We start from the raw sequence: 144179 nt of genomic DNA, 5'->3' as shown, positions 1-144179 counted from the left end.
GTCTTTAGGTTCTGAGGGTACATTAACGTATTTTTCTTCTCTATTAGGGAGACGGTCGTCGGCTCACCTTCAAACTTTCTGGAATCCGCGGAACCCTGCCGTTGTTTTGTTTATTTTTTATTTCAAAGATAAGTCAAATAAAAGTTGACGATTGATTGTATTGCAGGAGAAGTCGTAATCACATGGAATGGGAAGAATTTGTGGTGCGTTAAAATCAGAGTCGCCGTTTACGATCGACTCGTGAAATTTCCGTGATACTTTTTTATGGATTAGCTATTCATAAGTTTATGTGATCGTGATATTCTATGGAATCGTTATGATAGCCTGCATTACGACTATGTTCCAATGAAGTTGTCCTATATTATTTTTATTATAGATCGTGAAATAGAGTTAATTCTCCTATGTTTTATTTTTAAATTATACCAGTGGCTCTGTAAGCTGTAAACCTCGCGATAAGCTTGGGAACGGTAAGGGTGAAAAACATGTGGTCATTATCACAGTGAACTCACAATGGTCTTAAACGCCATAGATGGCACTTAAGTCCTTTATGCCAATATCCGCGATTTGAAAAATATCCAAAATCTGGATCGATAAAAAAATCTATTTAATCATGGAATCTGGTCTCAAAATTTCATGAGATTCGGTCGAGAATAATCGGTGTAGAGGAGAACCTCCGGACATATTATGAAAGTATTTGGCCCAAGTTAAAACGAAGACCTTCGCTGACGCTTCGGTCAATAAAGTTGCGGGCACTCTGTCTAAAATGCTTTCGGTTGAGCAATAAACGTTAGAAAAAGGTACTTATTTGTAAAAGGTGGTGAGTAAATATTTTCTGCTTCTTGGTATAATTATGTTATCTATTCCCAATCCAGTCGTCGCAATTAATCAAGAAAGGGATCGCTCCATGAATAGGTACTTGTACGTATGTGATGACTGTGATGAGTGTATGGTTCTATGTTGTAATGCTAAATGACAAACAGCGGTAGGTACAAGTAAACGCACGTTGATTCATGCTGCAATAAATATGTGAGCACTATTTCAGGACGTCCTTCGCTGGTCGCCCGTTTAACACGGCTGGAAATTGCCCGTGATGATATTAACCTGAATAACCTGGATCAACAACATTTACATAATGTCGCCGTGGACTGGCTACAACTAGACGAAAACATAGTGATATAGATGATTCAGACTTCAAACACATGATTATTTATAAATCTAGTGGATTTCTGCTAGAAAAATACATTGTAAATACTTGTAGTGGTTGTAATAAAATTATGTAAAAATATATTTCTTACGTTTTTGCAATTTAAGTTCAACGGATTGTAGAAAGATAACCAAAATAAATAATATGTGTGATAGATAACTATAGTAAACTGTTAGTAATTTGTTACTGTTTCTAGTAATGTAAAACAAAATAAATAAATAAACTAATGTAAATTATATTAATATCTGGTATTTCTCTCGAATTATGTACTTAAAAACCATTTGGGTTGAGCCAGAGTAACTGAACTTCTCACAAACGCGACAAAAGACTACCTTAGGGACGAAGATACAGTCAAATTAGTCACAAAAGCTCCATTAACGTTGAGGCAATCTCAAAATTAAATTATCTCCTGCCATAACACAGTGGGGTATTACAAGCAAATTGCCAGAAAGAATCCATTCTCGTGGATCGGTTGCATGAAAATTGCAACAGCCGGCCAAAGCGGCAGCGAAGCGCACAATTATAACGAGTACGAATAAATCAGAATGAGTTGTGGCATGTTATTAGGGCTATTCCAGCACAAAATAGGAAGACGACGGGCAGCTCGATAGGAAGCGAGAATGCCTTAATGGCATGTTATTCGTATTTGATGATTACTGACATTTGGACTAGACTTCTTACAAGATTTACCTAACCGATTGATGTGATAGCAGTAGCGTGGGTGGTTTACTTTTATGTGTTCTTAAGAGGGAAGAATGGCTTTGCGATCTTAGCGAAATCACGGTACTTTTTCTATGAAATTCCATTTCGGGAGAAATCGTCATCCGCTAATCGCTTCAGCGTAATATATTCTAGGTTTATGTTTCGCTTACAAAAAAAAAAAACATAAAAAATGTATTGCAAATTTTGAAAAAAAGGAAAGCCTTGTTTTTTATTGTGTCAATATCATACTAAAAAAATCTATGGAGAATGGAAAATATTTCGAAGTGGAATAACGTTTTCTCTTTATGTATGGGCGATCACGTGGTATACTCGTACTTCCATCTTAAGGGAAATGGTGAGTAGGGAAAGTGACAAATATTTGCATTCGCGTAAGAAGTTGGTAAGATATTAATATTTGATTTTTGCGTCCCTAGTTTTACCAGTGTTGCCTGCGAATGAGTGAGTGAACATAACTAAACATAACTAAGTAGGTATTTGTTCCCAGGGCCGACGAGTTCACATAACAAACAAAATAAGTGGCCATGTTTATCCGCACAGTGAAAAGATTGATAAAATCTTTTAAGTAAACAGCAAATTCATCCGACTACTAGTTTCCTTATAGCGTTATCGATACTATTTGTTTCTCTAGAATATACGATTTTAAGTATAATCAAATTACCCAAGATCCTCGCAAGAGATCTCATGCTCGTGAATACAAATAGATGCTTAAGGGACGTACCTTTTCGCAAATTATCTCCTGGCTACAGCACGGCAACGTAACCTGAAACGAGAATTTTGTAGGTAAGTCGTTATCGTAAAATACTTTACTTATTATGTGCTTATTTTCGATAGAGAAATGCGCATGAAAATGTATCTATGTCTGAAAACATGTCAGGCTTGTGCTCTCCTTTTTTTGAAGAACCCTACATTTTATTGTCCCCGAGAAAACCTTGAACATGTCGTTTTGTTGATTACTGCTTCGCATAGGTAATTATTTATCATTATGATATTTCGCATATTAACTACATTAAAGTCCATAATTTTAGCAAAGTTACAAGATACCTAACTTAATGTTAAAGCCAGCTTCGTTGTGCTGATTTGACAAGTACTTATTTTCACGACAGCTGACCAAAATGTAAGGAGATTTGACCTATCTATAGATACCACACACGTATGCGTTTGATGAAAAAAAACATTTTTGAGTTTCAGTTCTAAGTATGGGGAACCCCCAAAATTTATTGTTATTTTTCTATTTTGTGTGAAAATCTTAATGCGGTTCATAGAATATCTACTTTACCAAGTTTGAACAGTATAGTTCTTATAGTTTCGGAAAAAACTGGCTGTGACAGCAAACGGACAGACAGACGGACATGACGACTATAAGGGTTCCGTTTTTTGCCATTTGGCTACGAAACCCTAAAAATCGATAGCTATACGATATGTCAAAATTCACGTTTATTTCGATTCCGCTGAGATCCCAATAAAATCTATCTACGATATTTCTAACGTCAAAGTGTCATTCGTTGCCCGAATCTAGCTGCTTCTGTCAATTATACAACATACTTACAAACGATATCTAAATGAGAACTTATATAAACCAGAACTTTTCGTTATCATATCTCATTCTTCGAACGGCCCGACAGACCTCACAGAAAATAAGGATACAAGTAACAAGAGGATAACATAACGTCAAACACTAGGAAAAAAATTTGTAATTTGTACATGTTACTAATATGCAACTTTAAATAATTCCTAATAAAAGTAATTGTCCAGTTTATTGAAAACAATTTTCTAAGTACAACTAAATGACCTGCATACACATGATTCGTTTTTTCTGTGAAGTTAGATACCACATCGGTGGCAAACAAGCATACGGCTCGCCTGATGGTAAGCAGTCACCGTAGCCTATGGACGCCTGAAACTCCAGAGGTGTTACATGCGCGTTGCCGACCCTTTAAAAAAAGTGGCAATGAACGGAAAATACGAAATCGTTGACATTTAAATACAAAATTATTGTAATTACCCAATCAAACAAAATAAGTACTTAGAAAGGAAGAAGTTTCACATTCAGATTCCTTTACAAATGTGGCGTACAAATTGCGATTGCGGCAGCGTTGCTGTTGCAGCCACAACTGGGACTATATCACTGCCAATTGCCTTGATTAAATAAATGACGGTGTGAATGTTCTAATCGCAAAAGCAAAATTTCGCCACGATATTAACGAAATTTATTTTGGTTTTAAGATAAATTAATTAAATGAGTATGTTTACTTACATATTTCGTTCGCTTAAGGTATAGAATACGTCAGTTATAATGTCACTGTTTCTCCAGTGAAACGTAGCTAAAATTACCACGAAATACTGACAAATTAATTTCATTGGATATAAATCAATTTAACAATTTGCATTGAGTAACAAAATCCATTACGTTAATTCAGCTACGTATAGGAATGCAGTAACTAGGGCGCGGAGGCATGACAACTGGCTAATGGACGAATAACAGTTATTTTTTAAATATCCTATCTTTTCTGCGCATTGTTTTTACTTACTAAGTAACGGTGTCTGTGTTTCTGAAGAAATAATCGATCCAATTATTGTACAAAACGGATTAACGGATTTAGTTGCGGTTTTCTGTAAAGCATTTGAGTGATCAGCGATAATTCATGTTTTCCATCAACGAAGAGCACTGCTTTTGAAAAAACAGTAAAGTTTTTTCAGAAGCAATTTAATTTAATGGATGGGGTACATGTCGACTGTAGATAATAGTGGACGTAACTAACAAAGGAGTTATTCGTAAATTATACATAGGTAAGTAAGTATACCTATATTTATGATATCGAACATATTTAAGGGCACTTTAAAAGGTACTCAAAACCGGAAATTTTATAAAAAATTATAAAAACTCTCATTTTTAGGTATTTATTATTTTTATTATGAGCCCATATTGTCCCACTGCTGGGCAAAGGCCTCTCTCTTATTCTTCCACGTGTCCCTATCCTCGGAAGTCTCCCACCTGTCTGTCAAAGGCGTCAAGTTCGTCCTGCCATTATTACTTGTTATTAAAAATATTTGAAGATACAAACCAGGTTAAATTGATAAAAAGTGTGCATAATAAACAAGTATAAGCTCTCAAAACTATTAACTTATTACAATGATTACATTTACATTATTTGCAAGTTATTACATGGTAATAATAAATTATGATAATCATCAGACTACGTGATCCAGTCGAAATCCTTTTTATTTGTATTTACGAGCGGATAGGGCCTTGACCCCGCTCCAATCGAAACGAGGCCTGGTGACGTCATCTGAGAAAAATAACTTCCCTCGAGTAAATAGGGCACTACTATCGTGATTTACCAACGGGGATAGATAGTCTAGAGCAAACAGGGCGGTTTCATTACTCCTAATTTGTTTGGTGTGTTACATGATAGTCTCTTAAGTCTTAATCTCGTAGAACTAAATCTTCAGACGTTCTTTCCGGAGAAATGTATTTTGCTCAGGTTAAATCCATTTATATATAGGTACCTGTATCTTAAATCAAACTGTAAAAGTTACTAATTATCATTTAAAAAACTACAACATTTGTATATTTTTATTCCTTTAAAATGTTTCCTTATTGTATGTATTCCCAACCCGTACTTTTCGTAAAATATATAGAAAAGTCAATTTTCCGTGATACGATGGCTTGATTGATGTGTTTCATAAGGATAAAAGATTAAATAGGGAAAGAAGATTAATTTCGATAAAAAATCTTAATGAACCAGAAATAATGTTACAAGGAAGTTTATCGAGACAATCAATTATGATTCCGCAGACTACGAGGGGGAGTAGTAACTTTCCTTGTCATAAAATACCTACCTATTAAGTAGGTACCGAAGACCTTGCAAATCCTGCTTAAAGCGTACAGTGTAAAGTATAATGTTTTAGTTTTGTTGTGTGAAATTATATTCGTGTATTTTTGAGTAGGTTAATTAAACAACATAGTGTTTAATTTACTTGTCATTTTACACGGAAATCGTTCTTTATTTAATAAGAGCAAGGGCATATGGGTGAACATTGGTTGGATTGGATTGCGATGCGGACGTAGTGCCGGTCGCCGGCCGGTCGCGGCGCGGTACGGTGCCGGTAAACAACGCTCGTTCGGGCGGCAGCTGCGCGCCTGCACCCGACGCGCAATATCCCTCTTACAAAATAAAGGAATTCCCCGCGACGACAATTGTTCGCTTTCCTTACCCCTACCCGAGAAATACAAACGCAAGCCTCCGAATGACTTTACAAAAATTTGCATGGTACCACTTTTTTTCTCTATATTTTCACGTTCAGAAAAGCAATTTTTGTACGTCGCTCGCGATACGGAACGCGGGAAATTGCACTCGTTCCTCGGTGAACGGAGAAAACAGTGCGAATGGAGTGGCGCATTGTGACGCTTGGAGGCGGCTCATTGCTTTTCGGTGACTCCATTGCCTCTGTTGTGTTTAAGACAGTTCAATATTGGTAAACGACCGAACTACTTTATAGTGCATACGCAAAGCATAGATAACTATTTACTTATAAGTATGCATCTATGCAAATAAATTATAGCTAGATTACATTTGGCATGATGTGTACCGAAGTGGGTGAACACATCTGAAATTCTCAATCAAAGAATTTGAAAGTTAGATTAAAAAAGAAAGTCAATAAATGTTTATATACAAACCTCGGACAATAAGTATAAGCCAATTAAGCAGAGTATACAGTGCTATTAAGTTGATTTACAAAAAGAGTTGCGCTGCAGTCGGAGTTATTCACCAATGTTGGATTGAATTAGTGCGAGCGCAGCCCGCCCGCCGCCCGCGCGGCAAATTATCTTCGTTACCGGGGACAACATGGTAATTGTTAATTACTTTAAGATACAAACTCTCCTCTTTTCACTGCAATCTGATACTTGTTATAAGAGGGCCGCTACTTTAATCATTACTTCACAGACTGAACCAATGATCGCTTCACAAGGCGTTGGTTTTTAGCTGTTTTGCCATGTCGATAAGTGTATTAGGTAATAGTAAATTATTGCAGAGGTCGGGAAATGAAAATTCGGGGATAAGTTTCAACTTTTTCGGACGATGCGAAGCATAGAATACGCATCCACGATTGCTATTCCTGCCGAGGCATATACGATAGTGCTGTTGACCAAACATGCAAGGAAATAGGCACCCGTAGGTAAAATAATCATTATTTAAGTATCAAGCATCACTCAAACTCAAATCGACCGTCACATCAAATCGTCAAAAATAATTTCCCTCCTTACTTATTTTTTAAAAGTCAAAGGCACAACTAATGCTGCCATTCAATATCATCAGTATTTGTTCATGTTACCTATACACTGTTAATGTTACCCATACATTGAATAGGTAACATTAACAGTCTTGTAAGAACGAGACATTGAAGGTCGTTTATCTTCCTATCTCACTCTATTAGAGCTTGAAATGATAGCTGACCGAGTCGTGTAGACAAGGCTATAATAATTGGCTGTTTACATTGATTTTTCTAAGTGAATTTAGTTTGTGCGGAAAGAGAAGAGTTGTGTAATGAATGGGGCCACATACATTCCACAACTCTACTCTTTCCGAACAGACTATACATGTTTTTTAAAGGTAAAAAACAATACAGTAATGAACTTACCGTCTGTTAAAACAGTACAATAATGATTTTGATTTTTACTTCTATTATATATTTAGTGCTACAATAAGGTGAACATTTTCAAGGATATTGGTCAAAAATTACACTTTAATAGCTCTCAGAAAAGAACTTAACACTTTCAGTGTCAAGCGCCCCATTTTTAATACATAATGAACATTCATACGTGCTCTCGGCAGTTAATGTCCTACTCAACTCAATAGTCCCGTCCTACGGTGATTTTTCATTATTGGCTACGGGCTTGCTACGCCGTAGTGTAGTTATAAGGCGTTATGTATTTATTTATAGGGCCAAAATGTTGCATATGATGCATTCAAAATCGAATTTAAAACATTGAAAGAGTATTCTATTTTTTTCGTGGTTTCATCCTATTGTTTACCTACATAAATGCTATGAGAAATACATTATTCTCATTATTAACCTCCGTTATGGGTGGTTTTAAAAAAAGCTGTGCTTTTTCTGTCCCCCTAAGCGTAGAATCTGAGATAGCCATTTTTAGGGTTCTGTAGCCAAAATGGCAAAAACGAAACCCTTATAATTTCGTCATGTCCGTCTGTCCGTCCGTCCATCTGCCCGTATGTCACAGTCATTTTAACCGATAACTATAAGCTGTGTAAACGAAATTTGGGACAGGTGAATTGGTGTGACGCTATTTTAGAAGTTAAAATAAAAATAAATATAAGGGGAAACTTCATACTTGTAACTAACGGCCCGATTCGAAGAATGATTAAGACACGTTTAAGATTTTGGAAAGATCTTTAAAAGATCGATAACTAAACGACATGTCAAAATTGACGTTTATTTCGATTCCGCTGTGATCCCAATAAGATCTATCTACGATATTCCTAACGCCAAAGTCACATCGGTTGCCCGAATCGAGCTGTTTCTGTTAATTGGGTACTTGACAGTTTTTTGTAAATAATGTCAAATGATCTTGATTTTCCTGAGGATCAAATGTCGATATGGGAGTCATGGCATTTAAGCAACACAAAGGTCAGAAATTAGAGTTAAAATCTGACGTTCGCACTCGACGATTGAAACGCCTCTAACAAAATTGTAATGTGCTGTGACGTCACATCATATAAGTTTGTCCTAAATGTATGGAAGATCAAGGAAATTGCCATTTTGACCCTGAAGTATTGCGTTTATGTGTATAGACGTTATACAATTTATTTTTCAATAAAATGTAAGGAATCGAATGGTACCATTTTTTTTCTATTTATGAAAGACAAAAAAAAGTTTTTTTTTAGACTTTGGAGCCTTGTATTTTTTTATAATCTCAACATAATTTTTTAAATTCCACTTTTTTTATAATGGATGGCTCATTTTCTATCCATTTAATAAAATTTTGTTATAATATTCAACATGTGTCAAGTACCCAATTATACGAAATACAAACGATATCTAAATGAGAACTTATCTAAGCCAGAACTTATCGTTATCGTATCCCATTCTTCGAATCGGGCCGTTAAACTAAAAAAATATCCTCAGCAGCTCGAACATGGGTGCTTTGACCTTAAAATGTAAGAAAAGCATTTCAAAGTGCGAAGCGTAATTGATACCAGTTGGAATTGGTATAAATATATATTGGATATAGGTATATTGGGTATGGGTGTATGTGTGAGTGGGTGAATGGGTTTTGAGAGTTTTGGGTGAATGGGTGTTTGAATGAATGGGTGTACGGGGGAATGGGAGGGTTGGTGTTTAGCGAATGGGCGCATGGTTGAATGGGTGTTTGGGTAAACGGGTGTATGTTTTTCTTACCTATATGTTCTTATTGCTGAGGTAAAAAGCTGTATGTGCCACACGAGACCAAAGCTTTATAGGACTTCGTACCATAAAGCCCTCACTAGCTCAAGATTCTGCATAAGAATCATCGGGGCTCAACATTAGCACTTACTAACTTTGCTCTCTTCTTGCACAAATAACTATTCTAGTAAAAACCTTAACGTGACTCTTCAGTAGACAGGTTCTTAAAACGACGTTAAGGTTTCTAAAAAAGTTTTTTGATTAAGTGAATTCTTTTGAAAATAATCGCTTCGAAAGTCCAGAAAAGTACCCTCTTCTCTAACTTTTTACATTTTAAATATACGTTTTTTTAAATAAGATAATTTTGCTCAATAAAAAATAGTCTCCACGAAGAATGTTTTGATCATGATCGGTTGAGCTACTTCCAAAAAACGTATCTTTTTATTAAAAGTACCGTAGTGCCGAAGGTACGCCCTTTTCCTTGAATGAAGGTACGGAACCATCTATTGTGCGTGGTCCGACATGCACTGGGCGAGTTTTTACCGTCTTGACCTTGCCAACCACTCACGTTAATTTGTGCACGTGAAATGTACTAGGGAATCGTGTCAGAGTCGTGTATAGTGATCATTCTGATGTCAGCAATGAAATTATAATTTAGGTACGAGGAGAATTGGCCGCCACACTCTCACGAACTTCACTGACGAACAACGATCGTAAAATATTTTATTGATTTTTGTACTAATTATAGATTTATTTTATTGTAGCTTTACAATCAAACATTTATGACTCTTAAAATGGTTATGACAACGTTTTCAGCAATCCGCCATAATTAATTTAATAGCTGAACACGCAATGCCGTCAAATTGTACGTCGATTAATTTTGCATGCAAAAGTGAACAATTTACGCGTATTATCGGACAGATAAATAGTCTTGTGTTTTTCATACGTTCACTTTAAAACGAAATTCATAAATGCAATAAACGCCTATTTAAATCAACCCTCATCTTGAGTGCCCAACTAACTACAATAATATGAGTATATATCCTATTTGTCGCTTTTAGTGATTCATGATGATCAATTTGGCCGCCAGTCCGCCACGCATTATAAAAAAAAATTGTGGACTGAAGGTTATGCGTTACGTTACTTTTATTTGCAACGTAGGCCTAGCTCACTACTGTAACTCTACGGCTCTGAAAGGATTATTAGTAGGAGTAGGTACTTGAAAATTAAAATTATTGATTACTAAATAAATGTTCGATGACATGAAATAATGAGCCACTAAATTATCATACATTCTATATCAATACAAAGTCTGTTTAAATTTAAAACTGTTTCAATACTTACGTTTATTAATATAAAATTAGCTGAAAGACGAAGTGTTCACAAGCGTGTTGAAACCAATTTACTACTCTTGTTAACGCAACATGTGAGCCGAAGTAGTTAATTGGAATTGGTGTTTGCAGAAGGAAAATCAAACCAGAATTAAACAGCTATCACACAAATTATTCAATAGTCAAATCACAGCTGTAGTATCTCCAATTCTGTTTTACAAATATTTTCAATGGTGAAGATTGATCCATTACACCAGGTGTAAGTTACTAATAAACGATTTCTTCATAACAATCTGGATTTAGATTGCTCGCGATCAGAGATGAGCGGAGCTCGGCGAGCGGCCAGTTAGGCCGACCTAATTTCTACACGTTCACCATTAGCCGTGTAACCGTGAAGTACCCGTGTCAATTGCCTACATGTTCAACTGAGAGGCTCGTGCCAAAATTGGGAAAAATACAGGTGACCATGAGCCAAATAATACATAACTGAATGTAGGCTACGGTTTTATTAGCAAATCAATACGTATCTTAATTACGAATCAGTTGTTTCTGCTGGGATGTGACAAAAAATATTTTAATTATTAGGCATGTACCCAGCGTTGAACGTAGTTAAACATTACCTAATTTTTTTCTCTCGTGACGTAGGTGAGTTTAAGGCGTCTATGGCTACTATGGCTAAAGATTAACCAATCAAAAATATGTACACATATCACCTGTCATATTAATCTCAGCAAGTATCACAATAAATTATGTAAGCAACTAAAAACTGATAAATATGTGTACAAATATTTTTCAAAATTATTTAACTAAGTGAAAGTACACGTACAAGTACCTACGCAAAAGTTTTTCAAATATTTATAAGCATGTAGTGGCACAAAAATATCTGTACTAACGTTTTACATTTTTTATTCAAATCTTTTGCATAAGGCATTTGTGTACTTTCAATATGACAGGTGATATGTGTACATATTTTTGATTGGTTAATGTGTTCAGATGCATATGTACTTTTCTATGCTAATTTATTTTTGAAGCCTTGGATTTGCTCATATATTTATGAACTCGACTGTAACTATTCTGCTTCATACGTGTAATGATTTTGTATATAGAAAATATGAATTGATGAATACTTTTGATTTCCCTTGACGAATCCTGCTCTTACATAGTAATCTGCCATAGATCTATTTTGCCCTTTCATCTTATATTTTAGTACCGTGTAACATGGAGCGTTTTTATATTTATTGTGTATACATCCGTAGCTGTAGTCATTTAGAATAATTCTCTAACGACATTGCTAAATGGTTCGCTATATTTTATTTACTTTTCCGAGATATTATAATAAATAGGTCATCGAGCATATCTTTCAAATGTAGCAGTCCTAAAAGTTACAGCAGGACCGTGTCAGTTTTCATTCAAATATTACTACAAGTAGATAAAGAAAGCTCTACGCCAATGAATAAGGAATAAGGATAGTATATTTTTTTGTGGAAACTGGTTTTACAATATTAGCGCGTACGTGTCGTGTTATTGTGTTCAAATGTTTTTTCATCACACTTGCTCGTAAACGGTGTTTTTGTATGCCAGATACGTCCATACAAAAAGAGAAATTATTTTTCCACTTCTAAATATTTTTCATTCTCTATGTTTTTTTAGTATGTTATTGACACAACGAGAAACAAGGTTTATAGGTTTTCCTTTTTTTCAAAATTACAAAATAAAAATGTTTTTTCTTCTAAAAACTTAGAATATATTATGCTGAAGCGATTGACATCAAAATCCAAGTGATTTCTTAAGACTTAGTTTAGTGGAACCATTTTGGAATTTGACAGAAAAAGTACCGTTATTTCGTTAGGATCGCAAAGTTATTCTTCCCTCTTAACAAAATAGGTTATAATTTTTTTGTGTATGTTTATAAACATTGAATTTCATTAACGGCTATCAGCCGTTTAAAATATTTTTACACATTTTTTAATCGTGGCTGAATAGGTCTGTGCCTTCTATGCCTAACCTGTCGAAAATGTTTGAAATGTCACCGTATTTAAGATTTATTCTGATAAAAATTAGTTTTTTCCTCACATATGTAATGAAGAACATTGTATATGCCACGGGCCGTCCAAGAATTACGAACTCGTGTTAATGAAGCCCTCGGCTTCGATTTCGGACTTAAAATTGACACTTGTTCGTAAATTCTTGTTTACCGCCCTTAATACACAATTTACTATTATCGTTGAGCATAAAATTTGTCCGTTTGTTGTGTTTAATTTTTAGCACATCAAATACATCAATACACCTTTTTTGCTATCACGGTTTACATTTAATTAAAAAAGGGGCTTAACAGACAGACAGATTGACAACCTAGTAATCCTATCAGAATTCTTTTTGTTCCTTGCAGTAATCATTTTAGACAGCATTCACCTGCCATGATGTTGACCTGCTGTGGTTTTATCATGATGCAGGGGAGGTGACGAGATAGGCCCGAAGTCGCAATTAGTCGCGATTTACGACCGAGTCGCGCGGCTATTGCGCAACTATACTTCTCATATATGTTGATTACTATTTAAGATCTGTCATGATTAATATATTGTACATTTTTAAACTAATGTAACCGACTCATACTTTGAAAATTAGCTTGCGACTTTAATTAAACCTTTGATTTTTTTTGAATACATATGTACTTGTACTAGGTATCTGTATATACTTTAATACCTGTACATTTGTACTGATATGTGACCAAATATAAATAACATGCATAGTTTAAAATTTATTGGATCCAAATAGTAATATGCATGCTTTGTTCACCGACAATTAAATCTGTTGAAATGCGATTTAGTTAATATTTTATTAACCGCTAGCGCGGTTCAAAAATACTTCGTTCGATTTGTGGTCAGTTACTATTGCTTAATACTTAGTTATCTTTATAAAATTATAAAATGTACGTATAAGAACACATTTTCAGAAGAAATAATACCCGAGTATTAGTATAGTAGGTATATTACCGTATTACTAGATATGTATATTAGTATATTAGGACTGCCTCTAAAACTAGTATCGAAATATGCCTACTCGTTCATTAAAGTATAAGAAACGAATCATAATATTTTTTTTACAGATAGGGAATTATTTTTACAAATTGCAAACAAGCAATAACCTAAACTAGCTGTTGTTGACTTGTTATTTGGTTGGACCTATAATCCTTTAAGTTCGCGATAACGGCCGTCTGGCGTCAAGCTTCTCCACTATTAATTCTGGCTTGTGTTAATTGGCACCCATACCTCTAGTTCCCTTGAGTTTTTTCCGATAAACAAAATGGATGCTCTATTCCTCGAGTGTGAGGGAGAAGGCTAGATAAAGCGAGCATGGATCGGCAATAACTCGGTCCATTGTTTGTTGGCGGCTGACTTAATAAGTTTCCCGAATTTATTATGATTTGTAGGCTCCCTTGTCGTCTTATTACGCGGCGCTTAGCCATACTCTACGGATGGTATTCTCATTGCGAAAAATATGGAGCTATTTTTTCTTATTTTATGACCATACTTGAGCAGGTACTTCACTTGAATAACAAGTATATTAGTTGATATCAAGACACACGGTAGCGTGTCCAGACAAGTTCATTATAGTAACTTCAAAATGAAACAAAAGTTGTAAATACCCTAATTGTTATTTGTAATGTGCGCTACCATTTCAGTGTTAAATCTGCCGATAAATATTTAATTTTTTTTTTATATAAGCACACGTTTGTTATTAAAACAGAATCTATGCACCTTTTTTTATTTCATCCAGTATATTTTTTTATAATTATTTTGGTACAGCCGCCATCAGATATATCGGAGCGGCTCAAAAATATCTAAACACACACTCTAACGCGTTGACAATAGAGGCGTGCTCAGATATTTGTGAGCACCTTGGCCCCTATAATATATCTGATGGCGACTGTACATACATAAAAGTAAACAGATCAATCAATTTGAAGTGTGTTAGCCTTAACATAATTAGATGGAAAAGAAAAGGTTTGACGTTATAAAATTCAGCTTGCAAAATAATAACACATTCATGGAAAATATATACCCACTCTTTTCTTTTGTACGAAAATAGGTATTACGATACCTAATCTCAAAACTCAAAGAAAAGCTAAAAATATCCATTAAATCTAAAAGTATCAATTTTACAAATTTGCTTGGAATTCTAAGAAAAAGTTTGAAATAAAGACTACAATAATGTAAAAAATAAAATATGCTTAGACAAAAAACGTAAAATTTTAATCGTGTAATAACTAATAAAATAAGATACGCAAAATATGAACCTAATGTAACCGAGCTGTGGTGTGTTAATTTATGGAGCGTCATGTGTTGTTTGCTTCCTACTGACTGGAGCTCTTGGCCGACATATTAATGATTATTCATTCCGAGACTGAATCGTTCAGACACTGGTTCAGAACGGCCAGACAGAATAAAGATTAGTAGTTAATAGGTATATTGTTCTATTAGTATGATATTTTTATTTTAAGAATTCATTCTTTTCACTTTATTAATTAACGTTTTATCAATATAAGAATTGGTCGTTACACGCGTAAAATGCTTAACTGTTTACTATTTATGCTAATTAAAAGCTAATCTCAACTAAACCTGTTTAAATGTTGTATTTATTTCTAGAATTAGGAATGATAAAAAAAAAAAAAACAATTTAAATTAAACGGACCAACACACAAAAACTCTTATTTTAATTTAGTGTCCCGGTGGGTTGTACCTATTAACGTGAGGGTTTACACTAATTAAAACCTAATACTGAATATTTTTTTATTAAATTAGAAGTGGTGAAAAAAAATCATTAAAATAAAAAACCAACATACTAAAAATCCTTATTTTAATTTAGTGTCCCGCTGGGTTGTATTCACGTGAGGTCGAGACGTACGCGAGTCGTAATTTATCTGTGTACGAAAAATTGCGAGGGCGACACATTTCACGGCCCACTACCACGCACGTCTCTAATTAATGCCAGCCACACTTGCTACATGAACACTAATAAATATTTTGTGGCAACAAATACGTTATGATTTTATTGTACGTCAGTAAAATACGATTCGGACATGTTATTATCCTATGCGCAAGAAAATCGGAACCAATCTAACGAAATAGCAGCAATTACAATCCGAGACTAGACGATATGGGATCTAACGGCTGTCCTTCGATATATAAATAGGAACCTCGGTAACGGCTCGCCGAATAATAGTCCAAATATCGTTCAATAATGTTACAAGTCCGGCGGAAAGTGAGGGGCGAACAATAATGGGCAAAGACAGCGGCGGCACGTACACCGGACCGAGACTTGGAATTAATCAGTTACTCACACTTGCGTCGAACTAAGGAAGAGTCGATTAGGACGGCACCTTGAGGATTATTGAGACATCGGCGAGGATGCCAGCTGCGGCCAGGAACTTGCCGATATTGCCGCCGCGGCCAGGGCTGGCCCGAACTTGTTTACGAGTGCCCAAGAATTTCCAGTTTCGACGTAAACTCTGCCGTTCGATCATCCTTATTGGAAAAAGGGTTCTCGTTTTCTCTGAGTGTTACTCTCCTTGTAAGTGCGAGTATCCAAGTTATTTGAGCAGTTACATTTTGGAATGATGCCATACGTTTCTTTTATTGGACAGAATAATTTATGGCATGGTAAGTCAAACGGATATATATATTAAATAGCGTTTGTTATCAGAGTAATAAGCGTGAGTTGAGATATTACTTGTACTATCATGAATGCTGTTACTGCCCTCTATTTTGCAATGTATTCAATTTTTACACAAACGCAAAATTTTTTAAGAAAAGTTAAGCTATTTTAGTGAACTTTGGCTAAGACTTTATATTCATACAGCACGTTTAATTATTATGTTAACGAAACAATCTTTTAAATATATAGTAGAATAGTACCATGGTCTGTCAAAGGAAATTAAGTCTTCGTTTAAACTTACCACAGACCGGCGAATATCAAACAAGATTTTAATTAATAAAATGTAAATATCCGTAGCAACTCTCATTTGTATCGACAGTTATTTATTTAAAAATAAAGAACTCAAAAGTTAAACCAGTCAATCTAACCATGTTTTATTTTAATTTTTTAAGGTACCACAAAAGGAAAAAACGGAACCGTTATAGGATCAGTTTGTTGTCCGTCCGTAGGTCCATGTGTCTTTGTGTCAAGACCAAGACCTTTTATCTCAAAAAAGCGTGGTGGTATCGAGTTGAAATTAAAACCATACCTACCTAGATCTACAATCCCTTGAAGCTGTGAAAAAATCAAAGTTCTAAGTTATCGTAAAAAAGACATGTATAGGTTTCAAGTAGATAAACACTTCTTTTCATTAGATGCTGACTATACTTACTATACACTGTCTGTACACTATCGACATCTCAACCATTGTCGCTTGCTATAATTTAACACAGTGTGTTCTTGCGGGCACTAACTAGTGCCGCAGCTGGGCGGTGTTTGGACGTGGTAGCCGCATCCGCTATCCGGTTTGACCCGGCACCGGATAATTTACACACGCGGTTCATTATCTACAAGAACAGCGCTACGACAAACTGTCACAATACTCTTACGCAATGACGTTCATTTTAATGTTCTTATTGAATCAAGAAATTGTTCTTATGTAATCATGTAATATACATGTACACTTACGAGTAGGTAATTAAAGAGTCAGCCCGGGGGCTTCAAAACGAGGAGCATTTAAAAATACATATAACTATAACTATGAAAACAAAATTATTAACTATGATTAACTTTTAGCGCCCATTGTTAATTACATTTTGTCGAAACTGTTCTCCGTTATCCTTGTTAAATTATTCTTTCCTTGAGATTGCTATTCGAGGGACCACAAAATTAATATGCGCAATGTGTATCGGACTGAACAGAGCCAGAGGAAAAGTTAGGCTATTTTACTGAACTTTGGCTAAGACTTTATATTCATACAGCACGTTTAATTATTATGTTAACGAAACCATCTTTTGAATAAATAGTAGACATGGTCTGTCAAAGGAAATTAAGTCTTCGTTAAAACTTACCACAGATCGGCGAATATCAAATCAGATTTTAATTAATAAAATGTAAATATCCTCAGCATTTCTCATTTGTATCGACAGTTATTTACTTGATATTGTCTTTTTTTTTTCTGTACAGATAAAGAAACATTACAGATATCAAGCTGTCAAGAAATGAAATCATATCAACTATCCAGACACTAGATACTCTTAAAAAACAGTATGAATTATTTACATAATGTGCCTATTTCAAACAACATAGAGCAGTCTGCAGCGAACTTGAGAATGTTTTGTTTTGAACCAACGAAACTCGTACCTGAAGATGTTTTCGGCGTTAAATTATGCAGAAATCAATTCCTTTTGGAACGCGCCCGCTGCCTTCTGATACATAATATATCTGTAATTGCTACTGTTGGACTCGCAAACATCTGAATAAGTGCAGATGTGGGAGTGATCATTGGAATAATACTATTATTTTAGAAAAAAAGGAATAGGTATGCTGGTGTGGATATGTACTTATTAATTGCAAAAAGCCTTAATTTCCGGGCCGAAAAATAAAGGGCCGAGATTTTTTCTTGGGTAACTAGTATTGACAAATAATAGTACATTGTGCAACGAGTAAGTGAAATTTTGAAAAAAAAAAGCTGTAATATGTTTTTTTTCACTATCCATAACTCCTGCGAGAACAATATAGGCCTTTGTCCTTCAGTACACGTGCATGAAATAAGATCTTTTTCGACCAAGTGTGATGAAAAACCTATTTTCGATAGGCGTTTTAAATCGTAGTGAAATAAATGTCATAAGATACAGCGTCTTCTCACATTAATTGATCTATTCTTCTCTGTTTTCTATCTTATCTAAATATAAAGACAAAGATTATAATTAAGTACGTACAATATCCTAGTGTCATAGAAAACTGCTAATATATCAAAGAAGAGTAGCTGTTTTTGCTAGGAAATTTTATAGGTCCAATTACGAATCACGTTACTTTAGTAGCACTTAAAAGTTTAGTAAGTAGGTACCCACTTTAAAAGAAGGACAGGGAATATATATCTTAACACAAACGGTTGTATGACTTGTTCACGTAGCTGGATAATGTGGGCATTATGGCTGAACTTGCCGTCAATATATCACGCTAAGCCAGTAATGATCTAGAGCACTTAGTACCGCCCGTTATTGATAGTATGACATGACGTCGGCCTATACGCCGATACCATACGAGACGCCACGGGGTGTCTAAGTATATGTAAAGGAAATGTAGCAAAGTTTTAGTCATGACATGAAAATGGATTATAATTATGTCAAAAATTCGAATTACTACTTGTAATAATATAATAAAGTCATTTGTTAATTGAAACTATAGTTTAGTTTAACCGTTTTATGTATACATATATCAATAATACTGTTTAGAAAAGTTATTGTTCTTCCTTGAACTTAAAAAAAAGTTTATATTAAGCGACAAACATTTTTGTACTAAAGTAGTTACTGTACTTATTTGTCGCCAAACGAAACACATAATAATGTTTAGGAATTTAAAACATTTTGGTTTATTTTTTTCGAGAAAGAATATTATATTTCGTGTTTAGTCTGCAAAACCTCTATTATAAAGACATTAAAGTGCGTGTTCAGATATTTCTGACCATTTTGGCAGCTCTGATATATCTGATGATGACTGTACAATGAATGTAAAAAATGTACAAAAGAAATGTAATACACCTATACAGATTAATAAAGCGGGCAAGGTCACGGGCAAAAACCAGGAACAAAAAAATTCCAACATAGCCGATGACAGAAACTTCGTTAGAATATTCAATGATTTATTTGTTCAATTTTAAACAATTTATGTCGTTCAACGCAATATGTTCCACTTGAATAAAACGCGAAGTGACGTCATCGTTGATGCCAATATCGAAATCCAATCAACGGTTTGTGATTGACATTCAAAGCTGTCGGCCCAATCTTCCGGACATATGCAACGGCGAAATTCCCGTCCTTATCATGAAAATATTAGGGAAATTAATAAAAAAAAAACATTTATTTAAGTTATTTAACCAGAGTTAATTTATTTATCGTTTTTTTTCTTACCCTTAGGGCCTTAGATATTTAAATCAGTGTAAAGGTTAATCGTAACCAAATATATCGAAGGCCGTATAATAATTTCAAAATAGTACATAGGTACCTACGATATATATTAGTTGAAGAAGATAACAATTAAGTTGAACTATAGCCACAGACCTACACCATCAATCACAGGTTATAACAAACTAAAAAAATCAAAACATCAAAAGGTGGACCAGAGCCTAACTTTCAAGCAATTGTTGATTGTAAAACTACAAAAATATTAAGAGGCTATGGTGCCAATGACCTTCGATCTGAATCCCTTAGTTTTGTAGTTTATCATATTAACAGCAACGGTTTAAAGCAATAAAAGCAAGCAGTAAAATATTAATAATAGGTGATCCTAAGGCGGGCTCTGTTAGCTTTGGTCAGGGCGGTTACGTTTAGCTCAAACGTCATGGCCGGTGAGATGACCATTTTGTACATTAGCCGAGCTATTTTCCAGTCATTTATCTTTTCCTGAATAAATCTTGTTAGGATTTTTGAACTTCTTACGGCCTGGTATGTCGCAATGCTGATCGTGTCTCAGAAATATCGTTCACTCATTATACACTATTAGCGATATTTAAACAACAAACCAAACAAATTTTTGCGACAAAATAAACAGAACGTCAAATGGCGGTAAATAAAAACTTTTTTCACGCATGCGTCACGCGCAACTGTTGTTTTTTTTTACTCAGAGACAAATAAGAGTCGGCCGCAGCTGCCATATCGTTGATACCAAATAACATGCGAGATTTGTCAAAATTGTTTGCAATTGATATTTCATTTCGAATAAAACGGCGTCTCGACTTATATTAGAATTCAGATCAAATCAAATTCCTTTGTTTTTCAGAAATGTTCGAAATTTGAATGTCATTCTTAAATTCGATGTTAATATTCCGCAATAATAACATTTTCAGAGATAAGACTACGTAATCATTAAATGGAATATGACAAAAGATGTTATACAATATATCCAAGACGAGCAAAGCGAAGCGCAAGGGCACCAACTCTCGTAACTAGGGTTAAGATAATACCAGATAAACAAAATTCTCGGTATATAATGTCAATAGTGGACTTATTAATAATAAAAAAATTCAATTGCATAACTCTGATACTTTAAATTTTATTGATATCTAAAAAACCCGATTTAGTCTTTGACTCACTCACTCACTGATGATCATCAAACCCTTAGGGTACTTCCTGAAGGCCTAGGAAGCTGGAATTTGGTATGTAGGATAGTATTAGTACACAAACAACCAAAAAATTCAAAAACTTGAATTTTTTTACCCCTAAGGGGATGAAAAGGAGGATGGAATTTTTGTGGGGAATCAATAACCGCTGAAAAGTTGAAAGGTTGAAATTTGGTATGTATATAGTTTTTGTTATAGGGAAGGATATAGAATAGTTTTTAACCCCAAAATGAAAGGGGGAGAAGAATAGAGTTAGCGGGAGAAAAGGGGTTGAAGTTAGTATGGGGAATCATTAATAAAAGCAGATTGTATAAAAGATGCCCCCAGATACGTATTTCAGGATTATATCACTTAATCACCGCCAACCCTTTAAATTAGGGAATGGAAGATTGTCATAAGCAACTTACAAAATGAAGTGAAATCCTATGAAAAACAAGTTCATGTAAAAAGTGGCCAAGACGAAACCGTAAGGCACTGTCAAAAAGTTATTAGATCTCTTGTAGAGCCAAGCTTCTAACTCTGCAAGCTCTAACTTCACAAATTCACAAAAAGATTACATTATAACATATAATAATATATCAAATGTCATTGTAACAAATGTAAGATAGTTTTTTTCTTAAGATTATATTAAGCATTACACACTCGATATATATGTGTGTAGATAAATTAATAAAAATGGTATCATGCGTTAGATAACATTCCTTCACGGAGAAAATAACCACAGTCTGCGACACCCAAGCCGAGTCTAATATTGAGACAATTTTCGATTATTTGGGACGTGACCCTGCTGGGGTTAGTACTTTCGAATGGTGCAGCATGTTTTACTCTATTACTAAATATAGTTTAATATAGTTTTACAAGCACCGTACTACTTAAAGTCGACTAAAGTTAACAAAGCGAAGAACAGTCACGTTTCACGTTTAGTATTCACAATGTAGTTTTCAAAATTTTGGAATCCAAACTTGTATAAGTCATCATATAAGCTTTTCGTATGTTCAGCGATGAACACTAGATAACTTAATACCTAAATGATTGTGACATAATACTTGTTGGCCAGGCAACGAATGTTCAAAAAAGTTATAGAGGGAAATGCTTGGAACACAATTTTTGACTTCGTAACTTTATTTGGACTAGTTAGGAGGTGAACATATCAAAAGTCCCCGGCCGTAGTCCTTGCGCCGGGAGTGAGGGGGGTTTAAAGGTTCCATTTTTCGGTTTTTCGATTATAGCTCGGAAACTATGCCGATTTCGTTGAAATTTGGTTTAGAGATAGTTGGAGTCCCGGAACAGAACATAGAGTAGTTCTTAAAACCAGAATCATCTTTCGAGGGTGTGAAAAGTGGGGTGGAAGATTGTATGGGGAATCAATAACCGTTGAACCGGTTTAGATGAAATTCAGGATGGTCTACATCTTTGATTTAGTTGAAAATGATATAACCTAAACTTAAACAGTATTAACCTGAGGAATTCAGCTTCAGCGAAGAAACTGAATTCACACCTTTAAGGGATGATTTTTGAGATAAAGTCTATCTGTCTCGAGACTCAAAATATTTTTATACCAAACTTCAACTAAATCGGTTTAGCGGTTTAAACGTGAATAGGAAATTTAAAAAAGGTATTTGTTTAAAGTTTATGTTTTTACTTCGGAAATAGTGTCAATTGAAGTACCTTTTTAGGGTTCCGTACCCAAAGGGTCAAACGGGACCCTATTACTGAGACTCCGAATATTTCTTTCCAATCTCGAGGTTCTCATCCAATCATCGATGTTCAGCAACGTCGGGCGGGGTCAGTACTTGGATGGGTGACCGTTTTTATAGATAACGGAACCCTTCCTGTGCGAGTCCGACTCGCACTTGGCCTGTTTTTTTTCAGATCGGTAATCGAGGACTTTTAGTATGTTCATCTGGATACCACGAGGTATAATTGTATCAATTTACAAAACTATACACGAATTATTTATTGTTCGTGTAGATTTGTAAATTAAAAAAAAATCTATATTTTCACAGATAAGAAATTTGTTGTAACTAAACAGTTTATCTTGATGTTTGCCATTATTTACGGATGTTGAAGGCTCATAGAGGGTTTATGATATCATGACATGTGTGTAAATAAATGCCTATTGTTAAGTAAGTAAGTAAATATTCTTTATTGTGCACCATACAGTTAAAAATAGACAGGATTGTTATATTAATTCTGAGTGTCTATTTTTCTCAAGTCGTAGAAAACAATCATAGTCGGTTGTAAATCACGCAGTTATTTTATTAAGAGGCAACAGGAGTGGTCATTTCTCCATACAAACGTACTCGACTGTTTCCTCCGTGGTTTTTGAAGCAAGAGCATTGATTTTTTCAACACAGATTATTATTATTAATATATGTGCCGGACTGTTTTGCTTTTTTTGACATTTTTGTTTCTTATGGCGTTATTGCACTTAAATATTCGCAAAAACGGCTTTATTTTCTAGGCCGCAATGATGAGAAGCATTCAATACTGAAATCAATTAGGCTAAAAAGCAAAACAGTCCGACACAGATAATTAAATTACCATTTAGATCTCAAAATTTCGTTACGTTTGGTTAAGTTTTGGAAGTGGAAACGGTAGAGTACGAAACATCGTTTTTTGAGATTTTTACGCAGGATTTTACGCCTAATCTGGCGTTGTCCTTATCGCACTAGTTTTAGGAGCCGCTTCCGTTAGCGAGACGGATATATAATAATAAAAATGTTTATTGAGTTAGCACAATATAATACCTAAAATATTTAAATCTCAGCTCCCGTATCCTCTTAATCTTATTTCACTTATTGAATTGACTGACAGGCTAGCTGGCGCACTAATTATATCAATCTCTCCTTCTAACATTATTATAACATTTTCTTAATAGTAACCAAAAAAAAGGAAAAAAAAACAATGGATTTTACGTGTAACTTGGTGGGTAAGGATTATTCCTAACTCCAGTTATCAAGTCACCCATCTCCGCCTTCATGGGTTGAGGGGTTGAGGCTATTAGGTAATAATTTCGCCTTCGTAATGTCAAAACTAACTTCATTCATCTTACTCCAGTATTTCGTTATAGATAGCTATCTGAGTATCTAATCAAAATCGGTATTCGGATTTGGAAATTGAAATCATTCGTTTCCCAGTACACTCAACATACCTATATATTTATTTTATGTTTAGGTACTATGCTAACGGCACCAATCAGCATGAGACATTTTTGTAATTTCCTACCTGTAACAATAAAATTTCAAAATTTTACCTTTCGAATACGCTCAGGTTTTGAATAAGTAACGATTGTAATACACTTAATAATAGAGAAATAGCTGGAAAGATTTTCCCATGCAATATTGGAGAGCATATTGGCCGACATTGTCACCGCTCTCGCCTGTTTCGTTGGTTGCAGGTAATCGCTTCGCGCTCACGTATCTGATGGAGTTTCCAAGCTTCTAAACTAGTTGGGCTACTGTCGGAAACTTTCGACGCCGCTCGGTGCAAGGTGCATGTTCCGACTTGTTCCCGATAAGGAGCAGGATTCGGCCCTAAATCCAACACGCGCGCCGTCTATGTCCAGGAACAACACTCACACTTACGAGCCAATTAAAACTTTTCCTCTAGAATATTTCTTGAACTTTGTGACGCTCTTTACGTTATTGCTATTCGAATAAAAAATGTGAGAAAGCAGCTTTCGATTGTCAAGGTCGTTGTGTACTTATGGGGTTTATTTGCTAATGTGAAAGAGACACTATTTATTGAAGGCTGGATCACGTTGTTTGCGATGCCGGTCACGAGACGGCGTGAACTTGTCGCACGGCGGGCGCGGGGGGAGGCAAGACATCGCGTGATAGGGAGCGCCAGCATCCCGAGCGTTGTCGTGGCCATGAGACTTATGAGGATTACGAAAAAATGTGTATTCGATGACATTTTTCGGGCCCGACCGGAGAAAAAGATGAAAATAAGGAATTCTAAACGTGACTCGAATATCTGATAAACCGTCACCTATTACCGGTCTATGTGCGTTCTTTTCGCGGTCGGGCGAGCGAAAGGCGCTGAAACCGAGCGTGACGTTCCATTCCTGATATAAAAATGTAAGTATGAAAAAGCTTTGTTAAACGCGTCTTGGCTTCGGCGAAGTGGCAAAGTTTGAAGTGGAAAACTTTTCATGGAAAAATCTTTGCGGAGAACGATTAAATTTTATGGATATTTGTACTCTTTAAAGTGTTTTCATGCAGTAAGTGTCTTTATCTCCAATATAAATAAGCGTTTCATGTAACCTCGCCTGGTATTTACTTTTAGTCTAATATTGCAAGTGATGCATTACCTAGTTAAATTTATAAAGAGCCGGAGTTGGTTATATTATATTCAATTATATAACACTCGCGTCTCTATTATCAAATAGAGTGCAGAGTGCAGACCACGCAGTCTTTGTGGAAGATTATTTTAATGAAATAATTAAATTAGTGGGAGTACGGTGGACAGAGACGCCACCAGAATATTGAACGGGAAATGTCCCCATTTTGTGATTTCATTTGGAACTCCTACAATGAACAAGTTTAACTCGCAGTTTTCACCACAGACTAAATTAAGCTTCTGCCAAAAACTTAACTTTCGATATAAGGTTTTATTGCAGTTTTTAATTTTTTTAAACTGTTGACAATGAATCAATAGGTATGACAATTTTAAAAGCTCAAACTTGTTCGATCTCTTTATTCTTATACATCTCTAATGTTTGTAGCAATCTTAAGATCTATAATTAGACAAGCTTCAGGTATGAGTATCGAAGTAGGTTAGGCAAATAACAGCTTGATCGAATATGTATGGACCCATTTCAAATCTTAATGGCTGATGAGACCGAACCAAAGAAACAAATTTCAAGTTTATTATTACACACAGATAATTAAATTACCATTTAGATCTCAAAATTTCGTTACGTTTGGTTAAGTTTTGGAAGTGGAAACGGTAGAGTACGAAACATCGTTTTTTGAGATTTTTACGCAGGATTTTACGCCTAATCTGGCGTTGTCCTTATCGCACTAGTTTTAGGAGCCGCTTCCGTTAGCGAGACGGATATATAATAATAAAAATGTTTATTGAGTTAGCACAATATAATACCTAAAATATTTAAATCTCAGCTCCCGTATCCTCTTAATCTTATTTCACTTATTGAATTGACTGACAGGCTAGCTGGCGCACTATTTCCTCCGCAGCTTCGATATAAGGTTTTATTGCAGTTTTTAATTTTTTTAAACTGTTGACAATGAATCAATAGGTATGACAATTTTAAAAGCTCAAACTTGTTCGATCTCTTTATTCTTATACATCTCTAATGTTTGTAGCAATCTTAAGATCTATAATTAGACAAGCTTCAGGTATGAGTATCGAAGTAGGTTAGGCAAATAACAGCTTGATCGAATATGTATGGACCCATTTCAAATCTTAATGGCTGATGAGACCGAACCAAAGAAACAAATTTCAAGTTTATTATTATTTAAATAAGTACGTGACTTAACAGAACAAAGAACATTCAAAAAGTATTATATCATTAGCGTGTCCCCATGTCCCAAATTCGAAAATGCAAGTTGCTAGAGTAGACCCTTTTTCCTAATTAGATTCTTAAGGCTATCAACTGCCAATACAGTGCGCACAGCAGAGTTAAATAATGAAGGAAAGGAGCATTTCTACATAGTGATAAGGAAAAAAAAAACCGTGTTTGTCGGCTGCAAGGCTCCCAGGGAACATTTAGTGCGGACTCGGACCCTCGTTACAATCAGCGCTGAATTATTTACCACCGCCCAGCTAGCCGCCCCGAATTGATTTCTGCATAATTTACAAAGAAGAAACTGCAAGGGCCTCGAACATAAAAACCGGCAATAAAACCGACGCTGATTACCTAAAAGAATTGCTACGAAAATTACATCTCAAAGTTAAGCGTTGTATAAGATTAGGGTACGCAGGGCCTGTGGCTGCGTAGCTCTTTTAGCGGCGTTAGCGAAAACGCTGGACGTCTGTAGATAACTATTAGATAGTTGAATCAAGAATGAGGGAGGCAAAAATAAAATCAGTACAGTATTAGGATTCGGTGCACGTAGCGTATCGGAGGTTTCGGTCGGGGCTGCGGTGCCGCAGTGCGCCGCTCCGGCGGCAGCTATTCGTACCTGTTCTAAGACAATTACCGCTACGTAAGCGGAAAATTGTTCGAGAGCTCTCTCAAACGTGTTTTCTAATCTTCGGAGAACAGGATTGAGGGGAAATTGATGCCGTTTTTTACATTTTAACCCTTAAATAAGATTTTTTTCTCAAGCAATCAACTTAGTACCTATAATAGCGCTTCTATTGGCTAGACGGCTAGATGTGACGTTTATATGCCTTTTATTTTATATCTAAGGTTATCGAGGAAGTGATAAATAAAGGGTCAATAGTAATATTGCATACAAATTTTCATAAACCAATGTTTCTTGAATGTACATTTATTGGATATTATTTAATTCATTGGATTTTTTCATTCGTTTTGATGAGACGATAGACCATTTTAGTCTGATTTGGGTATTCCACGTGCGTGTTTTTAAAGTATATTTGCACCGCTGTTCCTCATACAAAACATACCGAACAATCCACATTCAAATGCAGGAGATCCCTCGTGAGCATCGCTAACAATTAGTATCCAACAAAATATTTTCACAAAGTTCCGCCGGAAACTGCATCCTGCGCATTTTGAAACAAAGCGAGTTGTCTCGGCGAACTATTTAACGGGTAATAAACTGAGTGGGAATCGAAATTATTCATTTTCTCATCGATATTCCACTTTGAATAATTTCAAATATATTTGGGAATAATTTCAAATATATTTGGGAATAAAATACTAGCTAAATATTACTTTTTAGAGCTTTTGCTTCCGTAGGTAGACTTTTTACTTCAATTTGTAATACTTTTTAATAAAACTCGTAATTCTCGTAAAATTATATTGCCCGTCCAAAATAACATGAAGCCGTCGAAAGTAAAGCCAGGTATGTCATATCCATCACAATACATTTTTGTGTTTATATTTCATACTACCCCGCAAATCATTTATACACAAGTAGGTAATATAAATCTTCCGGTTCGAGCGCCATCTTGATAGTTAGCCTCGTGATGAATTCTTTTGTGTTTTGCTCATATATATTTTTAGTGTAATATCGATAGCTTATCGATGGCTTATTATATAGTGGTAGTGTGTAGTGAATGGAGAATTAATCTTGAAACGCGTTTAACCACCATTTTGGAGTCAACGGCCGGTAGTCCACGTTGTAAAGTCCAGGTATCCATTTAGAGGAGCTAATAAAATCACCGTACACTGTCTTGTGCTAACCGTACAATTTTTGTCGTATTAAAAGCTCCCTAATAGCTTGATACTGTCGAAATAGTCCCACTGGACTGAAGCCATAGTTTTAAAAGAATGCATTAATGAATTTAATGTACGTTTCACCATTAATAAAGATTAGTAACGTACCTATTGAAGATTATGTCATTAGCTCATAAAGGTCCGTAATTAAGGTATCTTAAGAAAATGAGATAAGAAAAGTTAAAAAAAGTTGAATCGTAAATCATCAGAAGGATGACTTGTGAAAGCCTGAAGTCAAAACTAACATCACATATATGAAACATGACTGACCACTAAAAGGCTTGTACGATAACGCCCATTAGGGCCTAAAACAGTTCCAATAAATTTCCGTATTACAGACTTGGTGTTTGTGTAGCAAGGCTGAGGAATTCATCGCATTTAACGCCCGGCCATGGGCCATTAACAATAAATCCTCTTGTTTGCCACTCCTCCCCTCGCTCCTCCTCCGACTGACGTTAATCAGCTTGCTCTTAGATCTAGTCTAGATTATATAACTCTAGCTAGATAAAATACGTTTCCCCTTTCGTTTTACTCAGTCGAGGTCAGTGCAATTGCAGTTTGTACGTTAATTTATTAGATTGAGTGCGCAGTTGATTCGGTAATCCGTCTTTTAGTAGCCGTAGAACAAGAACTTTAACTTTGAATTAAGTATCATACATGCTAAGACTTTTAGTTTAGTTTCCGAGATTTTTAAACAGCAACATTGCTGTAAAGATTGGAAATATAAAGAGCATCTGTGTCGGAATACGCACATACCCGTACCGTATTATATTATGTATTTTATTTTATTCGGGATGCTTACTGCCTAAAATACATCGTTTAATAGATTATCTACTAAATGCAAATTACAAGCTTCTACATATATAATGCTAAATAAAATAAAAAAACACTAATATGAAGGTAGACACCAAACGACACTAAAGTTAGAAGTATAACACCATAGGGAGAATATTCGCGGTACTTAAATCCATTTACTTAGAGAATAGTTTGTTTTTCGAATAGTTACGCGGGAATTGCTGTTTATATTAAAAATACTTTATAGTTTTTGGTAAGTTGCACTTTAAGTTTTCATGGTTTTTCATATTTGGACCCATGGATATGATAAGAAAGGGGCTAAAAGCATCTACAAAACCGCGACCACATCGAGTTTGGGCATTAGGAAGGTTTCAAGGATAATGTCATAAACATAAATGTGTCATGACAGGAAAAAACGTGTACAAAGAAAATAATTTTCGACAGCGACTTGTTTAGATGGTGCTAATTTGATCAAGGCTATACGAGTACATCGATGTGGTCTGTACTTAAAAATAATAATAATATAAAACTTTAAGCATACCAACAAATATTTCTTTTAAACCGTAAGTTAATCTATACGTCTAAGTCGTTTTAACTTCTATGTTAAGAATATAAAAAAAAAATCTAAACATGCGACCAGATTATTTTTAACATTTATATTTCTCACGTTTTAGCAGCTACAGTAAACATACAGCAAATGAGCAAAACCTTTCTGATAAAGCGCAAATACCAATTTAAAACTTGATACTACACTAAAATTTCCTTCTAAAAGGTCATGGGAACATTTCATGTATAGATTTTTAGACCTCTTTTTCCGTACAAGTAAAATTAAGTATATTTGCTGCTGACTGATCCTTTTCTGAAAAGGCAAAGCTTTAAAGTAATAAACGTTAATGCGCCAAGCGCTTTACGCGACTTAACCTCCACAAAAGTAACAAACCTCTCCTATTTTACTTGCATAAACCCCCGACCCCGAAATACACAGACGGCCACAGGCTAAATTCGAGTTGTTTCACGAAAAAACCAGCTGAACTACGAAAGCAAAACGTAAACTAAGTTTCGTAACCGGGAATCTCCGGGGAGTCCTGTTTTTAAGCTGCACAATACATAAATTTTACTGCTCGTTAAAGTTTAGCTCATTATTTCATTATCTCTCACTGAAACAGAGTTCCTTGTGATTGCTTGAATAAAAACATCTTTACTTTTTTTTTAATTACAAATTTAACACCAATGGAAATTGATTTTTATCTTACCCCCTGAAATAATACAAGAACAGTTTGTTTAAAAATAATTACGATGTAAATGAGACTTAAATAATAAATTGAATTATTTAAACAAGCCTCTTACAACACCTACACTTTTTGATTATTTTCTCTGTTTTCCAAAGGTCGTGTGGAAGAGATGGGTCTTTAGCGATAAGACCGTCTGTTGTTTACCTTTATCTTTAATCAATAATAAGTCGAGATGAGATTTATATAAACCCTGATTTGGAGGCAAAAGCGACTCGACTTGGGTGTTAAGGGCTCTGTAATTTAGACACTATTTTTCTAAAAGTAAATTGTATGCAGTCATAAAATTAGCCCATGCAATCAATTCAGCTAAATAGAAATATAGGCAGCGACATCTATGGTGCTGGCTGCTCTACGAATCAAACCGGAACAGCCTGTTTTCGAGCTAAGTATTTTATTTCGGGCTTTAACATTTTTCAGAGCAGTGGCTTCAAAGCCTCTGTTACTTTAACGTCACGTCTTTTATTAGCCGACGAGCAGTATGTGTTACGAATTGGAGTTTTTGCTCTTTCTCTCTTTAGCTCGGTTTAACAGATAATCTGTCACGTGAATATTTGAGAATGGTGAAAAAAGCTTTTGATAAAATACAACACCAAGGGGCCGAAATATAGCTGCTAGTGAGTAGGTAAGTAATAAATGATTAAAATCTTAAACTCCACGATTATTTTAAACAACATATTATATATCTTTTCAATGACACAACTAAATAGTATGACCTACATATTGACCTCTCAGGTTAGCTAGATAAAGAGAATAACAAAGTAATCCTGTACAATTATGGTTAGAACTTTATCTCATTACTTTTTGAGTATTTCCGAGAATCGTTGCACAACAAGAATTAGAAAAGAAATTACGCGACACGACAAAGGCACGCTCGACCAAGAAATCTCCGGGGTAACGACGTCGTCTCGTTACATGGTTATAATAACGCGTATTTCCATAAAAGCACAACGGTTTACATATACACATTGCGCGATGGCACAAACCCGTATCATTGTATGGAGCCTCTTGACATTCCGGTCACGTTTAATATTTCTTATTTCCTTTGTCTCATTTCTTCTCAAGCCAGGATGACATCAAGCCTGCCATCATTGTGTTTTTTTGCTTCAATTCCGCGACTCAGGGATTTTTGTACTTACGTTATAAGTTCGCCGGATTTCTTTGATCTTGTATAAAAGGGAGTAGTGTTCATTTATCATATTTGGCTCGGACGAGGCTTATATGGATATTTTTGTCGTGTTTCTGTAAACGGTTTATGCTCTTTTAAAAGCATTCGTAATATAATTGGGTTTGAAATCCAAGCGATGATTCACAAGAGATTACTCATATGCATACACCGGGGTTTTCGGTGTAGAAATATTTTAAACTAGCCAAATAATATGTAAAAACTGTAAAAACAGATATCATTTCAACATTTCTTAGCACATTTGGAGCTTTCTTCATAGCTTTTGATTCATAGTTTGGTAATTATTTTCCGATAAACGATGTTATATATATATATATATATATATATATACACTAAATCATTCCCGCACCCAAAACCCCGGGTTACGTTCATAAGACGTTTTTATTTATTTATTATTCGCACATGTAAGGTCTATAGAAAACGGATCTACCTAATACTCTAACCTATAGAGATAGGTAATTAGAAAGTAAGATAGGTAAGGATCTCTAACTTATCCTTTATGGTCACTTTGAGCTACTGTGTGTAGCAGTAAAGTTCTATAGGTAAGTTTTTTATATATACAGAGGCATTTAAATCATCTGACCTGGGGGCCTAGCTAAGATGTCCATCGTTTGCGTCACGACAACGAAACGCTTTTTGTCTCTCTATAACTGTTACATGTTAGTGCGATAGAAAGACAGATATCGTTGTAGAAGCGCAAACGATTGGCATTTTGACTAGGCACCCAGGACTACATGGCATCTTAGATAAATTACTGATGTAGCTGTTGCGAGCTAGGTTTTCACTCTCTAGCTTCGGCTGGACCTGGCTCGCGGCCCATAGTTCGGAGCCCCTGGACTAGAGGGTCGTGAGTGAGTTTAGATCCCACACTTACTATACCACACACTCATGGTCTGAGACAAGATGCGACCTTAAGATTGACAACAAGTTCATGTATGAACCTACCTACACATAAAAAATAAATGTAAATAGGTCGGTCGACGATACCTTGGATTTGAATTGCCGTTTTACTAAAAAAGGAATAAGATTCCAAGTCACAAAATTTTAGTAAGATTATATTTACTTATTCAAGATTAGATTTTTTGGTGCCTGAGGTCATTTATTATTTATTTATATTATATGCGGACAAACTTTAGAATAACAACAAATTTTGTAAAATATGCCGACTAAATTAAGAGTATAGGTTTGTAGCTGAAAAATTGCATACCCACTTTATGAATGAATTATGTCCATAAAGTGGGTATGCTCTTTTGCAGCTCACTGTGCCGTCTATAAAGTGTCAGATTGACCTAGCCCTAGCGATAGGCACACACGGAGGCAATACTAGTAAACGTTTTGTACATTTCGCCGGTATAGCTTCCATTTGATATTGGATAGCAATTTATTTATCATACATATTGCGGATACGAACGAGTACCGACCCGCTGCAAAAGATTCTTCCTTACCAAAGAAAATCAAGAATACGTGCGGTGAATACCTGGCTCACCTGTCCGCGTCTGCCTCGTCGCTTAAAATGTTTAAAAGTTACTTTAAAAGTCACATTAGACGCGGGTCCACGGAGTTTTGTACTACTTGATTATGCTTTATTATTTTTTAGAAATATCAGTCGGTTTGTAAACTGGCGTTTAGATCAATTCATAATTGCATATGCCTCGTGGTACTCGTAATCACAGTACACGCACCGCGATATTGCACCAACTTTTCGTCGAGCATCTCTCCCCTTCAGCGGAGGCAGCATAGTTCCATTTTAATCACCTATCACTATACCCGTCACTTTCGCGCTTAACTTGACAAGCGTTTCGTGGCAAACGATAAAGAGCCGACCATCTTAGCCCTACAGAACCCGATCTCTCTAGACAAAAACAGCTTCAGTTGTCATCGTTCTTCTGACAATTTATTTAAATTCACAATTTTTTTTTATTTCTGCTGCCCAAAGTTTGTTGACAATTCAAGAAATCGATAGTTGCTGTCAACATAAAACTTCGAAGCAATATAGGTGAGGAAAAGCGTCGAACGTAATAATTTAAAGAGTTTCAGTCGGGTGTGTCGGTAAAAGTTGGTAAAAAGCGTTCCCAGAGAACTCCGCACATATCTAGACGGGAGTTTGTGGGTTTAAGTTGAAATTTATGCTGTGTGAGTATTCAGTGTGTTAAGCAAGAAGGAGAACACATGAGTTAGCGCCGCATACATCACGCAGGACGTGGCATATCGCTGCGACACTGCATATGCAAGCCGCAGCCGTGCCGCGCCACGCCCGCTCGCACCTCCTCACAAACACCCTGTACATATTATAATAACTTACGACATGGCAAATAGATGACTTAAGACTGCATGGTAAAAAGAACAACACTTTGTAAAATTTTTACAGTAATTTAAAAGAACAGCTTTAGTGCAAAATGCGCTTTTTAGATTAAGGGGGATCCGTTTTTAGGCATTTATAGGCATTTATTTAACTGGAAATACTTATTCGTTGCAAAACATTGATATTTATTACGAGCTTAATTCAACATACATATTTGCATACCTATATTGAATTAAGCTAATATGCATACTTAAGTAAAACCAGTGACAATGCTAATGAATAATTATAATGTCACCATGCTGGTCTGTTTAAAATCACCTCGATGAGAACTATGAGTAGACATCTGTTTAAAGAAAAATACAGTCGGCGGGAAAAGCTTGTCTCGAAAAACAAAATTTTGACAACACTCGCGCCACATGTTTGGGAGAGCCTGGCGGCTGTAACACGGTCGTTTTTTTTATCACCTGTCACCATGCCTGTCACATTCTAACAAGTATGTAAGTGTGAAAGTGACAGGCATAGTGACAAGCGATAAAAATGCAACCATGCTGCCACCGCAGGTCTCCCTGTCATCCGTCTTGTCTTGTGTATCTGTGTCATGTGTCCTTAACATATGGCGCGAGTGACTGAAAACACGCGAATTAAGCCGTAAAATTAGTTTAATGGTAGTATGTCTCATGACAGTTTGATTTCGAAAAACGTATTATTAATTTTTTGGCATTACAAAAATAACGTTTTTCTACTCGTCGGCTGTAATGGTTTAATTACGTGCCGCCGCGCTCCCATAGAAAAGACTAAACGGGCGCGGGGCGGGACTAAATAGTCGCGCGTTTATGTCTTTTGTACTACATTTTTGTCTACTGAGATACTTACCATTTTTTATTAATTAATTAGGTTTAATAGTAAAAAAAAGTATTATTTTAGATGACACGTAGAAAAAGTATTGTATACAATAGTGATACATTCAAGCTTTTCAATCTCGTACCTCACTTAGGCAACTTTGCAAGCTTCGTTGCTTAAACACGTTACTCGACTGAAAAGTACACTCTACGACGATTGTATAAAATACTATTACTTTATTTTATTATATGATGCTAAAGAAAATAGGAAGCACGTTGTCCGATTTTGTAATCGTTTAGACTATACTATAAATATTAAAATCTGACCAAGTGCATGTCGGGTCACGTACGCATCATGTAGGGTTCCGTACCTTCCCGGCACTTACGTCGTTTTAATAAGATCATTTTTTATTTTAATTGAATTTTAATAAAATCACTTTTATTTTAATTTAATTGTTTGAAAAGTTAGAAGGGGCCAAACACACAATATAATTGAATTTCGGAACGACTATTTCTAAAAGTATTTACTGATCACAAAAGTTTTAGCAAGTTCAATGTTATTTTTGAAGACCTATAAATCAGTGTGCCACATGTTGATTTTTGATTTTACTTGAATTTTCTATTTTTGCTTTTAGTTACATGTATTCATACATTGGATGATGTATCCATCCATACATGTTATTAAAAATGTTAACTTCTAAACTAAGTAGCGGCTCACAAAACACACCTACGTTCCAAATTTCGTTAAAATATATCTTATAGTAAAATGGCTGTGACATACAGTGACGAACATGACGAAACTATAAGGGTTCTAGGGCCCTACCGCGAAAACCGAAATTCGCAAATTTCGGGGTTCTTTCTCCTTTACTAAGACGTAATTAGAGTGACAGAGAAAAATACCCGCAATTGACGAACTTCGATTTTCGCGGTTAGCTTTGTTGTTGCCATTTTGGCTGCGGAACCCTAAAAACGGAGTATAATGCAAGAATAACGAAGTACTTGTTTTGTATACGCACATAATATCAAGGTTGGACTGGATGAGGGATGATGGAAAGTCTATCAATCAAATACTCTATATGAAATACGGTAGTACTACTGAAAGTTATGATAAATACGACATTCCTATAGCCTAGTGTGAGACATTTGATTATATATACGAATCATTTACCAAATTATTGTTCATATGGTGTGTGGTATCATTTCGTTTTCCGCGGTGTAAAATGACTCGCTAATAAAGTAACAAATATATAGGTATAGACGGGACGGCGACATCGCCTAAATAGACGGAATACGATCGTAGAAGGCGGTTTTGGCGCGCACTTTGTAATAAAAACTTTTGTAATTACACTCATTTGGGGCAAGGACCACGGCGTTAACGCGATGTCGTGCCAAAAACGGCTATTATTTTTATAACAGCAGCTCGCTAACTTCTTTGAACTCAGCGCACTGTCGCCAGCGCTACATACATTTTGTACTCGTACAACGAAACAGCTGCCTTTAATTCGTAAAACATGATTTTGCAGTAATAATATGCCTTACTGTAACTTACTGTACTTTAAGGTTTTAACATCGTATAGTTATGTTTATTACATAGACTTCGAGCCAGGAACAGATTTCCATTACTCGTTTAGTGGTTAACGGCTATGTATGTTGAACCCTGGTGGACGTCAGCTGCCGCTCTGCTAGTGGGTTGAGAAATGGCAGCCACCGAAACACGTAAAAGTAATTAATAAATTTAGTCATCGCCTCCAGTTTCGTACTTTGTGAAATGATAGTTTTGATGATATTGTGAATTAAAAACAAATCATCAGCCAGTTGTATCGCGGTGGAAAGAACGTGCATGTAAATGTAAAAAATAAACGCTTTTTATGAGAGTGATAACAAAATCATGAAATTTTACATGTAGCATTCCATCAGGTGTTTATATAAATGTATTACGCATTACGCATACTTTGCGGACATAAGTGGTAAAGGCGCGTATTTTTTAAACGTTGTTGGCTGGTTAAAGGCTGGCTATTTTTTATATTCATGATAGCATCTAAACTATCATCTGATAAAGTGTCAGCCGGGAGGCGATGACTGACCATATATGCTCCGGGCCCGCGGTCTAGTACGTTTACTAGAATGGCACTACGACAATATTGCTTCAATCTCTTGTTTGCCACCGTCGCAAAAGGAAGATCCACGCCCTGTGCTCCCATTTATAATTTAATCTGCGTCAAATAATAATTAACAGTAAAATCATAAAGATGTCAGAGATAACATCAAGGAAGTTCGGTACAATTTGTGAATAATTCGTTGAGCAAAATTATAAATCCGCGCCCGGACACAGGGAGCCGTGTCAGCCCGTCACAGCGAGGACTTGCGGCCCGCTTGTAAAAACTTTTCTAATTATGTACATTTTGTAGCGAAGACGCGGCGGCGCGGGCGCTACTTCACCCGCATTATATTTTCTAGTTAATTTCGTGGATCCGATGTCAACACAACGGGTGACTGCTTGGAACTTGTTCACTGGAACAAAATAACAAATTTGACTCTTGTCTTATTGTATGAGGATAAAATGTAGAAGCGCAAAGCTTTTCAATAATTTAGAATCATTATCAACAGAAGACGTATTGTGGCATTGGAAACTTCCGGTATCCGATACAGTTGCAAAAGTCAATCCCCTCGACCCCCAATTTTGAATGGTCGAATTGCCACGCAGTGAATAGTCTTGAGTGCCAGTGTTAGCCGAACGTTAATTATAATTGGCTATTAATCATTACAAATTGAACCGAAAACCGTAACGGATGGTTACAGTTTACGGCTCAATTTGTAATGGTTAAAGTCAATTCTAATTAACGTTCGGCCAACACTGCCGAGTGCCTAGCGCCAGTATGCCACTAATAATCCTTTTACACTACATTGACAGTCGGTGGCGACTTAAGACCTAAAGTAAACACGCCCTGCTACACTAATCCTGACATTGATTTGATGTCAATTTCATCTCATTTTGACTTTATTTACCCTGCATCTTGTTTGTTTTGATTGAAACAAGTAATATACGCTAGCGCACCGAGGTATAAGTAATATATCAATAATATTTTTTTCAAAGTTCGAATGCCGCTCCCACAAACTTTAATGGAAAGCGAGTTGCCTCATAGCGTGCGTAAACTAGAGCTTTAATCACATGTATACTTGCCTGCTTCGAAGTTTCAAACTTTTACCCGGTTTCTTTCAGCGGGTCGACATCTAATAAATTAGTAGAATACCAGGGAAACGAGTGCGCATTCGTAAGTAAACATGATTGATTTATTTATTTTGAGAAAACAGTTGATATTACGTACTATGTAGCATACATTCTAGCATTTTTTTATCTAACTACGGAAAGGGGTTATAATCTTAGCACTCTGTGTTTTATATATTTATCACATGTATTGTGAATTTAAACTACTGAACCGATCTTGATGAATGTTGTATCAATCAGTTACTTTTGACAGTTTGGCTATAGGTATTTTAAGCTGATTTTCAAAAGGTTGTAGTTCAGTTTCAGTTTTTTAAGTTCTTATTTGTTAAGAAAACATTTCCATAAAGACTTTTTTATGATATAGGATGCAAATGAGCAGACGGATCACCTAATGGTAAGCGATTACCACCGCCCATGGACACCCGTAACATCAGAGGGGTTTTAAGTGCGTTGCCGGCATTTAAAATGGGAGTACGCTCTTTTCTTGAAAGTTTGAAGGTCACTTTCATACCTGGTTTAAGTGTGAAAATCGATGGTGTGGTTACGGCTATGCATAACAATTTACAGCTTATATGCACTAATAAAGTAACGATTATCACACGGAAAAGAAGCGATCAATAGAAAACATATGCATTTATGCGAATAAGGATTCAGTCCAGAATATTTACAGACAGGGACCTTATATAACCGCTTCTCGATAAATAAAAATATGGAATGAGACATGGTTTATGTGCTTAAAACGTATATCAGTATATCATTATTTTACACTACTTACCCTTGTACAGGCACTTCACTTCAATTTACGAATTAAGGGTATATTTTCCCCAATTACTATATAAAACAATTTTATGGAGCATATACGTCCAGTATGTTTCCCCGGAACCTCTAGAGGTCCCGTAACACCGTCCGCCGTAAACAAGAGAGTGGTCTGTTACTTTTTACGCGGCACTTGTTTCCTTCTCCTCGCCATTCTTGAGAATATTTTCTGGGGCAGTCTAAATCGTAAGAGGGAGCGACGCTAGCAGAGCGTTTAGCGAATACTATAATGATGAGTCCCGAATGGTGAAAAATATGCAGTGGACCTCGGGGTCCAGGGATTAAGTTCAATAAAGGGAAGAAAATTTAATATTGTTAAAAACTAGTACTTAAAAGAACCTACATTTGAATAAGCTACGTCAATGCTATTGGTATAAGCTAAACCTGCTTAAACCCCTAGAACAAAGTTTTGTAAAAAGTACTGTATTACGGAGCAAAAGCGTCTGTAGGTAATCAAGTCCTTCAAGCCTTTTGGGTTTTGTAGCTGTAAGAAATTTTTCTCACGACCAGGTAATTCAATAAAGTGAATACGCCTAGAGTGAGTCTGCAACAATTTGATAGCACACGCGGTGTAAGTGCTATTATAAAAGTCATAATTAACTCTATCGTAAGGTTCATGATTTATGGCGTTTTTAATTTGAATTACTGCTCAAATTAGCAAATTTTCAGCTTTTCGGATATTCTTAAATGTGACTGAGTTTTAGTGTTCCCGCTTGAACTCAAAACTTGAGTCGTTGGCCGTGCGAATACTTTACAGCGGCCGAACGAGACGACCCATCTAGTCCAACGACGCTGCGTCTGCATGATACAGCTCCACGTGTCTCGAGGATTATGAAACTCTCGTAAACTTAGACTAGGACTTTGTACAAATATCTACGGGGTTTGGTGAGCACGTACATACCTAAGTAGAGAGGAAAAAAATGTATTCTATTCATATGCTTAGTTTGGGATGTAAGTAAATAAATATGTTATCTATCTCATTTTCTATTGTGTATTATTTTATTACAGTTGTATATGACACTTTGTAGCGCTTGTTACAAAAATACGCTTTTACAGTTTACAGACGACGACCAGTTTGGCCTAGTGGGTAGTGACCCTGCCTACGAAGTCGATGGTCCCAGGTTCAAATCCTGGTAAGGGCATTTATTCATGTGATGAGCATGGATATTTGTTCCTGAGTCATGGGTGTTTTCTATGTATTTAAGTATTTATAAATATTTATATATTATATATATCGTTGTCTAAGTACCCTCAACACAAGCCTTATTGAGCTTACTGTGGGACTTAGTCAATTTGTGTAATAATGTCCTATAATATTTATTTTAATATTTATTTTATTTTTTTATTTTACAGTTAACTGAAATAGATCCGAAGATAGCCTTTTTCGTGCCTTTAAATTATTTTTCTATTTCGTATATTTAAAAAAGAATATTTATCCAAGATAGCTACGCCTTAATTCCATTACAATTTCATAGCAGCATAAGATGCGCTCAAGAAACTAAGCGACGGGCGCGGATAAATCTCGGCTTAAACAATTCATTCATGGCTCCTGAAAAATGGAACACCATTAAAACTTGTTTATGCGCTTTGCATAAATACAAATGAATGGCACAGCATCCCAGTTAAGACCGTAGTCGGAAACTTTTGTAATTATTGTTATTACGACTCGACCGAGCATCTACTCTCGACACAATGTCATATTTTCTACTTAATCGCACAGAGTTTGCAAACATTATCTATTTATAGGCAACTTTTGTACTACGCTCGACATAAATTATTCGAATTAAGTTGCGTCGTTAAACGTAATTAACGAGCTAACAGCGTACATCAGTTAGCGTCGGTAATTTAATCTGCACATTTTAAAACTCGTCCATAAATGTGCACTCAATGTATTAAATTCTGACAATGAGTCACGACCGTCCCGCGCAAACAGTAGAGGAGAGTACTTATTGTAAAAAAGCGACATTTAAATCTCCCCCTGTAATATGAGTAACAGCTTATTTGGGTATAAATCGTGGGCGCGCGCTCGTTCGTCAAACGACTCAATGAGCGAGGCAATCGGTTAGAGTGTGCTCCGCTCTTAACAGGCCCGTAACCGTGTTTACAGGCCCCGCTCAGCCGAAGATTGCCGTCATTATACATCCCTTTCAATCACTAAACGATCATTTAGCTAATTCTATTACTAACTAAAATATTATTACTAATTGGGTTCAATCACCTTAAAGAGTACCTATGATAAACTACTACTTGCTATATATATATATATACAAATATTACTGAAATACATCTGTAAACTACTTATTATTATTTTTTTTCTTTACAAGTATTTTGAGTTGAAAACAAAAAGTTTTTTTAAAACATCTTGTATAATACTCATACTAATATTCTTTATTTGAGACCAGGTCCATAATTATACAATATTAATTACTTATATTATAATGTAAGTGGGACTGGGCAGGACATGTACGACGTAAACTAGTCACGGAGTGGGTGCCACAAAACGCTGGCATGGTCGGCCTAAGAGGAGATGGCGGGACGACCTGGACGCAGCAACTGCACGGATGATGCAGTTCATCGGGAAGATTGGAAGTTTAGGGGGAAGGCCTTTGCCCAGCAGTGGGACACTTTATAGGGTTGTTAAAAAAACGATAATGTACAATATTTGTTTATTCATATAGACTCTCATTTTAGCGTTTAACTCAGTTCGGTCAACATGGTTATAGGTACTGTTTTAGATCGTGGTCTAAATAGTTCATCTTTATTTCTACTTGATATAGATATACCTAAAATATAAATATTATATTATATAGGTAGTGCTTAATGGAAATATTTACTTCGATGTTAGCCGGCGGTGGTGAAGCTACAGTATAACGTACTTAGTTGATAGATTATACTCAGTACTTAGTACTTACGTAGTATAGGTATAGTATAGTGTACGCTACAACAACGAATTTGTGAATAGAGGCGCGACACCGTTGTCAAATTAATACTTTGTTTCACCTGACGTCGACACAGGCATTCCTGTGTGTACGCTGGTAATTATTCACCTAGCTAACAAATAGATTAGTCCCATCCACAGCCGCTGAGATATTTTGTTTCACAGATTGATCCTATGCAATCACTCAATTCGACTGATATCATGGTAGCACTTAATTGTAGCACTGAAAACATAATATTGCCTAGTTAGTTCAGTTGAATTTTTGAAGTCTGATCTAGACGGCTTAGTTTTCAGAGAAGACTTGGAAGGTGAGATGGCATAAACAAGTGTTTACGCCTAATATTAGATTTCAGAGGCTGGGAAGTCTGGCATGTCTTTAGGGTGGCACGGGAGAAAAATAACAATATTTATTTCTCGATTTTGAAAGAAACCTGAGTAACTTTGGTACCTATAAACATTTAGTACTATCCCCTTTTACAAATTGATCTGCGTTGCACTGTAAAACTGTGAAATCGCCTTTTCATACAAACGTAGTCCTCATTTTCCTGTCTAGATACTCACATTATTGAATATATTGTGACACAATTTGTTGTATATCAACCACAGCTATGCCCTTGTCCTTACGTTCGATTTTGTTTGTATTTTAGATTATAATAAGAGTTAGAAATTTTAAAATTTGTATGAAACCTATTTTTTGTACCTAATTATTACAATAATCAATTAATCTAAAAAGTGAAACGTAGTGAGCTATGCCTCTGGTTAATATACATCAAATTATGAAAAACTATTTTCCAACATGTCAATATCCAGAGAGGGAAATGGGAACTACTTTTGTATGGAGAAGCGGCCGTTCCCTTTCCTCTTAAGAGAAGAGTTTAAATTTCAAAAAGCTGATAAAAGCTAAAACATCATCTAAATAATGAGTAATTTCAACCTCAAGCCTCAACCCTTTAGTTGAAAAGTGCCCGCTCCCACCGCGAAGGGGTTCAAGCGCCTTTCAGTGGATTTTTCCACAATTTCAACGAGTTTTCCACAATCCACTAATTAATCACTGCGATGATTAATCAGGGCCGCGGGCGCATTTAAAGCCGACTAATGATCCGTTTGACGGTCCCGTAGTGTACATAAGAACAGCAAGTTTGTTCATCAAAACTGTGTTAAAACAAAAACAAAGCTTTAATGCAAGTGCATTGCTGTGGAAGTTAGAAAAGACACTACTTCATGTTGGCATTCGATGGTATGAATAGCCTACTATTCCATACTTTCTACCTATTTATATGGAGTTTTGTTGAAATGTGTTCCCCCAGAATCAACGTGTTTTCTATAATCTACAAAATAATCACTGACGAGTCTAAAGAACCTAAAGCAGACGAAAGGAAAGTAATTATCCGTCTGGCTACATGTTAAAAAGAGTAATCTTGAGGAATTTTGCCTACGGCTGTTTAGTTCCTTTGCCAAAATGATTCTTGGTTATCGCATTAGTACATTACGATACAAGTGCGAAAAATAGGAAATTCGAAACGAGTGGCGATAAATTAAAACACGACCGAAGGGAGTGTTTTAAATATACACGAGTTGCGAATTACCTATTCGCACATGTATCGTACAACGTTTTACAGTACATATGGCCCTTTAAATGTTCGACACAGTAACGTAATATGCTAATTTTCGCACTAGTGCTATAAAGCAGCACCATATGTACTGTAAATTCATTATACAGTTTCAGCAATCCACATCATCGGGTTTAATAACGTTAAATGAGTATAAACTTGTGTGCAAATAATTTTCATCAGCTTTTGCATTTATATTTATTCCATAAAGCCATTCATGATAGTCTCAAATAAGCTCGGTGTGCTCAACAGATTTCACACCGGCCCACCGCCTATTGCTTTATAAGGCGCAGGTGCGCCCACACATGGAATACTGTTCTCATCTATGGGCAGGGGCACCCCGGTATGAGGTTCTCTTTCTGGACCGCATCCAAGGAAGAGCGACTCGAATTGTCGACTACCAGCGTATTTCGGATAGGCTTGACTCCTTGGCGCTGCGTAAAGATGTGGCCTCGCTCCTCATTTTCTATCGCATGTATAACGGGAAGTGCTGCGGGGAATTATTCAGATTAATCCCTGCCGCTTCTTTTCGGCATAGCCCTACGCGACAAAATTTCCATCCTCACCACTTAGATGGTTGACAGTCCTCATCTGTGCGTTTTCTCCAAAAACTTCCTGTCTCGCACAGCTAAACTGTGGTATAACCTGTGGCCTGCGGCATTTCCGGACCGATAGAACCTTCAAACCTTCAAAAAAAGAGCCTTATCTTAAAGGCCGGCAACGCACTTTAAACACCTCTGGTGTTGCGGGTGTCCATGGGCGGCGGTAATCGCTTACCATTAGGCGATCCGTCTGCTCCTAAATAATAAAAAAATCATGATTTCGGATTTGCTTATAACATATTATTATTTACCTGTACTTTTGTATTTACTGAATTCGGATGCAGCGGTGGTATTTCTTTCTAGCATGTAGCGAGGACGGGGTCATGCAGTAGTTACCATTCGTAATTTACGATGTCAATGAAGGTTTAGTAGCGGTGTTAATCGATGCACGTCGTTTTGTTCATAAATCGTCAGCGGATTTTACATTCATCCAACTAAAATGTAAATTGCTGAAGCAGTAAATTGTTTAGCTCAGGCTTGCGAGTTTCGCTTTAAAATGTAAACTATATGAATGCTATTAATTTTGCTTGCACCGATAAATCAGAATTATCTACCTGGACGTTTATTAATTTATTGAGATTGTTGGTAATTAACGCTTCCTGAGGTGCGATATAAATATATGCAGTGGCAAAATTAAATCATCTCGGGTTTCTTTTTTGTCCATTTACGAGTTTCATGTGAAAAAGTCTTTAATCATGAAATGCAATATTTCGTAAATGTGAAGAGGATTCAGATAATGAAAGTGGCAAAATGAGAACCTAATAATAATATAATGAGACATATATTATTATCAAAATAATAAGTTGTATTGGTTTAGGTATATCATATGAGTATTGTCTAGTTTTGGGAAAATAGGTTACGAGGTTCCTGAGTCTTGGGTGTTTTCTATGTATATAAGTATGTATTTATCTATATACCCATAGTACAAGTTTTGCTTAGTTTGAGGCTAGGTCGATCTGAGTAAGATTGTCCCCAAATATTTATTTATTTATTTAATCAATTATTATACAAGTTACCTTATTTTTTTCTCTTAAGTTAAACTGTCACGGAGAAATTACCTGTAACAAAGAACTTCATTAGGCATACTGTGTCATTATGAGTATCACTTTATTAATAGTCAACACGAATAACACCATTCAAACTGTGATGAAAGAAAAACATGGGGGAGCTCTTTATCGGAACCAATCTCGCCACTTGCCGGTCGACTACGCTGAATGCGCTTAATTGTCGACTCATTCGGGATTCTGTGCCTCTTTGTGGATGTTTGACTGGCAGAGAGTGCTTTTAGACATTAAGTTTGTAATTTATTTATTGGGTTATTAAGATTTAATTATTCTAGGAGACGTTCAACCAAAACGTTATTGAATGATTAATTTTATAGTATGTAACAATCATTAGTTATAGTTATACAATGTATAATTCCTCTTGACATGTACATTGGTGTTATCAATAAATATTTGTATTTGTATATCTCCGAATTTCACAAATGCACTTGAAGATCACAACAAGTAATTTTTTTATTATTAACCCATAGAAACGGGACTTAATTGCGTATTAAGTTTTAAATTTACCTCCCACGTTTCGAGGATGGCGTTGTCCCCGTCGGAGGTAAATAAAAACTTATTTAATACGCGATTAGTTCCCGTTTCTATGACTTAATAATGCGTAAAAATCGTAAAAGTTTAATTAAGTAATGCTTATTTTTCATTTTCGTCCTAAACTCAATTTAGTTAAATTATAATGATAACTATGAATTTATTTTTCATCAAATCAATCTCTTTACTAGCATTCATTATTTGGTTCTGTTTTTCAAACCAATAAAACGTTTAGCTTGCGGACTTAAACAGAAATTAATTCAAAACTAACTACATAATATTTGCGTAAATTTGGCCTATAAAACAATACTCCAGAGAAACAACATAACGCATCTCTTGTTGACTGTACTTGTAGGTCCTCGCTTTGTGCGCGGTCTTACGTCGGCTGACATGTCCCATTGTCCTCGCAGCCCGCTTTCATGTCGGCAACAAGTTTCGACTTACGGGACCCTTTTTCATAACTTTTACAGGCGAAAAGAACAAATGAAGCATTCGTAATATCGGTCTAGAGTAATTAGAGCTTTTGTTTTGCAATAACTCTTGTGCATTGACGTATGAGATGGAATCAGTCAAACAAAAGGGTGAACTCTTTGAAGTGGGGAGGGGTGTGACATGGAGTAAGCTTTGTCGTTCACCAAATAGGTGGAACAGCTATTTTTGTTTATTATGTCTTGTTTCAATGTAACTTTACCGTAGAAAAGTAAATCTTCTTATAAATTAACAAGAGTAAGTTACGAGAATGTTAAGTATTTAAAGATCACTGAACTATCTCACGAGTTATGAAAATGTATTATACAACTATTTTAAATAAATTTCATCTCTATATTTAGTCATAAATATCTAAGCCCAGTAAAGAAAAAATATTAATGAGGTAATTAACTGACGATGTTGCGCCGACGTTTTAATTTTGATGAGAAGAGCTGTGAGTAACTCGTTTATTAATAAGTTTCATTATTCCTGATGAAATCACATTGTGTTGTAATAACAAAAGACAATTAGTAATAATATTTATGTTGATATATTCTACTTACTACATACCTAAATATATATGAGACCAATACTGTTTGGCAACCTCCTTAATTATCTTTGCGATTGAAAGTATATTTTAATTCAGTCAAAAAATATATTTTTTAAGATGAGGAAAACTGACTTGGCAAAATAAATTTTCCTGGCTCAGCGTAATCGTTACAAGTGGCCGCCTAAAGGCATAATTTACCACTAGCTCTTGGTTTATTTGCATTCCTTTTTCGTTTCCGTCGTACATATTTTCGTTTTCATATTGAAAAATCGCAAGTAAGTGAACACTCAGGAAAAAAGACAAAATGAAAGAACTCTGTGTTTTAATGGGTTAATTAGCCGACGATCCTCCGGTCTGAGCTTTAATTAAAATGAAAAATTTTCGTGCCTACACCGAGGGAAATAATTGCCGCTTGCCTTCCGCGTGGAACTATTCAGGTGAGAGGAGAGTAAATAGAGTAACAGTGCCGGCAGAATTAAGCGTCATTTAATTTATCTCTGACGTGCCGGGAATTTGAATAGAATATTTCATATATGTATATATTATTACTTATATCATTCATACGGGAAATAAAACCCGCTGGTTAAAATAAATTTGGATTGCTTCTAGTTAACCTCAAAAAACAATGCATTACATAAAGTGGTTTCAACCGCGTCAAAGTCGAGATAATACATTGGTTGTGCACTATCTCAGTCGACAATCAGCGCAGAGACTGCACGCCCTCCTAATGGACGCATTAAAAATGTAATCGTACCCTATTTGTGTTATTAAATCTCTCAATCAAAGCTCTAATGATAGATTAAACTGAACTGCACAACAGTACGATCAATGTAATATTAGAATCAATTAGTTAAAAAAAAAATCGTTATTTCAGACATAAAAGTCCATTGGGGTTAGTAAAATTATTACTATGTGTACTTAAAATTAGAGTTAATTTTTATTAAAACTAAATAATGCAATAAAGCTCTTTAACAGGGCAAAATTATAAGGCAACTAAAACTTTTTTGCTTATATTTCGTGTAGTCACAATTTTATTCAAGTCACAATACATATCATATATTGTGTATTTTTGATACGTCTACATATCGAGGGCTTCATGCTAAAGGGGCGTATAAGCAAGAACCCTACTTTTCAGGAGACACAAAAAACTGAATAACTTTTGTTACAATGTACCGATTGTTCTACAATTTTGCATAGAGTATTTAAATTACTGTCTGTTTCATGTGTCATGCCTAGTTTCGTTCTACGTATTCTAAAAAGCAGTAATTATGTAGTTACGCCTCTTTACCACGACAATAATTTCCGACATATAGGTTGAATTTTTTTGAAAAATACTTTAGATTTATGGTCGTATAATTCATTTTTTTTTTCTATTCGATAATTTAATCATGAAAGGTGGAAATACTGTTAATAATGCGAAATACTTTAATTTTACAGTAATTTAGTCATCATTGTGTAGTTTCTTCTATTTTTTCTGATTTTTATACGCCCGTCTGGGCTGACGAATCTATCGTGTAAGTATCCTTTATTTGTGGCCGTATAATAGGGCGCCAAATTATATTTTGACTAAATATTCATAAATTCATCTAGATTTTACCATTAAAATGATTCCTGATGGTTTTGATAGTGTCACAACTGTCCACGAGATTAAGCAATGTCGACTCGAGCTGGTTACCGATTGGGTAAGTAACTATTTTGAATTGCCACTTTGAGCATATCAGTGTTTCAATAGCCTCCGTGGTCTAATGGTTAGAGCGGTTGTCTCTCGATTCGGAGGTTCCGGGTTCGAATCCCGGTGGGGACACTCTCAAGCAAAAGTCGCTTTGTGACTTTGTGAGACTATTCCCGGTTTGGCTAGGACATTGCAGGCTGAATCACCTGATTGCCCGAAAAGTAAGATGATTCTGTGCTTCGGAAGGCACGGTGTAAAGTCGTTGGTCCCGGCTGCTATCTATCCGGTGGTGCTCGTCATGAGAGCCATGTCAGAGGCCTTTGGCGACTCAATAACTCTAACACCAGGGTTTTTAAGGTACATCAATCTTACAACCCACACGATAAGAAGAAGTGTTTCAAAAGACAATCACGCCGCTTATTCTGATTTTTGCCTATAATAGCAGTCGTTTAGCACTTCGCTGGGAGCTAGAGTTAAGACGTGTGGGCTTACTTAAGAAAACTGACTTAACTGAATTCCAATAAGATCATTTTTACTATTTGTGATAGTAGGTAAATGGTAGTCGCTCAAAAGTCGAGTAGTACAAAACGATTTAATAGAAAAGAATAAAATTGAAATTGGTAGTAAAGGATGCATGGAAATTGCTAAGACAACACAATGACAGCTTTACTAAAAAAGCAGTCAAGAAACAATCAAACGATTAAATTTGGAGTGCGTTAACTAAAACAAAAGGTTAAAGTTAAAACGTATCAAAACTTGTATTCAGACAATAAACATTACTCCTTCTTTAATGGTACCACTGGTAACAAAATTATAACTATCTTAAACAATAAAATATTAATCAAAACTTCTAAACAAATAAATACGACATCATTTATCGTCATTTCATAAAAAGAAACAATATTAAATCTTCTGTACTAATAAACTTAAAAGTAGTTTAGCTAACAACTTAACTCATTTACGACTCCATCAAATTATAACAGAGGAATGTTACACTTAAGAATTACTACCACCCCGACGGAGGACGAGTGGCTACAGACATATGAGGTAATCAGCCCGCAGCGCACGCAGTGGACCTTAAACAGCTTTGACTCCTTCAAATCTCCAGGAATGGATGGGATCTTCCCTGCGCTTCTTAAATGGGGCGGGAAGCATCTCACTCTGAAGCTGACCATCGTTCTGCGCGCCTGTCTGGCTCACCGGTACGTGCCGAAGCAATGGAGGGAGGTCAAGGTTATCTTCATACCGAAACCAGGTAAAAAACGACTACTCGGACCCCAAATCCTTCAGGCCCATCAGCCTGACCTCTTTCATGTTGAAAACATTAGAGAGGTTGTGTGACAGGTACCTTAGAGAGAGGGTGCAAATTCATGTGCCCTTGCATCCAAACCAATATGCCTACAGCCCTGACAAATCTACAGAATCGGCACTTCACGCAGTAGTAAGTAAAATTGAGGTGGCGGTCAAAAACAGATCCATGTGCTTAGGAACCTTCATAGATATAGAAAGGGCTTTCGACAGGACCAGGTTCAGTAGCATTACAGCAGCACTGGTAAGACATGGCGCGAATGCAGTTATGACAGAATGGATAAACAACATGTTGAGCCAACGAACCCTCAAACTCGGGACGGGCGAAACACAGCAGGCATTAATGGCAAAAAGATGCCCCCAAAGAGGAGTCCTATCGCCACTACTATGGAACCTTGTGGTGAATGACCTGATCACCACACTAAACAATAATCACTATTACACAATCGGCTATGCTGACGACATAGTGATACTGACGAGCGGCAATCATGCAGGTACGGTATGCGATGTTACCCGCTCTGCACTAGCCATCGTGGAACGCTGGTGTTTTAACAACGAACTCTCAGACAATCCCAACAAAACTGAGCTGGTTATGTTCACCAACAAACACTGAACTCCAACTATCTGCGGAAGTAAAGTATTTAGGGGTAATACTTGACAGCAAATTAAATTAGAGCAATCACCTAAACGGCAAAATTGACAAAGCCACAGTCGTAATCTGGCAATGTCGTAGGATAGTGGGTAGAACCTGGGGGCTAACCCCAAAGATAACTCTATGGCTTTACCAGGCAGCCATGCGACCAATAATAAGCTACAGTGCGATAGTTTGGTGGCCACGCACCACACTATCCATAGTTGAAGCTGAACTACAACGAATCCAGAGGTTGGCCTGTATGGCGACCACGGGCTGCATGAGGACAATACCAACCGCGGCCCTGGAAGCCTTACTGAGCCTGCCGCCGCTCCACCTCTTTATACAACAGGAAGCGCTAGCTACGGCGGTACGTCTCAAAAAATCTAATCTCTGGAGACCACCTAGGGTACCACACACCGAGATCCTCTACGAGGCGATAGGTAAGGAACCGCTAATAGAAGCGGTGACTGACAGGATACCCAGACAAATCGTCTTCGACAAGAAATTAAGATACAGTTACACGAAGAACCTCGTGAAGGACTCAACCCATGAGAGCTGAGAATTTTCACGGATGGATCAAAGACAAGGTCAGGCACTGGCGCTGGAGTATTCTCAGAGGACCTAAACATACATATCTCAACACCACTAGGACTTGACTAGGTGCCCACAACACAGTCTTCCAGGCAGAATTGGCATCATAATGGCAGCACACGCAATCGCCTGAAGGAAAATATTGGACTACTCCATCCGCATACTCTCTGATAGTTGGTCAGTACTACAAGCTCTGCAAAGTTATACTTTGACCTCAGGGCTAATCTACAAATGCCACAAAGCTCTGTCAGAGGTAAGCACCACCACCAGCTTAACTCTGCAGTGGATCAAGGGACACAGCAACTCGCGAGGGAACGATGCCGACATATTGGCGAGAGGATGTTCGGAACTGAGGGTGGCAGGACCGGAGCCAATTATACCTCTGCCTTATGCCTGGCTCCGGAACATGCTGCGACACAACACCAAGGTAAAACACCAACCGTACTGGTCTAACCTAGGCACGTGCAGGCAGGCGAAGGAAGCCCTCCCGACAATCGACCCCGGTTTGTCGAGGAGGCTGAGACAGCTGAAGAGGCCACAGGTCCGGCTTGTGACTGGGGCCATAACCGGCCACGCCCCACTAAACAAACACCTACTAACACTACGTGTTACAGATAGCCCCCTCTGCAGAGAGTACTTGGAGGCAGAGGAGACAGCCGCCCACGTCATTCTTGAATGCCCAGGGCAGAGCCATCAGCATCAGAGCGCTCCACTTTATTGTTATTATTCGCACCCGCTTGACAGAAAGGGATAGCAATATGCGGCAATCAAGGACGCTGTCTCCGCGCCCCTTTGGCCCGGCATTATTTGAAGGCCAACGTAATTTTTGTACGGTTGTATGTTCATACGCCTCTTTGCCGCGACGAACTTTGAGGATAGTTGGTAAAAGTTTATGGTCGTATGTATGTACGCCTATATAGCGTGACACTATTTGGTGGTTCGCATTGTCACATGAGAGAAGTATGTACGTACGCCTTTATACTCCGATGGATATCGGGGACTGAGTGAAAATATCACTTATACGCCTTCAGTACGGCTTTTTGGAACGACATAAAATTATGACTGTCTGTTATACGCCAAATGATTTTTTAATTATTTACTTAACTAATTGTTATGATAAAATTATGAAAAAAATTGTGCTTACGTATTGTTACAAGACGAATACGATGCCGTTAAAAACGAAAAATGGCATTTTTGCGTATACGCCCCTTTGGCCTGAAGCCCTCGATATTTTAAGCGTATTTATAAAATAATTAGGGAAGCAATGTATCACTGCTTTGTTTGAGGGCATTTATTTGTATGGCAGATATTTGTTCCTGAGTCATGGATGTTTTCTATATATTTAAATATTTTTATATTATGTATATCGTTGTCTGAGTACTCACAACACAAGCCTTCTGGAGCTTACCGTGGGACTTAGTCAATTTGTGTAAGAATGTCCCTATAATATTTATTTATTAGTTTTTGTTCGTATTCAAAACGTCGCACTTACTGAGGTGACGTTAGAATTGTCACAAGTGGGTTAATACCTAGGTATATGTATGCGATACATTACCGCCCAAAACAAGTACAAAAAAACGTTTTCTTACCATTAAAACCTAACGCCTCGTTTATTTTATTTTTATTTGTGGACGTATTTAAAATACCCGTTGGAGGTACACGTTATGTTTTTTCATTGAGAAAATGACTTAAAAAACTGGGTATTAAAAAAAATATGATCAGAAATGTGATTCACGATCAGATATTATGTTATATTGCGACACGTATACTCTATGATTTTCAACTTTTCTCCTTTTTGTGGTCTAATTAGCCATTGGAAAGTTAAGTCAGGTGCGTCGAGGTATTATTCACCCAGTGATACGATCTTATTCTTCATTTCCCTAATAAAATAACTACTCTCCAGGTCAGTGATTTTCAGGTCATACATTCAGGACATAGGGCTCTCAGAAAGGATTTTCATTTTCCACGGTCCAGCGCGGCCACCTCCAACTCCGCAAAATCGAGGCCAACTGATGCAGATGATGATCATAATGTAAGAAAAAGGCCCTTTATGCTACCTATTCAATATTTAGAATGTAGCAGGTAGTAATATAGAGTCAAAAATTAACTAGTACTTACGAGTAGAATCTTGTTCTGAATCCCAAATGCGCATAAAATACCGATAACTCACGGCACACACGTTAGCGTTCATCGTTTTAACTGATTGTGTTCTTAAACTGCAATAAACTATGTAAATTTCTAAATTTGAATTACAAACAACAATGCGACAATCAGGAATGGAAAATGGCTGGCAGTCATTGGAGGTGGGCGGTGGCTAAAAGTGGCGCTTTCAGTTGGACGGTAGCGGCAGTGGAGCGATAGCGGTGTCGTGTCGCGCGGTGTGAGTTATGTGTCGCAGCGAGCGTTAATCGTCTCCAACGCTCGTACTTCACCTGCTTTATACTACTACTTGAGAAAAAACTAAGCGATACGCAACTGCTGCTAGTGCTGCGTGATACAGTAAAATAGTACAAGATACTAGTAATGTGTGCCGGAACAAACTTTTATAGGCATACTTTAGGATCGCAGCAAATGTTGATATATAATGATATTGATATCATAAAAAAATAGTGCCCCCGCCAAGTGTAGTATACCCTCTTTTCTCGGAGCCATTCAGGGCATTTTTCAACCCCCCTCTTACGTTGTTATGGATATAGCTATTAGTTTGAATTTCCAGTGACAGAATGAAACAAAGATATATTCTTAATTTAATTTTGTTTGAACTTGTAGTTTCAAAGTTTCTTAATTTTGCCACTGATCACTTATAGTTCAACGATCATCTATAATCTAAGGTACTTCAGACACAGAAGTTACACATTTTGAATACATTTAGTAGTCTATAAAACCCTAGAAAAATCTACCATAATGCAATTTCAGAAAATGCATAAGTTCCTTTGTAAATGTATGTATTAAAAAATTACCAGTCAGTGCGTTCGTCACATTTATATTGCGAATGTTGGTAGTAAGTCCCAGATAAACCATATTTATTTGTACAACAAGAGAGAAAAGTTTGATATTTTTTCGAGTGCTTGTTTTGAGTCCCGTAAGCGAAAGATTCAGTAATTTTGAATCTTGAGCGTAGTAAGGGACTCGAGCAGAGAGAAAAGCGCACGAGATGTAAATAATTTTGATGTTATGTAGAACACAAAACTTCACAACAGCAGTGAGAACATATTTGGAAGGTAAAAAAACAACCTGCAAAAATGTAATCCGTCTTCATCACTATTTCACTCATGTTTTCTTAAGGTATTCTAACAATTAAGTTTAATCACCGCAATAAAATAAAACGGAAATAATTAAATAACGAACATCAATTGACATTTCAATCGACAACTTTTTTGTCAAAAAAAACTTTGTAAGATACGGTCCGAATTGCGGATAAATCTATTTTCACGTCAGCAGATAGAACAAGGGTAATTTGCTGCTTAAAAACAGTGAGCAAAATCGCATTTTGCTCACCGAGTGAGACAAAATAACATTCAAGTGACCTTGAGATTCGAATGTCATTTCAACGTGCGGGGCCTAATACAAGTTCGAAATATTTGGATTCTATTGTCTTTATCCCTTTCACGTCATTAGCAAAAAGAAAGAGACAAAAAAAGTGCATACGTAATTCAACGGTATATTGACGGTTTATAATAGACCCCCGAAATAAGTCAGACCGCATCGTTCCAAAACACCCTACGAGTCTTCATTCATAATAATTAATTAATGAAATAAAAGTTTAAATATTAATAAAATCACCATATTTTACGTAATTTATTATACAATCAAAACAATGAACTTATACAAATTTACGCAATTGTTACGTAGTAAATAATTCTACTTAACTACTTTTAACGATCTCTACTATAGTTGACAAATAGTAGTATCCGCAATTCGGACCAGATCCTACAAAGTTTTTTTTACAAAAAAAAATTGTCGATTGAACTGTCAATTGATGTTCGTTAATTCATTATTTTCGTATTATTTTATTGAAATTTCCTTCGTTTTGTTTTATTGCGGTAATTAAAGTTAATTGTTAGAATACCTTCAGAAAACATGAGTGAAATAGTGATCCGTCCGTCTGGATTGTATATTTTCAGGTTGTATTTTTTGATGGCTGACTGACGTGAAAATTTTTGTGTACTACACGAGATCAAAGTTATTTACATCTCGTGCGCTTTTGAGTCCCTTACTGCGCTCAAAATTCTAAATTAGATTCACTCGCTACGCTCGTGAATCTATTATAGAATCTTTCGCTTGCACGGGACTCAAAACAAGCACTCGAAGAAATATCAAACTTTGCTCTCTTGTTGTACAAATAACTATTGTCAACTATAGTAGAGATCGTTAAAAGAATTTACTTTGCGTAACAATTGCGTAATTTTTGTAAATTCATCGTTTTGATAGTACCTATAATAAAATACGTAAAACATGGTGTTTTTATTAAATTTTAACTTTTATTTCTGTTGGGTAATTGACTAGCATAGACCGTGGGGACTCACCTGTGATGTGGTATGCAGCTTCCTCAGGGGCCCCTGGTCGTGATTCCTTCGATGATGAAATGTAAAAATCTCATAGGCTGGCGTCGGTAGACGACTTCTATTTGTGCTGAACACTGAGAGGTTTTGATTTTGGGTTTAAAAGCTCAAGCTTTCGACGGAGCGAGCAGATACAGCGCGTTTCGAATTTGAGATCGTTGAGAAGAGAGTATAGCAACACTCGAGCTTCGGTGTTGCGCGCTTTGAGAAAGCGTTCCGTTTTAGGCTTGTCCCGTTTGGAATATGCTATTCGATTAAGTATTAACCGATTAAAAAATAGAGACAAGAAAATACGTATAGCCCATGGAATTGGTACATTTTACCTGACATCAAATGAGGCAGTTCTGTTTTTTTATAAGTTGGTAGTGATGAAATGGTATTAACAAATACAAGTTTTCGACCTCAAAAGCCTTTTTTCAGTTGTTGTATTTTTTCCCACCAAAATCTGGAGTTACGGTAAAAGTCACTAAATATGCACACTTTTAAGAAGAAGAAATTTGCAATGAATTGACTATAATTGTTTCTTAGTAAGCCGAATAGTTCATAAGATACAGCTTCTCAAAGGTTTGTAAAAATGTGAACTAACTAACTGTCTTATACCTCGGCTTCGAGTACGTATCGTTCAGTTTGTAAATCCAATTCTATGTTCTCTTACTTTTGATAAGTTAATTACGTATCGAATAATATTAAAAATGTAAATTCCAATGAAAGCAAAAAATATTATAAACACGGACATTTATAATATTTTTGCTTTAATTGGAATCGCGAGATTCCAGTTTATATTAAGTATCCTCGTAATATAAACCCAAGCGATTTAATTGCTTGCAGAATTTGAAGACAAAACGGGCAACTGTCGCGTCGCGGCTTAGATTAAAACAATTTGTTTCCCGGGCACACCGCGCACGGCCGCTACCACAATAAACACTACTTATTTATTTACCTCTGACATCATAAAAGTACTAACTAACCACATTTTCAAGTATTTAATGATCTTGAAATAAGAGATAGACATAGTGATCTACGAAGTAGATATTCATATTATTATTATTTTTTACTTTATTTAGTTTATAATTGCTTATCGATATAAGTTACATGTTAAAAGAAAATATGACAATTAATTTTGCTAGGCACATAAATGATACTCAATTAATTGCCAAAAAGTTATATGAATGTTCATAGTTCAACAATATTTCATTTGGGCATATGTTTATATATTTATAAAAATTGACTAGTGTGATGTGAGAAACATAATGCAGTTTGGCGACATGCTGGCAAGACCTGACCTTTTCACAATTCGCCCGTTAAGTTATGCGGATCGCAACAAGTTTAGAACAATATTATTAGCAGCTTGCAGTGGCAGTGGCGCATGCAAGTCGCTTCCAAACTTCATGCCACAATAGGTACCCCAGTGTTCACAGCGTTGTTTTGGAAGCATTAACTAACTTGAGAGTACGCCAAAAACGGAAACATTTTAACGTTCTCTGCCGACCGCCGTATTGTCGCCGCTCCGCCTATTACACGCCAAAAAAGTTACGCAGTTACGCCTACAATAAACCTCGCTACATTCAACCCAAATTATGTGCCCATAAAAACAAAATCGTACAAATATTTACTATGAAAACCGGAGGTTATGTGTCAGTTTTATCAGGCGATATGCTTGAAATTAAAAAATAATTTCCCATCAGCAAATTTCGACGACGCTTAGCAACGTAATGGGTGCACGAGTAAATGAGCGCTTACATCTATGGTCTCAGCCTCGTAACATATTGGTCCGATGGCTATCTTGTTTGCTTTTATCCTTATAGAAAATTTCGTGCAGCCCAGAGCAATGCATCGGCGAGTCTTCCAATATCATGTGGATTATCCACTGTAAAAACGTTGTAAACTTTAGAGCAAACATCTGCAATGTCGACTCAAAGCTATCGGAATAGGGTATATACTTACCTATTCAGAAAAATATTTGTATTTTACCTAAATATTGGTAACGGATTGGCGGGGCTATACGTGGTAAGATAAGAGTGCGAGTTGCATAGTGATGCATTGAATGGATTACCTGCTCTTCGATCTGCTTTGTTATTTTCTATCAAATAAAAGGTAATGTTACTGCTTTACATGCATTGAATCATATGGCCGTAAACATAGCACACCTGTATTGCGTAAACATAGCGCACAGTTGCTATCTGGGGGAGTTATGTCAAAAACGAGTAGTGGTCAATATTGACAGTAGAGGTATACCAAACTGGTCTGAATTCCTGTGTTTACTCGACCATATTGGAGTTCTATATGCATGGGCTGGCGGGCGCGTTAGCCACACTGGTTTGACAGCGTTGTAATGGATTGTTTGCCTCCAAGCGGACGTCCGCCGCTGCCGTCGATCACTGACACCGACCTAATTACATGTAAATAAATACAGGGCCCGCCCGCATCATCTGATCCGCATCAGCTAACCCACTCGGTTCACCCGGAGGCACGAGCGCGGGTCAACATTTGATGGTTGACTTTACTAGAAGCTTTTGTTTAGTAACTTGACTCGGAATATGTAAGACACGAACAAATTTGCTTTATCCAGATCTGCTTGTAGCAATATAGTAAACAAGCGGTTATCATTGTTCAGATCGTACCCACGGCTTTACATAGCAAAACAATGACAGTCATGTAAATGTTTGCAACGGCAAACATCCCCGCTATGTACATCTGACAGTCATGTGGATATTGTACATAATTATAGCCGCTCGGCGACGTACCGGCAATGATACAGGAGCGGGCGTCCCACGGGTGTGCTAAATAGGCGGCTCGGCATACGTTGCGATATCACCTCGCGCCCCTTATTACAAATCATTCGATACCGGCCGCGCCGTGCGATTAGACTTGCTCTTTTCACACCTCTGACACGTTTGTAAAGGATAGCATGAGTGTTATCGAATTTTCAGGAAATGTACGAACGTTTACGTACGTTTGATAAGAAAACAATGACGGGTAATATAATATTTTCAAATAATTAAATTAGGTGCACAAGCCAATAGCAGGGTCGAAATACAGCGTTCTCTGAACAAAAAATCCTTCGGCAGAATTCATCTTTGTGTTCCTAAGATGTATTTAAGAAGTGAAGCCACCCAGATTTTTATGCAGGTGGGTGGTTCAGCGTCGGCGACGTCTGATGTTAATAATTGTTTAAATTTAGGTTCTAAGTCAAGTTTGGTATTATTTTCAACTAAATCTAAACTTTTAAGGAAAAAATGGGATAAAAACTATCCTATGTTCTTCCCCGGGATTAAAATATCTTTATACTTTTTAACTAAATTGGTTTAAACGATACCAAACTTGGCCTAGCAGCTTAAATGATATAGATATCAAGAGAAAGTTGAGACCCCGCCCGCTCTTAAGCTTTACATCAAAAATCTTGGTGGCTTAAATCCATCCTTGGGTCCCAAGGAACAATCCTGCCAAAGGAATTTATTTGTTCACGCAAAGCCGTGTTTTTATCAGCTGCGCCTTCGATTACCTATAGTGACTGTGTAAGCTGCAGATAAAAATAAAAAATACTTCGTTGACACTCACAAAGCGCACTCACAATAGTCGTAAGTGCCAATAGCCTGGCGCTTAAATCCTTAATACAAATTTCCGCCCTTATTTAATATATTCAAAAAAAAAAAAAAAAAAAAACGGCCGAACAATTCTGTCTAACTACCGAACTTGCAAAATTAGAGGAAAGAGGATTTTTGCCCAAGCTGAAACGGAGACCTTCGCTGACACTCAGTCAATAATGTTGACAAAAAATTAAGATCCCACAAAGGCGAGAAAAGTTGTGTTTTATTATTCTATAGACTGTCTTCATCCCATATTCTTTGTCATCAAGGTTTACCTCAAAATATATATTAATGAGCATGATGACGCGAGCATGTTTCTATTCTAGTTTAACAATACGAATATAATATGAGCTTTGCAGATACCGACTGTTAGTAACATGTTATATTTTTTTGCAATCCGGAGGTCGCGGGTTCAAACCCCGGCTCGTACCAATAAGTTTTTCGGAATTTATGTACGAAATATCATTTGATATTTACCAGTCGCTTTTCGGTGAAGGAAAACATCGTGAGGAAACCGGACTAATCCCAACAAGGCCTAGTTTATCCTCTGGGTTGGAAGGTCAGATGGCAGTCGCTTTCGTAAAAACTAGTGCCTACGCCACATCTTGGGATTAGTTGTCAAGCGGACCCCAGGCTCCCATGAGCCGTGGCAAAATGCCGGGACAACGCGAGGAAGAAGAAGAAGAAGAGTAACATGTTATATTTTTGCAGGGGCAGGCGACGAGTCAAGCCGCGACTCCGCGAGACGCTACTGGTACTGGTCCGACACAAAATATTTCGTAAGGATAAACGTGCCGCTTAAATTCCAATACAATATAAATTGCACTTTGAAAATATCCGTACTAGAAACAGTATGCACGCGATTTACGACTCTAATGCCGAACGTGAGAATGTATATTGGGAAAGGCAGAGTGAACGTGGAATAGTGGCATAATACCGGTAATGTGGTGTCGCCTTTCTGTGGCGAGATAAGGGTACGCGACATTGACTATTCAAAGGGTTGCGGTCTTCAAAATTTGCGCTCAATAAGTCCAAAATATCTGCGTTCCAGCTTTGAGTTTACGCGCAGTTTGCTCTGAATGTTGCGGATGTTTTAGCGAAATCAAACGTCGGTATTTTGCCGAAGTTCTGCTGACTGGACAAGGCTATATCTAAATTAATGTAAAGTTCTTGCAAACTTAAATAATATACTATTTTAAAAGTTTTATTATCTTAATGACTAGATTAATCAAAGTTGGTATCGTAAAAAATACAGACAGTTAACGCTAAGTTTATTTCCGCCTGCATTAAAAATAAATACGAGGCGCGAGATTTACCCCGAAGAGGAAGTTTATTTATTTGCAATTTGTAGTTATCGCTTTTAAGTAGGTACCTTAATGAGGCAATAACAATAAATAAGGTCCCAAAAGTTTTCTCAGCTTCACCCTCGGGTAGCGCCCCGATCCTTTGCAAGTAACCACCTTCCACATACTTATTTGAAACCGTGTAGTGTTTATACGTATAAATATGTTGTAGCGTTTGTTACCAGGGGCAATTTAGAAAGTACATTTGGAATGACTCAAATTGAGATAAATTGAGAAGATTACTGTATCTGTAATATCTGTTTCTTTTTAATACTGTCAATGCAAACTATTTTTATTAATATGACATTATTTACACTGGATAGAATGAACGTCATTGTTTGTGAAGTTAGGATAAATTAGTACAATGTTAGGAATTCGCCACGTTAAGGGACGTTTCGTGAGAATCTTCCAAATAAGTAAACTATGTACGAATTGTTTGTCAGACAGAGGAATGATGCTTAAGCGATTTCAATTATTTATATAAAGAGTTTTTTTATGCTTTGGCCTTTGTTTTTCTTTACCAAAGTAAGTCCGGTTTTCAGAATAAATGTCCCGCTTTCTTATTTCTTGAATCGATAAAGCTAACTTTATAAATTTAAAAAATCCTTACTTATGATGAAGAGTAATCTATATGTAGGTACATTTTTCATTTTATCTTGTGCCCATACACGGCGCGCGAGTTTATTAACCTTTGTTTGTACTCATATGAATTCACTATGTGGTGACGATAATTATTTCGAAGCAGTAATACTCACGCCCCATACCGTTTCCGTACAATGAGCTCGGTGCATAGAATCAATGTGCTTAGTTCAGGTGTTTCCTCGATCCCAGGGGCGCAGTAAAGTCTCGGGCTTGCGGCGCGCTCTCCAGTAACTAAGGCGTGGATACACATGTATCCGAGTACCTGCTTTGTATGCCATTGTGTACCTGCTTTGTATGTGTTGTGGCATTGTTTATTTAAAACGAATTTTCGATTACAAGGCCCTTTTTGGTCCGGCAGTGAATGCAATTTGTTTCTCTATTTTGATAAGGAGAGGTAACTTGTCCCGCGAAACGTTACTTTGGTACTATATGCTAACCAGTGCCCCTAGTGTAAATTTAGTCGATAGCGAAACGTGACGTACGCGTTTGCGTTAAGTCACATTTTGTATGGGTTTTTGAACAGCGTGCCAAGCGGGACGTTTTGGAAAGTCAAAAATCTCATACAAAATGACACTTAACGCAAACGCGTACGTAACGTTTCGCTGTCTAAAATATTTACACTAGGGGTACTGGTAGTCAGATTACATATACTCATTTTACCGACCGCTAGTAGAGCTATTCGAAAATAATTAATAATAGCCGATTTTTTGTTTGTTATAGTACCTGTAGTAATTGGCTTTATATTGCTACCTAAGTCTGTATAATATTTGTGTAGCTGTTGGTACTCCTCAAATTAATAAATAAATAAGCCTTTAAAAAGTTTGTATACAACTTGTCCGCTCCTAACTGGAATCAATAAATCAAAAATCTCAAACGTAATACGTAACTAAACGTAACGAAATAAATTGTGTAATAATATTTTCCATATTAACGAAATATCAACATAATAAAAAAAAAACTATTATGTATAGGTACAACTGTTAAAAATCTGTACAACAGAAGCCACGGGTGAAATGAAAATAACCAAGCATATTTATATGCTGGTTTCTAACAAGTTGTAAATACATTCGAAGTTGATATTGACTGTGGTCAATTTATGCCCAAAATATGCAAAACTACACTTTTTACATAAAGCTGCAATTTTCTAGGGCATGCAATCTGGATTCAATTTGTAAAGAAAATTTATCTGAATTTAAAATCGTAATCAAGTCTTAACTTAAAAATTTATTAAATTATGATTTATTTAAGGCATACGAATTGGAAGCTGCTATATAATACTTTATTATTGACATCTAAGTTTAACAAAAGAGCACGGCACCGACGCGTTTGACTTTAAATTAGTTCCGCTAAGTGGAAGTACTAGAAACCACGAACAAGGCTTGGGGCGGTTAACTTGTCACCTCGGGTTACCAAGGGTAACCTAGTCCGATCAAACTCGTTGTAGGCAAAATAGTCAAATATAAATTGTATACGTTATGAAATGAAAAAAAAAAAATTACAGTGTCTAGTTGGGAGTATTACACACATTAGCATTAATGTCAGAAGTCCTATTCAATTTTACAATTTGATATGGTTGCTATTTTATTTTGATACGACATTGTTTTGCATTGCTGCGCCAAGTTGCGGATTGCAATTTAAGCCGCTAACGATGATTGATTATCATAATCTTCCCGTCTCATAAGGCATCTCGCTCGCACTTATTCGTGCGCGTGAGATGCTTGATGACATGAATTCAAAGTAGTATCAAAATAATAAGCCTCCAGCAACCGTTAATTGTAGATGCCGCTACAAAGGAATTTCAAAAAGACCCTAATCGAGCTTTAAGATACGTCAAAAAATTCCTAAAGATACTATACAAAATATTTGACGTATCTCAAAGTTCTAATCGGGCCATAAGTACTTATTCTTGGCCTAAGATTTTTTTTTCTCTGTGCGCCTGACTTGTTTGCTACGTGCTACGGCGTAGATGTGTGCGGTAGCCTTATAAAACGGCACAACTACAGGTGGCCTGGATGCTTATTCGATTTTGTCTTAAGGCTCCGTGGGTACAGGTTCTTCTCTTTCTCCCTCACTGAGCGTAAGCATAAGTGAGATGGCTGTGCGTGCTCTAGATCGTGGATATCATATTATTACATTCTATTTTTAGTAAGTTATTACAATAAAAAAAGTAAGGGATGTGTTCGATTGAGTTTTTTTATAAGTAATTTTCGTATTTTTAGCCTTTGTGCAAAAACTGTTACAAATTTTCAAGTTGTATTTTTGATGTACGTTCGTGTTTTTTTTTTTTTATTGCAGTTACTAGGGAAAGTCATCTGCCTAAACTAAATGAATGTTTCCTATAATGTACAAAACGTTTGTTATTTTGTGGTATAAGTGCAGGAGAGATGAATATAAATATATCGTTAAGAGAAAATTTTTAAAGTCCGATTTCCCAATCCGCATAAAACTGAATTTATAATCATAAAAATAATGTTATAATATTTTAATACTTTTCTCAGGAGCCTTACGTGAAGACAAGCCCTTATTAAATGCATTTTATGCAAGAGACCAGATTAAATATATTTCCAATTAAGGCGTGAACTTCTTGACTTTATTTTTTGCAATTGTTTTACTCTAGGGACGTTTTTAATCAGTTCACGTTTTTGATAAATGTACTGAAAATAGAAGTGAACAATATGTCATTACCAAGGTAAGGAATAGTAGTGTGCAAAAATATCTAGATTTATGGTTTCAAGTTTGTAATAATATTAAGTTGCTTAAGGTTGGCTACAAGAAATCCTTCAAAGCTTGCCTTCGTACACATTTATTGTTTTTTTTTTTTAATTTGCAATTAGTCTGTTACTACTACCACTATTATATGTAATTTGATTATAAAATTAACTCATGACAATGTTTTTTATGTCTGATAGTTAATTTTAATAATATAATTTTATTAAATTCGGCATATTATTTATTACTGATCCAATTTATACTATATTATTCATAAAGAGCGGTATTTAATTAGCGCTATTGTGTATCATTAAATTATGTAAATAACAGTAACACTTTCATACTCGTATTATTTGGGTTGTTATTGGCATTCGTAATGAAAACCACAAAGCGTCGATACCACTATAAAGGTATGAATACACACAAGATTAGTAATCTTTCATTTTTAACTGTTGATTGATATTTTAACCGTAATTGTTTGAACTTCAGTAAATATTGAATCGCCATGTTTAGTACGCTTTTTTTATTGATTACGTTAGGATTTGTCCTATTCACATTACCAGTGTATTTTAAATGCGTATTCGGTTTTTAGGTAAAAAACTTAGTGTGTGGAATTGCATATATATGGCTCGACTCAAACAGTTTTTTTGTGGGCAATTTTAATGTAATCTGCAAAAGGTTATTTTATAATTGTCAGAGAACATATGTATTTTAACTGATTTTCATCATTCTAAAATCATCCATGCAAGAATTTGTGACTTTAAACTTTCTTTGACTTCAATTATAAAATGTCAGAACAGTTATGGTTTTGGATATTTGTGGATTTACTGAAACAAATGTACTTGAATATAAAAACTTCACTACAAATTTTATATGAGCCATCAACCAGATCGTGTATTCTGGCTTAACACACGCTTATTGACAATACATTCCCGAATCATATTTTACTATAGCGCCCAAAAATGTAGGCTATATTCATACCGATCTATTCATAATTATTAAAATTATTCTATTAATAAAAATCTTACTTTTGTATTGTGTTTTTTATGTTAAGTCAAGGCTAGCGTCTTGTTTACTATTAGTATAGGTATTAAAGCCTTGCAGTTTTCTAATGTGACAAATGGTAATATTGACGTCTTATAGTATTATCTCATTTTCCAAATGGCATGATTACAGGTTCTAAATATTTTGACACCGCAACCTGTATCTTTTTCGTAATTCATTTAAGTTTTCCACAAACTTTGTGTAGCGTGTAGTGTGTAGTGCACATAGATAGAGGTGGCAATGATATAGTGTCGGGCGAGCGGGCGCTCCCTCAGGAACGATAAACCCTTCCCGGTGCTTCCCGTCTACTCTTCTTTATGGCGAGGTTGGAATGGCCAGCCCAGGTGAACAGGTAGATTGCTAAAGTATTTTTAGAACATCTTGTCGTTGCTTGCATGTTATTCCTTTGTTGTGTGTCAACGGCGAGGCATAATAAAAAGGAATATAGGGTGTACTATATGCATATAGGTACTTTAATAAAAAAGGGTGTATAATATTTTTCTATACCTGGAAGTGGAAAACAATTTTTCAAACACATATTCAGAAAAGTATTTTTTTAAATAAACTAAATTTTGTTGGTACAATCAGACTTAAATCTTTTATTTAAGGGAATAATATATCCATAATGAACCCGATTATCGAACTAGAAAGTTGAATTACCTCTGTGATTAGAGTCAGACCAAGCTAAGTTGGCAGCAATTTTGATAGCACATACAGGGCAAGTGTTGTTTTAAACGTCAAACTTCTATGTTATTATAACATTTACTTAACACTTTCAAAGTCTGGGCTATCAAAATCGCTGCCATCTTAGCTAGGTCTGATTCTAAACTTATACTAAAACAATATGCTGCCCGCCGGTAGGCCCTAAAGAAAAAAAATATCTGTACTTATTTCACTCTGACCTACATGTAGGACTACCTACTCATAAGGTGCAGAAAAAATTGGACACACATTTGTTATTTCCATTCCTAATAGCACACGCGGGTCTTTTATCGCATGCCGGAGTAGACGTTTGTTGTTGATATCTTCCTAGCTTTATTTGAGAATCGCGTGTTGGTTACCTACTTGTTGAATTACACTGTGCAACGAAATATATTTTCAATTGTCTTCTTATTTTATGCCATTATACTAGTACTGTGTAGTCGTAAGTCAAAACTTTGTGAAGGCAAACCCATAGAAAGTCACACAGAACGTTTTCGGAGTTAGACAATATTATTATAGTATTCTAGAATTACAGATGCGATGCATTTCTGATGTAGATAGTGGGCGTCCTATAGGCACTGGGTCTTCATGACTTCTCCGTAAGAAAACTGAAAAACTGAAGTAATACACTAACCGACAGATCTCTGAACATCAAGACAAATTTTATCGATCACAATAAATTTATTAACTTTTAAAAATTAAATGAAATTCAGTTATGCCAGATAAGTAAGATCAGTAAAAGCACTACGTTCTTACTTTATTCGGAAACTTTTTAGAATAACCAGCGCGTGTTAAAAGCGGTGGAGGTTGATAGGTAAAATGCAGTGGACTCGAGCGTTCTGAAGCATGAATTGGTAATGGGAGAGCAGAGATGAACATTTTGCAGGGTGCAGTGTATGCTTTGCCATGACCGTATATTTTACACTAATCCACCCGGGTAGGTACTTTACACCGCAAACCTCGTTTTCTACTGGTAATGTATGTGAGTTGTAGAATTTACTTTTTAGAACTGTAAAATGTTGTTATTGATTGAAACGTATGGTATATCTTTTATGTTTATTGTAATATATAAATTTTACGGGTACTGCCTGGATCGTTTATTAAGTAGGTACGAGTACATTTTGCTTCCTTTGTCCATTATTTGTGTCCGTAATCTTGTAGGCACTTCGAAGGCATTTCAACAATATATAGCAATCCTCGCTACCTTTGTACGACTATCCAGAGACCAATGCGTTCCCGTAAATTGTGAAAAAAGGGGTAAGGAACATTATTTTGATAAAAATCCTATTATCCCTTTTCACAATAAAATTAAACTGGTATACATTTGCTTTATGAAAATCACCGCAATTTCAGGATAGCGTCCTAATTACTATGCAAATTGATCGTTGTGAAAATCACAGCAATTATAAAACAGGTTTGATCAAAATAATGCATACGGGATGGGTCACGTTACACTGACCCGATACTGTCACTGATTACGCAACTGATAATTACTACTGTATATTAAATGAACATTTTAACTAGAATGTTTAAATGCAAGTTGCAAACGTAAGATCTAAAGGGTAAAGAAAAAGAGTACCTTAAGAATAATTGCTTTAGTCACGTTCGAATAAATGCGCAATGGGTAAATATTTTAAGTCATATTAACATTAGCTTAATGTGCGTTTGACTCACGACAGTTTAAATTCGATTATTAAGAAACTTGTATAAAAGTCCTGGTTGTGATTACTGATCATGTTTTTGTCTATTTGTTTTTTTAATAAAATTACTATATGTACATGTGCCAGGGTAGTAGGAACCGGAGACCATCTTACTGCCTTAGTCCACATCATTCTTGTTGTCCTGCTAAATTGCCACAGCCTATCCGCTTTAGATATCCTTTGGGTCGCGCCACAATTCACAACCCGTTTTTTCAATGGCTCGGGGACTAGGGAACGCCTAGAAGACTCTGAAATCACTGCGTCCATCGCGCTAACAATATTGCCTTGCAACAGGTATGTCAATAACCACTGAACAGCTTAAGTCCTTTAACACTTACGCCATTTTAAGCGACTGGATCAAAACAAATCACTACCAAATAATAACAGTACGGAAATTTACCGCTTGAATGGAGTGTTTTGCGTTCTTTAGAAAAGTTAATAGGTTAATCCAACTTAATCCTACATAACCACCTTTATTCTGGGTTATAAAAAATGCAGTTGTCACTTAACAAGCCCGCCTTACAGCGGCTCAATGCGAGTGAAGTCGGATGTCAACATTTGCTCTAACGATTTTCCTCGGGCGGCCGGCAAATGACATGCTTTATTCCTCATCACTCTTTAGAGCCCCGCAATGCAATTGCACATGAGATTTTCAAATAATTCTCTAAAGGAATCAAATATGGAGCAGGTTTTGTTTGATTTACAAATTAATATAAGCTTGAAAATTCTCTCCGACGTGATAAAGATAAAAGGTATGATCAATTGTGTAAAAAACGTGAATATTTCAATAAATAAATAAAAGCGTTCACATAAACATTCCGAATTTATTAAATCATATCAAAATGAAGAAGAAGACATCGACTAAATGTCGGAAAACAATATGTGATCCAGTTACTTGTATATCTGGTTATTGTCGACACGCACAACTGGTTGTTGGCCTACTTATCTGTTATTTGTGTTCTTATAAGCTAATATGTTTTTCTAAAATGTGCATAAATATTATAACCTTACCGTGAATCTCTATAATTGAGTGTAAGTATACTTCAGAAGAGCCAGGAGCATCGATAAACATTTAACAGCATTTAACTTTGCGAGCGATATGCGCGCAAACAACAACAAATTAATACGGCCAATAAAGTGCATTAAGGACGCTACTTACATTTTCTTTAAAGCAGAAAACTGGAATGCACATTTTTGCGCAACGTCGAGGGCGAGGCGAATGCCCGTCACCGACGGTCGAGGGGAGAAATCACGACTGCAAACATTGACTTTAGACTTTTACTCTTTTACTCACTTAGCCTAACTCCCTGCACTGCATTACTCCAAACGTACAGGAAGTTTGAAATTCTAAATCTTCAAATGATATTGAAAGCGTACGTTTGCATTAAGTCTTTAATTCCATTAGTTTATATCGTCAGTTAATTTTGAAGTACCTACCTTATAGCTTTTAGACGAGAGAGAGCCCCGGAAAAAAGTAAACAATTTTATAGAGCAACGAAACCTCTCATAGTGGCGTCTGTAGGTATCATGGTAGGTTGTCATGTGAAATAGAGCGATTTGTGGTAAATAATGATGATGGAATTTCCGTTTGCAGAGTTGGTTGTTATCGTTTTGTCTCACAGATTGATTTAAGGAGAGCACATCAAATAGTAATAAAAAAATGATGCCCCACAAAATTTCAGTCAGAAAAATCATGTTATGCTCATCATTTTCGTGTAAATGAATTGCATAGTGTTGTTTTAGTTAGGGAAGCCCCCTTGATATTTGGTGTGGTGGGAGTGAAAAGGCGGGGGGTTTGTCACATGCACAGTCTAAATAGCCATCACATTATTAAGCGTTTACAAAGAGCACGTGGTCATGACATATTGTTGCAAATTTACTTGCAAAATGCTAAGATTCGATCAGCACAACCGAGTTGCTACACCATTGTATGCTATAGTAGCGCACGTACACATCTAAAGCTTTTTTTGTTAATATTTTGTATAATCAATGATTGATTGATTAGTACGTGAATACTTGTCGTAATTGTAGGCGCAACTGAAATAAGTGGTCGCGCTCCCATAGTCAATATGTAGATACGGGAGTGCTTATGTGTGCTGACCTCGATTGTCCTTAGTGTGTAGTACTCCGTCTAGTAGTTGAGGTGGTTTGTGCTCTCATACAATCTCAGTTAAAATCACATGTTTTGCATTAAGTTTGGTGTCAATTTCGAGTAAACCAACAACGAATAGAGGATGATTGCGTCCACTATTATAGTACTGGAAAATAAACAGAAGATGATAGCAAATATGTATTAGGTATTACATACTTACCTATTTATTTTCAAGTACCTAAGTAGTTAAAATATTTTTCCAAATATATTAAGATCATAACAGACATTATTGGGGCAACTAGTAGTAGAGACATAGCTTATAATAGCATCAATGATTCCTTATTTATTTATTTATACTTTATTGCACATAAAATATTAAGTACAAATGGTGGACTTAATGCCTTAAGGCATTCTCTACCAGTCAACCACTGGGTCAAAAAGATACTTTTGTTAGGTGCAGGCTTTGTACTTGAGAATTAGATATCACTACTTACTATTTACAAATTAAATACTTATTAATATAATAAAATGAAATCATAAACTTAAACATATACTTTGTATGATATACTTACATAAATATCTACAATAAAATCAATGAAATTGGAGTATAATGTGGGTCATTTTGTTTGCATACATGCACGTATTGCACGTGGGTCAACGTGGACAACGTGGGTCATTTCGATGCATGCGTGTGTGTACTTTTTATAATGAATTAATGACAAATAGTAATGCGTTCTTATATAATTATGTTTCATCTACATATTGAATTAAAATAATAATAGGCTATTATCGCTTGCCTGGTAAGCTATCCATTGGTGGAAATTACGAGTAGAGAGTCAGGCCAACGACCGAGGTTGTTAAATACATGGAAACAATTTTTTTGGCAAAAATTTCATTTTTGGTACAACCTTTTATCGCTGATTGTGCATGAAATGCAGGGCATGGTAGTATAATTTTAGAATAATATATAGCCTAGGGGTTTGACGAGCAGAATTTCAAACAAAAGCTTTATAGTCACACTCCATCTAAAGTGTAAAAAACTTAAATATATGAAGTGTGTCGTTTTTTCGGAGGTGCCGGGGCTAAACTGTTGAATCCAACTCAAAATTCAACGGAGCCACGCTATTTTGTCGCCTGAATAATGTTAGATTTAAGTTTATAAAATTAGTATGTATGTTTTTTAAAAAGGTATTTGTAATATAAGCCTTGTACATAATATCAAATTTTAAACAGTTTTTTTTTAAATATTGTAATAGTATTTCTTAAAGATCCAATAACAAAAGACTTACGTTATATCGTTTTGATAGCGAAAAGAGGCTTTAATATTTCAAAAGCCTATAAAAGTAGCCTTTTTCCAAGAAGCTTCCTTGTTCACGAAAGGGATTATCTAGTTCTATCGCGAGTCAGCACAGTCTCGATTCCATTTTCAATAAGAATTGGAAGATCGATGGCATCTAACGGGCACTTACTTAAGATCATTGCATCTACTTCATAGACTAAGAGCAACCTAATACCTGTCCGTTGAAAAACGTCGAGCATTTAATCTTTTCAGACGTTCTCAAATATCCGCTCATTAACTTGTGTACCCACTTCAGACATCAGCGATTTGTTACTTCAAATCGTGCTGATAGAATGAATAATCGCTTACATTTGAAGGAAAACTCAACTCATCGGCGCTCTTGCCGGCGGCGGTTTATTTCTTAATGCCAAGGCAACGCAAAATATTTCTCATAAACTGTTCTCTCAGGTCTAAGTACCTACCTATCTAGCCCTACCTACCCAGGCTAATTAAGCTGGATTTACTTTACATTAAAACAACAAATTAAGGTTTATAATATACATATATATGAAAATATTAAGCATGAAAATTATTGGGCATAAGGGTTCAATATTTGCCGACTACTAGCCCCCAGTGTAGCCGATAAATAAGCCGCCTCAAATTATCTCATTACCCCTCTTATTGAAATTGGTATTGGTATAAGTAAACCAACTTTTAAATCAAGAACACAAAAGGACATAAAAGTTAAAAACTAGAAGTACAAAAATAAAATGGTAAGCCCGGTAATAAGTCTGCCACACGACACAGAAAAGTTAATGGAAAAAATATTATTTCCAATATAATTTTGAATTTTATAAACCCATTTATTTATTTTATTTTATTTACCTTTACAGTTACGTGACACTTAATGAGGCTATCTACGGCGAACATTCGCTATAAAACAGAATAGCACCCGTTATAATCGTTTGACTAAATAGGCAGGATAGTAACGTTAATCTAAGGCTCAGATGACAGCTCAACGAAACAATAAATACCCCTCGATATCTGCCTATTTGAATATTTTATAGCCGAATTCTGGTAAAGGGATGTAAATGACTAGCTCGTCCAATTTGCATTGAACAGATTAACGTCATAATCGGCGCGATTCAATCAGCGATTCCGAGAACTCACTCTGGACAGGAGGGGGGCACAGGTAGGGGGACACATTTAAGGGACTACTAATAACATCGGATAAAATGCTAATTTTGTGTTCATTCGATTTAGGCGAAGCAGATAGTCCAAGGATGGCACAAACTGCTATCAATAAAGTGACGCGGAAATGCAAATTTTATCCCAGAGTTTTCTCTTCAGCAATATTATTAGAGGTACCAAAGGGTGCTTTGGATTGCCAAAAAATTAAATACGCAAAAATTTAATATGCCTCCCTCGTTGATGAAACAAACAGTTATGAAAAACGCTTTTAAGAAATATATACTAAATGATGAAAACTATTTAGCGTTTTGAGCAAAAGTGGTTTTTAACGTTGTTAGCTTCTGTGTTTAATTTAAAAGTTATAACTACTTCCTCAGGTCATAAGATCTGTCACAAGTATAATATACTATATCACATGGTTAACGATATATAGATTTCTATCTTTCACAAACTTCTTGCTTTTTTATATACTGTGGCAACAAGCATACGGTCCGCCTGATGGTAAGCAGTCTCCGTAGCCTATGCAGAGGAGTTACATGCATATTTTTTACCTACCTACCATTTCATACCTACTACGAGTAGAAAACCAAACTTTTTTACTGAAGGCTTTTATTGTAATTTTCTAATAAGTACAAGTATAATATTTGTATCAGTTATCTCGGACTGTATTGACGTACACTTTGATTCCAATTGGTCTCAGGTCCGTTCGCAATCCGGTCTAAGTGAGTGCTTGTCATATTGATTCAGCGGGAGTGTTCGGGAGCAAAGATAAGGAGAACGTGCCTGTCGGCGCCTCCCAGTGTGGACCTTTATATTTTACACCGAACTCGAACAACATCACGCGCGCTACCATTTACAGAATTTGGTATTTCATCTGACTCAAGAAATAATAAAATCGTACGATTTTAATATTTCTTAGAGTATTATAAAATAAATGTTATCTTCTTGTATAAGTACTTGCTAAAGAGCAGCGGTAATTGTTATGCCTAGGCTATTGAAATCAAGGAATATCATCCAAATATCCGTTCCAGAGAATGCTCGTTTGTAGCTGACTAACGATGATAATATAATCTTAGGCGTAATATCTCTAGGCAAACTTGAAGAACTTCTATAAATCAGTCGAACATCACTATACATGTACAAATAGCTTTCGATTGTCCCGAGTATTGCAGTAGTGTGACTGACCTTCTGAATTAAGTTGATGTGTTTTTAAATTATACATTAGCAGGAAGAAATATAGCATAGATTGGAACTGGGGAACCCGGTAGGCACGATACGATTTCGTGGCTCGGCCAAATCAGCTTTGTTTGACCGAAGGAACAACGTCCCAAGCGGCACTTATTTACCTTACTATAATTCAAGTTCAAAAAAATTATAAACTTTCAAACGCTACTACTATTAGGTATACTGACACAATTTTAAGTAGTCTCATATTCTATAAAATGTAGTCTACTTTTAAAACGCCCTGAAAAGATAATTTCTCCTAAGATATTAAATTTCACTGTAATTAATGCTTAACATAACTACCGTATTTCTGTATCCGTGTAAATACAGAGGCGTAGCGAGGGGGGGGGCTAGGGGGGCCATAGCCCCGGGCGGCACATGAGAGGGGGCGGCAAAATACGGTATATAAAAAACATAAAATTAAGAAATCCATATTTTCAAATCGTGCCACGAAACGAACCAATGCACCGCGGGAGCGCACGGCGGTCAATCGCTGCCGGAGTGCTTACACCGCCGAGCATACACGATTGTTCGCTGGGCTACAACCGCGAAAATCGAAGTTCGTCAATTGCGGGCATTTTTCTCTGTACTCTAATTACGTCTTAGTGAGAGTAAAAGAGAATGATACCCGCAATTTGCGAATTTCGGTTTTTGCGGTAGGCCCCCTGTATAACCGATAACCCTATATGACATCACACCAAATTGAACACGGTGCCCTCTGCGCGCAAGCGCCATCATTCGCAAAAATAGTCGGGCGTAGCCCAATGAACGTGGTGCGATACGCGCGATTAAATGCCGGTGGCTTCGGTGCCCTCATATTAAAAGAGTCGGGCTTAGCCTGACGTATGTTGTCACGCTGCGGGCGATGGAATAACGGGCGCCTTTTGCGCTCTCATGTAAAAGCATTGGGCGCTTTGCGTGCGCTGCTGTGCTGAAGGGACCATGGCACAAAAATAATGTAAAATGATTTTAAATAATCGATTATGAAATTATAACCCCAAAATTAATTAAATAAAAAACTTTCAAATATAAAAGCAGACTACTGAAAATTGCGCTCTAAAACGTATGAAACAAGAAAACATTCTCATCTGAAATAATAATTTACCTTAAAAATTATCAGTAAATAATAAAAAAAACTTTTCACCACACCAACGGGTAAAGGCTCTCTTGATTGTTCAAAAACGAAGGAGAAAGTTGAATTTTATCCACATGCATGTGAGGCAAAGTAATCAGATGCAAATTGTAAGTTGTTACCTAGTGTTGTTTACTTTTAAATTATCATTTCCAATGATAAATGTATTATTACGTTCATTTGAATTTGATTTGGTTTGATTTTATTGGTATTTAATTTCATAGTTAGTATTTTCCTCGCTTTGGTGTGGTGAAAAATGTTGTGTTTACTCGGAGGCAAAGTCTGTTTAACCCTGAAACCCTCGCAACGGTCACGATTCCACCGCTCGAACTTCAATTTTTGAATCTTTCGCTTGCTCGGGTATCAATATTAGTACGAGTGGTTAACAACAACGTTGCCCCCTTGTAAAGCAAATAACAATTACATTCGCTGTAATGTTTTTTTTTTACCAAGATGTAAAAATAAATAACGTGTCGTGTGCAAATACACACACATTTTTGTCGAATTTGATCAAAACGTATGACGTCAGCAATACGTGGTTAAAGTCTGTCGGGTTACTCGTTCCCACAGTGTATTCAAAAATTAGTAAATTATGTTAAATTGTATTTCTTTATTTAAAAGTAAAATATGCAATATTTTCTCCGTGATTACTTCAGATGAGATTTTTTTCTTTTTTCATGCTTTTATGAGCCAGATTTTCAGTAGTCGAGTTTTGGGTTTTGAACATATTTTTGTATTTTACCACTTTTACCCAACTTTGTCTAGTCAGGTCATATGTTATGTCACTTATGTCACAAAGGTTTTGACTGATAATATGTAATACAAAGTTTTTGATAATAAAAGTTAGCCATGATTTGAAAGCTTGTTTTATATGATCAAAACGTATTATAATTGTTTTAAAATTTAGATCGCGACTTTATTTACTACTTGTTTACTTTGGGATTGTCGTTAGACGCGAATACGCGGCTGGATTGTGAAAAAATATACTTCACAAAAGGGACTAAAAATCAGTGTCACATAAATAAAATAGGTACAATTGTTTATTTATATGAACCTACTTTATTATAACGCTATTTTATCACCAGCATTTAGTTCTTCGACAAGTTTATACTTCAGCTAATACCTTCATACTTAGGGTACTTTTCAGTAACATGCTTATTTTTGACTGCCATTCAACGAGTAGGTTTGGTAAAACATGTCCAATACACATGATTTAAGTATCTAAGGAAAGATTAAAGACCCAACATTTGTTTTATGTACGATTCAACCATGTAAAACAGAAAAATTTATAAATAGGGATCAAAATCACCTTAAAGAGGCCGCGTATTTTTTTCATGATTTTTTATACATTTGCGCTTACTTGTAAAGCATGCTGTGTACACTTGTTATGAATCTCGTGCTAATTTTTAAGCCATCATATGCAATTGTATGTTTTTCATGATATTGTACGATATCTGTTTAGTGTACCTAATAAAGTAAAATAATAAATTTAAACCATTTCCTTCGAAAATTAAATAGAATAAACTGTAAAAACTGTACCTATAACTTTTTTATCAGTAAAAATCTTTGTGACTGAACTTACGACTTGTCTAAGTGATGTTGGTCGTAAATTGGGGCGGAAAATTTCTGATCGGCCCCGGGCGGCAAACATATACGCTACGCCGCTGTGTAAATAGCTGTACAAATTACACATAATTATGATGTGATCTTTTTGTAGAAGATAATTTTTATACCTTATACCCTTAAGTATACTAAGGTATCTTTAAAAGATAGACATACACCATCGCGGACTTTTTTGTATACCGATGAAAGAGAGACAGCCTCATTATACATTGTGTTGTTATACCTCAACCGGATTAGGCAGCGTTTTCGATTTAAGACAGCGTGATTTATTGCGACATAATTAGCAAACATCGCCTCAACTAATTTACACATAACCTTAACAAGTTAAACACTTCAAACTTCCTCAAGAATCGCTCTATTGATAAGTGAAAAATCCGTTGAGTAGTTTTTTTTTAGTATGTTGTTTTATAAGCAAACCTGGGACAACTCGGGGCACTTATACGAAAGTGACGTAGCAAAATATTTTATCTTCAATTAAATATATCGATGTGACTGTCAATATCTAAATGTCTACAAAACAAATAAATTTAATTTATACAAAATCGCTGTGTATACTGCTTCTTAAATTCTACAAATGTGTTATTTGGAAGAATTTATTTTATTTTTAAACCAGGTTAGTGTTTGCATATTGGCACTAAATGTTTTATTCTAATCATTTTATATCGTTATTTATTATTTCTTAAACAGTACTCCATCTTCATTTATTGCATTTTATTATAAAAAAATCATTAGGTACATAAACCATTTTGAGACTAACATTATTTATTTTGTAAAAGGAGTTCTTTATCAAAACTATTTCGAGATTTTTCAATGAGCACATTATATATATCGACATCTTTTTTTATCGATATCAAATCCCTAGAATGTGCCCGGGTTATCACAGATTTGTTTATAAGATGTAGTGATTTGGCGTTTTACCCTAGGATTTTCGGATGCTATGTGGAGTGACAGTCGTGCACGGTCTCAATATTCCTTTACTTCTTGGAAAGTAATTTTTTTGATAAAATCTATTTTTACTCCATCTATGAATTGGTTCTATTAATAAAGTGAAACTATAATTTTTAGTAAAAGTAAAAGAGCAGAAACCAACAAAAAATATTTTAAAATTTAAATACATAAATTATTTCATATAAGTTCCGAAAAACTCATTGGTACGAGCCAGGATTTGAACCCGCGACCTCCGGATTGAACCTTACCTCCTCTTCCTCCGGGTTATGTACGAAATATCATTTGATATTTACCACTAGCTTTTCGGTGAAGGAAAACATCGTGAGGAAACCTGCATACATCTGCGAAGAAATTCAAAGGTGTATGTGAAGTCCCCAATCCGCATTGGGCTAGCGTGGGGACTATAGCCCGAGCCCTCTCGCACATGAGAGGAGGCCTGTGCCCAGCAGTGGGACGTATATAGGCTGAATTATTATTATATATTATTATTTAATTATTTCATAAGCTCTTGCGGCACGGACGTGGACCGACTGGGACACCATGGTTTATCTTGTCAAAAAAAGTGTAGGTCCTTTCAAGACATGCGTCGCTTAATGACATAATCTGTCGGTCTCTTGCCACCATCAATGTGCTTGCTCTTCTTGAGCCGACTGACATTATCAGGGATGGTGGAAAGAGGCCTGGCCTAATGGGGTGTCCTTGGTTCCTTGGAGCTTGGGACAGATGTTAGTGTGGGATGCTACTTGCGTAGACACACTGGCACCGTTCCACCTCCAACGGACTAATGAAAAACGGGCGCAGCGGCGGAAAGCGCCGAAATTTTGAAACGTTATAAATATAAGAGCCTCGTTAGATTATATTTTAGATTTAAGCTAGTTACAGTAATCCTCTGTATATAGTCTGTGCGGAAAGATAAGAGTCGTAGAATGTATGGGGCCCAATACCTATACATTCCACGACTCTTCTCTTTCCGAACAGACTCTATCCATATATGTATATCGTTATTGTATGTAAATAGCTATTCATTGTTTTTAAATTTAAATAAAACCAAATATTACGCAAGAAAAGCAAATGAATAAACTCGCACTAAACACTTATCTATGTGTAAGCAAGCCTATAGGAATTAGCGTTCAAATTAATCCTTGTGAACGTACAGAAATGAATCTGGATATAACCTTATTTCGATTCTATAAGTACATATATATGAGCTAGAAGCTGCTCGATAATATATAACCAGATTTAGTAGCAGTAACAGTATCGAAGTTCCTGAGGTAAAAAACAGTGTTTTGGATTATAACTAGATTAATGTTCGGCGACTGAAACTACTCTACAGAACTTTCGGAGTAAACGAGAACACGTTTTGTATTATTTTTAAGGTTCCGCGGAAATAAAACACGAACTGGGTGTTGGTTTTTCTGAGCTACAGTGTTTGCATTGCTCAACTTTTGACCGGCAGCACCGAGCTTGGTCTCAAAGTATTACCAGATTTTCTTTTTAAAAATCACTATAGGAAAACTTGTGTATTACCTACAACCGAACTTACAATATATTAAGCTACTACTCAAGTCTTGCACCGATACGAGTATAGTGCTTTAAATCAAGCTCGGTGTAAATAAAACTACAAGAGTTGCATAGCCAAAACAAACACTGGGTCGCTCACAAGTTTCATCAGTAAAAGAGTATAAAATACAAAGAACAAGTAAACAGCTCGCTACGGAATTTCTTGTCGCGACGCGAATCGGACTTGCGTAGTTTTTTTAACAAACCAAAACGTCTTCAGAGAATTTATTAGTGCGGAAAGTATAGTGAGTTAAACAGAAAGAAAAAAACTTAAGCTTCAATATATGCTTTTCCAATTTAAAACCTCGACTCACCGGCACTGTGCTATCGGCGAAAAATATTTTTAGTTAGGCACTTCGTTGAATAACTTTTCCTGTTTCAAGACATAACTTTGTGAGTAAATTATGGTGGTTCAGCTTTTTATGGGACCAAGTCTTACAGTTTTAACTTTTTTCTGAAACTTGTTTTTTTCAAAATTAATGCTTAGCAGGTTATATAAAAACTATATATAATATAAAATTATGATGCCCAGGATTTACTTCAACCCTTTTTTTTGTAAGTAGATATTTTTTAATGTTATAGGAAGCAAACGAGCAGACTAATCGCCTGATGGTAAGCGATTACCGTCAGCCGGGTGTCCATGGCAATACCAGAAGGGTTGTAAGTGAGATGCCGGCTTTTGAAATGGGAGTACGCTTTCTTCGGCAATGTTTAGTGAAGTTACCTTTAAGACATTTTTTCTGCTATTAGGTATACAAAACAATAAATCTTTATTGCATACACGCCTCAAACAAAAACAAAAAAACATATAGACAGGCCAATTGGAGCGTAAACTGACATCGGAATTTAGATATTATTCTGATTTAGTGATGTACCTTTACTGGGAATATTTCTGAGGTGGGAATTTACAAAAATACTAATACATAACTACAAATTCCATGTCCTACTGGGAATTTTACTTGGAATATAACTACAATTTTACTTAGAAGTATTCCCCATAACTGGGCATACTCAACACCAGTAGTTACTCATTGAATAATTTCCGATTTCAAGTATAAATAAAATGACAATGTAAAAATAGGATGTATAATGTAATAAAAATCACCAATAATCAATATGAGTTTTATTATGTATAGTATGATTACATTATTTCTTATTTATTATTTGGTCAAATAGTATATAAATTGTTCTTAAATATTTGTAAATACTTATATTAATCAAATATACAATTCAAGTGATACGTTTTAAGAATTCTCTAAGTTTTTTAACTTGTTTTCTCGGGTATACCATACTGTCGCCCGTGTGGAGTTCGTGTGAAAAAAGGAGTGGAAAGGTTTATCAAAGGGTCAGTAACGCGCATGTAACATACCTGGAGTTACAGGCTACGGCGACTGCATACTATCAGGCACGCCTTATGCTTGTATCACCGACTTGATATATAAAATGAGACGACGACCGGTCTGGCCTCGTGGGTAGTGACCCTGCCTATGAAGCCGATGGTCCCGGGTTCGAATCCTGCTAAGGGCATTTATTCGTGTGATGAGCATGGATATTTGTTTCTTGAGCTTACTGTGGGACTTAGTCAATTTGTGTAATAATGTCCTATAATATTTATTTATTATTTATAAAGAGAACTTCACACACAACAAAAAAAAGCATATTCAAGGAACATTTTTTTAAATATACCTAACTTGATTTAATCAGCAACAGTCAGTCACAGAGTGCCTGCCAGACGTTAAACGATTTGTTATATGTATTGTCTGAATTCATCTTTGATATCCATTGGGCTTGATTTGCACTTTAATAAATGATCGCAGCGCTCCCCCACATTTGGTGTTATAAAACGTTTTAAAATAAGATAACATTCACTAACACTTTATAACATTTGTTACACCTTGTTAGATGTTTTAAATGCTCCTACTTAAAAATGCATAACATGTTGTACAACGAAATAGATGTTATATAACAGTTGTTTTAAGTGTTTATCACAAATTGTAACAAAAGTTATAAATGGTTACCATGTACAACAAATTTGTAACAAATTTTCACCAGTATTCAATGTGGAAGCGCTTATAACATCTAACATGTTTCATAACGTTATAAAACATATTACAAAAAAAGTTATAATTCGTTACATTTTTGTAATTTGTTGTGTAACATTAAAAGTTATACAACGTTACATAACATGACAACAATGCCTAACTTTTGTTATAATTTATGATAAAATGTTATACCATAAATGTTTCATATCGTTATATTATAACCCAAAGTGGGAGCACCATTTGTGAAACTTTATTAACTAATTAACTATGATAAATTGATCCTAATTTTAGTACTGTATTCTATTGTTTACTTAATTCCAATCCCACTTAAGATGTACTCCTGCAAATAATCCGTATTTACCATTAAAAATCGAAAGCGAAACACTTGAGACAATTGAGTTGATAACATTCCGAGAGAGATAATCTTTGGAGAGAGTTAGCGATATTGTTGTATTTGTGATTAAGACAGTGTGGATGGTAATATAGAAGACAAACAGAAGTTTGCATAATGTCCTTGTGCTGGATTCGGTGAGAATCGTTCCTCATTAGGCAAATCGGACGGCGTTAGCGCACCCTATTAGTACAGTCAATGTTTGGAGATCCAATCAAGCGGCGCGCCGGCCCGTCGACGCTTAGTCAAAACCTATTGAATTTAAGATTTTCACGCAGAGTAACAGGAATACCATCCTATTAGCTGCTTCAAGCAGTTTTCAACACTCACATTCTGTTTTGTACTTGGCACGAAACAAATAAATGTTGCGATAAAAAAAAACATTCTTTAAAAAATAAAACCTGATCATCTCCCAAATGGACTGAACGCTAAATTTCGCAGAGTTAATAAAAACGTATGAACATTATAAATTTAATTAATATATGGTCATAAAATACCTCATTTGGATAACGGTCGGCGGCATTCGAAAAGTATTTTAAATTGCCATTATATCAAAGGGGCACGATTCCCGCATCTTTATGAAAGCGTTACGGTAGATTTATGAATAAAACCTTTCAGGGAGGATGCAAAGCCGCAATGTAATTTAGGGCGTATAGCAGAGCGCGGCCGCCGAAATTAGACCGTTATCATTCCGCTGCCGTCGCCGCGGAGATCACCACTTATATGAGCCAATACACTGAACGAACAGAATAAATTTGCTTTATACCAGACAGTTGACCTTCATATCCGATATTGTTGCTTCCATACTAGAAAAATGTTGTAAATTCTCAACGTCCACCCGCTTCGTATTCCGGTCTTGCGTAGACCTATTTTTTACCCTACGGAGATGTAGTCACACTGAAAATGAGAGTACTTTTAAAATACAAATGTATGTATTCCTTAAAGCGAAAAAAAGGACTTTTATTTTCAATTTTTAAAGCGTAAGTAGTATTTTTGGTATTATGAAATTACTTGAAATGAATCACATTATTAGATACTCTTTATTACGCACCTCAATGAGAGAAAACACAAAGAAGCACAAGTAGAGGCAGACACCAGGCGATCTCATTGCTATAGCTTGAGGTTGTGTAATACAAATCATGTGCATAATATGAAAATGATAATAAATATGTCTTTCAGGTTAAGATTTTACAATTAGGTTATTTATATCCGAATCAATAGTCCGTAGAGAAATTACAACGATGCAAAATTGATATAGGCATTTATTTTTTCAATCTTGTTTGAGTATCCAACTTATAAAAAATACCTGCGTTGTGTGATAGTCCAGTTGGAATTTAACATTCACGACAAAATTCATTCGCTCACGTCAGTTTTGCGGTGTAGCTACGTCAGCGGCACGTCAGGCAACAGACTCTGAGCGTAGGGACCCTTTGTCTGAACTTTCTGTGAAAATACCAATTAATATCTACGTCATACATACTTCACATAAAAAAAAACTATATCGATTTAGTTCCCGAAACGGGAACAATACCACGTCACTGTTTTGCAAGCTTTCAAACAATGGGCGAGCACAGGGTAGATTTTTCCTTTTTTCACCAACAACACCTTTGGTTGTAATGGCCGCATTGCATGGTTTGTGGAAATTGATCGCTATGTAAATTAAGAATGTTGTTTTATTTTGGAGGATATAGGTAAATGTCTAAACTACGTTTTTGGTGTAAATTATCGCCATTCTTATTACCATGTGCGTTTTTAGGGTACCGTGGCCAAAATGGCAATAACGGGACCCTTATAGTCTGTCTGTCCGTATGTATATCACAGTCGTTTTATTCGAAAACTATAAGATATATTTTAACGAAATTTGGAACGTAGGTATGTTTTGTGAGCCGCTAAGTTTGGAAGTTAACATTTATAAAAATATTTTTTATGCACTTCATACTTATAACTAAAAGTGAAAAAACACAATATGTGACACATCGTTCGATAGGTCTTTAAAATAACATTAAGGTTGCAAAGAACGTTTTTTGATTCAGTTGTTAAAAAATACGAAGGCGTTATATATACTACTTAAACAATACCTACAGAGCGAAGAGAGATCTAAAATTACTTGCATATATGCAGCCCATATTTTTTATACGACCACATATTCCTCTGGTAGTTAATATAGGCACTAATGAATTACCTTATACGGCCCGATTTGAACTTTAATATACGTCAAATACCTAGTTATTAGGTCTAAATACAATATGGATTGGATATGACAGTCTCAAAAGTGACCTTTTTGTTTGAAGAAACGTAACTTTTGACACAGACATCAGATCCATATCGTTATCTATAGATCGTATCATTCACAATTACGCACATATTTTTACGAGTCAAGGCACGCGTCTTACACAATTCATTCCACAATTTTTATTTAAAAATACCTACGTCTTTTATTTTTCCATGCAGAATAATTCAGCACGCAACGTATCATCAGTACTTTGTTTTTATCCAAAACGTCGTATTTAGGTTCCAGACATGAATTCTATACGAGCGTACGCTTACGCGCGTGTAAGATCGCACCGCCGAAACGATCGTATACGCGTTGTGTGAAACCGCCCTTACTGATGCGACGTCACAATTGTCACAAGTGATGACTATGCAATACACACATTGCCTTTTTTTTTTTAAATAACTATCTGCCCGATTCGAAGAATGATTAAGATCTTAAATCAATTAATCGTTTAAGATCTTGGAAAGATCTTTAAAAAATCGATAACTAAACGACATATCAAAATTGACGTTTATTTCGATTCCGCTGTGATCCCAATAAGATCTATCTACGATATTTCTAACGTCGAAGTGACATTGGCTGCGCGAATCGAGCTGCTTCTGTCAATTATACGACGTACTAATGATATCTAAATGAGAACTTATCTAAACCAGACCTTATCGTTATCGTATTTCATTCTTCGATTCGGGCCGTATTTCTTTTAAATGAGGCAAAATTAAAATTTTCTTTCAATATCGTTTTATAGCATGAAAACCTACGTCTCTTCATTTTGCGGTTGTATTAAAAATATATGCTTTTTAGGTATGTTTTTGTTCTCGGGTCATGTAGATGCGGCTTTAATAATTGTCTGTTTGCATTGATTTTTCATAGCGGATACATGTTTTTAAAAGGTAAACAACAATAGACAGTAATGAACATCCCGTCCGCTAAAACAGTACAATAATGATTTAGATTTTCTTTTATTGTTCATAATGAAGAACTTCCCGTAATAATTTTGGTACATTAAGGTGAACATTTCCGAGTACATTGGAGAAAATAAATCCCCCACTGCACTTTTAAATTCTTCAATACAACGTGTGTAGTTATAACAACATTGTTTTTGAATATCTACTTAAACACATAACTTTTTGTGACTCGGAAATAGTACATTAACTATAGAGGCCTCCGAAACTAAGGATTGTAGGCCAAGTAGATATAGATAGGAACACGCGGCCGGCAACCCCGTTTCTCGCCGAGATTTGTATAGTGCTTTTCTCAAACTTGCAATGAAAAAAATGTAGTCATGTAGTCAATTTGTTTTATTCGTAGGTTTACACAGCTAAAAACAAATTACGAATCTACTACTATTTGATGGTTGAATGCCAAGACGTGTTACTTTTGAAAACCGGCCAAGTGCGAGTCGGACTCGCACAGGCAGGGTTCCGTACCATTATCTATAAAAACGGTCACCTATCCAAGTACTGACCCCGCCCGACGTTGCTTAACTTCGGTGATTGGACGAGGACCTCGAGATTGGAAAGAAATATTTATTTTATTCTGTTTCTAGTATTTGTTGTTATAGCGGCAACAAAAATACATAATCTGTAGAAATTTCAACTGGCTAACTATCACGGTTCATGAAATACAGCCTGGTGACAGACGGACGGACGGGCGGATGGACGGACGGACAGCGGAGTCTCAGTAATAGGGTCCCGTTTGACCCTTTGGGTACGCAACCCTAAAAACAAAAGAAGCTTTCTTTACGGCTTTAAGGCTGTATGAAATTCCTTTACATATCATCTTCACTCATCGCACCGAATAGTTAAATTTTCCGGACCTAATTCGAAGTAACTGAAGTAAGTCATGCCAACATTTCATTGCAAGTTTGAGAAAAAATATTTTTACTCATACCGGGATTTAGACTGCTGAGAACAAATACTAGTATTTTATTATCTTTGTAGCATACTTAACTTAAAACAATTATTTCTTTGTACTCGTACCTATTGTCCTTGAATTCCTTGATACACTTTTTGTAACCGATTTCAATAAAGGAGGATGTTATCAATTCGATCGTATTTTATTGTAGGAAAGGAAATATATTATAGAATATACTCGTACGTGTTAATCAAATTGAAAAAGGAGGTTCTGAATTTGTTGGGGTATTTTTTGTTGTTGTTGTAGAAAATACCTGACAAGGTGTTTAAAAAAGAGATGGACGTCATCTACAGTGACAAACGGTATAAATTGTAATCCCTTCAGAGTTGTTCTGAAACGTAATACTTAACTTAATAATTAGGAGTAGAGTAGTGTTGGCTTCGTGCAGGTTAAATTGTGCGCTCATTTGCCGTTGCCATGCGTAATTCATGGTTGCGCGACGCATTCCAAATGTAATTTCACACGTGGACTCTCTTCGTTAAGTAACGTTTGCTGTTAATAATAAGTAACTTCGTTGAAACTCTACCGGTAAATTTGTTGGTGTAACCGCTACCCGTGAAATGCTGAATTAACAATTACGGCCAATTCTTGTTTTATATTGTTGTGGCTTTTAAAATAATAGGTAGTGGGAGAATCGATTCAAAACGTTTCATTCTTTTCTGCAAATATTTTTTATACTGTGTTCAATAACAACTACGTATGCGAGTATTGAGTAATGCGTGATTGGTTTAGATTAAGTTATAATACAGGATGCATTGTTTAAAAGGGTCATTTAAATCAGTTACTACGTTCAGATTTTCTTGATAAAGTATGGTGGGCAAACATTTCTGAATTCATAGTAAAAATAAGTAAGTTTCAGTGCTTTTTATTTAATCGTACGGCATGAATACAAAAATACAAACAGGCAATTAATTACATGCTATGAAATTATTTTAATTCTAGCGACAACGCCTTGCATCAAACAGCAACATTCTTAACTGTCTATCGGTGGACCTTATGCCTTTTGTAATAAAATTGTGGGCGATGTTACATACATAGTCAATATAGTCATCAATTGTGACAGTTGAACGTCGCGTCAGTAAATGCAACGTTTTGAATAAAAATGAAGTAAAGATAAATTGCGTGGTGAATTATTTAATAAGAAAAATTAAAAGTCTACGCAAAATAAAAGTAAAAGGAGTTTTTTTGTGTGTGAATTCATTTTGGCCCATATACTAGTTACCCTTAAAATATGTGGTCGTATCAAAATCTCAATACACACAGTATAGAGACCACTTAAGTGGCTGATATTTTCCAATTCATAATCAGTAAACCTAAGCAGCGATTTTTAGCGATAAGACCGCCTGTTGTTACCTGGTTCTATTTTCCTTTAAAATTCATTTGTAGTTTTACATGTATGTAAAATGTATAATTGTTGGTGCAATAAAGAATGTTTACTTACTTACTTACTTACTAAGAGTAAAATAATACATGTTATTTTATTTCAAGTATTTCCCCAGGATACTATATCTGCCATAAGACAGACATTAAGAAAAAACAACGGGTTGCACTCCGGGAGTGCCGGCAGAAGTGAAAACTTGAATATTAACGTTGTGCATTTTTGATATTTTGGAATGGTTAGGGAATAATTTTGCACGAATTGCTTTGATTATCAGTATAAAAGTACTTTCATTTTTATGGTAAAATACAATATTCAAGTTTTCACTTCTGCCGGCACTCACGGAGTGCAACCCGTTGTAGCCGGCGCGGCGTAGGAGAGGAAGTATCAAAGTCAAAGTCAAAATATTCTTTATTCAAATAGGCCTAGCAACAAGCACTTTTAAATCGTCAGATTTTACAAATATCATCTTAATCTAAATATCAGTGCAATTTATTGATGCAGTTATTATTGTTCTAAAAAAAAACATTGAACTATTATAGATATGGTAAACGTAATAATAAGAATTTCACAAAAGGATCGTCAAACATCAAAATTGTATAAAAATACTAGTCTAGAAACTTTCTAGAATAAAATCTAAATGTCAATAAATACGGTATATATCCCCCTCTCTTTCTAGCGCGCACCGGCTTCAATGACATTGTAACAGTTTTTCGATCAGGTCACATATCCGTCTTACGAATTTTCAATATGACGAATCTGCCGGTCACGTGACCTGTCGCGAGTTTAACTTTTTTCCCTATCACAAAAAGTGCACAGCGCCGCTAAAGAAGTTTTCACTTCAAAAATACAGCGTGTCTGTCAGGAAATAAGACGGGGCAAACCAAACTTTAACCACCATTATAGATCATGTCATTGACCCTCGTCGTCATCGTCGTGCCTTGACTCGTATTGTCATGTCCTAAAAGGTTAAATTTGACAAATCTGCGCGTCATCGTGGATGACACGAACTATATATTTATCATAAGAATAGCAACTAAATGTTTTCGTACTTACTCACTGCTTACGAAACAGATCACAACAATGGTATTCAATATACAGATCTTAAAATAGTATTAATTATGTCATGCTTTGATAATGCTCCTGTGGCAGTTTCTCGCTGTGTCCAATAAGCTTCAATGGAAATACGGTAGAAGTAAGTAGTATAAAAGTAGGAATTAGCGTGGAAGGTGGTCCAAGCGATGCATAAACCAGGCACAGCCGGTAATGGCTTCGTCAAAAGCCCTTTGTGTATTTAAGTCGTCTAAATAGAGAAGGATGCAAAATATGAAATCAATTGGAACCGACTTTTCCATTAATAAAGGAAGGAAGGAAGGACGCCGTGTCCTCTCTAATTAGAGTTCGCGAGTCGAATTTTGAATGCGTCGCCCGCTGTTTTACTAATGGCGAGCTGAAATAAAAGTTTATATTTACTGTGCGTGGGCTCTTTCTGTCAATGAATATTTATACTTTTTGCTTCACGTTTTCACCTCAAAGCCAAAAGTTTTACTTCGTAACTTTTTATTTAGCGGTTTTTCTGTTGTATTTTCTTATACTTGGCCGTAGATAGTTACAGATTTCCATTAACGTGTGTGCCATGAAATTGCGCCATTAAGAACTTTGTTGTATTATATTTGTTCGAGTTATATTAAGTATATAAGTATTTAACTTCAGCATACTGTTGTTTTTAAGACGTATTGAAGCCAACCGTTAGTATTATTAGTATTAATTACAGTATTCTAAACATGATCCCTACACCACTAATTTTGATATGTACGCAAATTGAACAAAATCCAATAATGCTGCGTTAGTATCAATAGAGACGCTTTGGAGCTCGTTACATCGGCAGGGTACATCTAACTACCTACTACGCATAGCTATCATTATTCCCGCGGTTTGAACTCGCGAATTAGCATATGGGGTAAGACGACACGCCTCGCAGTGTCGCTGTCGCCTCCGTCGAATCATTTGTTACAAGAGCAATAAAGCGGAGGATTAACAGCCGACAGAGGGGCCTATGCGGGGACAAACTTCCCTATGAGTGCGCGCGTTTTGTAGCCGAGAGTCGCTTTACAAGAGTAATGATGGTTAATTTTAATGACGCGTCGTCGACCAGAACGTCGCTGGGCGCGAGCGCGGGCCCGGCTCCCGGCCCACCGCGCGCCGCCGCCGCGGCCCGCGCGCGTGACGCGACTCCACAACTACCAATATTGGAAGACGCTACGATGTCGACCGAAAGTCCGACGATAAATTTAGTTATTACTTGTGAAAATAGACGGAAGAAGATCGCTAACTTGTCCTCGTGAGAAGATAATGGATCATTCGGGGGGCTGTTTTACTAACTTTACGAAAAAGGCCTCGTTAAAAGCTCCTTTATGTGAGGAGTTTGAGTATTGTTTGAAATAGGCACATTTAAAGAAAATAGACGATACGAGTTTCAGACGAAACTTAAGTTAGTGCGGCTTGGATTAGATCACGATATTATTTAAATTTAATATCCAAGAGCTTGTCTCTTCCAATTGTCAAAATAAAAATAACATTCATCTTCATCAAATACAAGGTGTAAGAAAAATAGTAGGGAACCCGTTTAAATGTATATTTAGTATCGTGTTCTGATATTTTTTTTCGCGTCAAGACATTATTGTATTCTTATCAGAATACGATCCCGATCCCTTAAACGGATATCCACTATTTTCATTATATCCTATTTATTTCATATAAGTATGAATCCATCCAAGACTCGGTAATAAATAGATACATATGCCTATATGACTATTAAATGAACGCCCCCACCTTTATTCGACCCCTGGACCATAGGCCTCACAGGCGTGACGCCATCACATACTAGACCACAGAGGCCATTAAAAAAATGATAAACTAGAAAAAAAAAATATTTTCTGTTATTTACATATGCCTGCCTGGTAACAAAAAAAAATAGATATTATGCCATCATGTGAATAATTAATTATTTCGTTACGGTTGAACACGCCAAAAAAATTATATCATTGTTCATTGTAAATATAACGGTATTTATTGCTATTCTCGTAGCATTTATCATGTAATGTTTGTCCACAAACATGTGACATTCACTCTGTTTGACTGAAATGAACATTTTGTATATGCAAACCGACATCGATATAATATTAAAGACAGCCCGGCGGCATCAATATTGCTCGATACCAGAGCATCAACTACAAATGGCATAGCCACCAGGTACAACATTGCCTGAACTGTATAATGCAAACAAATATTAATAATTGCATTCATTCATTCATTGCATGCATTAATTGCACACCAAAAATACATACACAAAACATAAATTTACAACACGGAGGAAACAGGTGAACGTACCTATTAATTAACATGCAATTAGGGCTAAATAACATTCTATTTTAACTAACTTCTAAAATGGATACAATTTTACTAAACCAATGTATATACATAGGTGCAACTACCAAGGCATTAAGTTTTATAAAGTCTTATACATATAAGTGTGTTTCTGTTTACACGGATATCGTACAATTATAAAAAGCACACGTTTTAAAATGGTAAACAACAGGTAGGGTTTAAAAATAAACTGTGTATATTTTAATCAAGAATGCTCCGCTTTCTGTTATGCATCATGGCCATCGCAGAACGGCAGTTGATTTGCAAACAATATATTGTTGACAAATGCCCGGGCATCCATCACGAAAACGTTTATTGTATCGGACAACGTAACATTTATTTCTGCCATTTAATTATTCAAATATTAACGTAACTGTTTGGCGGGGGTTTTCAATGTAGGTACATATATTACATATGTACGTTACTGGATCAATTTGTGATGTATATGTTGTCTGGCTAAAAACATTTACTCACAGAAATTAATAATTAGATGTAAGATTATTTGAACCTAATTATATCTATAAATTGGAAAGTATTGAGATATATTACATATTAGGTTGATTATTGATTACGATTTCATAATTATAAAAAATGTTCCTATTCTACTTGTTAAAAAATTTGAAATGATCTAAGCATTACGACGTGGTAAACTAACGTTGTAGGTAGAGTCAAGTACTATCATACGGTAAGTGAATGGCAAAGAACGAGCTAACAATATTTCTCACGACACCAAATTGAATAAACACATCACCGTTCACCTTAAACGCCCAAAAGGCAAGTCCAATAACGGCGGGCTCTACGATAAATATTCCTCCGGCAACTTACATGATACGTGTGCCATCGCCTTTACCAGGTCAGATAATAGTAAACTAAATATTTTTATGAAGACGATCTATTAAGCAGTTTTTTTGTCTTTTAAATATTAGCGATTTGAATAATTGCACGTTCCAAAAGAGAATTTGAGTGTAAGATTTGTAGTAAGAACGTTATTACGAATGGAACAATAGAATACTTATATCTATTCTAACTTTTTATATGATGTAGAATGTGGCTATTAAGCTTTTATATAAATTACCTAGAGTCAACCTACCTAGCAGTCTTGCAAGAGTTGTTCAATTTATATTTTACAAACTTGACTTAATAAAGACTACACAATACAAAGGTATAATACAATATCTGTCATAAACAAGATAATAGTAGGTACAAACATATAGAAAATGAAATGTGAAACGACTTCATCATACACATGTTCCCGATTTTTTCTGTTATATTATGGGTCTGAGATTTTTAATTTATTGAATAAGATGCGGGCAGAATCTATAGAAGCAAATACGTCAAATGTACCTAAATGTATATATTTAACAAAAAGTAACCGCCGTTTACACACGTCACGTATTGGCTTCCTTTAATACAATTTGTTGGAAGACGAGGGCCATGCGGCGAATGCAAACGCGTCCCTTACACCCCATAACACAACAATTCATCTCAATTTTCACCCACGCCCCACTGTTGGGCACTGGATTTTTGGTAAACAAGTTTCTACAACGATAAGTTACTTTTGTCGTTAATATAGGACATTAACATCGACTACAATTGAATGAGTAAAATATACTGCTTTACGTTACGCTCAGTTACATATTGTATATCTACATTATGGATAGTCCTAAGACAAACAGGCATTGACTTACGCCACCCCTGTGCCTGCCTGGTAATTGCTTGTGCCTAATTTCTGCTACGCCTAGGCCCGTCGTATTGAATCATGAAGTCTTAGCGGCATCCCACATAACATGCCCATAATACCCGTACAATGCCGACGACCTGAAGGTACACACACCAGCGTAGGCCATGGATTATCGGAATTTATGACGCACGTGTGACGCACCTCGCGCCGGGGACCGGGAAGAAAAATATTGTGGCCAGAGAGCTTAAATATTGATGGATTTATGAACGTGTTCAAAATTATGACAGACTTGAGCTACCGGCAACTTTATTGAGACCAATCTTACAGCGATTTATGCGTCTTTACTCTGAGAGGCGTCATTACATTTTTGGGTTCATTAAGGATGTCTTGAACTTTAAGCTGTATCAACTTGGAAATGGTTCATTGTGTCTCCTTCTACTTACTCCTAATGGAACACATACATTTATTATATTATGCATTGAGGGTGAGATGCTGGTTAGCTGTGTGTTGTGTTTTTTGCAGTTTTATTGAGTAAAATTCAAAGATAAACGTGAACAATTTTTAATCCAGATGATAATTTCGCTCGAACGTTATTTTCTTCTTGGTTAATAATTAATAATGTACTATATTGTAGGTATGTATATGCTACAAAACCGTTGGTATTGTGGCCGCAATATTATTTATGCCTACTGAAGGCATTTTTAATATCTGGAAACTATACGGTAATTTCATGTCGTAGTAATTTTTTCAGTTATATTACAAGCTAACCAAAATGTCCTAAATATTTTCTTCCTATACACGGTGTTTTTTAAAACTCCTTTAATTTTAAGGATGCATTCCTGAGCTTATTAAATGAGAAATTAAGATACTTTATCAAAGACCGGTATTGAAATAACTCTATATCGGTGCAAATCATAAAAATATTTTACAGTACATATGGGGCTACTTTATAGCACTAGTGCGAGAAGTAGCATATTACGTTACTGTGTCGAACATTTAAAGGGCCATATGTACTGTAAAACGTTGTACGATACATGTGCGAATAGGTAATTCGCAACTCGTGTCGATTTAAAACACTCCCTTCGGTCGTGTTTTAATTTATCGCCACTCGTTTCGAATTTCCTATTTTTCGCACTTGTATCGTAATGTACTATTGTGTGCACTTGCCTTAGGGCTTTTTACATATTGATTAGTGTTCAGTATGATTTTATGCATTTGCTGCTACGCAAGTACTATCTCGGACAATCGATGTTCGCAATGATATTGATATGTCAAAGTTTTCAATTGTTTACTTAAGTTAAATAGGTACTTGTAGCATGTCCATGATACAACAACGCTATATGCAGCATTTAATGACTAAATACGGAAAAAAAGGAAAAAAAAAACTATGCCATTCGGTTTCCTTATATGTACTTAGCCATAACCCGAAGTTAACGGAGTTTAAAAAAGCGGCGAAGTGCGAGTCGGACTCGCCCATGAAGGGTTCCGTACGTATTAAAAAACTACTTACTAGATCTCGTTCAAACCAATTTTCGGTGGAAGTTTACATGGTAATGTATATCATAGATTTTTTTTGATTTTTCATTCTGTTATTTTAGAAGTTACAGAGGGGGGGGGGGGGAGGACACACATTTTTTCACTTTTTTCTTAATTTTATGACGTACTTATTAAAAAAAAACTACTTACTAGATCTCGTTCAAACCAATTTTCGGTGGAAGTTTGCATGGCAATGTATATCATATATTTTTTTTAGATTTTTTATTCTGTTATTTTAGAAATTACAGGGGGGGGGGACACACATTTTACCACTTTGGAAGTGTCTCGCGCAAACTATTCAGTTTAGAATTTTTTTTTATTAGAAACCTCAATATCATTTTTAAAGACCTATCCATAGATACCCCACACGTATGGGTTTGATGAAAAAATATTTTTTGTGTTTCAGTTCTAAGTATGGGGAACCCCCAAAATTTATTGTTTTTTTTTTTTCTATTTTTGTGTAAAAATCTTAATGCGGTTCATAGAATACATCTACTTACCAAGTTTGAACAGTATAGCTCTTATAGTTTTGGAAAATAGTAGCTGTGACATAATCGGACAGACAGACGGACATGACGAATTTATAAGGGTTCCGTTTTTTGCCATTTGGCTACGGAACCCTAAAAAACACCATGTATAGACCTGGTAGATTTATCGTAGGATCAGTGCGGGGTGAAGGTTAAGCACATTTGTATGGTAAGGTCTCCCAGGATCTATGGCGCGAGCGCATCAATCATAATGAAAATATAACAACATACAAATGGCTCTGACCAATTCAATGTATAATTTCTGGCGGGGATCTCGTGGGATTTGCTCGAGATGTATTATGGATACCCATAACTGATATTCACATAAAATGTTAGATGAAACATTTAGAAATCTAGCAGTTGCAACAAAATAATAAATTAGTTTGTATCAGCTGTGGTGAATTAAATGTTTTGTTTTCTAACATTCTACAAAGTTGACGTATTGTATTTCTATTGTTTAATTATAAATTCCATAAATTAAACTTCGTTCTGCCATGGGGACTAAACGTGTGTTTAAACAACAGAGATTTGAACGTAAGAACCTTCAGAAACTAACGTCAAAATTGCCTATATAAAGCAAGTGCAAGTTAAGTAGCATAAATTACTGCTAACGCAATGCGTAAGGGAGAATTAGAAACAGATTTAAAGACGACGACAAACCGAATTTAAGCGTTAATATTGTCACAACACATCTCAGTGGTTTATTAATATGTACTGTATATGGGTTGGCGTGCGTCATTACCTAGCAACTTGCAAACGTCGTCAAACAAAACGGAATAGAAGCTTCGATGCTGTTGTTGTAAACTTATTGTCGCTATAATCGCCTCGTCGACTCGAGCGGCATTGTGCATTCATACGTCTGATGTAGTTGAAAAGAAAATATTTTCTTGCCGAGTGCTGGCAAACTAAATCATTTGGAGGAAGAATATAAGTAACAGACAGATAGCGCAACTTGAGGTGAGAATAAAGTTTGAGTGGAAAAACTTATCCCTGGAAATCCGCATCCGAGAGCCGCGTCTCTTTGCCCCCGGGATACGTTTAACAATTTGTAAGTTATTTATTGTGCCCAGAAATATGATTAACCCTTTTAAATTTAACCGCTTTGCCAGTTTACCGGCTGTTTGTGATAAATTGCATCTCTTTGTTTCATAAATTAAAAAGAGATTGCCAACTTAAACGAGGCCCCTGAAAGCGAGAAAACTGGACAGAGAATTTAGAGATGCGCATTACGCATCCGATGGTATTTATTCATTGGAATACGTTTAATAGGCCAGGAAACGAATGCTCTAAGTTATAGAGAGAAATGCGTGGAACACAATTTTTGACTTCGTAACTTTGTTAGGAAGTGAACATATCAAAAGTAGCTCTTGAGCTGGATTTTTATAAGTGGCCATGTAATATCCGAGATATAATCGAAAAACCGAAAAATGGGACATTCAAATCTCCCTGTCCCCCGGCTCAAGGGCTACGGCCAAGGACTTTTGATATGTTCAGCTCCTAACTAGTACAATCAAAGTTACGGAGTAAAAAATTGTGTTCCAAGCATTTCCCTCTGTACCTTTTTATTGCTTCGCCTATAAGTAATACATATACCTGACATTTACATTTAATTATAATTTTAACATATCTGATTCTGACTACATTGTCCATAACTTCATACCGCAAACAAATAAAACTCGCTTTATCTTAGTCATTCTAACCGCCATTAAAATCACGAAACTGCTTAATGTATGTTTCGTAAACTCTAACGTTTCTTGAGCAACTATTTTTCACAAGTTCTAAATATTTAGCAGTCGACGTAGTTGGCTCGTTTCGAACAAAGTTGGTCGCGTTATTACAGCTAAACGAAACTATTACTTATGAAAACTGAGTTAGCATGCAAATCTTAGTCCATTCGTGCTGCAGAGCTGCTTACATAGCACTATTTAGTTCCGGGTATTCTCACGCCACCTAGATGGCTCGGCATGCGACTCTCCGACCTCGCCTTGCTGCATTTTGTTCTAGAATACGAGTAACAGCCACCAACGTAAGGTTATTTCAGCAATTGTACTCTACTTAATATCATAAAATATATTATTTGACGACCGATCTGGCCTAGTGGGTAGTGACCCTGCCTATGAAGCCGATGGTCCCGGATTCAAATCCTGATAAGGGCATTTATTCGTGTCATGAGCATGGATATTTGTTACTGAGTCATGGGTGTTTCCTATGTATTTAAGTATTTATATATTATATATATCGTTGTCTAAGTACCCTCAACAAGCCTTATTGAGCGTACTGTGGGACTTAGTCAATTTGTGTAATAATGTCCTATAATATTTATTTATTTATGTAATTATAGGCTAGCAGCTATTTAGCTGATGAGCCTATGTCACACAGTGTCCTGTAATATACAGGATATATTAAATTGTAATTCGTGCTAAATATGCTATGGCATATATAAATCAAAATATTTTAAAAACTATTATTTTGTAAATTAGCCATAATTATTATTATAGGTACTCATACATATTTTTTATAGGTACTTACAGTACAAGGTAAAGGCTATTTGTACTGCAAAAGAGATGCAATTAAAGCAATTTATCTCTAAGACTAAAGGGGTTTTCATTTAATTAAATAAATAAATATAGGACATTATTACACAAATTGACTAAGTCCCACAGTAAGCTTAATAAGGCCTGTGTTGAGGGTACTTAGACAACGATATATATAATTATAATGGACCTATGAATAAAAATACGTGGTTATACTTAAATACGTAGCAGGGAATTAAGTTTAAGTGAATTAAGAAAATAGGTTTAACCGAGACCACGGAAATATTATTAAGTGTTGATAACTTTTGACCTTTACTCTTGAATTTACAATTTAAACAGCTAGGATATAAACGAGTTAAAGTCACTGCATCAAGACAGGCAGACAGATTCAACTGGAAACTTCAGACTCTTTGCGGACATTTAAATCTTACGTAAATAATGTAAATAAAAGCTTTCCTTAGCTTAGCTTACTTACCCTCTCTACAAATCAGATAGAACTTTGTTCATCGTTACCTGGAAATAGACGAAAACATTATCATTAACGAGACATATTTAACACTTTTCAGATTGATTCGAAAAATTCGAATGATATATAGGTAACGACTGGGAAACCTATTGATATAACATGTATAGTAACATTTTGAAGTAATCGTGTCGTTTCTAAGCAAAAAATCCCACTTCGTCGCTTGCCATATGAACACTTTGACACGCTATTCGTATAAAGATACAAGAAAATCTTGTCCTTATTGTAAACGACAAAGTGGAAAGGTTCCACTTACTAGACTTTGGATAATTGTGAGTTTTAAATGTGTCGATTTAAAACTCAAAATTATCCACAATCAAAGACTTTGCATTGCAGGACGTGCCAATTAGTGCCAAATAAACATGTATGTATGTATGTATCTTCTTCTCCCAGTGCCATCTCCTACCGGAGGTCGGCTATCATGAGGGCTATACGGACTTTAGAAACAGCCGCGCGGAATAATGAACGTGTGCTCTGTTTAAACCATGTTCGAAGATTATTGAGCCATGAGTTACGTCTTCGTCCGGATGATCTTTTCCCTTGGATCTTTCCTTGGATAATTAGTTGAAGGAGTTCATACTTTTCGTTTCGCATGATATGACCAAGGTACTGTAGTTTGCATTTTTTAACTGTCCTTAAAACCTCGACCTCTTTATTTACTAACTGCAAAACTCTTTCTTTGGTTATTCGATGTAGGTATGTATAAACCCTTTTATTTAAAAAAATACTAAACATAAATATGGCACAGGATAGGCTGTACAAAGACGAACTTAAATTCCTAAGTGAAAGTTTATTCAGAAAAAAAACGCGTTTGAATTTCAAATGAAATATACTTACATAGTTAGAGCACTTATGGCTTATTAATATATGAGAAAAGGTATATGACACATATAGAAAAAACGCTATCTTAAAGCTGCGTGATGGATGTGAGAAAACACACAACTTGTTAACTTATTATCATCAGTTACATTAGCAAAAACGAGACGCGCTGCCTCGTCGGACGTGCCATTACTTTGGGCGGAAAATTTGGTAGATATATTGAATTCTTGGTACGCACCTATCATTCTTTTTCATTTTTTTTATTCTCAGGCTTGTGGATTATAATACCTTGTCGTAAGAATTACTTTACTCTGTTGTGACATTGATTGATTTGCTTTTGTTATACCTACGGAATGCGGGTGTTAGAATTTGAATGTATGGTTATTTGGTTAAGTAAAGTTTGTTTAGCAATAACGCAAACATTGACCGTGAGGTTATATTGACTGAGCCTGTTGAATCTGCGGTATTGGGACTAGGGAAATCTAACAGTAACACTAAAGTAATTGTTAATTAACCAAATATATATGTATACTATTCTTTGTATCTATATGCTCCTTCATTAGTCATCTGCATTTAGATATATTGCGAAACACATGCAAAACCGTTGCAGTCTGTCATCTTTACACTGATAGGTACCTAAACAAAACACAAGTCAATATTTCCTGAGAAAGAATCAAGCGACATTTTTGATTTAGTTTGTATATTTGTATCTAAAATACCCTTTTATTAGGGTTCCGTAGCCAAATGGCAAAAAACGGAACCCTTATAGATTCATCATGTCCGTCTGTCTGTCCGATTCTGTCACAGCCACTTTTTTCCGAAACTATAAAAGCTATACTGTTCAAACTTGGTAAGTAGATGTATTCTATGAACCGCATTATGATGTTCACACAAAAATAGAAAAAAAACAATAAATTTTGGGGGTTCCCCATACTTAGAACTGAAACTCAAAAAATCTTTTTTCATCAAACTCATACGTGTGGGGTATCTATGGATAGGTCTTTAAAAATGATATTGAGGTTTCTAATATCATTTTTTTCTAAACTGAAAAGTTTGCGCGAGAGACACTTCCAAAGTGGTAAAAAGTGTGTCCCCCCCCCCGTAACTTCTAAAATAACAGAATGAAAAATCTAAAAAAAATATATGATATACATTGCCATGCAAACTTCCACCGAAAATTGGTTCGAACGAGATCTAGTAAGTAGTTTTTTTTTAATACGTCATAAAAATTTAAAAAAAAAATTTTTTTCATCAAACCCATACGTGTGGGGTATCTATGGATAGGTCTTCAAAAATGATATTTAGGTTTCTAATATCATTTTTTTCTAAACTGAATAGTTTGCGCGAGAGACACTTCCAAAGTGAAAAAATGTGTGTCCCCCCCCCCTGTAACTTCTAAAATAACAGAATGAAAAATCTAAAAAAAATATATGATATACATTGCCATGCAAACTTCCACCGAAAATTGGTTCGAACGAGATCTAGTAAGTAGTTTTTTTTTAATACGTCATAAAAATTAAAAAAAAAAATTTTTTTCATCAAACCCATACGTGTGGGGTATCTATGGATAGGTCTTCAAAAATGATATTTAGGTTTCCAATATCATTTTTTTCTAAACTGAATAGTTTGCGCGAGAGACACTTCCAAAGTGAAAAAATGTGTGTCCCCCCCCCCTGTAACTTCTAAAATAACAGAATGAAAAATCTAAAAAAAATATATGATATACATTACCATGCAAACTTCCACCAAAAATTGGTTTGAACGAGATCTAGTGAATAGTTTTTTTTTAATACGTCAATAAATTAAAAAAAAAATTTTTTCATCAAACCCATACGTGTGGGGTATCTATGGATAGGTCTTCAAAAATGATATTTAGGTTTCTAACATCATTTTTTTCTAAACTGAATAGTTTGCGCGAGAGACAGTCCCAAAGTGGTAAAATGTGTGTCCAAAGTGGTAAAATGTTGAACAAGATCTAGCAAGTAGATTTTTTTTTAATACGTCTTAAATGGTACGGAACCCTTCATGCGCGAGTCCGACTCGCACTTGGCCGCTTTTTTATAATGGACCATTGACCATAATTCAAAAAAATACGCAGCATACGTATCGAGAAATGGGCAGCGTAGAAGTGATTTACATAACTTCCGGCCATCTCATTATAATTCTTATACATATATCAATGTATGCTGACGTTGCCTTAATATGCTAGATGCATATGTACGTCTACACAAACAGGACTGAAAGAAATAACCCCTTTTTAATTTCTACATCCTATAATTCAAGACCTTTCGCCCACGATTGTATCTGATAGTGTTGAGGAATTCCGAATTTCCAAAATCAATAGCATTATTATAATCTAGTTGAACATAGATATTAAAATTTACCTTTAATGAACGTATACGTAATTTCCAATTTTTCACGAAATCCAATGAACCCTTTTTTACACAGTCAAATAGTTTGTTCTTAACCAAGCATTTATTTATTTCACATATTTGCTTTACTGCACGTTCTGAGCAAATAAGACGCACTTTTATTGGATATTTCATCAGTTACAATTGCAATTATCATTTGACGGTTTGACGGGTTACTCGTATGATTTTGATTACCCATAGTGACAGCGTTATCGTAGTGCTCCGTAAAGTATGACTATGAATACCACGGACCAAGGAGATTTTATTGGCTTGTCTTTGGCCTTAGGGCTTAATGCTTATCACCATTGCAGGTCTGTGACGGATAGGATTATGGTTGTTAATTAGAATCAATATTTTATTTATTTATCGACACACATATCATAAACCCTCTGTGATGCCTTCAAAATCCGTAAATAATGGCCAACATAACGGTTAACTGTTTTGTTACAACAATTTTCTTATCTGTGATAATGTTGTTATTGCTTCATAACTACATCAAAACCGATTTGGTTATGCATTCAAATTTGGAACATTTCTGAAAAAAAAAGCAATTTGATTTAACCTCTATTCTAATATAAGTTTAGATGCTTTTTTTCCAAATGCAACGTTAATTGCATATAATTTTGACATATCTCGTATGTTAGTTTGTATCGAATGATACGGAAATAGGCCCCCCGACTCTAGTTAGTCTCTGAATTAAAAAAAAATTACATGCGTGAAAAAAGTTTTCATTTACCGCCATTTGACGAACAGCTATTTTAATTAATTAAAAGATATTTTAATTAGTTTTAAGTATACAATGAATATGTTTTGTTGTTTTTAAGGTAACTATAGCAAAAGTTTCGTGTAAAATAAGCGATAAAAATATTTCAGTGACGCAACCACATATCCGCGAGTTCCACCAAGAGAGCAACGATTTGGCAACGATGCCCCAACGGAGGCTGTAATTTGGGTTAATGAATATTTATAATACATATAAAATTTATAATATGTGTGTAGATAAAATAGTGTATGTATTAAAACACTCGTGTGATCTATTTAAGAAACTCACTTCGTTCGTTTCTTAATCCCTCACTCGTATATATTAATGCCTTTTATTATGCAGCAGTCACATAAACTACTATATTTCTCTTAAGTTAGGTCGTTGAATAAAAGTAAAATATAAAAACACTTACAAGACAATACAAAGAATATTTAAACACTAATATGTTTAAATATTCTATGTTGTCTATTATTCTGGCGAACCCATAGCAAACCTCTTTGGATTTTGTTCGATCCGCTTAGCTGCATGTAGTGATTATATGCTCTTTGCTGCATATAAAATGACAGTTATGACTGCTCGGTTTTATTACAAATTAATTAATGTATTTAAAATATTATAAATAATTCATGTTAGATTGACCGACTCAACAAACTTTGGTTTCAATAATTATTTTTATCGATTATGATCATTAGCGCAAAACGTGGTGTGAGTGAGTGATTTTATTATTAGGAACAAATTGGAAAAAACTGAGTATAATAAATTCGATTTTATGCAATGAGTAAGTAACTTGTGTATAAAGCGGTTTTAAGTTAAATACATCCGTAGTTATATTTATACTTGTCTTTTCATCATCGTCCTCTCACAGTCATATCATAAAAAATTACTTTGAAATAAGTTACAATGTCTAGCGTCTGTATATATTCCAACAAAGCATTCATTCCGGCGACGGCTCGACGGCCGCCCTAGAGTATTACCCAAAGCAAAAGCTATACAGTACCCTAAACTTACAATTAATTTGCTCAACGCACAATCTTGTACAACTGACCTAGGCTAGTACAATCAGATCTGAAAATATCGATACGAAAAATGTGCCAAAAATATATATACACTACCTTAATATATGGGCAATAAAGTCGTATATATATATATATTTTCTAAAATAATGCCTGTGTATTGTTTGATCACTAAGTGACTCATTCTTTTAATGTTACGATTTTATAGTTTATGAAAGATATTTGTAGAATTATTATTTATAAAAAAAGTTTGCCCAGGAATTTGGATTAAATTGGTCGCAATAACTTAAGGCCCCGTAAGTTCGTGTTTTTCTCTCAATCTCACTGAGCGTAAATGAGATGGATGTGCGTGCTCGGGACGGCGGATATTATGTTTTTTCATTTTAATTTGTTGTACGTTTTAACAAAAAAGTAATTGATTAGTTCACTCAAAAATAAAATTGAGCATTTTTAGAAGCAATTTTAACATATTTAGCTTTTGTGCATAAATTGTACCAATTTTTAAAGTACTTGCGTTAGACCTATGTTCGTGATTTTTAGGGTTCTGTGCACAAAGGGTCAAATGGGACCCTATTACGGAGACTCCGCTGTCCGTCCGGCCGTCTGTCACCAGGCTGTTTCTCATGAACTGTGATAGTTAGCCAGTTGAAATTTCTACAGATTATGTATTTCTGTTGCCACTTTAACAACAAATACTAAAAACAGAATAAAATAAATATGTCTTTCCAATCTCGAGGTTCTCATCCAATCACCGAAGTTAAGCAACATCGGGCGGGGTCAGTAGGTACTTGGATGGGTGACCATTTTCATAGATAATGGTAGGTACGGAACCCTTCCTGTACGAGTCTGACTCGCACTTGGCAGATTTTATTTTTTCTATCGAGTGAAAGACAAATAGGATTCGAATTAATGAAATTTCTAAAGGAAATCTTCAAGACTGCTATTTGTTTTTTTGGAAACCGTACTGTGATCTACAAAAACTCCGGTCTCTGTACCTACGGCACCTTAAGTCTGGCTGAAATATGAGGTACGTAGTGCGTCTAAATGTCGAGAGTTACCCAAGTTCTTTGAAGTCCATTAAACTTATATGAGACCCACTCATGAAAGTTTATAAAACTCCTATATATTATCATCTTAAGTTTAAATACCTATGCCAGATAAACAGTAGATGATCTTTTCAACCGTAGAAACACGTGTTACAAGCCTTATTTTGCTTCTTTTTACTCTTAGTAAATTTGAGGAATGCATGATAAATAATCTGCATAACTCCTGTATATAACAAAAAAGCGGCCAAGTGCGAGTCGGAGTCGCCCATGAAGGGTTCCGTACCATTTATGACGTATTAAAAAAACTACTTACTAGATCTCGTTCAAACCAATTTTCGGTGGAAGTTTGCATGGTAATGTATATCATATATTTTTTTTAGATTTTTCATTCTGTTATTTTAGAAGTTACGGGGGGGGACACATTTTAGGGTTCCGTAGCCAAATGGCAAAAAACGGAACCCTTATAGATTCGTCATGTCCGTCATGTCATTCAGTGTATGAAGTTACCCAGACGAGTTACTTGGAAATTAGCAAGTCCTCGTCTGTCCCTCGGCCCGATTCGATTGGATATGTCAGACGTCAGTGTCATAAGATTGTCAACAATATGGATTGGATATGTCAGTGCCCCATAGTTTTTTTTCACGCCACGTCAAATTTTTTTTATACTTTTTCCTAATTAAAACGCGATACCCTTAAACAAATCCACACAATTTTTGCTACACTTTGTGTAAGTTTACATATGAATAATAAATTTGAATACAATATACCTCACCCAATAAAAATATTTTATCAAACATGTTCTACACTCCAAGGTAACAACTCATATGATATTATGACATTATTGCTTATTTTGTTTTCAAGTTACCTACGTGTGAAGTAAATTTAAGCGTGTCATAACAAACATTCATTATTTTAAAATACAGACAAATGTAAAGTACTAAAGAATGTAAAAGTTAGAAGAAGTAAGTTTAGGCTGTGGCGTGGCCGGGATGAGTGCGATAATGGCGTGTCACTCATGCGGCACTGGATGCTACAGATTTACATCCCGGTGATTTATGACTTCTTCATACACAGGAAAAAATATACCGGGGGTTGTATAGCTCCCGCACAAGGGCGTACATGGCGCTGGGCCCGGGGGTAAACAAAATTCATATTTACAATGCACATACTAAACGCGTAATAATACAAATCTTTGACTGGTATTTTGAGCCATCCCATCAAACAATTACACTGTGGCATAGTCGGTCAACCGGTCCTCAAAAAATATACAATGGTAGGTCTGGTCTAGTGAGTAGTGACTCTGCCTATGAAGTCGATGGTCGCGGGTTTGAATCCCGGCAAGGGCATATATTTGTGTGATGAACACAGATATTTGTTCCTGAGTCATGGGTGTTTTCTATGTATATAAGTATGTATATATCGGCGCATAGTACCCATAGTACAAGCTTTGCTTAGTTAGGGGCTAAGATGATCTGTGTAAATAAGATTACCCCTAATATTTATTTATAGTGGTATAAGAATCGTGACATCAGATTTTTATACTTTTGTAATATGAACAGTATAATAAAATTATTGATTAATTTAAAAAGATGTCACCTTAGGGAGCGTCCATTAATTCCATGAGGGAACTGCCGGAATACTCACTTGTGGTTGTACCCACAATTTTTTATTGTTCCGTTGTAGTTTAAACAATGACCTTTAAGATACCTAACAATCTCGTCGTCTCGTCGTTCTCTCAATCTCTCTGCTTAGCCTTAAGGTTGACTGGTAGAGAATGCCTCGTGGCATTAAGTCCGCCTTTTGTACTATAAGATTGTTTTCTTTTGTACAATAAAGATTAAATAAATAAATAAATAAATATATGGATTGGACATGTCAGTATGAAAAGTGACGTTTTTTTGAGAAGAAACGTCATTTTTAACACTGACACTTTAAATCCATATCGTATCTTCGTAGCAATTGTTTGACGTATCATAAAGTTCGATGCAGGACGTGCGTAGCTTTTAGTACTCGTATAAAATCGACAACTTCTTTGCCTGAATGTTCAAAAAAAAATTTTTTTATAATAATAATACTTACTGAAAGCTACCAAACCGACAACTAAACCAAATTTACAATTTTAATATGTTGTTGTTTGAATATCGGCTTTAGGACTTATTTGTGTAAATAAATGTTTATCATCACAGTTTGACAGTCCAAGTATCACCACTAAGTACAGGTACGAATGAAGTTGTGTGATGGCTATTTTATTATTCAGTTTGCGTACTTCAATTTCAGAGGTGGCGTTTGTTATACCCTAACAAAGAAAATCTCGGAACGCATTTGGACAGAAATAAAAAAAATCTTCACTAACTAATTTTCGTTTTCGAGTCTCCTGTGAATACTCGTGAACGTGTGGAAAATATCTGAGGTCCTTTGACGTGTTTTCGCTTGTAGGAAGATAATAACCTGTCTTGTTTCGCGCCGTACGTCATGCCCCGCCGTTTCTGTCTCTGAGCGTGCAACAAAGAGAGATGGCGCTAGGCGGAATGTCGGTTTGTCACTAACGCATCATTTGCAGTGTTTGCTAGACCGTTATATGAGCTTGTTTTTGGCAAACTTGCTGGCGTATTGCGAGGGCCGCCTTTCAGGCCGGCTCGGGGAGCGTTAAGTTCACGCAGGAGAATTGGTTGCTTTCATTAGAATTAACGGGCTCTGTTTTCGCGTCTGGCGAAATACTGTTATTTAGACTAATTAACCGAGTATTGTGATGTGATAGGGGGAGAATAACAAAGGTTTTAAGTTCCATTCCGGTGCTTACAGCGAACAGTACAATACAAAACTTGCTTAGCAAATTGTAATGGCTACGACTGAAATAGCATTCGCGTTAATAAGTAATGAAACTCGAAGCTTGGTTAAGAATTGGAAAACATTAAGTAATGAAAAGTTTTGGAAGACTTTTTTTATTGAAATATGCACCTGTATCATGCATATACAAACTGAAGACACAGCTTAAAAGATACAGCTTCAGAGAATTTCATCAGAAAGTACCTTTAGTAGTAGAACTTTAAGATACGTCAAACATGTGCTAAATAGGTATACGTTATGGATTAGAAGTGTGTCAAAAGTGACCTTTATTTAAAAAAAAAACGTCACATTTGACACTGACATATCTAATCCATATCGTATCTTTAGGATTTTTTGACGTATCTTAACGATCGAATCGGGCCGTATGTGTTGCAAAATTTTACGAGGCCTACACTTATATATAAAAAAACAAATTTAAATAGATAGAGAGATTAATTTATTTCTCATTGAAAATTACATGATACTTATTTAACAATGTCACAATGTTTCTTAATAACAAGAACTCACAAAAAAATTGTCAGATTGTATATGATAATAATAATTCATTAAAAAGAATTAAGTATGGAGTTGTATACAACTACGTTAAAATAAACATATATTATGGAAAAAATAACAAATAAACATAATTAAAGTAAAATAACTACCATCCCTTTAAAAACCTTATCACTTTATTTAAAATCAGATAGGATGCGGAACCCTCTATCTATTGAATGCCGCCCCAAAGCTTTAAGCCCCATTTAGGTAGACGATTTAAGAACTTGCCTGCAATTTTCGTTCCATTGCGGTATTTGGTCGATCGATTAAATTCATTGTACTCTGTAGTTAGCAAGGTATCGAACAGTACATGCAAGTTTTCAACCGTGTAAATGGGGCTTTAAGACAACAGTAGAGGACCCGCGCGAAATCACCTTTTCATACAAACGGAGTCCTCATTTTCCTCTCTGGATTTTAAGATTAGATGATTTATTTCAGGAAAGACGTAGTAAATTTGCATTGATGTCAAAAATATAAGAATTTTTGTCATGATCGACATAATAAAATAAAAATGAAAATAATAACAATAAAATAAAATTATAGCTCCAATAAGGATTGTCAATACAATTAGAATAAAAGTAAGTAGGTAAATACAAAATACAAAATATAAATTTACAATGTTAACATTATTGAAAATATTTTGACACAATTTGTTGTATATCTACTACCCCCCCCCCCCTACCCCCGCTAAGCCACTACGTTTGATTTTTTTCCAATGTTTAATTATTATAAGAGGAGCATTAAAAAATTCATATGAAAACTGTTTTTCGCTCCTAATTTTTAAAATAATGGAAAAAAAATCTACTTATTGTTTAATCGATACTACATTTTAAGCTACTGTTAATATACATCAAATTATGTAAAAATATTTTCCATAACGTCAAAATCCAGAGAGGAAAAAGAGTACTACGTATGTATGGAGCAGCGGCCGTCCCCTTTTCTCTTTACCAATCTTGTTTATTTAAAAAAACGCGTCTGCCTGTGTGTATGTATGTTCGCGATAAACTCAAAAACTACTGAACGGATTTTCATGCCGTGATTTTTAAGGAAGGTTTTGGTGTATAATATATTATAAGGTCTACTCGTGCGAAGCTGGGGCAGGTCGCTAGTTTATTTTAAATACAATAAAATAAATATACTTATATCGGTATTACAGAAGTAATTTTATATTACATTTAAGGAAATTTGTCAGAACAATCTCTTAGAGAATAAAATCGCAACGATATGTTAAAATATTCTCCAGCTCAATTTGCGTTGAAAATGTGGCCCTCCCTTGTAATGGCTAAATGTATATTAGTGTGCGTCCCCGGCCACTACAGTAATATTGTTTTCTTTTTATTATTCGACCTCTAAAGCTTTTACTATAGTGAGCTAGTACCGAGGCGTTTCCTTTTACGGTTTCAAGTAATTTCATTGTATGGTCTGGGCAACAAAGACGGTAATGCTAAGAATCCACAGTATTATGTAACATTGTCCTTATGTCCAGCCGTATTGAAAATTGGACAACTTTACGATCAAACTAGCTCACCATCATCTAGATGTTTTATCGGCAACGCGCTTCTCATGTTGGAGGAAATTGAAAAATATTTAAATGTATATTTTTTTTAAATGTTATGATTAGAAAGAGTTAGTTAAATTTGTCCAATATTGTAATTTTGAAGTTTAAGACAGAAATTATATTTTCCTCGGTTATATTATGAAGTACCTATTGTACAACTAGTGATGGGAAGCTTGTAAGTTTCCAACACTTAAATTGCATGTAAGTTTTTCTGTAAGTTTCAAATGGTAATTTCGCTTATATTTTTTACACTCGTAATTTTTTTAGCACTCGAGCTTTTAGCGAACAGACAGATAGACGCGGCGGGACGACTTTGCTAAATAATATGTTTAGATATAGAATTAGTTAAAGCTCTGCCTGCATTAACAGCATGCAACATAGAATGAAACGTCAAGCGGAGTCTACAATGTATAATGCTCAATTAAAACAATACGATTATTAATGGTTTACGCGTAACAAGATAAAGTTGATTCACGCTACTCAATTGTTTTTAAATTTGTTTTCTTTGTGGTGCAATAAAGAATATTTACTTACTTACTTACTTAAATTGTATTACAATAAACGTATGTATTCCGTTTGCAATTCACAAATTTCCCTTAAGGACCCCTAATTGTAGCACGGACGAAAGTAAAAGCCATACCACCATTAATTCCCTTAGGTTAATTCCACAAAAATAATCTCAATTTAAAAAGCAAATTAGATGAGTCGGTAATACCTCGGGCCCATTCTCTTTCGTCCAATGATGACGTAAGAATTTCATTACAGAAGAGTTCCCCTGCGCCCGCTGGCCCTTTTTCAAGAGGATTAAGTTGTAATCCAACAGGAGGACTGAAATCATTCATTAGAATGCAATTCCTAGCTTTATTATGCCCGACACAATGTTTTCACTGCCCGATAATGGATTTAAATTACTTTTTAAATGTGATTCATATGGTAAATTTCAGCAGCGCGGCATGTTAGGGTGACCGCATACTGAAGCGGATGGAGAAATAATTGACCTCCAACTGCGATGTAACGTTAAAAATTAAATGTGCGCAGACTTTATTTAGTTTCATAACCGGACAAGTGTATAAATTAGGCCGTATTAAAGTGGAACAAATTACCTGTCACGAAAACAACTTGTTCATTAATTACCGAAAGAGCTACTGTAAACATCGTTGTGAAATTAATTGAGTCAAGTGTTGTTAATTTGATATTTAATATGTTTTACTACATATTTATTAATTTTCTAAGTTAGTTGTAACAGGGCTATAGTAAATATAAAGTTTTATTAATTAGATATTATATACTACACACAAAGGCGTTACGCTCGATTAGGTTATGCTTATAACAATCTACCGACGCTTTAAATATTTAGTGAGAGAGGATGTCCCCGCACATACTTAATGACTTTGTTTCAATTTCATTAAAACAAACAAAATAAAGTAACAATCACTACAGCCCAATAAAGGGATAACATTAATAGAATAACAAAAACTGTTAATTCGAGACGAATCCATCAACATACGAGGCCCTAATTCGACGTAACTCAGCCAGTGGGCGCACACGAGGACAGCGCGCGATGAGCCCTGGTATTAAATCTAGATTACCGTTTGGCGTTTCCGCCCGGCTGGATAATCAACGCGACTATATTAAAGCTATCACTCAGACGCATGACAAGCACGAACCGCGCGTGACGTCACCATACTCGCCAATCGAACGTAAATTGTCGAGTATTGTCGTGACAATTACGAATTTACATGAGTTATGGAACGACCCTGCTTGAAAAATGGCTCTGGGTGTTTTTAATTGTTCTTGTTGCCTGCCGTTTTCGGCTGCACTGAACATTTCACTTTTTGGGTTCTTTTTTAGTTTGATGTGCTATTTTAGTTTCCATTGAATATATAAATAGACGAATTAGACATTCGACTTTCAAACACGGAGAATGGCAGTTGTTTTGCGTAAATACTATAGTAAAGCCAATTATTGGGATTAAGTTACCGATACCTGAAAGCTCATTTAATCAGCGGTAGCAAATAAACCGGGAAAACGCTAGGAAGATAATTATCAAATGGAATAACCTGTAGTTTACTCGTAATTGCGTAGAAAGGGTTGTATCGGAATGAATTAGATTATTGTGTTATTGTTCTAGAAGGGACGCCCACTTATCGTGTTGACGTAGACGCTACGGTTCGGGCTATATTACATAGTTGTGATTGACGGTGACCTTTCTGAATTTAAGTAGAATCTATTCTGTGATTATAACCAATTTTAAATTAAGTCGTGTTATATTGCATGTTAAGGAAATTTACTACAGCTTTTAATTGCTTAAAAAGCCATTGCACACGTTACATCTGAGGCTTAGTAACCGTATTCAGGCTAATTTATACGTCTGATATGAAGCGTGTTACCCGTACGCATAAGGATAAAAATTAAAAGTTTGTAGGTATTCAGTTTTCAGTTTGTATTCAGTCGCGCTTTACCGTAAGTAAACAAAACAACGAATGTCTTCTTATAAAGCTACTCGCTATTTTATTCCAACAGTTTCCTTCATAATTAAGCACTATCTTTCCATAACGGCATCAGGCTTTGTCATGATTACACGAGGGCATTTAGCCCGCGATACGTTCTCATTCGGAAAATCGCAAAAGATAAAATACAGAAGGTTGAATAGGATATTACATTCCGACAATTTGCACTATATACAATAACCAAGTTCATAGTATATATAATTATATTTTTATTTTCTAGCCTATTCTGGTGTCCCACTGCTGGGCAACGGCCTCTCCCCTTCGAATTTAAACTGTCGTGAGGCATACTAACATTAAACCCGAAACATATCGCACGAGTTGCTATAAACACGTGAGTTAAATCATAAATCTAGTTTAATGCCTCTCTCCTTGATCTCCACGACTCCCAATCAAGTGCCTCTTTCGGCCAGTTGTTGAGGAAGGTATCTAGTAACCTAGACCCGCCATCTCCGTTTGGACCTACCGCGTTCGTGCCCATTTTCTGGCATCCACTTCGTAACTACACTAGCCAACCTTTCTAGATGCTGAGACACACGTTATCGGCCCAGTCCCATTTGAACCCAAATCCCATATTTAAATGCGTATATCCTTTACACATCAGGTTCCATTTATATTGTGTACAAGAAATAAGAAGTTATTTTAAGAAATTCAACCCCCAAGGGGGTTAAAATGGGGTGAAAGTTTGATTGGGGCTTAACTTATTGAAAACATCGTTGTGTTTTTGTTTGTTGTATTACCTAATTTATTATTCATTGTTAAGTGCGGATTTTAGCGCTTAAGAGCGGGTATCAGTTTACCCGTGTTATGAAGCGCTTAAAAAGCCAAAATGAAAAGGTTTTAGTAAGCAACGGCTTTGGTAAGCAAAACCTTATAAAATACCCCTTCCGAAACCTTCGAAGGGGATATCAGACCGGTCCCTGTTTGACCTTATCTCATGTTACATGCAGTGGGTCTTCTGTATATACTTGTTATTTTGTGCTCAAACAGAGTATTTTTACAAGCGACGCGATTCCCTGCCGCGCCTGCGTTAATTGGATGCACTGACCGCGATGCAGCCGGGATGAAAATATTAACGTTCGCCGCAAAATATATCGGGATATTGGGATGTTTCCAGGTGAGCAGCTGCTCCATTATCTAGCGAAATATTATGGGGAATCGTTTTATCCGCTGGGATATTATGAGTTGTTTCATCCGACGATAAACACCATGGTTCACTGGATTAACACAGGCTGATAATTTCCAGTTTATAACGGCGTATGCTAGGATTAACGGTTTTAGAAAAAAATGATTGTAATGTAACCACTTGAATTTGAAGTAGAGCGCGGCAATAGCACCAAAAAGGTAGGCCAAGAAAATGGTAAAAATCGGCGAAAACCGTTGAATAAAGGTGCGACCAGACCGCAGCTTAAAAAACGGTCACGATACGGAATCGCAGTGTCGCGTCGTATGCGTACCGTTTTTGACGCATGCTCTCCACACCGCTGCTTAAAAAACGGTGACGGTACGGAATCGCAGTGACGTGCTTCACGCGAATCCTTTTTGTTCGCAAATTTTTGCGTCTTTTACGTCACCGGAGTGGTGTCTGCCATAAGATCTCCGTGTAATATTTTTTGCGATTTTTACGCAGATCAATTTACGGTGCGTCAGCGTATTTTAAGCAGCGGTGTGGGGAGCACGATCACGTAAGTAAATAATTTACTACTAATTTGAAATACAATATTTATATGCTTAGTTTAAATAATCAAACTTTTAAAAAAAGCAGTCCCATTAATTAATATTGAATTAAAACTATTTTGAGGTAGAAATGTTCGCTTTGAAATGGTAATACTTCAGATCTAAACAACATTTGGTATTCCGTTTACATTATCGTCTTAAGATGTGTGTATTATTAGTATTATTACTATACCTTAAAACGTAAATTCGAAAACGACAACTACAGGATAGTGTAATACGCCCTTATGGTTACCATGATAGATTTATGGCGGCCATGACACTCACTTGTCAAGTCAAGTTGTCACTTCACGGCATTCGGTCTGCTACTTAAAATAGTATTATTCAAACAGAAAGGGTTTTCAGAAAAGAACAGAAGTCATCTCAATACAATTTTGCGAGATTTGGCATTTTAAGATTATAAATTGTATGGAGATGAGACTTGTCACCGTACTCAGCATGTTTTAAAAATACTCTAGTTCCCAACTGAGCAAGTCTTGTACTGTATAAATTATAATTGCTTAGAGACGATACATTTGAATGTAATTTTGTACGTATAGTGAATAAATATTTACCTATATACATATGGAACATCTAAGAGTCGAAGTATAGGCAACACATTGAACAAAAACCCTTAATTTATACAGTTAGCAGCGTTTCATTAAAGGTATAAAAACGGAGTGAACGAAACCGGCAAAACGTCCCACTTTGTCGCTTGCCATAAGGACAAGATTTGCTTGTATCTTTATTCGAATAACCTGTCAAGGCGTCCTTATGGCAAGTGACAAAGTGGGACGTTTTGCCGGTTTCGGTCACATATTTTGACGTAATTTCTGTATTCCATACAAAAACGGTTTATTATGTTCGTCACCTTCAGTAAGATAATAATATTTTTTATTATTCCAAAAAGGTTGGTGACATCTGGTCCGTCATACTGACGTTGACAGATGTCATTGTGACAGTGACATTTCTTGGTAGATTTGATGGAATTTATAAATTAGGGTATAGTCAATTTGTGTAATAATGTCCTATAATATTTATTTATTTATTTAAATGATATAAAATATATTGACATATATATTCGGTATGCTCTACTAATTATTCCTTTATTAAATGTGTGAACGTACAATAATATTCCAACAATAAACATTAGAACATTATTAACCTTTACATCTGTACAATAATCAACCAAATTAGTGGTTGATGTCCGATTCACTAACAATACCGGTCAAATATTAGTTTTGAAAATGGTCTCCGGTGCAAATCGTTTCCATTTACGGGTAGACTAGGTTAATCATGCTGTGTTTGTGTTATTACTAATGTTTGATTAAAACAGTAGAATTTATTGGATCCGTAATTCAATTATTGCAATCAGTTTTGAGCAACGAAATAGTGGAAAACACGTTAAAATTAAATTGTCAGGAATCATTGTAGCATATATTTTAATTTTATTGAATCTATAAATAAATATTAGTGGACATCTTACACTGGACAACCTAGCCCCAAACTAAGTAAAGCTAATCAGCAGGCAATTAATTTGGGAGGTACGAGTATTAAATATGTTTAGTGCGCGTCGGCTTTTTAAAGATTTGTCGGCGCGCCTAATAGAGGCCTCGGGCGATCAGAGGGCTGGCCACTATTTCGCACAGCGTATAAGTATCGCTATACAGCGGGGAAATACGGCCAGCCTACACCTAGCCTAGGCACCTTGCCCATTGACGGCGATTTGGGCCAAATTTTTTATCTTTAGTTTAAGTTGTTAGTAAGTTTTATTTTATTATGTATGTTTATTTCTTTGTTTTTATAATAAAATTACATCTTGTCTCAATATGTTTTCATTTTACTCGCGTAATTTAGATCGAATATCTATGGGGAGAAAAGTACCATATAAAAGAGTGTCATGCCCGAATAGATTTTTTTAGGTACTTAATGTTAATGCTGATAAAATAAATATTTTGATTTTGTCACATTTTTTTCAGATTCAGGTCACTCAACTAGTTAAGTTTCCCTGATAATATGCAGTTTCTCGAAATCCATAAAACACTTAAACCTATAACGATTTTAATAACGCCCTGTAGTACCTCGTCTATCCGTATAATATTTATATTAAGCCAGCAGCGCTAAGCATGACATAACAATCTAATACATATTGTTATTACGTTTGAAAATTATGGGTAAAACAGAGCAAGTGACACACACATTTCATTTAATATCTTTATATTAACGGCACCAATCATGGGACATTTAAGAGACAATTTAAAGTATTTTTGATATTTCACCGACATCTGTAAAATTTCTACCGCTTTATGCTTTAAAAGTTAAATGTCCAATTCGTCTTCTATGTTTTCTATGTATTTAATAAAAGCTGCTGCAATTGGTATCAATATTATTAACCAATTAAAACTATGGTTTTTTACTCCAATCATGGGATGTATAGCGTCATTAGTTTTAAAAGTAACAAATATCCATGAAAAATTAAGCCCTTACGCAGCTCTTCTTGTTTATGGTAAAATGTTGTCAGCGTTTAAAAACTGATGGGAAATACTTGTCTTACATAATTTGTCTATACCATCCCATTACTGGTGCCTGTTCCATTATAGGGGTGTTTACTATATAGACTGTTACGATATTTCGTAATAGGTATGTTATACCTAGTGTATTGTGCAACGAGGGGGGTAAGTAAAATATTGTAAACGACAACCGCAGGCTGCAGGAAATTAAAGACTCGAGTTACACACAATGTTTTTCATCATACTTTCGAAGAAAAAACTAAAGTTTGAGCGAAATAATTATTAAATAGTTTTCAAAAATTACATATACAATTTTATTCAATTATAAACGTCAGTATTTTAACAAAAAAAGTAAAACTCTTTTATACCTTGACTTTAAACAATTATTTATTTTTAAATTTGCATAAAAAGGTGTAACTATGTTTTTTGGTAACTATCAACAAGACTTGTTTGTAGTTTCTGCTACTAATTATAAGTAAAAATTAAGAGAAAAATAAAGCAAGCTATGCATTTAGCGCTTGATGTTAGCAATATTGAAAACTTGTTAATTAAAAATAAAATTTGAAGTATTTGAAAGCAATGAAACAAGCGCATACGGATACATTCGGATGGTGACTACAGCAGCGTGGCAATGGCGACTCCATTAACCATTTTTATCCGGATTATGAAATGTCCTAATGTGGCTCGCAAAACCAAACTTTGTCTTAAAGATGGACACGAGGCGCAATGGAGATGTCGAGTTGGTCGAGGAAAAATGGTGACATCGTATAACACCGTGTTTTAAGCAACGGTGTGGTCGGACCTTTACTTCTGCAGCGATGATGTGGGCAATGTCACTATCAATTATCTCTTTAAATTGCATTTAGACCGTTCTATCAGTCACATCATAGATCTAAAATGAAAAAATTGTCTACCAAAAATCAAAAGCGCGAGAACGTCATGTCATTAGAAGTATTCAATTCTTAATATGTAATTGTGTTAATTTTTCAAGTTCCACCCAAGACAGTGCGTTTTTCCACTTTTAATTTATTTCTAAGCGACGGTTTCTCTTTCGCACACTGTAATCACATCTAAGCGTAAGCGTCATTCTGCCTGTACATTTAATCATATAGAGGAACAGTCAACGCTGCAGCAGTATTCCTCAGCCTACTCGTATTGTAACCTTAAAGGCTCAGCCAGGTTTCGAGCAACAATAACTTATTTCCTTGTTAATTAGTTTAGCTTCCAGCTTCATGCGTCCGTCGCTATCTTCCGTTATTGTTTCTGTGCTGAAGATTTAGTGGAGCTGACTATGGGTTATTCGTCAAAATGCCGAGAAATAGCTAATCTCGTTGAAACAAATAAGTCAACTTTTTCATTTTTAACAGCTATTCGGCTCGATTCGAATTTTAAGAGACGTTAAATATTAGGTCTAGATATGATATGGATTGGATATGTTAGTGTCAAAAGTGACGTACTTATTTGAAAAAAATTCACTTCTGACACTGAAATATCCGACCCATATCGTATATAGATCTAATATTTGACGTATCTTAACATTTGAATGGGCCAATTATCACTGTTTGTTTATTTCACCAGCCATTCTACGAAGATTGCTCTGAAAGTTTCTAGCTGTTTATTTATTTAAATTTTATTGCACATCATATATACAACAATGTACAAATGGCAAACTTAATGACTAGTGGCATTCTCTACCAATCAAACATAGCAACCATACCATAATGACCATAATTATACCAATGAAGTTTCTATAGCCTTTTATCCGCCGCATAAAGGGCTGCTCTTTTTCTATTATCTTGTGTAATAAATATATTTTTTATACACACACACGCTGTTGTCACCGGGAGTTCCAACTTTTGTTTTGAAATCTGCAGTGTGACCCAAATATTAAATGGCATTAAGGAGGACGAAACTCTCGCAGAATGAACACGTAGGGCATGATGATGGAATATGCATTTACGACATGTCATGCCGAGCGTGCTACGATCTGTAACGGCTACGAATCCATCTCATATAGACGTTCATAAAGATGGAGTATCTATTAGTAACTATCATGGACTATCTAAATTTGGTACCTATATTATTTAGTCGCCCAGTAGCCATATAATAATAGCAGCCCGACTGTACATGGCCACTTAATGAATTAATTCCATTCATAATATTGAAATGCAATTATGCACTTTATGCAGCTCGCTGTACGTAAAGATAAAATAATTCAGCTGATTTCAATTTTTACAGCTGTTTATTTTATTGTTATTTTGTTGCATAAAATACATCAGTCGGTTAGACTTACAATTTGCTAAATCCTGAAGTTTAATTCAATGTTGTGAATAACTTCCCAAACTATACAACGGAATGTGCAGCATAGATACCTGTCAGATTCCGTGCCGACATTAAGTTCGAGCCATAAGAGTGCCGCGGTCGACACTCAATTTTATTCATTGTGGGGACCCAAAAGGGCAATGAAGACCTTTCGGTAAAAAGGGGCGCCCTCAGCTTTACAGTGACTTAGTAAATCAGATAATTTTTTTTCATTCAAGATTTAGATGACAGGCAATCGTCCCATTTTTTAACAGACTTCTAAATTGAGCCACGAGTGCAGTGGGTGATTGGAAAAGTAGAATATTAAACTTGGCGTGGATTCAAGACACGAGGGTTAAACATATTCTTGCCACCAAGTGAAACACAAAAAATTTCATTACACCAATTCGAGGAAAATACCAACTGTAAAACATCAAATATAATCAAATCCAAATGATCGTTATTAAATATTTATCATTCAAATTCACCATTCAAAAGTAAATTCTACCAGCCAACACAAGAAAACAACTAAAAATTTGCATCAAATTACTTAGCCACACATGTGGATAAAACGAAATTTTCTCATCTGTTTTTGAACAATCAAGAGAGCCTTTACGAGCAGGTGTGGTAAAAAACTAACCATTTTAATAGGTCACGAAGTAAAAGGTATTCGTGTTACCGCAGTTTGATTTGCTCTCCGCAGTACTCCGCCGTGTGTCGCGAGCTACCTGTATTAGAACTATGTTGGTTCCGGCAACGACCGCGACTTGTTCGCCGTTACAATTAAACTCCTACAAAATATGGTTTGCATCGCCCGCTTTAACTGTGGCTTATAATGAACTAATGGCCCAATGTTTATTATCAGAAGTTTATTCACGATGTCAACTACCAGCAAAAAATATCAGTGCGTTTTCTTTAATAGCTTTTATTTTTTTGAATAAAACTGGGCTTAATTAAATAACAGGTCAAATTGTTTACTGTTTTAATTAATATGAAAAGTATTTTTTACATGGAAAATAATGTCAGAGGTCACTAAGTATAAATTTTCAGCGGGTAAGAAACGCTTCCCTTAGAAAGTCAAAACGAAAAAAAAAACTAATTAACATTACCTATTTGGGTGACATCAACTGAATGAAGTTAAGGCAGCATCACAAATACTTATTTAAAAAGTCCCTTCAGATCACAATGCGCCTTTTGATTCTTTTCACCTTGATCCGGCCGGTCTTTGTCGGAATACAAGATTGAAAACGCTTGTTTGGATTAGGACTTTTGAAATGGTTCGGAATAAGCGAGTGGCTTATTTGTTGCCGATATATACGATAACGCAAACAATGTTCGCGCTGTTTGTTTGACTTTTCCATACCCGTTTACAGAGTTTACTATACACAATTTTGTTGGTCCTTTTGAATTTTTGTTCGCCTAACTGTTAATTAAAATTTTCAAAAGTGTGATGGTATACATGCTTGTTATTAAACTTATTGAACGTGGTAGGTACCTTAAACATTTTATTTTTTCAGTGTTTATAATTATAACATAGTTAGGTTTGGTCCCATAACTCCTAGTCTACAGTGTATAAAGTGATACAAAACAAAACTTCATGTTTTTCCTAATTATAAACTACGAATTGAAATTGGTCCCATTGTTGGCAACCGTCAATCTGTGTTTTCTTGCGCTGCTCAGCGGAACTGTCAAAGGGTACTCCAACTCTTTTAACATCAGCGAACCCAACTCGGCTTAGTAAATAACTCTGTTTAATTATGTTTGCGTAGTTAGGATTCGGATCACGTCGGCGCTGGCTAATTTTTGTGGAGTGCGTCACCCGCACCGCCCCTTAATTGGTTGTATTCATCAGCAACATAGTTTCGTGCATGCGGTCCTTTTAATCATTAAAGCCTACTTTCACCAACGACGTTAATCTGGATTCACACGTGTGCTTACACGTTTAGACTGTGATATTGTAATGAAAAAGTTGATCCCTTGCACTGCCTGTAGTATGGTGAAAGGATATTTTGTTTATCACTGCTTTAAATAAATAGGTACATTGAAATTGAGGAACTACCTTTATTAAGGAACTTTCTTCATCGACGGTCCTATAATAATAATCATTATCTATTTATAATTGTATTTCGAGGAAATATGATAGTCTTCTCCCTGTTTCCCTAAGTAATCTACTCGTATATTAAGGGCAATTGCCATCATCTACACTCAAGTGCTTACTTTTTTTCACCAGTTAGCCTTTGTTACAAATCCCATGGATATAACAAATCGTTTCTAATACGTTCGATCTGGCATCTTTATAATAAATGGTGTCAAGATGCGGGAAATGGCGCCCCTTTTAGAAATGTATTTTTATTTCATTTATGGTCATTTGCATTATTCGTTTCAATACCTGACATGTATTTGACAGGATTTAAGTTTTTATTTCACTTTTGTTGATTTATTGTGTTGCTCGTTTGATATAAGCTTAAGTAGATAATGATAATATTCAAATAATTATGTCTACAATCCAATATATATATAAAATGATGTACAAAAGTATTCTAGCTCTTCTACTTATATTAAAGAATAATGCTATTCATTATCCTTTTAAACCTATCAAAGTCTCGTTTATTTAAGCTGCAATGTGGTCCTTATCACAATAATAAGCAATGATCTGATTAACATGCTCATGCTCATTTGCTCAAGCCAACTAGTCATGCAAATACCGATTATGTACATAGTTTAAATAGGAGTTAATATACATCTTCCCTTCCGAGTTATTCGGGTGTGCGGCCGGCTAATCCTCACTAGAGCCCTCAAGTGGACTGACGCGTTACTAACATATCACGTGTACACACGTATTACCTATTTGCTATTTACATTTCATACAAATTAATATTCAAATCGAGTTAAAGCATGGCATACTTAATTTCATGTAATCTGATTCAATAGCAAGCTTTCTGTGCATAATTAATTCACAACATATTTATCAAAATAAATGTTGATTAAATTTACTTGTCTAAATAAAAAAATCCTTCGTAACAGTTCAAAAACATAAGCAGTTCATCTTTTGATTGGGACTTTTCTTCATCTAATCAATATTCAAGGAGCAGCGGCCGTAGAGCTGTCGCCATAAATTATATATCAAGTATGTGTACAGGCTTTATGAAAAATGTTTTCGTTACGCTCTCCCGGCTACCGCACTGCAATATACGGCGTATAACTTGAGTTGTATATTAGATCCATAGTCAATGACAATGTAATAGGCATACTTCACTATTTTATCCTGCGTATCATCAATAGTCTGAGATACTATTGGTAATATTTCTTCTTTCGTTATTTCAAGTGTACGTTTAGGTAATGAAAGACGTAAAAAGTGAAAAACATCAAACTCATAATATCAATGAAATTATTAATTTGGGTATATCCTTAGCAATTATAAGATAAATATGGTTTTATTTAACAACAAATAACTTAAGTTCTTAATTTTGTTTATAAGCATGTATTATTCATCTAAAATAATATTTCCTTAAAATTGATTAATAGAGGTAATGCATTCTTATTTACGAGAATGTTTCGGTATAAAAATGCAATAATCTCCACATTTAAAACAATTGCTTTTATGTAAAGCTTGTATGTAAATATGTATGAACGCCCGAATACTTTTTTAATAAATATTACCTACCACTTATACCACCACATCTATGTATACCTTGATTTATATACTTAACTGGCTAATTTAACCAAATGACTGCGACATGCATATCGTTATAAATTAAGGCATGATGTCTCATAACTATTACTTATGACCACATATTCTTAGATTTTCTTCTCATTTCTCTGTTTAAATATTTACGTACATAAATTAATTGGATTTCTCACGTCACAATTGTATCAAGACATTGGGAATAAAAGAAAATTGTCATAGACTACATAAGCGAGTAATTTAAGATAGGTGTATATATTCGAAAACACCTTAAAAAATAAATTATGGCCCTGACATGAAAACATGCCATGACAAATGCAATTATGAGTTGTTAAATCAAACTTAATTATCATCTAGTAACATACCCAAATTAAAGAAGATAATACACATGGTACATAAACTATGATGTCGGTCGTTATCACGTTAAAATACTGATTCTTGTATTTATACTGTAGCAAAGTTGCGGAACTTTGTGGTTGCAAAGCCTTTATGCAAACAAAATATATTGGCCTCCTGATATGTTAGCTCGTTAACTTTGCTATTAGTTTCTCTCAAAGCAGCCCAAGACATAAATAAGCAAGTTTGTATTCGGGCGACATGTCGAAGTCTTTGATTGTAAGTAAAAGTTTTTTTATCCCTGAAATAAGTTTTTTACGAGACATGTTACAAGGATATTAAATCGAAAATTAAACGTTTATTTTTGAATTAGAATCTTAAAAATTGCATCATCAAATTCATAAACAAATATACCCGGCTAGCTCGGCCGAATTTCGCCTTCCTATACAAACGGAGTTTCGTTCTTATTTTAAAACTACGTGTTGGGTTGTAATGAAACTTTGCACTTACACGAGGTATATCTACTTAGTCCTGTAATTAGTTTATATAGATCCAGTTTACGGCAAAAACGAGTTTTGTGTGAATAGCTTAAATTCGCTGTATTTTATTTAACTATGGTATTTGAAGCTACATAAACTATAATTAGAAGAAAGAAGAAAATAAATTTATTCAGGACGCTTACAATATTGCTTAAATCTATGGAAACACATTGATTAGTAAAAAGTATAAACTTCACTGAAGAGGTCTCCCCTCAGCTTGGTGTCAAGTTACCTTTCAGGTATCTTGACGCTGGTTTTCCGTGGAGACCTGTCCAAGCGATCGCGTCTGTACGTAAACCTAAATAACATTACTAAGTCGAGATGAGGATAGGAATCACATTTTTTTCAGTTCGCGCTATTTATATATTATTTATAACTTATTTTCACAACGACATATATTATGTGTAGGACTAATTAGAAATTATCCCGTGGTTCTATGGAATGAAAATATTAAAAACTTAATAAAGGTTAAAGTTGGAATTGGCACTTGGAGCCGATTTCTGCAAATTTAAAATGTACTTTTTGTATTTTACTTTACAGACAAAATTGAATGCGAGTTTAGTTTGGGCAGCGGTATATTGTTCCAGCATTTCGTAGCGGAATATCTAAAACTGCCACGAAATGCAGCTGTGTTGTGCCGTAGGCAGATAAGACGACTAGCTTCTCTAACAGGCCGCTGTGAAAACTGTAACTTTTTAGATAGATACTGGGGTGTCAATGACTTAATAATACTAAATAGCATACATGCGAAATGCAGAGAACGACGCGACTCCATGTTCATTAGCCCGCTGTTATTAAGATAACGAGTATTTTATTTAATTAAGTTTAGATACGACTAGAGATTCACAAAGAGCAATTCTTACATCTGTAGATAAAAATGTACGAACTCGGTATAGTATCTTAAGTCGATAAAAACAGATTCTCGAAATGTCTATCACATGGTTATGGAACTTCAGTTTCCCTTCCATAAGAATGCCTAGGTTTTTAGCTTCTGTGACCTGATCAATACAGTCCGCACCAATTTTGATAACAGGGTTACAACCAATAATCTCACGTCTTTGCTTATCAGAGTCTAATACAATGAATTTTGACTTGAGAGGGTTTAATACTAAACTATTTATGGAGGACCACTGAACTATCCGTTTCAAATCCAAGTCCAAAAATCCAAATATATTCCAATTAAACCAGTTTTGATGATTCATTTGAAGACAAGTAACATTTCCTGAAAGTGTAATCTAATTTGAACCTTAAATCGAAATGATAAAAGTTGAAATTCTAATGGCGCGTATGTGGTCTATAAATCGTACTATGCCTGGAAAAGGGTTAACAAAAGGTGTAAAACTTCATCGACTAAATCTATCAATTTGACATTTATTCTCCTAAAATCCATAAGGGTCTCCCCAAACTAGTCAACGCCGTTTCGGCAAATCGCGTACGGAAAAAGCTTTATGTCAACGCAATAAGAGCGAATAAGTCGTAAATCGGCTCGGCCCACGCGAAACGACGTCTTTCGACGGGAAAACGGCGTTTTGCCGTAAAGCTGTTCGCATTCGTACGACGCTGTTTGCAGCCTACCGCACACGTTCGCATTCATAAATCTCCTTATACCGCCGTACGGTGCCAGAAAGACTTGAACGGCTCCGAACACGGCCGAGTACCTACGACAAGGACCGGTCAGAGCTGGCGGAAGCCGTTCAGCGTCTTCGACAGCCGAACATAGCTGACGACGGCCGAACAGAGCCAATGACGGTAAAAATGCTGGTAAGCCTTTTTTTCCATGCCCGTCTACGTAAAATATCCATCATCACAGGTTATTATATAACATGTAACAATTACCAAGGAAAATAATCTTACAGGTCTGTTCAATTTCAAACTCAGGTTGTTACTAACAACCAGTCTCCAAAAATGAGATTTACGATTGCCGATCACCCGCTGTCCTACATCTGTTCGTCGGACTCAACGGCTGTACGTGTGCTCTATGACGTCTCGACGGCAGGACGGAGCACGGGAGAGCCGACCGTCGCTTTACAACTGTTGCGATAGCAAGTCGCAGGCGATCGGGCGTCTCTACGGCCGCAAGGAGGATGAGACTGCTAAACGCAGGTGTCCAACCGCGGAGACGGTCGATCGGCTAAATGCGAATAGTGTGGTGTAAAACACTCGGCGAAAGCCGACTCCGCGTCGACTGGTTTGGGGAGACCCTAACGGCCTCTTAAATTGTTACTCGTATTTCACGAATTGGACTTCGACACAAAAACAAAATGTTAACCTGTACCCCTAGTGTAAATAAATTCCATTTTGAAACGTGACGTACGCGTTTGCGTTTAGTCTCATTTTGTATTGGATTTAGAAAGAGCGCGCCAAGCGGGATGTTTTGGAAACTCAAAATCCTATACAAAATGAGACTTAACGCAAACGCGTTCGTCATGTTATGATGTCGATAAAATTTACACTAGGAATACTGTTAATAACTGTAACCGTAATAAGCAAACATGTGACAGTTCGGGGCACATTGTAGGGATTTGATATCGATAAAAAATATGTCGATATATATTAAATAATAATACACGTGCTCACTGAAAATGCTCGAAATAGTTTTGATAAAGAACTCCTTTCAGGCATACATTATAAAATAAATAAGGTTTGTCTCGAAATAGTTTATATACCTAATGGTATTTTTGTGACTTCAGGTAAATTTCACTTTTTATGTACTCTTAGCAATAAATGAAGATGGAGTAATGTTTAAGAAATAATAAATAACGATATAAAATGATTAGAAAAACATTTAGTGCCAACGTGGAAATACTGACCTGGCAAAACTAAAACAAATTCTTCCAAAAAACACCTTTTTAGAATTTAAGAAACAGTATACAAAGTTATTTTGTATAAAAATATTTATTTTGTAGAACATTTAGATATTGACCGTCACATCGATATATTTATTTAATTGTCGATTATATATTTTGCTACGTTATTTTAGTATAAGTGCCCCGAGTTATCCCAGGTTTGGTAATAAGTATGCGCAGTTTAAATTTAAACTATTACCTGTTACAACACATACAGTATTATAACCTACTAATAGTACGGGTCTGAGCCCTAATTAAATTAAATAGTATTGTAGATAGATTCCGCCATCTGGCAGAAAGCATGAAACTTATACATTGCGTAAATCTAATACGGTCGATAAATCAAACCAGATAAAGAATTTATCCTTCTTATTTTTGACACTGTCATTAATTTTTGAAAATTTACCGACCAGAAATCAAAAATTGACATTCGATCTACATTTGAACAAAGTTTGCTGTCCCATGTATCTAAACATAAACCATATTGATCGTTAGTAATTCAAATATGCACACGCCTACGTATATTTTGCTTCGAGTTGTACCGCCGAGTGTAAATTCGGCAGGCCACTCCAATAAAGCACTTGACGTCTGATAGAGAGCTATATGCCGCACGGAGCCAATCCGCTTTCGCCGAGACAAAGGACTTGGCTCGAGTTGGATCATCAAGCGGCGGAGTTTCTGAATACGTAAACACGTGGACCTTGCGATTTTGTTGCTCAGAATTAGACAATACGAATGCAACTTTTTAGAGACAATGTCACTAAAACAAAAAAAAGGTATATGAATAAGAAAGATCTGTATCTATTTTTATTTAAAAACATAATACAATCTTTCTTGCGAAGTTAGAACAAAAGTTGACATAGCATTGTTGGATTGATTGCACCATACCTTCTGTTATCGGAAATTGTTGAACATTTGCACCAAAAATGGTCCTCTTTTTATAGTGTACCTGTTCAGCGTTTTTGTGTAGAAACCAGACATATATTAAACAATCTCTAAAACTAGCACAATAATTACCGCTAGTTAAATTTCATTCTAACATCCATAACTTTTAAATACTTGACATAAACTCGGAGCCTTAGAATTCCCACATCACGCCGGTGTAAACAAACGACCATTCAGCCATTTAGTAGGTATTAATGGCGTCAAGTCGTTAGATTAATTAACGACTGCACTTTACAGCGTGGATCGGACATGCTCGTTCTCGCTGCCTCATGGGTTGTGGTTCTCTAAGCTTAGGCAACAGAATGGGCTAACTAATTCACGACAAGTAGCGCCAAATATATTTAATGTATAGCAAACATTAAACAAATAAAATTTTTACAATGCTTATAGGTAGCCGTAATTCAAATTAACATAAAAAAATATTCCAAGGAAAAATTATAATATTAAATTATAATGCTTTGTAACTATATTGAAAAATTTCCTACTTATTGTATATTTTATTAAATGTGTATTTTTTATGTTCAAATGTTCGTTACTAAATAACGAAAAAATGTGACCGAAACCAGCAAAACGCCCCACTTTGTCGCTTGCCATAAGAACGAGATTTGCATATATCTTTATACGAATAACCTATCAAGGCGTCCTTATTGCAAGCGACAAAGTGGGTCGTTTTGCCGTTTTCGGTCACAAATAGTTTTAACACACAAATAGATAGAAACAAATAGATTTTTAAGAACAAGACTAAAATCCTGAATATTTTTTATCGAAAAGAATCCTCTAAATAGATGATATTGAGGATAAAATTATATATAGTCATTAATGAGTTACATGATGACGAATTTGCGTATAGTTGTTAATTTTCTAATTGTGAATAGACTGGAAGCCCTTGCAAGAATTTATTATAAAATTTCTGAGGTCTAAAACCCAACAAATGACCATCCTGACTAACACAAGTTAACACTGCCATAGGAAAGGTTAGTTATCCTAAATCCGCTGGCAGTATGAGCGCGCCATTATCCCAGTCGGACGGGGACAAACGACATCGTCAGGTGATATCAGTTGCAGCTGCGACGGTTCCGAGATTCACTTACGGATTGATGGCAATGCAACTCGATACAGCTTAAGGACTATTTCCAAGTTTAAAACGATGTAGGGTTGCATTTAGAAACGGAAATACATACTCGTACTACCTTTAATATTATGACGATTTAATTCGAATTATGTATTAGTAAATGTCTTTCGCACAAACACGTGACTACGGTTTAGAGCTAGCGCACAACCAATTACGATTTAGGTAATTATGTTGGTACGTGAAATTTACCTATAACATGTACTCATGATTCGTGTGAACCACACGAGGGGAATTTAAATTTTCATGTGCATCACGTTTCCATCAGCTGCGTCTTGAAGGATTACATGATTTTTTCGAAAATAACGTGTTTACCAGAGCTCTTCTCCAAAGAAAAATATTGCACGAAACTTGTATAGATAATACATATTTATGCATTGGTCTAGTTATGGTCTAATACGGAGACTATCCTAAGCCTTTTGCGCCTGTCCCAAGCAGTTGGACATATGATAGATGTTTTGGCTTGTTGGCTCAATTACAAAAGAGGCCCACTGCTGGGTAAAGGCATTTATTTTATTTTATTTTGTTCTTAAGAAGACTAAGAATCTATGAAAAGTTAAAGTTCAAGTAAAATAAACACTAAGTGAATCTGATATTTTGCGTCAAACCTAGGTAATACTAAACAGTTATTGATCAAAAATAGCCATTGAGCAAAAAGACAAGGAGACGCAAATTATAACTAACAATAGGTATTTATGTATGTATGTATATACTTTATTGTACATAGAAATAAAAACACGAAAAACACAGTTACAGAGTAAATTAAATACAACAAAGGCGAACTTATCCCTGTATGGGATCTCTTCCAGTTAACCTTTGAGGAAATGAGTAAAACAGAAGTAACGGTAAATGAATGACAAACACAAACAAAAGTGTACAATCACAATAGGTATTTATTATAACTCATGGATATTTTCTCTAGTATTATCTAGGTAAGTGATTAAAGAAGGTAAGTTCAAATGAATAGTCCAATAGGTACGACGACGTTGAGATATCTCCGAGCTCGCGACGCATAAACAGTGCTTGGAACGGGACTTTGTTTTAATTAAGACCATCTGTTTAATAATTTGTAGAGCTGTAAATTACAAAACAACTTGCTTTTTCCCAGAAAAATATTAAGGGAAAAGGAACTTAGAGGACGTTTCATTTCTCGATTGACAATCTTAAGTTACGCCATTTCGCGATATTTATGTTCATTTCTAGATAATCGGTTGTGTTACCGGTTAAGTGCGACAAAAAGACAAACGATAACGACTACACACTCATTTCAATAAATCACCTCTATGGCCCTATTTACTACTGTCAGATCAAGTTCACTTCGGTACGTCAGTTTAGATAACAATAGAATCTACTAGAGTCACTCGGGAAGATCACAGAATCGGAGATCCTAAACCTTTTCTGTGAAATTGTAAATTTGCAGAAGCAAATTGTAGACAGTGACAGCAGTGACACCTGACATCGAGCGTTTTGCCCTCTGCCGCTTTAGGTGTTTTATACGGAAACTTTATTAATTTATTGTAAATTTAGAATATTTAATATATATTGCAATTTTTTCCAAATTATAATGAGAAACTTCCTGCCTCGATCATCTAAACTGTAAAATGAACTTTCGGAACTTCAAACCTTCAAGAAACTCTATCCCATCTTAAAGGCCCGCACTTACAACCCCCTGGTATTGCGGGTGTCTATGAGTGCTGGTAATAGCTTACCATCAGGCCATAATTCTAAAATTTACTATTAAATTAGATGCATTTGAATAATATGTTCGCTTTTAAAGTCACCAAGAATTTGTTCTCTTTTTTCTAAGTCAGAGTCCAAGTGTGAAACTTATCCATACATCAAAATCTAATTACTGTCTTGTAGACTCGAGTCTTGGTCAGTCTACTGATCAGCTTGGACACTAGAACTCGGTGGAGCGCTGCCGAGCATCTTAAGGCATTTTGTATTCGAACATCTATCTCCTCTTCCCTTCTGATGGTAACATCCGGCACTGTGCAACCTACCTTGGTTGCACATGATTCACACCTTTGTAGGTAGTGGCTCCGACTACTAGGTCTTTTCTTTTCACTCTGATGTGATGATACCTTTTCATTAGAATATATTCTGTTTTCTGGTGGTTGAATCTGAAATCAATGTGCTCTCCTTCCTACTCTACGATCCTAGCCATGGCCTCCAGGTCGCTTTTGTTTTAAGCCTATAGCTCCAAGTCATCAGCATTTCCAATGATCTTATGTTTGTCGTTCAACTCTACACATTTCGGCTTTTGTTCTCCACGAGCTTTTTATACTCATCCTGCTTACTTTGGTGGCGACAATTATAATTTTTAACAAGTTGTCTGGCACTTTAAAGTACTGCATACCTAATTATACAGTGTCTCTCTGACATAATTATGTTTTGGCAAAATCAACAAATAGAATGTGGATTTCTTGTACCTACTCCCATTTTTTTTCCATCACCTGTTTCAACCTGTTTAAAGTGCAAAATGCAAAAAAATAAGTCCAATATCTTGCACTAATTTTTACTTGAGAACAGAAAAAAAACATACAAAAGCTGAAAACATGTATTGCAAACAAAGTAAAAAGCATTTTATTGGCGCGTAATTACACGTAACTAGCCTTTGTGTCGCACGCCTGGTAAGTATAAACGAGATGATAAAACGCTAACATGGCCGTTTACCGTTGCAATTAATTGCACAATTTTAATTACGACGTCTCATCCCGTAATATGGCGATTTCCTGCTGCGAGTACAAGCATGTAGGTCATAAAGACACGCGCGGCACTCATCAAGCTCTCGATATTTCACTGCATTACGAGCCGTGCGGCGGACAACTGAAGTTAATTGGATGCGCTGGCCACAACGGGCCATGAAATATGAAACAAGCTGAGCGCGTTTATCTACAGGTGAGCGCAAACCTATTATCCTCGTGTAGATGTAGAGAGCTCGGCGTAACATGTGGCGTCTCGTTATCGGAGCGGCTTCCGTTACCGGCGAGGATATCGGCGGCGGTGACAGTTGACGAGTCAGTAACGTCGGCCGACGTCAAGGCATTAACGAAATACCAACTTGCGATAAACAACAAGGTAACCTAATTTCCATAGAAATACGCTAGTTATTATTACGTTAAAATGCAGGCTTTGCATGATGCTATTTTCACGTTAACTTTTATAAAACATGCAAACTGTTTTAGATTTAGAAAACATTGAACGGCTGCCATGATTTTCGAACGCAAAACCATAACTACTAGAATGCAAAACTGCAGTTCCGTAGAGTAATAATTCATACAAAATTTTCCGACTTTTGTTTCGAAACACTCGCACACAATACGATTCAAACGGACTGTGTAATAACGGCGCATCAAAATCTCTCCGCTAGAGTTGTCGACTCGATCGAAAAAAATCACTCGATTCTACTCGAAAGCGGTGGGGTAATCCACGTGTGCCGTTGTGTGTGAAATTGAAATTAAAATTCTATTAAAGCGGAAAGACTCGAATAGAACATGAGCACCATTTTTGTGTTAACGAGTGGTTATGTGTCGGTTACAAAGTAATCACTAGTAAGTATCGATTCGAATTTTCAATTTCATTATTTACTTAGTAAGCTCGTCACTAGTGTAAACTTTAAAGCTGTATGAAACAAATACACTTTCTGTTTGGAAAGTGTCTGGTGTGGTTGTTTGGAAGAGATCGCTTCTTAGCGATAAAACCGCCTGTTGTTACCTAACTTTTAAGTGATTTTTCATTTCCTTACAAACACAAGCCTTATTGAGCTTACCGTGGGACTTAGTCAATTTGTGTAATAATGTCCTATAATATTTATTTATTTATTTATTTCCTGTCTATTTTTAACTGTATGGAGCACAATTAAGAATATTTACTTACTTACTTACTCTTTTGATTTTTATCAGTTTTAAAAAAGATGTAAAGCTCAGTTCGACTGTACTTTATAAGCTGTATTCTGGCATATGAAGGAAGTAATTGATCAACTACCTAATTATTTTATCTACTAACTAATTAGCCACCACATCTATAGCAGATGATTGTTGCAGCGTCGGGTAAAATCAGGTGTTACGGGGAGGTTGATTGCAATGTCTGCGATCACGGAAGAGTTCAATACCAGAGCGGCATCTTGTGCCACAGCAATCACAAACATGACGAGAGCCCAAGGGAGGTTGAGCAGCGCGGAGTCTGTTCTGCCTAAGGTTCTAACCAGTCCTTGTCATGTTTGTCTACACCCGCTTTGAGAACACGACGCCACTCTGGCCTCATTTCAGCCTGAGATTCACAATTGTGAGGTTGAATATCGAAGCAGATCAAGGCCCTCTTGCAGCAGTCCTTGAATCTAAGCTTAGGGCGTCCAACCGGCCTCCTGGCGTTTGCGATTTGGCCCAACATGACTTGACTTGGGAGTCTGGTTGGGTCCATTCTATATACGTGGCCAAGCCAAGTGAGCCTTCTTTGCTTTAGGATCGCTATTATAGAGCAACAATAACCCTATAAGAGCTAATGTAATTTAAATAACATAATAAGTATCTTAACAGGTCATGAATGATAATAGTTTTATTTAAAACATTTCATTGACGAACACTTCTAAAATAATCATTTTTCATTTGTGTAATGTGCCATCCCAACAGGAAAAAAGAATCTCAAACTTTAATGTGCATTTTTGAACGTTTCTTTTGTGTTACGGCCATATAAAATATATAAAAACTTTTCCCTATTAGGATCGAAAAAGCTCGTCACTCTGCGTCACTCTGAGTAACAATAACATAAAAAGAAATGCTCAGATTACGCGTAGTACAATTGAGACTACGTAAGCTTAATAGTTAGCCAAGATTTTGGCTCATTTGGTTGTTACATATACTACTAGTAGAATAGATATGTGGACTGAATGTTCTATATTCTAGAGAGCATATCTAGACAGTACGGCGGCGGCCTGGTTCTGGCGGGTGATCTAGGAATACCCTCTATTCAGAGCGATGATTCGTTGTTTTTTTGCTCTTACGCATTGAATAATGGCTCCAAGGAGTATACAAAGGAAAATGCTTTGAGAATGTTATTTGTTTTAGATGCTTGTTTTATAAATTCTCAAAATATTGATAGTGATATAACGGAAAATATTTTTGCGTGTATGTAGGGGAGTTTTTTATTATTTCGATTTAGGTTGTATACTTGTATACTTGGGCCATGGATAAGCTTGACAGAGATAAGTAAAGTTTAGAAAAACGACACAAAATTATCACGAAAATGTATTAATGTATGAACAACCGAAAGTACAAAGAGCTAAGTAACTATTTAAAGTTTTTTTTTGTTGTTATAACGAGTATTTAACTCCAGTTCATTAATTAAATAATATCTGAGAGACAGAGTTTTGCTCGGAAAACATATAAAAACTCAAAAATGTGCGTTTTCCTAGAGGTAGAGAGAAAGAACGTCTCAGATCTTAAAGGCCGGCAACGCACTTACAACCCCTCTGGTGTTGCAGGTTTCCATGGGCGGCGGTAATCGCTTACTATCAGGTGATCCGTCTGCTCGTTTGCCTCCTTTACCATAAAAAAAAAGATAATTAAGACCTAGCTAGATCAAGTTTTCGCCTCCAAAAACCTCCAAATTGCATCAAAATCGTTAGAGCCGTTTCCGAGATCCCCGAAATATATACAAGAATTGCTCACTTTATGACCGTATCATGGGCGTTTGACGTCTTTTTAAAATTACTCGTGCAAATTTTGATTATTAAAGACTGTCTTTTATTGAGTTAGTGCTCATGGTCGCACTGTTGGGTATCGTTTTTACCAAGGACAAATAAAGAGTTTGTTGATATTTTTGGTTTAGCGTCTAATTTAAAGTAAGAATCAGTTTCGTATCGTATTAAGAAATAGATCCAACAATTACCAAAGTAATTCCAGTCGATTTCCATTTTGAATAGCTAAATAGTTTTTTATTTTATAAGGGTTGGTTTTCCCTTATTTTATTTTATATACTTATGTATAACGTTAATATATATTTCAATTTCTATTACTCAAGCTGCGAATGCAACGGTCTCCGCGTCCTGAATGTAGATCGCATATACTAAACTATGAATAACAAAGGGTGTCATTAGTGTTCGTGATATGCAGGAACGTGTTCTAGAAATAGAACAATAGGGATAAATCCGCAGCACTGCGCATGAACTGTTCGACGATGAAAAAATATGACTGTAAATAGAAAAATAATCTTTTGAAAATTATAGGCGTACTACGAGAAATCATTATTGGTATTTTTTCATACAAATGTTCTCGACATTTTCATCTCTGGACTTTAGCCCTTGTTTATTTATATGGGTTTAATGTTACCGGTACTCGTGACTGTACGTTTTGCTTTTGAGATTCTTGTTTCTATAAGAATTAGGCTTGTTTAAACAGTGCAAAAAACGGCCAAGTAAATTCGCCGTAAACAGACGCCTAGCATACAAAATCAGCAACAATAAACGCAACACTCAAAACGGTGAGGCACAGATTTTTTTTTTATTACGAGAACAAAACATCGATATCTGAGATTTTTACGCAGGATTTTTCGCCTAAGCTGCAGTTGTCCTTATTGCACAAATTTTAGGAGCTAGGTCAGCGCGACGGAGATGTTTACTTAAAGTTCTCAAATTTAAGAAAGGGTTCAACTGTTATTTCCTCTGAACAGTAGATTTCAAATTTGGAATATTTCAAATTGACAATCATTAATATATTAAAAATCGGATGAGATGGCATAATTTTAAAGTAAAACTACAACCTGAGCGATTATTTCATTTTCAAATCAGTTATGGTCTTGATTATTGATACGATTCGGTCGCTCGCACCTATAAACTGTATGATTTCGTTATATCGCGAAAGTTTAACGTTAAACGCGTAGCACGCCGTAGCACTAGTACGGTCTACGAGATTATTGTGACAGCATTATCGTAGTACGCGCTACAGTTCTCTACACCGTGTTTTTTGATTCTGTTAATTTCAAGGGTGCATTCTTGAGCTTGAATTAAGTAATTTTCTCAAAGACACCGGTTTTTAGGGTTCCGTAGCCAAATGGCAAAAAACGGAACCCTTATAGATTCGTCATGTCCGTCTGTCTGTCCGATTATGTCACGGCCACTTTTTTTAAATATTTGCCAATTGTGTCCGTGTTACGGTGGCTAAAAATAAACTTATATTTCAACGAGTTGTGATTGGTCCGTGTTTAAATTATTTTCTCAGCTTCAAACTTTATTGCAGCTAATCTTCGATATTTTATACGTTCGCTGATGAACTTATAATACACTGAATATATATTTATGAGCTCATCATAGAAAGTGCTCCTAATTTCCTGATTATTTCATAAATTTAATTTTTAAACATGAAATTAATGAAAACCCTTCATCTCTAAGTCATGTTTAATATCCCAGCGTTATTATTCGCAACTCGGTGATTAAATAGGATAGCATATTCGTATGGAGTTTGAGAGGAACACTCATAAATCCAGAAATTAGCGAGATCCTCGCAGAAGTGTGTAAACATCAAAAGTTTGGAAGTGTCTTGTAACGTTCTTGCTACTTTTATCCTGTATACGCTCACTTTTCGTTCTGGCTAGTAACGGCCCGATTCGAAGAATGAGATACGATAACGATAACTTCTGGTTTAGATAAGTTCTCATTTAGATATCGTTTGTATGTCGTATAATTGACAGAAGCAGCTCGACTCAGGTAACCGATGTCACTTTGACGTTAGAAATATCGTAGATAGTATGGAGTGTGGATTTAAGAGGAGAGGAATCTCTTATGATAGAACTGTTACAAAAGTGTCCAGCTGTCACCTATAAATAATAGTTCCAAATCTGTCCAGAGTAGCACTAGAGTAGCTAAGAACCTAGGCGTTATTGACGGAGTGAAGTGCGCTGTCTATGATTTGATTTTTTTGTTCAAGTAATCTAGGTATTGTAGCGCCACCTATTTAAGGTTTTTTGATGACACATTTTGGTATATGGGGATCACAGCGGCATCGAAATAAACGTCAATTTGACATGTCGTTTAGCTATCGATCTTTTAAAGATCTTTCCAAGATCTTAAACGTGTCTTAATCATTCTTCGAATCGGGCAGGTACCACTAACGGAGAAGGGGTACCAGCACTGCTACTTTTTAGGGCTTATTATTATTTAGGCCTTTTAAATATGATACAGCCACAGTTAGGCATTTAATAATATCATTTGGCTGCATCTATAATTTTAGCGACGGTAAATATAGATAAGTCCCAATATTGTCGTTTATACTGTAAAAAAACGGTACGAAATCAAGCCTATCAAAAAATTGACATGAACTTGTGATTATACACCGTGTCCAATATATTTGGATACAACTATGAAATATAATAAAAATAACTACACGATACCAAATGACATGAAAAGTATATTATATTAAAACGAAACAAATAACAAATTATTACAATAACTGTTTTGGAATTACTCCGCCTTTAAGTTTCCGAACCAGCCTTAAACGTTTCTCGAACCCGTCACACGCGGCACGCACTGCTTCCATAGGCATTTCATCCCAAATAAGCTCGATATATTTTTTTAATTGGCCCAAATTTGGTATTTTATAATTATTCAGTTTAGACAGCATATACGACCATACAAAAAAATCCAAACAATTGAGATCCGGAGAGCTGGGAGGCCATTCATTCTTGGGTAAGAAATCGGTTAAATTTGCCTTACACCAGGCTTGAACGCTGTTTGCGGTATGGGAAGGTGCTCCATCCTGTTGAAAAATGTAATAATCATCTCCAAACATGCGTTGCAAATTAGGAGCAACAACTTTCTCCAGTACTTCGGTTTTGTAATATTCAGCGTTGATTTTAACACCTTTATCGATGAATATCAAAGGAAGTTTGCCCCGCTTACACACTGCTCCCCAAACCATTACTGAGGGGGCACCCTGAAATCTTGGAACGTATTTCTGATTCTCTGGAATATCTGCCATCTTGGCCGCCCACAGCCGATCATTTTGAGCATTGTGGGATTGCTCTAAAACAAACAGTTTTTCATCTGAGAAAACGAACTCATCCCCAGCGTGCCACGAAAGTATCGTATTTGATCGCTCGGCCCTCTTCTGCTTAGAAGCCTTGGAAAGTCCATGAACTTTACGTTTCTTGTACGCATAACACCCGAGATCGTGTATCAAAATGTTATGGACAGATCCTCTTGAAATATTCAAGTCGGCTGCTAGTTTTCGAACGGAGCGATGGTTTTTACGTCTAATTCGCTCCCTCACAATTTTGACTACCCGATCTGTTCTCGCTGATCGCGGCCGACCCGATCTCCTACGATCGTCCGTTGAGGAGGTCTCTTTGAATCGTTTTAATGTTTTATAAACAAAATCACGTTTGATTCCAAGAGATTTCATCGCTTTGAAAATGTCACTAGGGCACTCGCCATTACAGTATTTGGTAACAATTATTTTACGAAATTGCTTCATCGTATTTTAACCATGAATGAAATGTAATAGACATTTGACGTTACTGTATCTTGTCTCTGTAAATATATATTTCAATTTTATAAATAGAACTATTTATTTCGAGCTTCAGGTATTTTATACCAGTGCGAAACATATTGTATCCAAACTTATTGGACACGGTGTATATGTTGATACGTTGGCCTCTAAAATAAATCTAATATCGTAAACTGAAGCGTTGGGGTCTTAGAAGTAATAAGTACGTGCACCTTTCAAACGGAAGGTTGCAAGTACGGAGGGTTCGAAATATCTTAATATGTGTCAGTGCATCTGGAAAGGTACCTAGTCACGACATTTAGTTACCGAGTTACATGAGTTTTTGTGGAAGCTGGTGAAAAAGTGCCAAAATGGGTTTGTGTTATAATTGGGTTATTTACATCCTAAGGAACACGTGTGTATAAGAATATCAGTAAAATTATGTTTTTTTAGTATATTTCTCCGACTATAAAGTTTAGTAGTCAGGGTACCTTGTCACGCCATGTCTTAAAAGCCTTTAAATTTTGAATAATTTTGTCAATATTTCCATCTCGGGTAGTCAACTACCTCTTTCTAAGATAGGGTATAGGATCGGTCTATAGCAAAATGATTATTTGAACCAAAAAAAAATACTTAATGTTTTTTATAAGAAAACATTCAACTTGCATGACTCTTGTATGAAATAACCATTTATTTTAATTTAATACGTTTGCCATTACTTAGATCAGAGGTGCTGAAGGTGAAGGTGCCGAGGGGCCGGGGGATGGGGCGGGGAATGTGACGCGACTCGTGCGCCGCGCGCCGTGCGCGATATTAGTCTGCAGTCGGCTGCCGTTGTGTTATATTAAAAAAATCCAATAATTCTATCATTACAGACCTCGACTTCGTCGTCGTTTTGTACTAAAACAAAGTATTTTGATTTAAATAACCATGCCCGGAATATTTCACCAAGCCTATTTCATCGATATCGATACAGAATTGCACCTTCACTATCGTGTGTTGTCCATGCTGAGGATAGATTGAGGGAAAATACCGATTAGGTATATTTCTCCAACTAAAACCACACCAAGGTCGCGTCACGAGGTGTATAATAATTAATTTGTTGATCTTGAATTTAGTCAATGAAAAATTGAGCTGTGATTTTAGTTGTTTGACGTTTAATTAGTATTATAATATTGATCGAAAGACTGATAAATCATAAATTAGGTGCAGTTATGTACACAATTGAGTTATTTTTTCTAGTTTTACTCCATTTATGTAAGATAATGACTTAGCGTGACAAGGTACCCAGTTTAGTAAAATGCTAAATGTTATGTCTTACACGACTAAAACAGAAGTTTTTATAAATAAGAATACATTGATTTCCGCTATAATTATCCTAAATAACATTTTGTTACAGATATTTCTTGCATTATAGGTACTAAAATAGTGATCTTCGAGTTTAAGTTACTAAATCTTAGTAAATGTCGTGACAAGGTACCCTAGTTACGTTTCCATACAAAAGTTTCGACCGAGTCACTAAACTTTATTGTTAAAAAAAACTGCTTTAACACCATTTCTATTATACCATTGTGGTACACCACGCTCTATACCATTTGATCTTGTGATATAGCGTGAATTTACTAATTATTTTGTTGATTTTTAATATTATTAATGATCTTTTTTGTAATTGTTAAAAATGCGGTAATTATTAAATTTCTTTATGATTATAATATATAATATAAATTATTTATTCACGACCAACTTGGATCATTATGTGTTAGTGACAAATTTTATCTTAATGCTAATGTTAATATATAAATATGTATTTAATTATAGCAAACTATATACTATATTTGAGTTTCTTATAAATAAATAAATAAGCGGATTCAAGAAAATCCGCCTAGGTACTCACTTATTCCTGCGCACATGAGTCATGCAGCAGTTATTTAAATATAGGCCATCAACCCTGTCCGCAAGCATGGTCAGGATGCTGTTGGAGCTGGCCCGTACTCTGCGCACCAGGGATGTGGCTCGCTTGCGCATCGTGGTGTAAAAGCAGTCTACCCGCGCTTCCGCGAACATCCCTGACGCGCTACAGAATCTAGACAACCCCATCAGCACCCTGTACGCGTTGTTATATTGAACGCGCAGAGCATTGTACCGTTTATACGTGTAGTCTGCCCACAGGCTGCTTGTGTAAAAACTAGTACAGTAGGCTCTGAATAAACTGACTTTAACTTCTTTTGAGCAATGAGCAAACCTGCGGGCTATCATATTCGCTCTGACGGACAACGCTCTGCGCTCGCGCTCAATATCCGCATCGTCTTTAAGGTCAGCGCTCACCACATGTCCTAAATATTTAAATTGATCAACGATATTTAGCGGTTGGCCATTTAATCTAACAGGTGGGAACACTGGCGGGCATTTACCCTTGACCTTAAAAATAACGCATTCGCTCTTGCTGACGTTGTAGACCAACCCATGGCTCGCTGCGTATCGTTCACAAATAGAGATAAGTTTGGCGAGCCCACACGCCGAGGCGCTGAGCAGTACCATGTCGTCGGCGTAGCTTAAATTGTTGACGCACACTCCATCTATGTAACACCCAACACGGGTACTGCTCAGCTCCTCTATAAGGGCGTTTACGTACAAGTTAAACAGTTTAGGCGAGGTCAGCCCGCCCTGCCTCACGCCACATTCGAGGCCGTACGGTTGCGAATATGCGTCCGACCATCTCACGACATTGACCTGGTTTTGGTACCAATATTTAAATATACCTTGCACCTCAACTGGCATTTTTAGCTCATCCAGCTTTTGCCACAGAATGTCATAATGAACCAGGTCAAATGCCTTGGATAGGTCTAGGAAGCACGCATAAATCGCCGTTCGTCGGTCCGTATAGTACCTGACGGTCTGCTTCAGTGCCAAAATAGCACTCTCTGTAGATAGCCCCGTTTTGAAACCAAACTGGACTATGGAGTTTTCTTTCATTCAATTGTCCCAAAATGCCATAGAATATGTAACTATGATCAGAAACTAACAGTTTTAATCTCATTATTTTATGAATTGGGTATAATTAACACTTTCGTGTTTCTTCCACCCTGGCATGTTCAACCTAAGGAATCAGAATAATTAACATGTATTTTTAGACAATTCACCTTCATTATAATTCTTTAACATCCCAAGATTATGATTATACCCTTCACTATGTAACTTCGAAGTAGAAGTGTGTTTTTTGCCACTATAAACTTTAAATGCAATTTTCTCAACTTGTGCATTTCGGAAGTAGAAAATTCAAAAATTCATATAAAAATAGTGGTTCCACCTACAGTCATTATTCTTTTTTGTATTGATAGCAAATTTAATCTACTTTTTGGAACTATGCATAACTCAATACCTGCAACAAGGTACTTTTCCATGTGCACTGACACATATATACAAATCGCTAAGCTGTATTCGTGAATTATTTACGGTGAAAGAAAACGTGGTGGGTAAACCGGGCTAATCCCAGACCTAGTTTCCCCGCTGGGTGGGAAGGTCAGATGGCAGTCACAGTTCTCGCACCAATTCAGGAGCTAGGTTGGCAAAGCGGACCTCGGGCTCATTTTGAGTGCAACAGGGTAAACGCTTATATGTTGATGATGGGTCACTGGATATCCCAAAGTAATTCGCCACAGATTCACAGATGCCTTAAAATACTTAATAAAATAGTTATATAAAATATTTGTATAAGTAATGAATAATTGTTATCAACTATTTACTATTTAACATCATCCTAGTCGTAGCATTAGTCAGTGGCGGATTAACCGAACAGCAGAAAAAGCATATGCTAAGGGCCCCGCGCCTAGGGGGGCCCCGCGCTCCGACTCTGACCATGCGATTTCGGCACGCGGAACCGGCCAAGTTCAAGTAGAAATCGCACTCCGCGGATCCTGTACTATCACATTTTATTTACAATGTATTTTTTTTCGTAAGTCAGTAACAATATTGATCAATTATTATTATTTTATTATCCTGTCTATTTTTCTTTATGACGATACCAAATTTAAAGAATTTTTAGGCTTACGCAAAGATCAAGAGCAGAGTTTAGCTGAAAACCGAAGGTGCAGTGTCTCAAAAAACTTTTGTGCATGGCTAAGCTGCAGGAAATAGAGCTCGGAAACGAACAAAAGAAGATACTGTGTTTAAAAACATATTAGTGAAAAGCAATGAAGGATGATTTATTTATTACTTATTATTTCAAATAACAAATTACACCTTACAGTTAATGCCTAATTATGATCAGCTTTGAGCCCGCAGTAGGCCAAAGGACGCGCTCTTCTACGGCTGGCCGGGCGCCCAAAATATGCCGAGTTGCTGCAAAGCCGTGGTACATATGATCTAATTGTCAAAATGTTATAAAAATAAAACAGCGGGGCTTTGCATTCACATATGCCGGATGTAAAGCCCTACATAGGGCCCGATACCCAAAGCATACCAGCAAGTCGCACCTTCGAGCAAGAATTAAGGCCGAGCAGCAGGCGAGCCGAGATCACTTTGGTTCAATTCCAAATTCTGTTCTCCTACAGTTCAGCCTTTGCATGGTGGCACGCCGCGATAGAACGCTCCGGGCCTCCGCCCTTATACAGAGCTCGGCCTACGGCCTCGTTCATACTATGGCATTGGTTTCATTCTAGGCTCTGCTTTCCTGCAGCTTGGCCTTCAGCTTCGCACAGGAACGCTACAAAATCGGGTGGTCCGGATATTCAGCTCGTGGAGCTCAGCCTTTGGCCTTGTTTTTTGGCTCACTTAGCCATTAGTTCCCACTTCTTAGGTCCGACTCACTTTTCACCTATTTTTACAAGCTTTTGTTAAACCTAATAATATTGATGTTATTAAACAGTATCCCTACATGCTTTTATTTAACTTGCAATACTCGTAAGTTGGTTTCAAAATCTGCAAACCATCCGCAAACTAGTTTTTTGACCGTTTGTCAAAATTTGGCAAAATCGACCTGATCTGATGATGAAAACCGAAGGTAAGGAAGAAACCTAGATAGAAGAAAGGAACTGTGACAACTTCATTAAGATTCGGCTATTTTAAAATGGCTAAATAAAAAAATAAAAAAATCGGAATTCCTTAAAATAAATTAATAAGGAAAATACTTCGGATTTTAAATGACGTCATATACCTATAGTTCGTGTCATCCACGAAGACGTGCCCCGCTCTTCTTCCTAATCGCTTATAGTACAAATCTGCAAGTTGTTGGCAATGTAGTAGTTATGTCCTTATGTCTACCGATTAATGTGTATAGACAGAACTACTATACTAGTAAAAGGTTGCAATACCACACTTGTAGGTACTATAGGCGATTGGGAGGAGGAGTGGGGCGCGGCTTTCTGGATGATACGAACTACAGACACAAAAAAAAAAACATTTCTTGTGTAGGGGCTCCGTTAATTTTTTTTTCTTTCGGAGCGATTATTTCCGAAAATAATAACTTAAATAAAGGGTTTTTGGAGACCGTTATTCGTTTCGAAAGACCTTATCCATCCATACGCCACACTATCATCAAAGCAAAAAATATCAAAGTAAAAAACATTTTGTATCCCATACCCTACACCTAATTTTTTTTAATAGTTTTTATTTTACCCGTTCTGTCGCAATGCATGATTTATGTATCCATGGCAAATTACAGCGATCTAGCACTAAAAATAACGGAGCAAACCCTCGGACAAAGGGACAGACGGACATGGCGAAACTACTTATATAAGAGTTTCTAGGTGACTACGAAACCCTAAAAAATACACTGCATAACATGTTAAAAACGAATCGAGAACGAGTTGAAAAAAATTAAGACATCGTAAAAACTTTGTGATGGTACTGAATCCTCGGGGTGCGAGTCCGACTCGCACTTAATCTTTTTTTTTTCAAACCAGGGGGCCCCGCGATCTATTGTGCTAAGGGCCCCGCGCCTTCTTAATCCGCCCCTGGCATTAGTTAATGTAATGTACTGGTACTAATTAATTTAACCGTAAGATTACTGCATGTTCACTGGTAGAAGACACTTATATAAGATGTGGTTACCTATAATTTGATAAGCATCAGTCCTGATTGTCATATAGATTTAAGAGCATGTAAGATGTATTATCTGTTGGTAATCCGAAATAAAGAAAATATAATTAAAATTCTCTGCCATGTATTAAGATTGTACAGTACCTAGCGTAGAGAGCGTTTATTCGTGGCAAAATAAAAGAAAAAAAACAAGTAAAAAGACATAATATATAAGCCACGAAATGGTCCCGACTCAGCATGGTGCTAGCCTGGCTGGGCTAGCGCTGGTCTTCCGTCGGGGAAATGACCGTGTACAGCACGAAGCGTAACACAATATTTAAAATTATAATTGACAATATAAATACTTGGTATCTGCTTGTAGTAATAACTATGATTGCATTAGCTCATAGGTAAAATTGCGATAGGTATTGGGATATTATGAGGCTCCGCTGTTGACCTATTAATTTTAGTATCCATTCCTACATTTGAAAGGGCTGGAATTCGGTTACTTAGCTGTCCGGTTAAATACATGCCGAAAAAAACGGTAAACAATTTAATTGAGAAAAGTATTCGAATGTCACTTACGGTTTTTGTGCATGATGAGGCAGAGCAGTGGCATATTTATGGCATGCAAAGCTGTCGTGTTATAATGAAATCTTGTCAAAAGTTAAAAATGTATTGTATGCCTAAAGTCCATCTAGAAATGTGATTATTTGCTAGCAAGAGTGGTATTCGAACTTAAAGAATTGTTCTAGATTTAGGCTGCGTTTCCACCAGAAATGTGCGAGGATGCCTAGCAAGGACTGTGGTAGTAACCAATATAAACTGTACACTAAAGCTGCGCTGAGCGAGGATAGGTAAATGAAGTGATTCTATTGGCTGTTAACAAACACATCCCTCGCTACGCATCCTCGCACATCTCTGGTGGGAACGAAGACTTAATACTGATTACTTACTTACTCGCAGTGCATTTTGTTTGTACTTAAATACTGAGTTAGTTAAAAGTTGAAATGTCACAATACTATTTTAACCAATTTTTTGTTTTAATTATGAAACAAACAGTCATTCATTAACATTGTTCAGTAGATTAAGCAGCAGTAAAAAAACCTATCCCCTTATTCATAAACGTGTACTAAAGTTACGATGCCGCTAATAATCGTTTGTCCCTTTCCGACGTATTGGTATGATGGACTATAGCCCCCTAGTTTCCTTAATTTACATATCAAAATACGTAGCTAATGCACCTGTAAATACAAAAATCGTATATTTATAAATGCAAACAATGTTTACAATACTTTGAGCTTGTCTGCATACAGTTCAAGTCATAAACATCTAAAAAAAAGTGAACTTCAAAGTCATGTGAAATTTAAGCTCAGCTAAGCAAGTTTCATGTATTCGATATATTACGTCATAATAGGAATATAAATTATGCAGAAACTTCGTCCAGGTGTCAAATAATGAATAGAATAGCCACTCCATTTGCCACTCGTACCAAACCAGTTATGAATCAGGCAATTATAGGCTTTCTGTCGACGCAATAAAATCTCTATTATGGAAAAGCCAAATTGGTTGACCTGTACACGATTTCCTTCTCTAACTCTACAAACTTACGTGGCACATAAATGAAAGCTGAAATAGCCTTTCTATCAACGTGCGAAGAGCTTTGTCATACGCAGATAAGTTTGTGCCTCCATATTCGTGTACAAGTCTGGAGCCGTTGCCATGGCGACGGTAACGGCTTCGCGCGTCGACCCGCTACGAAATCGGGTGACAAAGAAAGATAAACTTCAGATATTATTACAAGTTTCGTAATACATACCGTCCTTGCTCATATTATAAGATTGTTTCAGTTTGTTTATTCAGCTTTCAAGGCTGAACGGGTTCACCAATTTCTCTGAAATATTGTAAATGGATCAGTTTGTTTTATGGAATTTATGATTCGAATACTGACGACGGTTTCGTGACCAAAAGAAATGAAAACGGTTGAGATATTATATTTAATCAACAAAAGTACCTATTAAACGTTCGTAAGGATAATTTGAGTAAAGAATATCATTCAGAAAAGCTGTTTATACGTACCTAGTATTAATAAAACTATTTTCATCATGTTTACTCGAATTGTGATCCTAGTTTGGACAGGGCATCAAGAATATTATATTATTATGAATGGTAGTCGTTGCCTGTACACTGCTTTGTCTCGCGACAAAAGCCGGGGCAGCGGCAGCGCGGGCCATATTGCCGCCACGGCTCATATTGCGTTATTTACCGGCCCGCAGAGGACAACTTTTTAATGGCACGATAACAGACCACCCGAGACCGGCGTTCCCGTTAAATCTCGAGCTCATAAATACGTTATGTAAACCCGCCCTAATAATTAGTCGCGGTTACGGCGTGTAGTTAAGTTTTATGGACCAGCCTTGAGAGCCAGCGAAAACTCTGCAAGAAAAATGTTCTTTAATTTGTCTGGTACTAAGCGATAATACGGAAATGTTGTGTTATTTTGAACAATTGATGTTTCTACCCTTTTTGATATCGCTGTTTTAATGCGATTGGATTTTTGTCGTAATCCGCTGAGACGGCAACGGCATTGAATATTAGTTCGGTTAACTCCGAGGCCTCCGTGTGCGATACCACCTACCCTTGGATTTTTTGACTGTTGAAAATTTCCTCGAATTTTTTCGAAAGCTCCACTTTATTTAACTATCTAACTCTCCTTAATAACTCTCCATTTTATTTCTTAAGGACCATCATTGACAGTTGACATCTTTGAAACGGATAATACATTATTTACACATTACCTGGAGAAATTTTAATATTTATGTACCACCTTTTTATTTACAAAATATGC

At 35.9% G+C, this 144179-nt stretch overlaps 1 long non-coding RNA gene across 2 annotated transcripts; it reads right to left on the bottom strand.

Annotated features, from left to right (window-relative positions):
- Positions 1-36950: 36950 nt before the first annotated feature.
- LOC133517730 (uncharacterized) lies at positions 36951-99990 on the bottom strand. 2 transcript variants are annotated; one of them, XR_009799403.1, is made up of 3 exons: positions 99539-99990; positions 44204-44401; positions 36951-37271 (listed from the first exon to the last, which is right to left on the bottom strand). It is a non-coding gene; the product is annotated as an uncharacterized LOC133517730 (long non-coding RNA). The 2 variants fall into 2 exon arrangements; XR_009799404.1 differs by having other exon boundaries at positions 44204-44386.
- Positions 99991-144179: the final 44189 nt, after the last annotated feature.

This window comes from Cydia pomonella, chromosome 5 (assembly GCF_033807575.1).
Source record: "Cydia pomonella isolate Wapato2018A chromosome 5, ilCydPomo1, whole genome shotgun sequence".
In the NCBI taxonomy this organism is placed as follows: domain Eukaryota; kingdom Metazoa; phylum Arthropoda; class Insecta; order Lepidoptera; family Tortricidae; genus Cydia; species Cydia pomonella.
The sequence above is the reverse complement of the archived record's forward strand: the minus strand, read 5'-3'. Positions and strand labels throughout refer to the sequence as shown.